The 144,179-nt window shown below is 47.5% G+C and overlaps 3 protein-coding genes across 4 annotated transcripts in view; 2 read left to right on the top strand and 1 right to left on the bottom strand.

Annotated features, from left to right (window-relative positions):
* Positions 1 to 19,075: 19,075 nt before the first annotated feature.
* Positions 19,076 to 85,127, bottom strand: LRRIQ3 (leucine rich repeats and IQ motif containing 3). Its single transcript, XM_083157758.1, has 10 exons — positions 85,011 to 85,127; positions 78,270 to 78,427; positions 77,025 to 77,303; positions 72,096 to 72,419; positions 67,359 to 67,492; positions 63,216 to 63,348; positions 27,929 to 28,018; positions 25,196 to 25,334; positions 23,869 to 24,577; positions 19,076 to 20,603 (listed from the first exon to the last, which is right to left on the bottom strand). The coding sequence occupies exons 3-10, from the start codon at positions 77,277 to 77,279 to the stop codon at positions 20,399 to 20,401; spliced, it is 1,989 nt and encodes a 662-aa protein (XP_083013884.1). The 5' UTR covers positions 77,280 to 77,303; positions 78,270 to 78,427; positions 85,011 to 85,127; the 3' UTR covers positions 19,076 to 20,398.
* Positions 85,128 to 85,268: 141 nt separating this feature from the next.
* Positions 85,269 to 97,639, top strand: FPGT (fucose-1-phosphate guanylyltransferase). 2 transcript variants are annotated; one of them, XM_083157761.1, is made up of 4 exons: positions 85,269 to 85,408; positions 90,661 to 90,828; positions 91,884 to 91,976; positions 94,934 to 97,639. In XM_083157761.1, exons 1-4 carry the CDS (start codon positions 85,333 to 85,335, stop codon positions 96,355 to 96,357), a joined length of 1,761 nt encoding a protein of 586 aa, XP_083013887.1. In that variant the 5' UTR covers positions 85,269 to 85,332; the 3' UTR covers positions 96,358 to 97,639. The 2 variants fall into 2 exon arrangements, with proteins under 2 accessions (XP_083013887.1, XP_083013886.1); XM_083157760.1 differs by having other exon boundaries at positions 85,318 to 85,468.
* Positions 97,640 to 113,827: 16,188 nt separating this feature from the next.
* TNNI3K (TNNI3 interacting kinase) overlaps positions 113,828 to 144,179 on the top strand; it is a 178,083-nt gene continuing 147,731 nt past the window's right edge. The window contains exons 1-5 of the mRNA XM_083158252.1: positions 113,828 to 113,886; positions 114,118 to 114,336; positions 129,612 to 129,697; positions 133,251 to 133,348; positions 138,874 to 138,984. Of these exons, the coding sequence (XP_083014378.1) occupies positions 113,828 to 113,886; positions 114,118 to 114,336; positions 129,612 to 129,697; positions 133,251 to 133,348; positions 138,874 to 138,984 (573 nt within the window). The remainder of the gene's footprint in view (positions 113,887 to 114,117; positions 114,337 to 129,611; positions 129,698 to 133,250; positions 133,349 to 138,873; positions 138,985 to 144,179) is intronic.

Consider the following 144,179-nt stretch of genomic DNA (forward strand, 5'->3'; position numbering starts at 1 on the left):
TACGGTGATACAGATGGGGGGTGTAATACGGTGATACAGATGGGGGGGTGTAACACGGTGATACAGATGGGGGATGTAACACGGTGATACAGATGGGGGGTGTAACACAGTGATACAGATGGGGGGTGTAATACGGTGATACAGATGGGGGGGTGTAATACGGTGATACAGATGGGGGGTGTAATACGGTGATACAGATGGGGGGTGTAACACGGTGATACAGATGGGGGAGTGTAACACGGTGATACAGATGGGGGGTGTAACACGGTGATACAGATGGGGGGTGTAACACGGTGATACAGATGGGGGAGTGTAAAACGGTGATAATGGGGGAGTGTAATACGGTGATACAGATGGGGGGTGTAATACAGTAATACAGATGGGGGGTGTAATACAGTTATACAGATGGGGAGTGTAATACAGTGATACAGATTGGGGGGGAAATACAGTGATTACAGATGGGGGTGTAATACAGTGATACAGATGGGGGTGTAATACGGTGATACAGATGGGGGAGTGTAATACGGTGATACAGATGGGGGGTGTAATACAGTGATACAGATGGGGGAGTGTAATACGGTGATACAGATGGGGGGGTGTAATACGGTGATACAGATGGGGGGTGTAATACGGTGATACAGATGGGGAGTGTAACACGATGATACAGATGGGGGTGTAATACAGTGATACAGATGGGGGAGTTAATACGGTGATACAGATGGGGGGTGTAATACGGTGATACAGATGGGGGTGTAATGCAGTGATACAGATGGGGGAGTGTAATACGTTGATACAGATGGGGGTGTAATACGGTGATACAGATGGGGGTGTAATACGGTGATACAGATGGGGGTGTAATACGGTGATACAGATGGGGGTGTAATACGTTGATACAGATTGGGGGTGTAATACGGTGATACAGATGGTGGTGTAATACGTTGATACAGATGGGGGTGTAATACGGTGATAAAGATGGTGGGTGTAAAACGGTGATACAGATGGTGGTGTAATAAAGTGATACAGATGGGGTGTGTAATACGGTGATACAGATGGGGGGTGTAACAGAGTGATACAGATGGGGGAGTGTAACACAGTGATACAGATGGGGGGTGTAACACGGTGATACAGATGGGGGGTGTAACACGGTGATACAGATGGGGTTGTGTAACACGGTGATAATGGGGGAGTGTAATACGGTGATACAGATGGGGGGTGTAATACAGTGATACAGATGGGGGGTGTAATACAGTTATACAGATGGGGAGTGTAATACAGTGATACAGATGGGGGTGTAATACAGTGATACAGATGGGGGTGTAATACGGTGACACAGATGAGGGAGTGTAATATGGTGATACAGATGGGGAGTGTAATACAGTGATACAGATGGGGGGTGTAATACAGTGATACAGATGGGGGTGTAATACGGTGATACAGATGGGGGGTGTAATACGGTGATACAGATGGTGGTGTAATACAGTGATACAGATGGGGGTGTAATACGGTGATACAGATGGGGGGTGTAATACGGTGATACAGATGGGGAGTGTAATACGGTGATATGAGATGGGGGTGTAATACGGTGATACAGATGGGGGGTGTAATACGGTGATACAGATGGTGGTGTAATAAGGTGATACAGATGGGGGTGTAACACAGTGATACAGATGGGGAGTGTAATACAGTGATACAGATGGGGGTGTAATACGGTGATACAGATGGGGGAGTGTAATACAGTGATACAGATGGGGGGGTGTAACACAGTGATACAGATGGGGGAGTGTAATACAGTGATACAGATGGGGGGTGTAATACGGTGATACAGATGGGGGTGTAATACGGTAATTCAGATGGTGGTGTAATACAGTGATACAGATGGGGGAGTGTAATACAGTGATACAGATGGGGGTGTAACACAGTGATACAGATGGGGGAGTGTAATACAGTGATACAGATGAGGGAGTGTAATACAGTGATACAGATGGGGGGTGTAATACGGTGATACAGATGGGGGGTGTAATACGGTGATACAGATGGTGGTGTAATAAAGTGATACAGATGGGGGTGTAATACAGTGATACAGATGGGGGTGTGTAATACAGTGATACAGATGGAGGAGTAATACGGTAATACACCAATACATGTTGCAATTATCGCATGCAGTTCTAATCGCACCGTGTTTATGTTGTGCCTGCGACGCAATACAATATTGTATAGTACAAAGAGTATGTGCAGCAAGTACTTTTTGTACTAGATCGCATCGCATCACTTTTGTAGTACTTTGCGATCGGATACGATATACCTAAAACTTTAGGTGACTATTTACTATTAACAAAAGTTAAAATCGCATCACATCGCACAGTACAAATTACACATCGCATCGCATCACATGCAAGTGGCAAAATCGCACAGCATCATTGCAAAGTACAAAACGCATCACACACACTACTATCGTAACGTGTATGGGCACCTTAACTCAGCGGCCCCAATAGAATCAGGCAGATTGGGGCGGAGCTGACATCACATGACTTCCCCTCATACACCTGGCCACGCCTGCGTATTCCCTGACACTCCCAGATAACAGCCGCTCACCATGTAATGATTCCCCAGTGTGTGCAGTGTGTGCGTAGCCCAGGACTTACTCAGCGGCTGCGATAGAATCAGGCTGATCGGGGGCGGAGCTGACATCACATGACTTCCCCTCATACACCTGGCCACGCCTGCGTATTCCCTGACACTCCCAGATAACAGCTGCTCACCATGTAATGATTCCCCAGTGTGTGCAGTGTGTGCATAGCCCAGGACTTACTCAGCGGCTGCGATAGAATCAGGCTGATCGGGGGCGGAGCTGATGTCACATGACTTCCCCTCACACACCTGGCCATGCCTGCGTATTACCTGACACTCCCAGATAACAGCCGCTCACCATGTAATGATTCCCCAGTGTGTGCAGTGTGTGCGTAGCCCAGGACTTACTCAGCGGCTGCGATAGAATCAGGCTGATCGGGGGCGGAGCTGACATCACATGACTTCCCCTCATACACCTGGCCACGCCTGCGTATTCCCTGACACTCCCAGATAACAGCCGCTCACCATGTAATGATTCCCCAGTGTGTGTGTAGCCCAGGACTTACTCAGCAGCTGTGATAGAATCAGGCTGATTGGGGGCGGAGCTGACGTCACATGACTTCCCCTCACACACCTGGCCACACCTGCGTATTACCTGACACTCCCAGATAACAGCCGCTCACCATGTAATGATTCCCCAGTGTGTGCAGTCTGTGTGTAGTCCAGGACTAACTCAGCCGCTGCGATAGAAACAGGCTGATCGGGGGCGGAGCTGATGTCACATGACTTCCCCTCATACACCTGGCCACATCTGCGTATTACCTGACACTCCCAGATAACAGCCGCTCACCATGTAATGATTCCCCAGTGTGTGCAGTGTGTGTGTAGCCCAGGACTTACTCAGCGGCTGCGATAGAATCAGGCTGATCGGGGGCGGAGCTGATGTCACATGACTTCCCCTCCAGTGCCTGACCACGCCTGAATGGCAGTACATTGCTCTGTAAATGGAATATGAGTTATACATGGGATCAGATCCTCTGAGCAACCCCCAGGTAAGTGATAACCTCCCGCCGGTGTAATGCTTCTGATGAACAAAGAAGGCTGTCATAAGCAGGAATCTGTCCCCTGCACAGGTTATGTGTCCTAGGGAATAGGACTCCCAACAGCGCCCGTCCCATCCCACTCATGATTAGTTACGCTCCAAAATGAGCTAATTTACTATTGCTGTGCTTCTATATATCTATATATATATCTATATATCTATATATAAATATATATATATATGTATATGCCCTACCAAGGGAATAGAGACTGACACAGAGGACGGCTTCCAAGGACAGGAAAGGATAACGAGATCCGTCTGCTGTCCTGTCCCAAACTCTCCTCCCTGCGTTCTGCATTATAACGTGATTGTTGGTTCTCCAGGTTCTGCTCCGTAGTGAGACTGTGGGAAGGAGTTTTTGTATTTACATCTTAACGAAAATCATATAACATCGTTTTATAGCGAATAAATATCCAGGCTTCATTCTACCACCATTGCTTACCAGGGTCATTTGGCTTAACGACTGTTTGCTTGGTTACTTCTGTTTTTGTATAACGTTCCCCGTTCTTATAGTCTTTATTAAGGATCCCCAGATGTTTTGGGGGGGGGGAGTTCAAGGTATATCCGGACATGGAACTTAGGTCCGCCCCCTGACCACATTAAAACCTCTGCCTCCAGGTTCTGATTGGCCCACGGACCAGTCAGTCACAGAACAGGGATGACCATCAGTTGGAGGAAAGATCAATGGCCATACACTGCATAGTTGGCAACCACCGATGGCCACTTGCCATTTGGGAAAGATCCTTTGAAAGATGGTCATCATATGATAAATAAATAAACATTACTGTATACAAAATTAGCGAGGGACTGATTCAGGGCAGTATGTTAACCCGATGGTTAACGCACATCTCCGATGGTGGGAGGTAAATGAAATGTGTATGAGGAGTTAAACTGAATCATATTGGCAGACCTGGGGTGGGTGCAAAATTGCATCGCGAATGAAAATATTAATTTGCTCAGAGCCGAATCTTATCAAGAAAATAAATACACAGAAGAGTACTGAGATAGAAAGGTATAAAGCAATCTTACGTAGCCTCCAGGGGAGAGACACAAACATAACACAATTACAGTCCATTTTCTGTTACGCCGATTGTGAATGGAACTATTTATTCTGCTTACGAAAAGTCCAGCGGGAACATTAAGGATACAAAGTAAGGGGCCTGATTCTACTAATCTGCCCGTCTATGCTGATTAACCGCCATCTTAACCCTAACAATTTACACGCACCGCAGGCTGGTTGCAAAAGGTGCGCCATTTCTGCGCAGATTTCTATAGATTCGTCTTGTTTCAAGTCCACTCCACCATCTTATAAGAAACATCTCCCAGACTGTGGGCCTGATTCATGGGCCCATGGCGTATGCAATCAGCCGATTTCTGCAGGCCTTGAGTTTTCTGTCAGCGGATGCAGTGCAAATTTATAGGGTGGGAGCCAATGTCATTGCTGGGCACTCCTGGGCGGGAACAGGACCGTGACTACTCAGACCCACCAGCGACTGTACTTGAGGACGCAGTTGCCGTGACACCGGCGGCCATTTTCTAATAGACATTCTCTAGGGCTGCTCAGTAGCTCAATGACTTAAGTGCAATCGATGGTGCAGATGTTGCGACTGTTTGCGCATAAAGGCGAATTAAAGGTGAAGCTGGTGGGCGTCTCTGTATGAATCAGGCCCATTCTCACCCTGGAACTAAAATCCCTGACAGAACTGCACTTCATGAAATTGCAGAGAAAGGTAAATTAAATGTAATTAAGGACAGAGACAGGCCATATACAGAGTGTATATAACGGCGAGATTTAGGATGACAGGAAAACAGGCATTACTGAGAGCGAAGAGGATGTAAATTTAATTAGCGACCCAGATGATTAGTTTATAATTGCTATATAAATTATTTTTGCAGTTTCTCAGATTCTCATTAAAATACCCATTAAAACCTCTTAACATCATATTTAAAGATATATCTTCATTTACACCACTGTCTGTTTCCCTGTGTTACATTCGTGGCTCATTTATAATTACAATGAAATACAGTTTCTGAAAAAGGAAAACAAAAACAAAAAACAAATGCATTAACCTGATGTAAAATATAACCCGATGGCGCGAGTTTCTTCATCATTTCATTAATTATAGAGATCAGTCATAAATTGTACATTACAAGCGTTAGGACACGTTTAGGGTAACACAACCTAAAATGTCTTTCACTCATCGTACACCATCGGCCAGATTCTGACGGCAAGTGGTTACACCAAAAAAAACAGATCGCTAGAAAAATGGCGCTTCTGCAATGTCAATGCGACACATGTGCCTGTAAGAGGGGGGTGGAAGGGGGGTGTCTTCTCTGGAACTGCCCCTGCTGTCGGACGACTTTTGCTGAGGGCTGCAATGTTGTCCACACCAACGCCCTGATTCCGAGCTGCATGAAATCATCGATGTTCACGTACAGGGGGGATTATTTGAACCTCTAATGCATGAAATTGTCCTGGTGGGCGCGCCCATGGAAACGCTGGGCGTAACCCAGCAAAAGCAGGTGTGCCCCCGTCTGCTTGTGAACACAGGGAAAATCATTCAACGTGAGCGACCACCACATGATTTCTTCTCTGTGTGGGCGCATGCGAGCAGATGTGTAAGTGTAGCGAGGGAATCTGGCTGGTGGCGGGCAGTGGCGTAACTATGGAGGGTGCAGGGGATGCAGCTGCTATGAGGCCTGGGCCCTAGGGGGGGGGGCCATAGCTCAGCAGGCAATCCAGTGAACCCTTTTTCTTTAACTCTTCATGTGAGCGGCGCCGTCACATGCCCCCTCCCCCACCAGCGGCAATGCTTTACATAACGGTGTGGGGAAGGTGAATGATTGTTCCAGCCTCCCGGCTCCCCTCTATGATGCTGCCGGGTCTTGACCTCACTATCTAGTGACCAGCCCTGGCGCGAAACATGCAGCACTGGCGATGTGGGGAAGAGGTGTGGGAGACCCAGGCAAGAGCTGCATGTAGAGGAGGATCTCCATCCCACGAGCGGTGGACACCCGGAGCTGTCGGTGCCTCCCCCAGTGCACATGTACACAGCATCAATCATACTTAGTGGTGAGCGGTGGACAGGACAGCCTGGACGGGGGTCAGTGGGGAGTTGAAAATACTTGATTAGGAGGTAAGAACTGATACAGGTCCCACCTCCTCTCTCTTCGTTTTCTTGTCTTTGCTCTCTTCCTCCACCTCCTCTCTTTTTCTACCTCCCCTCCATGTCTCTCCTCTCTCTTTCTCTTTTCCCCCTTCCCCTGTATCTAATCTCTCTCCCCCTACCTATCACCACATTCTCTCTGTCTATCATCTCACCTCTCTCCTCCTTTCTTTCTTTGTGTCCTGCTCTCTCCACCCACCTCCCTCATCTAACCTCTCTCCTCTTTCAGTCTCTCTTTCTCATGCTCCCACCCACTCCCCCCCCCCCCCTTTCTCTCATTTTCTCCTATCCATCTGTCTACATGACCTTCTCACTCTCTTTTGCTCTCCTCTTTTTCCCTCCATCTATCCCTGACCACACCTCTCTATTTTCCCGACACCCTCTTTGTCTCTCATATCCTTCACTCTCTCTTCTGCCACCCTGAGGGGTATTGTAGTAACAATTGGAGGGGGGGGGGCCTTTCCAGGTTTTGCTATGGGGCCCAGAAGGTGCTACTTATGCCTCTGGTGGGGGTGTGTGCATTTAGTGAGGTGACAGTGCTGTGTCCGGTTGCAGTTGAGATGACAGTGCTGTGCCTGACTGCTGTGCTGCAGGTGAGGTGACAGTGCTGTGTCCGGCTGCAGGTGAGGTGACAATTTATTTTGTTATTTTTTATATTATGCAGGATATTTGGAACATTTGGTTTTCCAAAATATACTATGAGCCAAATGTAATATTGTGTGAGAATTAGAAAATGAGATATTTTGGGAAGAGTTTCCCATGTTTGCAATGGCAGCTCGGATGGGACCTGGGGACAGTTATTGATATGTGATTGAGGTTCTGCCCTATATTGAGCCAATTAGAATGAAGGTTTCCCCCCTGTGTAGCTGAGATGTACAGGATGCAACCTAATAACCACCTGCAATGAGATCCATCAGCTCAGATCAGGTGCAAATATCATCTCCATCCACGGCCATACACACTTCCACACTGCAAAATATGCCCCAGAAATATCAGGACTGTCCCTCGTCCCAACCCGGGGCCGGCAGTGTCCTGGCTGTTAGGAGTCCCCCTCTCGGCATGGACCAGCATCTATTCCAGAGACAGAGCGGCTGGGGGCCCTGGAGAGAGATAAGTAGTAATATTTTGTAGTAATGGTCCCATTACCACAAAATATTTGGGAATTACTGCAGTAACGCGCCTGCCAATTAAGGATGAGCAAAGGGCCCTCAAAGGTTTGTACATACAACACCCCTCTCCTTCCCTGCGAGAGCAATGGAAGCTTCTGCTTCTCCACAAACACCGCTCTACTCCATAAAGTCTCTGATTTTACTAACACTCCCTTCCCTCTCTCTGATCTCAATCTCATTACCCTCTCACTCTCCTCCATTACCCCAAGCTCACTGACACAGAAATAATGCAAGCCTACTCTAACCCGCAGAAATACTAATGCTATTAATTTTCCACAACTTTCCACCTCCCTCCAACAACAGCTCTCACTAACTCCTACACTTACCTCTCATGACTCTGCTGTTTCGAACCTCTACCAGACTCTTGAAACAGCCCTTGATGACATGGCTCCAGCAACCCATTACACCTCAGATAGGCTTAGATGTCAACCGTGGCACTCCAAAACAACAAGACAATTACAAAATCAGTCACATAAAGTAGAACGCCAATGGCGTAAATCTCGTAGTATGACTGATTTCCTCACATATAAGACTAGCTACCACTGCCAAACAAATATACTACAAATCTTTCATCTCTTCTCATGCCACCAACCCTAAGCGACTTTTTAACACATTTAATTATCTTCTGTACCCTCCCCCTCCTCCCCCACCGGCTACCATCAGTGCACAAGAACTTGCCTCCTACTTTAAGGACAAGATTGATAACATCCGAGATGAAATGGTATGCTCTTCCACAACCTCTAACCCTCTTTCTTTCCCACCTGAACTCTCTGGCACATTCTCTTCATTTGAGCCCACAAATGAAAAGGAAGCATCCTCACTCTTCTTATCCTCCTACTCTACTACCTCTCCTCTTGATCCAATACCTGCACAAGTCATTAAAAATCTATCTCCTGTGCTTATTCCAACCTTAACTAAAATCTGCAATCTCTCTCTTGCTACTGGTACTTTTCCTTCTTTGCTCAAACATCCAGTGATTACTCCCATTCTGAAAAAACACAATTCTGACCCTAACGCTTTCACTAACTATCGTCCTCGTCTTGTTTGTGAGGCGAGACTTGTCTACTCTCGCCTCACAAACTTTCTTAACTCTCACACCCTATTAGACCCACTTCAGTCAGGCTTCCGCTCTCAACACTCCACTGAGACAGCACTGACTAAAGTAGTGAATGATCTGGTAACTGCTAAGTCTAAAGGCCATTACTCACTCCTATTTCTTCTAGATCTTTCTGCTGCATTTGACACTGTGGATCACACTCTTCTCTTACAGAAGTCTTAGGTCCTCTGCTTTTCTCAATGTATACTAATCAGCTTTTTCGGATTTCAGTATCACTTATATGCGGATGATACTCAAATCTATCTATCAACCCCAGAGTTGTCACCAGTGGTTTTGGGCCGAGTCTCTGAATGTCTCTCTGCCAGCTCATCTTGGATGTCTTCTCGCCACTTCAAACTCAATATTTCCAAAACGGAATTACTTATATTCCCACCAACTAAGAACAGTTATCATCCTGATATCTCCATCGCTGTTGACAACTCGATAATCTACCCTACCCCACAAGCTTGTTGCTTAGGGGTCATCCTCGACTCTGACCTGTCCTTTCTTCCCCACATTCAATCTGTCTCCAAATCATGTTACATGCATCTAAAAAACATATCCAAGATACGACCGTATCTCACACAAGACACTACTAAATCTCTTATCCATGCACTCATTATATCACGCATTGACTATTGCAATAGTCTCCTAACTGGTCTTCCCAAGAACAGACTCCCACCACTCAGGGCCGGATTTGTGCCTAGGCCCGTGAGGCACCGGCCTCAGGGCGGCACCAATTAAGGGCGGCAGGCAGGCAGGCTAACATTCTGTTAAATAGGAGCATGGCAGAGCGGGTGGGCAGCCGCGAGTGACGAGTGCTGCAGACATGAATTATCATATGTCGGCAGCAGCGCCGCTCGTGACCCGCCGCTGCCCACCCACTCTGCCATGCACATTACATCACCACTTAGTGGCTGGGTCCGACGGTCCCCCTCCGCGTCCAGAAATGGCTCAGGCTCACTGCTGCCGACTCCCGCCCATTGGCTACTCTACACACACACAGTCTATTGGCTGCTGTGTATCCAGCAGCTGAGCTGAGCGGCGCACAGATCCTCCCTGCGCTCAGTCAGTCACAGTGTGTGAGCCGGAGAGAGACTGATGGAGACACTGTGCTAATCACTGTACTAATAAGTGCCTCCCTCCCTCCGGGTCCTCCGTACAGTGAGCAGTCCACAGTGCTTAAAAAAATATTAAGGTGGGCTACAGTTACATTTTTATGAAATATATAAATAACAATGTATCTCCTATATATTTGGCTACATCTGTCACTCAAAGTGGGTGTCTGTGTCTATAACGCTCTGTTCCTGGACTTTCCTCTTAATGTGTGATTGCCTTCATCTGTGCTGAACACCTTTCTGAGAAATTAACCTGTTTAAAACAGGTGATGGCAATCATGCATTAAGGGGAAGTCTAGAAACAGAGCATTGTGTCCCTCCTGGAGAGGGTCATGTTGGGAGGTATGTGACAGAGAACCAGCCCAGTGAGCCCACAGACAGTGCCAGACACCCACTGCCTTCCCATGTTGCCCAGCACTGCTACTCCACAGCCACCAGGTGAGCGTCCCCCTCCCACGATTTGCGGCAAAACCTCCCCCCCCCCGCGCGCCCCCCCCCTCCCGCGATTCGCGGCAAAAACACCCGCTCCCCCGCGACCCCCCCCTACCGCGATTCGCAGCAAAAACACCCCCGCGACCCCCCCTCCCGCGATTCGCTGCAAAAAGAACCCCCCAACGACCCCTCCCGCAATTCGCGGCATAACCACCACCCCGCGACCCCCCCCTCCCGCGAATCGCGGCAAACCCTCCCCCGTGACACCCCCCCCCGATTCGCAGAAAAAAACACCCCCCCGCGACCTCCCTCCCGCGATTCGCGGCAAAAAGAACCCCCCCGCAACCCCCCCTTGCACAATTGGCGGCACCCCCCCTGCGACCCCCCTCCCGCGATTCGCGGCACCCCCCCCCCGCAATTCGCAGCAGCCCCAGGATTAAATGGCACACGCAAAACACTGACATGGCTATGGTCGACAATGAAAAAGGTTGACATGAGTTTTTGAAGATTTATTTTTAATTTTTTTAATTTTTTCATTTTCATTGTCATGTGTCGACATGGACACCAATGAAGTGGCACACTTATGTCAACATTTACATGTGTTGACCTTTCTGTGTTGATTTTTTCTTGTGGCGATTCGCGTCACACCCCCCCCGCAACCCCCCCTCCCGCGATTCGCGGCACCCCCCGTGACCCCCCACCTCCCGCAATTCGCGGCAACCCCCCACCGGAACCCCTGTGAACCCCGCCCTCCCGCGATTCGCGGCACCCACCCCCGCGACCCCCCCTCCCGCAATTCGCGGCAGCTCCAGAATTAAATTGCACATGGAAAACACTGACATGGCTATGGTCGACAATGAAAAAGGTTGACATGAGTTTTTGAAGTTTTTTTGTCATTTTTTGAATATTTTCATATTCATTCTCATGTGTCGACATGGACACCAATGAAGTGCCACACTTATGTCAACATTTACATGTGTTGACCTTTCTGTGTTGATTTTTTTCTTGTGGCGATTCGCGTCACACCCCCCGCAACCCCCTCTCCGGCGATTCGCGGCACTCCCCCGCGACCCCCCCCCCCCCCGCAATTCGCGGCAACCCCCCACCGGAACCCCCATCCCGCTCTCCCGCGATTCGCGGCACCCACCCCCCGCAACCCCCCCTCCCGCAAATCGCGGCACCCCCCGCGATTCGCGGCAGCCCCAGGATTAAATGGCACATGCAAAACACTGGCACGGCTATGGTCGACAATGAAAAAGGTTGACATGAGTTTTTGAAGATTTAGTTCATTTTTTGAATGTTTTCATATTCATTGTCATGTGTCAACATGGACACCAATGAAGTGGCACACTTCTGTCAACATTTACATGTGTTGACCTTTCTGTGTTGATTTTTTCTTGTGGCGATTCGCGTCACACCCCCCCGCAATTCGCGGCACCCCCCGTGACCCCCCACCTCCCGCAATTCGCGGCAACCCCCCACCGGAACCCCTGTGAACCCCGCCCTCCCGCGATTCGCGGCACCCAACCCCGCGACCCCCCCCCTCCCGCAATTCGCGGCACCCCCCGTGATTCGCGGCAGCTCCAGAATTAAATTGCACATGGAAAACACTGACATGGCTATGGTCGACAATGAAAAAGGTTGACATGAGTTTTTTTTTTCATTTTTTGAATATTTTCATATTCATTCTCATGTGTCGACATGGACACCAATGAAGTGCCACACTTATGTCAACATTTACATGTGTTGACCTTTCTGTGTTGATTTTTTCTTGTGGCGATTCGCGTCACACCCCCCCCACCCCCCCCGCAACCCCCATTCCCGCGATTCACGGCACACACACACCCCCCCCCGCGATTCTCGGCACCCCACCCCGTGACCCCCCCTCCCGTGATTCATGGCACACCCCCCGCGACCCCCCCTACCATGATTCGCCGCAACCCCCGCCCCCGTAACCCCCCTCCTGCGATTTGCGGCAACCCACCCCGCGACCCCCCTCCCGCGATTCTCTGCAATCCCTCCCCTCCCGCGATTCGCAGCATCCACCCCCCCACAACCCCCCCTCCTGCAATTCGCGGCACCCCCCGCGACCCCCCCTCCTGCAATTCGCGGCACCCTCCGCGACCCCCCCTCCCGCGATTCGCGGACACCTAAGTTGCAATACAGGGCATCTTTCATACAATTCTAACCATATTTCTCATATACAAACGTTCACAAATTAAGGGGGCGCAGCCCCTTACGACGGTGTGAAGAGCGCCCGTAGGGCGCGATGAATCACCTAGTATACATATATGATTACATTAAAATAGGGGGGGGGGCACAAAAATGTTGTGCCTAGGGGCGGCCTGACCCCTAAATTCGCCCATGCCACCACTGCAATCCATTTTAAATGCTGCTGCTAGGCTGATCTTCCTTGCAAGATGCTCATCGCCTGCTGATCCGCTCTGCCAGTCCCTTCATTGGTTGCCTGTATCTTACCTTATTCAATATAAAACACTTCTACTCGCATATAAAGCTATTAACCATACTGCACCAGCATATATCTCTGCTTATCACAGAATATCTCCCATCTCGAACACTCCGCTCTGCACAAGATCTGCGTCTCTCATCTGCACGGATCACTAGCTCCCATTTACTATTACAGGACTTTTATCGGGCTGCTCCCATCCTATGGAATGCCCTTCCACGCACAATAAGACTCTCCACTAGCCTCCAAACTTTCAAGCATTCCCTGAAAACTCACCTCTACAGGCAAGCCTATCATATTTATCCACCGCACGCATAACCCTCTGAGGCACTTATAAGACACTGTAATGGAATCTGCTGCGCTATATAAGACACGGTAAAGGAATCTGCTGCGCTATATAAGACACTGTAACGGAATCTGCTGCGCTATATAAGACACGGTAAAGGAATCTGCTGCACTATATAAGACACTGTAACGGAATCTGCTGCGCTATATAAGACTCTGTAACGGAATCTGCTGCGCTATATAAGACACTGTAACGGAATCTGCTGCGCTATATAAGACACTGTAACGGAATCTGCTGTGCTATATAAGACGCTGTAACGGAATCTGCTGCTGCGCTATATAAGACACTGTAACGGAATCTGCTGCGCTATATAAGACACTGTAACGGAATCTGCTGCGCTATATAAGACACTGTAACGGAAACTGCTGCGCTATATAAGACACTGTAACGGAATCTGCTGCGCTATATAAGACACTGTAATGGAATCTGCTGCGCTATATAAGACACTGTAACAGTATCTGCTGCACTATATAAGACGCTGTAACGGAATCTGCTGCGCTATATAAGACACTGTAAATAATAAATAAACTTATACTGAGGAATAATACTATTTAGCGTATTGAGGCCTTTGTGCTGCTCCGCAAATATTTTATTTTTTTTATACAAAAATTTTGTCTGTTTTTGTTAAATAAAAAAAAAGAAACCAATGAATTGTGCGATTTCCTCCACTTTGTCATATGATTTATCACCATCGTTCCGGCATAGTTGTAAATGTGACATTGTGAGCTATGTATCCTGCATAAAGTGAGAGGTATTCTGCAGCGCATCGTAACCAGCGCACAACGAATCTCTGCCGCTTCAATAAAAATGGGATTATCTTCACTTCAAATCACTTATTTCCAAATGAACTCAATTAATATTCAAATAAAACAGCCTGATGATTAAAGGGGGAGATTGGTCAAAGCATGGAGAGAGAGAGAGAAAAGACTGGAGAGAGATAAAATATTAGCCAATCAGCTCCTAACTGCCATGTTACAGGTTATGTTTGACCTGTGAGAGGAGCTAGGGGAGGCCAGGGTTGCCTTCTCTGTCGGCAGCACTTTGGGGGTGGAGCCTGATGTGGATGTCATCAAGCCCCTCCCCCCAAGTACTGCAAATCTGGCAATTTGCGGATCTTCGAGGCGGGGGCTGGGCTAAATGACGCGATTTGCATCTTTACCAAACCAATGCGGGAGGTTTAAAAAAGAAAAGGAAAATCTGTGCGCAGACTTTAATAAATATTTCATGTTCATTTAATTTTACACTGTGAAACACAAGTTATTATTTAGTCACAAAGCATTTCCAGTTTACAGGAGTAGTTAATTAAACATCCTAATAATACATATATTATTTAAGGCACAGCATAAATAAGCAGCTGGAACAATAATGACCATTTGCAGGCGTAAAAATAACTACAAATATATTATGTAGGAATCAATTATATTGTCAGGAAGTCACAGCGGGAGGATAAAAAATCCCGAAACTTCAAATTGTTTGTTTGAAATAATTTCATTGAGTTTTCTATCTGTCTACGGCGCCCGCGTTCACCGCGGGTTCAGCGGCAGAAAGTGTGTAAAAATACGATTTATAATAAGAAATTAAACTAAAATCTAAATAGTGCACGTCAGCATCACCCGCCAACAGACGTACCCATCTCCTGTCTCCTTCTGTAACAAATCCTTCATTGTGAATACAAATATATGTATAATATAAACATATAGATTTCATGTTTCCTTACGATGTTACATAATAAACCCAGCGTTCAGCAGCTGTGTCTCATATGTGCAATGTGTATTCAGAAAAATCATTTCCAGGGTACGTTTCACCGGATGCCCGAATATACGTTTAATGCAGAGTATAAAACATGGGATCCGGCTGATAGGACTACAATGTTCCGGTGTCAATAGGGCATACCTCCCAACTTCTGAAGTGCGCGATGGGGGACACTGCTGCCGCGCGCCAGGGGCGTGGCCTAATTTCGGGGCATGGCCTATACTCGCGGTTCTCCCGCGAGGCCACGCCCCCATTTTGCCGCTATGGGGGCATGACCCAGAGGCTCTGTGAGCCTCTAGCCATGCCCCCAGCCCCCTGGCTGCGGGAATAGACACTGTGCGCATGCGGACAGCGTTTATTCCCCGCTGTTTAGCAGCCGACAGGGGGGACTCCCAACAGCCCCACCACACCGCGGGACACTGCCTCCCGCGGGTGGGACAGCGGGACAGGCCCTGATAATCGGGACTGTCCCGCTGAAATCGGGACTGTTGGGAGGTATGATAGGGTGACAGCAAAAATATTACATTGACAAAAAGGTCAGCGTGCACTACAAAATGACGACATTGCACTACAGAATGACGACATTGCGCTACAGAATGATGACATTGCACTACAGAATGACGACATTGACAAAAGATCAGCATTCCCTCGGTCAATACTGATAAAATGTCAACGCAAGCCAAGGGTCGAAAAACATGCCAATGGTCGATACGTAAAAATGGCGACATGGGTATTTCACACTTTTTTCCCATTATTGCTACGTTATTATTCTTTTAGATCCACACGGACTCTGATTTCAGACACAGCGACAGCGGAGGGCGGCACTTGGCCCAAAGATTGACGTATTATGCTCAGGTGTCGGCGTTGACAAAAAAAACCTATGTGTTGACCTTTTGCGTGTTTTTACTTTTTTTTTTGCTTGTTTCGACGTTTTGTCAGTGACGACCTTTCTGGTGATGATCTTTTGACTGTCAACCTAGACTCTGATCCATTCCCGGCAATTACAGAGGGGCCAATGCACCTGAGGGTAATGCGGGCCATGCGGTACTGGTGGCTTGTTTGACAGTAGGTCGACGCCATATGGTAGACATGGATAAAGTCATGCAAAGGGTTAACATGGAAAATGTCGACATGAGTCTACGTTGACCTTGATACAGTTCCAACCCATTTAGACGATATTATATTAATATATGATATTAACTCAATGTAATTATTATATACTAGTTAACATCCTGTCAAAATGACGGCTTCTGCAATGTACTTTCACTTTGAGCTGTGACCGTTTTTACTTTCACTTTGAGCTGTGACAGTTTTCACTTTCGCTTTGAGCGGTGACAGTTTTTAGCCCACAAACTCTCCACCCCGCCCCCGGTCCCTATCTGCTCCTACCTCCAATCTATGGCCCTTATTCTGGTTGGTGCGGCCAGAGCCGCACACGGGGCTCCGGCCGCACAAACCAATCCCCGCCCACCCTACGGATCGCCACGGCCGTCCGTACACGGACGGCTGGCGATCCGCATAAAAATGGTGGAGGCGTACGCCTCCACCATGGTGGGAGCTGCCCCCTGCATTCGATGGTCGTCGACCATCGAAGGCAGGTCCGCACGCCCCGGCAGCTCCCGCAAGCTGAGACCACACGGACAATCGTCCGTGTGGTAGCTTGTATGGGGGCTGAAAGCTGACATCCGGCGACGTCAGCTTTCCGCCCCCATGAGTTGCGTCATGCCCTCATTACCATGCGTACGCCCCGCGTTTGCATGGGAACGCCCATGAAACGCGGGGCGTATACATAGGGAAATGAGGGCATGAAGCCCCTCACTCCCCTATACGCCCCCTTTGCGGCGTAGTAACGGTATGTGCGGCGAATTCGCCTGCACATGCGCAGATTGACCTCTGCGCATGTGCAGACGGAAAACATCGGCGGTACGGCCGCACGCGGGCCGTACCGCTCGAAACAGAATAAGGGCCTCTGTCTTCACAGCTCCCTCTCTCCATATCCAGCAAGTTTGAAACAGATCAGTGTCCCTGCAAAAATCGCTTTCACTTTCTGTTATGACACCTTTTAGCACACAAAGGAGTAATTTGGTCTGTCAAGTGGCATCTGGTGGTCAGTGGCGGTACTTCACCTCATAGAGGTGAGGAGCAGTTAGCCTTTTATATCGATGTATTGGGTGTGTTGGGGGAATTCGTCCATTCACCCAATGATAGATCTGATTATATGAGGATGTGAAGCAGAAAGAAACGTTTTCCACAGAACAGATCTCTTCGGGGTGTCTGTATTTCCTATCTGACCCTGCCACTGCCGGCCAGTATTGTTTGGACGACGACGTCAGCTTGCGGTCACCACATGTTACATGAATTCACCTATATCCCTTAGATATTGATTTGCTGCCTAATCCCCACTTGCTCACATGCCGCAAGCACTTATAGAATATTTCCAGATCATTCCTTCATCCATTAACATGAAGCAATAAATTGCATTGGTTTCCTGGCTGCTCCCCGGTCACTGTCTCATCTATTGATCCCATCAGTTCAATGCGGTTCAAGTTTTCTGATCAATTAAAAGCAATTTGCTGTTCTGCTCTGGGTTTGTGCTCCCACTACAGGCCCAGGATCGCCCATTCGCTGCCGCGACATAACCCCAGCCACCTGTCAGCCGCAAATGGCAGGAGACCCAGGACTGACAAAATAGGCACCCCCCCCCTCCCCTCCAAAGACACACACATCTGCCTGCACCACCCCTTCGCAGTGCCAACCTCTCCATCCGCCCTGCCCCCCCTCCATCCGCACTGCAGCCCCCACAGCTATCCATTAGGAAGGCATCGAGCCAGCAGAGCTAATTGGCAGCTCCTGATTGGTTGTTGGTCCACGAGCTCTCATTGGTTCATGCAGTCACTAAATGTAATTTACCACAACGGTTCTTTCTTTCCATGGCTGTGGGTCAGTGTGTAGCTGGCTCAGCACCGCCACCAACCCACACAGTAGCCAGCCAGGCCCCCTCTCCAGAAGGGGCCCAGGACCAGTTGCGACTGTCTCCCCCCTTCCCTGACAGCAACCCTACCCTCAGGCACCCTGGCCAGCATCACCAGTCACAAGCCCCTAGTTACAGCCCTGTAAAACTGGTGCATTGGCCCTTATTCAGATCTGAACAAATGTGTTCTCAAAATGGGCATAACCATGTGCACTGCAGGTGGGGCAGATGTAACAGGTGCAGAGAGAGTTCATTTTGGGTGGGGTGTGTTGAGACTGAAATCTAAATTGCAGTGTAAAAAGGAAGCAGCCAGTATTTACCCTGCACAGAAACAAAATAACTCACCCAAATCTCTCTCTGCACCTGTTACATCTGCAGTGCAGCATGGCTTTGCGCATTTTGAGAACAAATTTGTACTGCGATCAGATCTGAATAAGGGCCATAGTGTATGAAAGGGACTTAGTGAACACTAGAACCGGACCAGACCCGGAATACCGGACTGGACTATCAAACTCTGTATTATGGAGCTTGTAATGTCTGGTCCAGGGGAAATACCAATGAGCTGATGTAGTTGGTAGGTTGGCAGTACCTGGTTTCTGGATATATGCCAGGATGCCAAGTCTGTAATGGCAAACACCAGACTAGAAACATTCTTCTTTGTCCCCCAAAAAATAAAATAAAAAAATCATAAAAACGTCTGACTTTCCTGTTTCATCTACAGCACGATGGCCCTTATTCTGGTTCACTCTCAAAAGGCAAATTCCTTCTCAAATGAACAAAACCATGCTGCACTGCAGGTGAGGCAGATTTAACACATGCAGAAAAAGTTAGATTTGGGTGAGTTATTTTGTTTATGTGCAGGCTAAATACTGGCTGCATTATTTTGACACTGCAATTTAGATTTCAGTTTCAACACACCCCACCCAAATTTAACTCTCTCTGCACATGTTACATCTGCCCCCCTGCAGTGCAGCATGGTTTTGCCCATTTTGAGAACATATTTGTTATTTTGTTTCTGTGCAGGATAAATACTGGCTGCTTTATTTTTACACTGCAATATAGATCTCAATTTGAAGTTAAACCCCACCCAAATCTAATGCTCACTGCACAAATTACATCTGCCCCACCTGCAGTGCACATAGTTCTGTCCATTTGAGAATGAATTTGCCTCTGCAAGTGAACCAAAATTAGGGCCTTATGATAGTATACACTGTAACCACGGTTAAGTCTCTTATACCACTTTTACACCAGAATACCGGATAGGACCCGGGAAATCGAACACGGGATATTGCCAGGGCATGCCCTGCCTCAGACCCCATTTACACTGCACTTCAATCCGGGTTATTCCCGGGTAAGGCCCTTTCACACTGAAAACGGATCAGCCCTGTCTTTCCTTGCTGGGGTCATTAAAAATGGACCTTTGGGCTGTTTGAGATGAGGTCACAAGAAAGGGAAAAGGGAGGGGGTGGGTTCTGCTCCCAGCATTGCAGCAAAAATGGCAGACGGAGTAGCTTGGATGTATTGGGCATGGACATGATGGCTCAGATCAGGTTTGGGGTCAGCCAAAGTGGAAAACACTGCACAGGCAGTGTGTGCTGCAGCAGATGAGACTGTGGAGTGTGCTTGTAGCGTGGTAGCACGGTAATGCTGCTGCTGCGCTGCTGCTGCGCTGCTACATGCGCCCTGTGCGGGTCTCCAGCTGATGACATCATCTGCCAGAGCCGCAGAAGCTCCAATCAGCTCTTTGCGCCCCTCTACCCACCAAATAACCCGGATAATGGCCGTTTACACTGCCCTGAGCCCCGGATAAGCCCCGTGTCCGACCCTGAACATTTGCCGGGTCAGATTCCCGGGGAACAGTACCCGTGTTATTTTTTTTAAGCCCATTTACACCATGCCCTGCCCCGGACTGGAGCGGCAATATCCCGGGTCCAAACTCTGGTGTAAAAGGGGTATTATAAAGACATTATTGTTTGCTATACAAAAAAAAAAAAAAGTATCATTGTAAGGGCTTCATAATCAAAATGAAACTTTCACTGTACAAAAGAGGAGTAAATAGGCGCAGAACGCAGCAGCCAGATAACGCTCCGTAATAACTTTATTTTATCTGCGCAGTCATTAACGTGAAATAATTCCTCCAATTGCAAAAAAAAATACCCAAACCCTCTTTATTGTGGAGTTGTATCGCTGGATGGCTGCCTGCAATTATTTTAAGTGCATCCCTGTTTTAGCTGTGTCTCCTTGGCAACAGGCTGCTTGACGGGAACTTTACACATAGGCTGTGCTGTGACGCGGTGACCCCTCAGCGCCGCGACATGTGTCTGGGCTTTATGTAACCTGTCATTAGCGCTCTGAAGAACAAGAGAATCCAGCGTAACCTTTTCGGAAGCGTTCTCAATCTGGAGCACCAGCTGCCTGTTAATAAAGGAAAATCCAGAGATTTAATTATTTTAATTGCTGTTACATTTTTGTATCTGCGCGCTGCAAGCTGTGCAAAAGTGCTGTACGGGGCCTGCATGACATGGAGTTATAGAATATATGTATAAACTCCATGTTGACCATTTCCTTGTGTCAACCATTCTCTTGCGTCAACCTTTTGACCTCGACCATGTCAACCTTTTATTGCCTGTCCAAAGAACATCTGCGTCCTTCTCTGAATCAACCCAAAAGTATATAAACGAAATAAAGTGACGTTTAAATGCTTCATGGAAAACATTTCCTCCTGCGTTCAATTTGTGAAACCTAAAACGATAAGCAACATTCCCCGCCTGCGAGGTACGGCTAATTAACCCTTTGAGCGCCAACGTTGCTGTGAGTGATAACATTGCACCCACCAAAAGAACAGTCGCTGGCATTTTTAGCGTATATTTTGAGGATCTGTCACAGCAATATTGGCGCTCAAAGGGTTCGATTCTATGAGCTCTGAAGGGGGCGAGGTGCCATTTCAACACGATTAACCCGATCTTGCACCCTTCGCTGGGCCAAATTCATGGATTCCGGGATTGAAAAATGCTCAATCACGGGATTCTCGGGATCCCGGGATTGGCATCTCTAAAAGAAAAACACATCCTGTCCACCCCTACATGGGCGGGCGGGTGCATGGCAGCCGGGAGCGGGGCAGAGCAGCGCTGAACCCAGAAGACGCTGCTTGATTAACTTATTGTATAGGAATTCAATTTGGTAAAATCCCTGCTTAGTGGGTGACTGCAAATAACTCTCACAGTTTCCAGACCCCCCAGCAGGTCACATGATCCAGGTCACTCAGCAGGTGCACAGGCAGAGTTCAGTAACTGTCACATATGCCAGAGCACAATGGTGATGCATTGTAAATGGCAGGTAGACAACAAAACCCTCCAAATATGTCACTCAGAAAAATCGTCCTTCTGCTCCTGATATATAGATTACCGTTTTAACAGATAAAATTAATTTGACGTCAACAGGCTTTTTGAAAGAGCTCAAGTCAGTGACAATGGCATTATGTACAGTATTGTTATTATAGAAAGTCAATGTCAGCTGCTCTGTCTCCACTTTCTGCGCCTTTGTGCTTTGTTGTCGTCAAGGACGCTTTCTGCAAACACAGTCTGTGATCATTTCTGAATGCAGCTTTTACTTGAAAAAGCTAAATTTTCATTGCTTTTAACTAGGGTGGCCAATCCCGGGATCGGGATTGGCGGGATTCCGTGATTTGGCCCCAAAATGTCCGGGATTTCAATCCTGGGATTGGATTATCCAATCCCGGGATTAGACTGTGCATGCGCAGTCTAATGCCGGGCAGCCTCTGAGCACCCTCTCAGACGCTGCCCGGCTGTTCCCGACCCCTGCGTGCGGCCTGCGCAGCGTGACCTCTGACCGTCACACTGCGCAGGCCGCAGCGTCCTGCTACAGATGACCGCTCCCGGCCACATTGGACTCCTAGCCTCCCCTCCTGCCCAGCTGATGTCGCCGCTACCTGCCCGGAGGCACCAGCAAGCACCACGGCAGCGCTGCTCTCTGCCCCGCTCCCGCCCGCCTATGTAAGTAAAGCATAAGCACATAAGTATGGGTCGCAATATACATGCGTGTGACCATCCGGCGATGAAAGCCTGATCTCTGGCCGTGCGAAAGGTGATTGATAGGAAGTAGTTATCTGGGGGTGGAAACCGGACGTTTAGTGGGGGTGCTCGGAAAATCGCCTTGTGTGCTGGAGAGAAATGCTGGGAGTGTCTGGGGAAATGCTAGGCGTGCCTGAGCGTTTTAGTGGAGGGTGTGTGTGACGTCAGCTCCGGGTCAGGAATTACTCTTTCAATCGCACCACAGAGTAAGTCCAAGGCTATGTGGTGCCTGCGATGACGTGTCAAGTTTACTCATTCGATGGCGAGCCTGTGACAATGGGCGATATTCAATGTGAATACCGGCGACGTGCAGCGAATCCTGTTTAGGATTTGCTGCCCATTCGCCACTGCTCGCTGCGTTCCAGAGCCTCGCCGGCTCCGGTATTCAACGAGTCAGGGGCTCGCTGCCCCTGACCGGCGAATTGGAGCTCCTGCGGCGAACGCCGCAGGGAGCCTGAGGACGGTGGCAGGCAGGGAGATGGAAGTCTCCCTGCCTGCCCCAGAACGTTTGTGGGGGGGAGGTGGGCTCCCCGGGTGCCAGGCAGCACAGGCTGCCCCCCGGGGGTGCCAGCAGGGGACCGCGTATATTCACTACACCCGATCATGAATATGTAATGATCGGGTGAAGTGAATATATGAATATCTAATGAGCGGCTCGGCTCCGGCCCCCTGCTGGCTGGTCTGAGTAAAAAAAAAAAAAATAGCATGCCCCTCCTCAGAATAAAATTCCTGATTTTTTTACACCAAATGTAAAGAAAAAAACACTTTATTTTAAAAGATCACATTCCACTTCACCATAAAAACATAGCGATTGCTACTCGGTGAATCATGGCGAAAAAAACCTTGAAATTTATTCGCCATCTGGTCATTGAATAGGGTGAATAGGGTGAATAGGGTGATTCACCGTTTTAGTCAAAAATTTGCCTAACAGCACAAATTCGCCATAAAAACCTGGCGAATCAGCCTCATTGAATACCGCCCATTGAATTTGGACATATTTGCATGGCTGCGGATGGACGTGTGACCATACACATCTATTCGCCCAGTAAACACATACAGCGGGGCGACGGATTAGCTGAATGCTGGTCTGCGAATTTTCGGCCGTGCAATCTGGTCTGAATGACACAGAACATTTTTCGTACAATCCCAAAACTATGCTACAGTATATACGGAGGTGTTCCAAAAGGTTTCGGAGAAACGACTGGACCCTGGTGCTATGTACGTGCTAAGCAATTATTGGGCCAACAACCCCAATATCTGCCATGTCAGCCCCCAAAATTGTAATTGGATAGTGAGTAAAGCAACCATGTGTTGTCAAAGAAATATCCTCCAGTGCGTCTACTCTTAATTCATTGTATGTGTATTGTTATGCTGTGGATATATGAGATCATGGGTCTAATTCAGCATAGATCGCAAATTGGAGGATTTGCAAATTGTATGGATCTGCGAGAGGATTGTGCTAGTGATCCATTCACAATACCATTGCAAATTTGCAGGGGCCGTTTCTTTATCTGTGCGGCTATCCGCTCGTAGAAAACTACAACTTCTCAGATTAGCGATCCGTGCTGAATTAATCACAACGTCAGTACCTGTGTTTTTGGAGGCAGTTGGTGAATTCCTTCTGCTTTTCCTGGTTTTCTCTCACACTCTGCAGCGCTGCGGCCTTTCCTTGCACCTCTTCCTGGCGTCGGACGATACGGTCATGTCTCAGCAGGGTCTTTGTCACAGATGCGTGTTGGGTGTTAAAGTCTCTGGCAAATGAATTGTCAGACCTTTTTGCCTCCTTTTGCCGGTGAAACTGTTCATGCCGATGCTTGACTTTGTCAATAAAGTTGGATTTCTCCTCCAGACTGGACTGCGAATGTTGCAGCCGATCCTGTGCGTCCTTTTCACTTTGCTCCAAAGCGTATTTCCTCCGTCCCTCTAGAAACTCTTCGATGTGATACCGTGCTTGCTTCCTCTCGGCCTGTACCTGCAGCGCCAAATTCCTTTTTTTTACTTGTCTGTCATAGCGCTCCCGATTTTCGTAAGCGCGGTCTACAGCGCACAAGGGTAAGAGATTCATTAAATGTCTGCCTTCTCCAGACCTTCTCTTCTCTACCTGATCTTTTACCACAGGCCCAAGTTCCTGTTGGGCTTCAATATTTGAATGGATTTGCTGGATCGAACAGCGGATATCCTTTGCGGACTTTGCATTGGACACCAGAAGGTCTTTTGAAGGGTTTGATTTGTAGACTGCAGCTTTGCTTCCAAAAAGATGAAATTCGGTCTCGCTTTGTTGGCCTGGATCTGTTTTATCTTAGTAACACAAAAAGATAATCTCATGAATTGTATGCAAATTAGTTGTGCAAAATATTATGTAACAATACAAGTACGTTTGGCAGTGAGAGCTCTGGAGCAAGGAGGGAGGGATGAAGAGGGAGAGATAGGGGGAGAACGGGGGTGGTCCTTGCGGTCCCATGATGTCGGTCGTCCGACCGGTCTTCGACCCAGGCGCCAGCAAATAAAATCAGTTCAAAATTTCTTTTATTTGCAAAGGCGGGAAAAAACAATTGCCGGTCAGCGGACATTGAATGATTTCACCTGCAGCGGCGGCATGCGAGGGGATGTGTCTCTTGGTTACACATCCCCTTGCATAGTTGCAGGGGGGCAGATTTTCAGTGGGGAGGGCTCTCTGGCACTCGGTAAGCTGCGACCTTTGCAGCTTACCGAGTCAACCAGAATCAGGGCCCTAGGCGGTAATGTGGGTAGTGCGGCTTAGTGCAGGGACTCTAGTGAACGAGGGGGTTCCACCTAATGGCTGCATGAGGTATTGCAGCAGGACTGTATTCCAAACCTCCAACCAGTATTTTTTGTTTTCACTCTCAAACCATTTTAGCACCACGTCCACTAAAGCCGACTGCGCACATCACTGACCTTGATCTTGCGGCCCAGATACTGTCACTTTGTTGTCCTTTGCTCTCTTGTCCTCATGTACACGGTCTGTGACGCGGGCAGGTGCCATCAGCTGAACTTGGTCTCTCAGATCATAAACAGTTTCTGCTTCTGGCAAAACCTACTTACAGAAACCACAGTGAGGGGTGAATTTATGAAGCTTGGAGAAGTGTTATCTATCCCCATAAAGAACGTTATGAGCAAGGTGATAATGGTTCAGCCAATCAGCTCTTACCTGTCAATTTACATATTGTAGCTGATTGGCTGAACCATTATCACCTTGCTCATAACGTTCTTTATGGGGATAGATAACACTTCTCCAAGCTTCATAAATTCACCCCTCATCCTTAGACCCAACGCTTGGTAATCTCACGCCGCAGCGATGGACGCCCGACTGCGCCTGAGTCATCTGGCTTACTTACAAGCCCTCTCCCCCTTCCTATCCCTCCTCTGTTCAGGAAGCTCCGGTCTATTCCGCTTGCATTCTGGCTGCCAAATTCTGCTGCTGCACAAGAGGGAGAGCCAGGGGATGTCAGTGTGCTCTGGCCAGGGGAACCCGTAACAGAGGGAGGTTCAGGGTACAGTGTCTCCTGCGACCCCTCCCCCCACCCCCCTTAATCTGTTTCTGCATGTTGGAACCATAGAAATATTGAGGGCCAGATGTATCAAGCTTTTAACAGTGATAAAGTGGAGAGTGGAAAAAAAATCAGCCAATCAGCTTCTACCTGTCATTTTTCAAACCCAGCATGTAACATGGCAGGTAGGAGCTGATTGGCTGGCTGTTTATCACTCCCAATTCTATCACTTTTTGACGCTCCCAATGAGTTATTCTATATGCACATTCATATTATTAATAATAATATTACTACTACTACTGCCATTATATGTGGGGTATTAGTACTTTATAGTTTGTGCATTTGAGGCTGATTCAGGCCTGCTCGCTCAGCTGCAAGTGCTCGGTGCCCAGCGAGCAGGGAAACTCCACCCCTGCCAAATGCACAACCCCCGCCCCTTTGCACAACTGTGAATGTGTACGCAGTCATGCACACATGGGCAAAATCGTTCACCATCAAATGTTTTTTACCCTAGACATACAGCGAAGGCCGTTGGGAGGAGGAGGCCCCAGATGATGTCAGTGGCCCTCCCTCCCAGAGTGCACATGCGTGGTCCATTTGATAATCGCTCGGGCTATGAATTCGCAGCCCTGCAAGCGTGTCTGAATTGGGCCCTTGCAGAGGAAAACCTAAGGAAGCGCAAAACATTAGACGCGTGCGTTACACCTAAAACACGTTTCTCGTTTCTCTCTATGCTGAGGCCCAGAGGAACGACGTGAAAAGACCTCGCATTGCCATCGAACGAAGCCATCGTTTTGCAGAGCGCACTATACCATACAATACTAACTCTATATACATTAAATAAACATAACCGTACATGCATAATGGCATCGTTTTGCCATTGTGTCCATCAGCGATTGTCATGTACTGGATCCATTTACAAGATTGTGTCTGTATTTTATTGCCAGATACTGATTCACTACTAATATATTTGCAGGAGTTTTTTATGCTTGCAGCACTAGGCAATTTATATGGCAGTGAATGGCTTAAAAGCATACAGCATTCATTCTAAGAAAGCTATTTAAGCTTCTTGGATTTATCAGCTTAAGTTTAAATACGCCTTCTGCTCGCTGGAGCGGAACCTGGTTTCAATCTATAAACAATAAAATTATGATGAGAGTAAGAATCATAAATTCTGCATTGTACAGTAAAAACAAGGAATTAATGTGTTCTGCATATCTGTAAATGATCTCCCGGAACCGCTCCCCCCCTCCCCTTTCCCTGGTAGAACGCCATGGATCTAGGTATTGACATGGAAATATACAGGATGTGAGTTCTGTACATTTGGTTAATTTGTCTATAAAGTGGATGGAAACTGGGCTAGGAAATCGAATGATATTTCATCATAACCATCGATATTGCGGTTCCGATGTTTTTGCCACTTATGATACGGTTCCAATGGTTTCTCACCACCAGAGATGGCTCCCTTGTGTGCTTTCCCAAATCACAACTCTATTACTGTGTGTTTTAAACTGCAACTACGTGTGTACAATTTGTGTAACACATACACTGTAGGAGTTTACCCAAAATCAACTCTGTGACAATAACGCCCATTGTCTCTGCAGACCAGACCTCCAATGTGCCAAAGTGATGCCTACGATCTGCCTGGGCATGCCTCAGTCAGACATAGCACAGCCCAGGAGGAGTTGTTAGGCTCCACCCCTTTGAACCATGAAACCTGATAGAGCTGGTGGGTATGTGTTGTCCTTCCCCTCCCCTCTCCTAATCCGCCCTCCCCACTGCACATGCTCACAAGTGCAATGATCGCCTGACTTTTATTTTTCCACTTCTGCAGCCTCTAGTGAATCAGGCCCAATATATACGCAAATGATCTACAGTAGACTTCCCTTAATCTATTGCAGATGCTCCTAACTCCAGTTCTCAATTACCACCAACTGGCCATGTTTTCTGGATGAAATCCTGAACACACTGCTGGAAATACTTGAGGGTTGATGTTGAAAACTTCTGCTCTATTGCATCAATTCATTTATGTACAGCAACACTAATTATCTAAAAAACTTAAATGACGGCATTTTAAAGGTCCTTTAAAATATTAATGTACAATATAAACCCCCATTTGTAGCTCAGTGATACATCTCACCTGCAGCGCGTCCTGTTGCAGCGTCCTCAGATCCACTGTGATTCGCCTTACTGGCTGCGCGTCCAATGTCCTATTTACTCCGCTCACGGGCTGTTAAGTGTTTATGATACAAAAGGGCCTCATGAAACAGCGTCCTTACACCCAGCAATGTCAGCGAGCGCATTGTGCTCGCCAACGGAGCAGAACACAGTCTGCAACATTCTACGAGATATCTAAACAAACACAGTATATGAACAATCAGCGTCACAATGTACAGTGTGTTTCCGATCATTCACCAACAGGATGTTTTTTGTTTGTTTGTTTGTTTGTTTGCGTTACGGAACTCATTTTTGTGTTTTATTGTTGAGATGTATTTATTAGGAATCTGCAACAATAAAACTGATTCTAAAGGTGCCCATACACTGCCTGCGATGTCTCGCAGCAGCGTACGGACACCCGACAGCCTGCGATCCGTTGGATGGATCACATGCATCCCTGCTCCCCGCCCGCCTCCAGGAGGAATGGGTGGTCGGATGGCCTGTCGGTCCGACCACCTGGTCTGGTCCGATGAGCACGGGACCGCGCATCGGACCCGACGGCATGTCAGGGAGGGACTATTTGGTCCGATTTAACGTACCGATTGGTCGCTATCGGCCAAAATCGGACCAAATTGCCTCGGTGTATAAGTAAAATCTAAATGTCAAACAATATTTTCAGGGCTTCTTTGACTTAAGGGGCATACAGACGTGGCGAACCGTGCTCCGTGCTGAGCGATGGGCTCAAGTGCCATCGATCAGCACACATCGCAGTACACCCGCAATGCACCCAGCGATGCCTTGTGCTGAGCGATCATGCTGAGCAGGGCTTTGCCGATTTTTTTATAGGCAATTTATAGGCAATGCCCCATGATCTAGGAAAAGTCCATGCAAGCACTGGTTTTCCCTGCAGGCGATAGTGATGCGCGGGACCGCGCATCGCCATCGCTGCAGGGCATACACACGGAGCGATCAGTGCTCCATTTCTAAGCGATCAGATTAACTCGCCCCGTTTGTATGGCCCTTTAGCTCCAGGGCATCCATATTTTCCAGATTGTTACATAATGCAACATCTGAAGTTTATTGATACTTTTCTTATTGTTTGCTCATTTTTTTCTGCCCCAAAATTTTTGTGCCAATCCTGAACATAGTATGTATTCAATGCCGCGGCGAGCGGCCAGCGAGTGGGTTAAACAGCGAGGATTGCAGAAAACCAGCAATCCTCGCTGTTTAACCCCCGCGCCGGCCGCTCGCTCTATTCAATGCTATGGGGAAATTCTCGCTGTCACAGGACGGCGAGAATTCCCCAAAACAGCTAGGCCCGCGGCTAATGCTGGAAACTCGCTGTATTTAGCCGCGATTCTCGCTGGTTCAGGAGCCAGTACGGATGGTGTAATGGTTATAGCATTACTGCCTCACAGCACTGAGGTCATGGGTTCTATCCCCACCATGTGTTACATACGGAGCAGTACGGACGGTGTAATGGTTAGCATTACTGCCTCACAGCGCTGAGGTCATGGGTTCTATCCCCACCATGTGTTATATATACGGGCAGTACGGATGGTGTAATGGTTACATTACTGCCTCACAGCACTGAGGTCATGGGTTCTATCCCACCATGTGTTATATATACGGGGCAGTACGGATGGTGTAATGGTTATAGCATTACTGCCTCACAGCACTGAGGTCATGGGTTCTATCCCCACCATGTGTTACATACGGAGCAGTACGGACGGTGTAATGGTTAGCATTACTGCCTCACAGCGCTGAGGTCATGGGTTCTATTCCCACCATGTGTTATATATACGGGCAGTATGGATGGTGTAATGGTTACATTACTGCCTCACAGCACTGAGGTCATGGGTTCTATCCCACCATGTGTTATATATACAGGACAGTACGGATGGTGTAATGGTTAGCATTACTGCCTCACAGCGCTGAGGTCATGGGTTCTATTCCCACCATGTGTTATATATACGGGCAGTACGGATGGTGTAATGGTTAGCATTACTGCCTCACAGCACTGAGGTCATGGGTTCTATCCCCACCATGTGTTATATATACGGGGCAGTACGGATGGTTAGCATTACTGCCTCACAGCACTGAAGTCATGGGTTCTATCCCCACCATGTGTTATATATACGGGGCAGTACGGATGGTGTAATGGTTAGCATTACTGCCTCACAGCACTGAGGTCATGGGTTCTATCCCCACCATGTGTTATATATACAGGGCAGTACCGATGGTGTAATGGTTACATTACTGCCTCACAGCGCTGAGGTCATGGGTTCTATCCCCACCATGTGTTATATATACGGGGCAGTACGGATGGTGTAATGGTTACATTACTGCCTCACAGCACTGAGGTCATGGGTTCTATCCCCACCATGTGTTATATATACAGGGCAGTACCGATGGTGTAATGGTTACATTACTGCCTCACAGCGCTGAGGTCATGGGTACTATTACCACCATGTTTTATAAATACGGGGCAGTATGGATGGTGTAATGGTTACATTACTGCCTCACAGCACTGAGGTCATGGGTTCTATCCCCACCATGTGTTATATATACAGGGCGGGTTGGGATCATTTGGTCTATTGCATTATGGTAGAAAGTCATTAGGTCGAATCCATTAGGTCGACATGCTAAAAAGTCGACATGATTCTAGGTCGACATGGGAAAAGGTCGACATGATTCTAGGTCGAAAGGTCATTAGTTCGACAGGTCATTAGTTCGACAAGGTCATTAGTTCGACATTGTCTATGTCGACATTCACAAGGTCGACATGGGGTTTTTCACTGTTTTTTTACCTGAATGTCAACACAGTCGACATGGACACAGTTTAAAGTGCACTGCATCCCCTCGCATCGCTCGCTGCGCTCGCTATGCGTCGGGCACGGTGCCTCGCTACGCTCGGCACACTATTTTATTCTCCCACCACGCCCTAGTGGATGGTAGGGCATGAAATACCGCCTGTCGGCACATGTTGGCTCAAAAAACAGTGAAAAACTCCATGTCGACCTTGTGAATGTCGACATAGACAATGTCGAACTAATGACCTTGTCGAACTAATGACCTGTCGAACTAATGACCTTTCGAACTAGAATCATGTCGACCTTTTCCCATGTCGACCTAGAGTCATGTCGACCTTTTAGCATGTCGACCTAATGGATTCGACCTAATGACTTTCTACCATAATGCAGTAGACCAAATGACCGCATCCCCTATCCCCACCATGTGTTATATATATACGGGCAGTACGGACGGTGTAATGGTTATAGCATTACTGCCTCACAGCGCTGAGGTCATGGGTTCTATCCCCACCATGTTTTATATATACGGGGCAGTATGGATGGTGTAATGGTTACATAACTGCCTCACAGCACTGAGGTCATGGGTTCTATCCCCACCATGTGTTATATATACAGGGCAGTACCGATGGTGTAATGGTTACATTACTGCCTCACAGCGCTGAGGTCATGGGTTCTATCCCCACCATGTGTTATATATACGGGGCAGTACGGATGGTGTAATGGTTATAGTATTACTGCCTCACAGTACTGAGGTCATGGGTTCTATCCCCACCATGTGTTATATATACGGGGCAGTACGGACGGTGTAATGGTTATAGCATTACTGCCTCACAGCGCTGAGGTCATGGGTTCTATCCCCACCATGTGTTATATATACGGGGCAGTATGGATGGTGTAATGGTTACATAACTGCCTCACAGCACTGAGGTCATGGGTTCTATCCCCACCATGTGTTATATATACAGGGCAGTACCGATGGTGTAATGGTTACATTACTGCCTCACAGCGCTGAGGTCATGGGTTCTATCCCCACCATGTGTTATATATACGGGGCAGTACGGATGGTGTAATGGTTATAGTATTACTGCCTCACAGTACTGAGGTCATGGGTTCTATCCCCACCATGTGTTATATATACGGGGCAGTACGGACGGTGTAATGGTTATAGCATTACTGCCTCACAGCGCTGAGGTCATGGGTTCTATCCCCACCATGTGTTATATATACGGGGCAGTATGGATGGTGTAATGGTTACATTACTGCCTCACAGAACTGAGGTCATGGGTTCTATCCCCACCATGTGTTATATATACAGGGCAGTACCGATGGTGTAATGGTTACATTACTGCCTCACAGCGCTGAGGTCATGGGTACTATTACCACCATGTGTTATATATACGGGGCAGTATGGATGGTGTAATGGTAACATTACTGCCTCACAGCACTGAGGTCATGGGTTCTATCCCCACCATGTGTTATATATACAGGGCAGTACCGATGGTGTAATGGTTACATTACTGCCTCACAGCGCTGAGGTCATGGGTTCTATCCCCACCATGTGTTATATATACGGGGCAGTACGGATGGTGTGATGGTTATAGTATTACTGCCTCACAGTACTGAGGTCATGGGTTCTATCCCCACCATGTGTTATATATACGGGGCAGTACGGACGGTGTAATGGTTATAGCATTACTGCCTCACAGCGCTGAGGTCATGGGTTCTATCCCCACCATGTGTTATATATACGGGGCAGTATGGATGGTGTAATGGTTACATTACTGCCTCACAGAACTGAGGTCATGGGTTCTATCCCCACCATGTGTTATATATACAGGGCAGTACCGATGGTGTAATGGTTACATTACTGCCTCACAGCGCTGAGGTCATGGGTACTATTACCACCATGTGTTATATATACGGGGCAGTATGGATGGTGTAATGGTAACATTACTGCCTCACAGCACTGAGGTCATGGGTTCTATCCCCACCATGTGTTATATATACAGGGCAGTACCGATGGTGTAATGGTTACATTACTGCCTCACAGCGCTGAGGTCATGGGTTCTATCCCCACCATGTGTTATATATACGGGGCAGTACGGATGGTGTGATGGTTATAGTATTACTGCCTCACAGTACTGAGGTCATGGGTTCTATCCCCACCATGTGTTATATATATATATATATATATGGGCAGTACGGACGGTGTAATGGTTAGCATTACTGCCTCACAGCGCTGAGGTCATGGGTTCTATCCCCACCATGTGTTATATATACAGGGCAGTACCGATGGTGTAATGGTTACATTACTGCCTCACAGCGCTGAGGTCATGGGTTCTATTCCCACCATGTGTTATATATACAGGGCAGTACGGACGGTGTAATGGTTACATTACTGCCTCACAGGGCTGAGGTCATGGGTTCTATTCCCACCATGTGTTATATTTACAGGGGAGTACGGACGGTGTAATGGTTAGTATTACTGCCTCACAGCACTGAGGTCATGGGTTCTATTCCCACCATGTGTTATATATACGGGGCAGTACGGACGGTGTAATGGTTATAGCATTACTGCCTCACAGCGCTGAGGTCATGGGTTCTATCCCCACCATGTGTTATATATACGGGGCAGTACGGATGGTGTAATGGTTACATTACTGCCTCACAGTGCTGAGGTCATGGGTTCTATCCCCACCATGTGTTATATATACGGGGCAGTACGGATGGTGTAATGGTTACATTACTGCCTCACAGCGCTGAGGTCATGGGTTCTATCCCAGCGCTGAGGTCATGGGTTCTATCCCCACCATGTGTTATATATACGGGGCAGTACGGACGGTGTAATGGTTAGCATTACTGCCTCACAGCGCTGAGGCCATGGGTTCTATCCCCACCATGTGTTATATATACGGGGCAGTACGGATGGTGTAATGGTTAGCATTACTGCCTCACAGCGCTGAGGCCATGGGTTCTATCCCCACCATGTGTTATATATACGGGGCAGTACGGATGGTGTAATGGTTAGCATTACTGCTTCACAGAACTGAGGTCATGGGTTCCATCCCCACCATGTGTTATATATACGGGGCAGCACGGACGGTGTAATGGTTCTATTCTCACCATGTGTTATATATACAGGGCAGTACGGATGGTGTAATGGTCAGCACTACTGCGTCACAGAACTGAGGTCATGGATTCTATTCCCACCATGTGTTATATATACGTGGCAGTACGGATGGTGTAATGGTTATATTACTGCCTTACAGCACGGAGGTCATGGGTACTATCCCCACCATGTGTTATATATACGGGGCAGTACGGATGGTGTAATGGTTACATTACTGCCTCACAGTGCTGAGGTCATGGGTTCTATCCCCACCATGTGTTATATATACGGGGCAGTAAGGACGGTGTAATGGTTATATTACTGCCTCACAGCACTGAGGTCATGGGTTCTATCCCCACCATGTGTTATATATACGGGGCAGTACGGATGGTGTAATGGTTAGCATTATTGCCTCACAGTACTGAGGTCATGGGTTCTATTCCCACCATGTGTTATATATACGGGGCAGTACGGATGGTGTAATGGTTAGCATTACTGCCTCACAGCACTGAGGTCATGGGTTCTATCCCCACCATGTGTTATATATACGGGGCAGTACGGATGGTGTAATGGTTACATTACTGCCTCACAGCACTGAGGTCATGGGTTCTATTCCCACCATGTGTTTTATATATACGGGGCAGTACGGATGATGTAATGGTTAACACTACTGCGTCACAGCGCTGAGGTCATGGGTTCCATTCCCACCATGTGTTATCTATACAGGGCAGTACGGACGGTGTAATGGTTAGCACTACTGCGTCACAGCACTGAGGTCATGGGTTCTATCCCCACCATGTGTTATATATACGGGGCAGTACGGATGGTGTAATGGTTATATTACTGCCTTACAGCACGGAGGTCATGGGTACTATCCCCACCATGTGTTATATATACGGGGCAGTACGGATGGTGTAATGGTTAGGATTACTGCCTCACAGCACTGAGGTCATGGGTTCTATCCCCACCATGTGTTATATATACGGGGCAGTACGGACGGTGTAATGGTTAGTATTACTGTCTCACAGCGCTGAGGTCATGGGTTTTATCCCCACCATGTGTTATATATACGGGGCAGTACGGATGGTGTAATGGTTATAGCATTACTGCCTCACAGCACCGAGGCCATAGGTTCTATCCTCACCATGTGTTATATATACGGGGCAGTACGGACGGTGTAATGGTTAGCATTACTGCCTCACAGCGGTGAGGTCATGGATTCTATCCCCACCATGTGTTATATATAGGGGGCAGTACGGATGGTGTAATGGTTAGCACTACTGCGTCACAGCACTGAGGTCATGGGTTCTATTCCCACCATGTGTTATATATATGGGGCAGTAAAGATGGTGTAATGGTTATAGCATTACTGCCTCACGGCACTGAGGTCATGGGTTCTATCCCCACCATGTGTTATATATATACAGGGCAGTACGGATGGTGTAATGGTTAGCACTACTGCGTCACAGCACTGAGGTCATGGGTTCTATTCCCACCATGTGTTATATATACAGTACAGTACAAACGGTGTAATGGTTAGCATTACTGTCTCACAGCACTGAGGTTATGGGTTCTATCCCCACCATGTGTTATATATACGGGGCAGTACGGACGGTGTAATGGTTACATTACTGCCTCACAGCACTGAGGTCATGGGTTCTATTCCCACCATGTGTTATATATATACGGGGCAGTACGGACGGTGTAATGGTTATACAGTAGTACAATTTAAACATGCTTGGGATAAGCATATTGATATCCTTACAAAAAAATAAGGATCAAATATGGTTTGAGGTAACGTTTAAAAAAAGGGGCAGACTAGATGGGCCAAGTGGTTCTTATCTGCCGTCAAATTCTATGTTTCTATGTTACATTACTGCCTCACAGCGCTGAGGTCATTGGTTCTATCCCCACCATGTGTTATATATATACGGGGCAGTACGGATGGTGTAATGGTTACATTACTACCTCACAGCGCTGAGGTCATGGGTTCTATCCTCACCATGTGTTATATATATATACGGGGCAGTACGGATGGTGTAATGGTTAGCATTACTGCCTCACAGCGCTGAGGTCATGGGTTCTATTCCCACCATGTGTTATATATATACGGGGCAGTACGGACGGTGTAATGGTTACATTACTGCCTCATAGCGCTGAGGTCATGGGTTCTATCCCCACCATGTGTTATATATACGGGGCAGTACGGATGGTGTAATGGTTAGCATTACTGCCTCACAGCACTGAGGTCATGGGTTCTATTCCCACCATGTGTTATATATACGGGGCAGTACGGATGGTGTAATGGTTACATTACTGCCTCACAGCGCTGAGGTCATGGGTTCTATCCCCACCATGTGTTATATATACGGGGCAGTACGGACGGTGTAATGGTTACATTACTGCCTCACAGCGCTGAGGTCATGGGTTCTATCCCCACCATGTGTTATATATACGGGGCAGTACGGATGGTGTAATGGTTACATTACTGCCTCACAGTGCTGAGGTCATGGGTTCTATTCCCACCACGTGTTATATATACGGTGCAGTACGGACGGTGTAATGGTTACATTACTGCCTCACAGCGCTGAGGTCATGGGTTCTATCCCCACCATGTGTTATATATACGGGGCAGCACGGACGGTGTAATGGTTCTATTCTCACCATGTGTTATATATACAGGGCAGTACGGATGGTGTAATGGTCAGCACTACTGCGTCACAGAACTGAGGTCATGGGTTCTATTCCCACCATGTGTTATATATACGGGGCAGTACGGATGGTGTAATGGTTATATTACTGCCTTACAGCACGGAGGTCATGGGTACTATCTCCACCATGTGTTATATATACGGGGCAGTACGGATGGTGTAATGGTTACATTACTGCCTCACAGTGCTGAGGTCATGGGTTCTATCCCCACCATGTGTTATATATACGGGGCAGTAAGGACGGTGTAATGGTTATATTACTGCCTCACAGCACTGAGGTCATGGGTTCTATCCCCACCATGTGTTATATATACGGGGCAGTACGGATGGTGTAATGGTTAGCATTACTGCCTCACAGTACTGAGGTCATGGGTTCTATTCCCACCATGTGTTATATATACGGGGCAGTACGGATGGTGTAATGGTTAGCATTACTGCCTCACAGCACTGAGGTCATGGGTTCTATCCCCACCATGTGTTATATATACGGGGCAGTACGGATGGTGTAATGGTTACATTACTGCCTCACAGCACTGAGGTCATGGGTTCTATTCCCACCATGTGTTATATATACGGGGCAGTACGGATGGTGTAATGGTTAGCACTACTGCGTCACAGCGCTGAGGTCATGGGTTCCATTCCCACCATGTGTTATCTATACAGGGCAGTACGGACGGTGTAATGGTTAGCACTACTGCGTCACAGCACTGAGGTCATGGGTTCTATCCCCACCATGTGTTATATATACGGGGCAGTACGGATGGTGTAATGGTTACATTACTGCCTCACAGCACTGAGGTCATGGGTTCTATTCCCACCATGTGTTATATATACGGGGCAGTACGGATGGTGTAATGGTTAGCACTACTGCGTCACAGCACTGAGGTCATGGGTTCTATTCCCACCATGTGTAATATATACGGGGCAGTACGGATGGTGTAATGGTTATATTAGTGCCTTACAGCACGGAGGTCATGGGTACTATCCCCACCATGTGTTATATATACGGGGCAGTACGGATGGTGTAATGGTTAGCATTACTGCCTCACAGCACTGAGGTCATGGGTTCTATTCCCACCATGTGTTATATATACGGGGCAGTACGGACGGTGTAATGGTTAGTATTACTGTCTCACAGCGCTGAGGTCATGGGTTCTATCCCCACCATGTGTTATATATACGGGGCAGTACGGATGGTGTAATGGTTATAGCATTACTGCCTCACAGCACCGAGGCCATAGGTTCTATCCTCACCATGTGTTATATATACGGGGCAGTACGGACGGTGTAATGGTTAGCATTACTGCCTCACAGCGGTGAGGTCATGGATTCTATCCCCACCATGTGTTATATATATGGGGCAGTAAAGATGGTGTAATGGTTATAGCATTACTGCCTCACGGCACTGAGGTCATGGGTTCTATCCCCACCATGTGTTATATATATACAGGGCAGTACGGATGGTGTAATGGTTAGCACTACTGCGTCACAGCACTGAGGTCATGGGTTCTATTCCCACCATGTGTTATATATACAGTACAGTACAAACGGTGTAATGGTTAGCATTACTGTCTCACAGCACTGAGGTTATGGGTTCTATCCCCACCATGTGTTATATATACGGGGCAGTACGGACGGTGTAATGGTTACATTACTGCCTCACAGCACTGAGGTCATGGGTTCTATTCCCACCATGTGTTATATATATATACGGGGCAGTACAGACGGTGTAATGGTTATACAGTAGTACAATTTAAACATGCTTGGGATAAGCATATTGATATCCTTACAAAAAAATAAGGATCAAATATGGTTTGAGGTAACATTTAAAAAAAGGGGCAGACTAGATGGGCCAAGTGGTTCTTATCTGCCATCAAATTCTATGTTTCTATGTTACATTACTGCCTCACAGCGCTGAGGTCATTGGTTCTATCCCCACCATGTGTTATATATATACGGGGCAGTACGGATGGTGTAATGATTACATTACTGCCATACAGCACTGAGGTCATGGGTTCTATCCCAGCGCTGAGGTCATGGGTTCTATCCCCACCATGTGTTATATATACGGGGCAGTACGGACGGTGTAATGGTTAGCATTACTGCCTCACAGCGCTGAGGCCATGGGTTCTATCCCCACCATGTGTTATATATACGGGGCAGTACGGATGGTGTAATGGTTAGCATTACTGCCTCACAGCGCTGAGGCCATGGGTTCTATCCCCACCATGTGTTATATATACGGGGCAGTACGGATGGTGTAATGGTTACATTACTGCCTCACAGTGCTGAGGTCATGGGTTCTATCCCCACCATGTGTTATATATACGGGCAGTACAGACGGTGTAATGGTTAGCATTACTGCCTCACATCGCTGAGGTCATGGGATCTATCCACACCATGTGTTATATATACGGGGCAGTACGGACGGTGTAATGGTTACATTACTGCCTCACAGCGCTGAGGTCATGGGTTCTATTCCCACCATGTGTTATATATATACGGGGCAGTACGGACGGTGTAATGGTTACATTACTGCCTCACAGGGCTGAGGTCATGGGTTCTATTCCCACCATGTGTTATATATACGGGCAGTACAGACGGTGTAATGGTTAGCATTACTGCCTCACATCGCTGAGGTCATGGGATCTATCCACACCATGTGTTATATATACGGGGCAGTACGGACGGTGTAATGGTTACATTACTGCCTCACAGCGCTGAGGTCATGGGTTCTATTCCCACCATGTGTTATATATATACGGGGCAGTACGGACGGTGTAATGGTTACATTACTGCCTCACAGCGCTGAGGTCATGGGTTCTATCCCCACCATGTGTTATATATACGGGGCAGTACGGATGGTGTAATGGTTAGTATTACTGCCTCACAGCACTGAGGTCATGGGTTCTATTCCCACCACGTGTTATATATACGGTGCAGTACGGATGGTGTAATGGTTACATTACTGCCTCACAGCGCTGAGGTCATGGGTTCTATCCCCACCATGTGTTATATATACGGTGCAGTACGGATGGTGTAATGGTTACATTACTGCCTCACAGCACTGAGGTCATGGGTTCTATCCCCACCATGTGTTATATATACGGGGCAGTACGGATGGTGTAATGGTTAGTATTACTGCCTCACAGCACTGAGGTCATGGGTTCTATTCCCACCACGTGTTATATATACGGTGCAGTACGGATGGTGTAATGTTTACATTACTGCCTCACAGCACTGAGGTCATGGGTTCTATCCCCACCATGTGTTATATATACGGGGCAGTACGGATGGTGTAATGGTTAGTATTACTGCCTCACAGCGCTGAGGTCATGGGTTCTATTCCCACCACGTGTTATATATACGGTGCAGTACGGATGGTGTAATGGTTAGCATTACTGCCTCACAGCGCTGACGTCATGGGTTCTATTCCCACCACGTGTTATATATACGGTGCAGTACGGATGGTGTAATGGTTACATTACTGCCTCACAGCGCTGAGGTCATGGGTTCTATCCCCACCATGTGTTATATATACGGTGCAGTACGGATGGTGTAATGGTTACATTACTGCCTCACAACACTGAGGTCATGGGTTCTATCCCCACCATGTGTTATATATACGGGGCAGTATGGATGGTGTAATGGTTAGTATTACTGCCTCACAGCACTGAGGTCATGGGTTCTATTCCCACCACGTGTTATATATACGGTGCAGTACGGATGGTGTAATGGTTACATTACTGCCTCACAGCACTGAGGTCATGGGTTCTATCCCCACCATGTGTTATATATACGGGGCAGTACGGATGGTGTAATGGTTAGTATTACTGCCACACAGCTCTGAGGTGATCTGCAAGGAGGGTGTGTGTTGCAGGTGCTCCAGAGAAGGTAGAGACTCAGACTTTTGCAGTAGCTCCTCCTCTGGGAATCCCCAAGCCAGGGGACCCTGGTGGGGGAAGCTTGCAGGCAAGGGCCTGCTGTACCTTTCTATGGTACGTGGAGGAGGCCGTGCAGTTGAGAGCCGGTCCAAGAGGAAGAACATCCCTGCTGTTGCAACACCTGCAGCAGGAGCCTCAGACAAAGATACAGTGAGTACAATGGAAAATGTCCCCCCGGATGAATCCGGAGGTACCCCTGTGGCAAGCCAGCCACGGGGGGAAATGATGGAAGAACCCGGCGGGGATGCAAACGCCGGTGGTGACATAGCAGTCGCTGCGGGGGGACCTGGTGAAATGGTGTCAGAAGAGTCTGAGGAAGAAATGCAGTCTGAGGATGAAGACTTAAGTGCAGAAGAAGATAATGCTTTTGAGAAAATGGGTCTGGAGGAATTAAATAAAGAGGCGAAAAAAGTTTACCAAAGAGTCTATAAAGCAAAGAAAAAGAGAAATTCTTGCCTTTCATGGGAGCGCCATGTATGGAGAGATAAGATTGTTACAAATTCAAAAATCTTGTCAAAATTAAAGACTCATATTGCAAAAAAAATGAAAGGTGAAAGAAAAAGCAAAGATTTACCTCAGGCGGAGAAAGGGTTAATTGCAAGCCAGGAGCTTCAGGATTCCCTTGCTCCAGCTGATGCAGATGAGTTAATGGAGAGCAGCTGCAAAGGAGGCGGCCTATTCCCTGCAAGTCCAGATCAGCTGATGGAAAAAACCAGGAGCATGGAGATGCAGCTGCAGATTGAGAAGCCCATGCAAATGAACTCAGAGGAAAAGAGAGTGCAGCTAACAGCTGAGGTGGAAGGCACTGAAAAGATGAAGCAGGTCCCCCGGGACACAGTAAGTATGAAAGTTGCAAATGTTGTGTCCCGGGGAGACTCTGGTGCAAAGTCTGAAACCAATGAAAAAAACTGTATGATACGGGACAGTGCTCTAACTCCGGCTGTGGGTGCAGGTAAAGGGGAAAGTTTTGTCTACATTGCAGACAGTACTCCCAACCTTGCAGGGACAGCTGGGGGAGGGGGAAATATGGACAGTGAAAAAATGGATACAAATTGTGCGATGGAGGATGATGGGCAGATGCCCGGACCGAGCAATATCACTGCTAATGCCCAAAAATGTTTTAAAGGTGTTAAAGAAACGGCTGAGAGTAATGATAATGTTTCTAACAGAAATGTAAAATTGTGTGAAGCTGAAAAGTTGGCACAGGGCCAAAAATGTTTAAATAAGGCAAATTTAAAGGCTGATGAGGCACAAATAATGCAAACTGTATATGGGGATGTACTAGTACCTGAAAGAGCTGGGGCTGCTTTCAAGTTGATTGCAGAAAACATCCGTACAAAGAAAGTGCAGGTAAAAGCCGGTGATGGTACTGGAGTTTCTGAGCTTGGAACTCCAGACCCAATTCAAATGCCAGCACCTATATCTTATGCCAATATGATAAAACAAACAAATAAAAGAAATGAAGACAGACAAAGTCAGGTCATGAGCCAGAGTGTAATTCAGAGAAGGAGAAATGTGATACAGTTTAAGTGGGTTCAGTCAGATCCGGTCCCCACAAAAGAAAAATTTCTTAATTTAATCTTTACTCTGGATTGCAGTGCTCATGACCTAACTGCATGTATTCATCCAGAAAGGTCTCAAATTTTTGATCTCAGTTTTGTTTTTATGAGGAAAATGAATGAGGTTGTAGACCAATGGCAAGTAAGAAAATTTGAAGAAGCTTATAAGGGCTATGAAATTGTATCAGTGTCAAAACCAGAGAATGTCAGAGCAAGGATATTGGTGAGGGATGAAACTATCCCAGCTGACGACATAAAGTACTGGTTGAGTAGACAATGCATCTGGATAGGGGACATGGTTAAGGTTGGACACACCTTAGGAGTCTGGGGAGGTGCATGGTCTGTGCAGATAAGATTACACCAAGTTGAAGGAAGGACAAAACATCTCCCTTCGGCTGCTTATATCGGGAGAGACCGTATACAGGTGTTCTATCCAGGCCAGCCAAGGACCTGCTTTCGTTGTGGCGAAGAGGGGCATATGAGCAGTGAATGTGGAAACGTAAAATGCTCCCTCTGCAACGAGGCAGGTCACCCCTCGAGGTCGTGTAACATAGTAAAATGTAACTTGTGCGGCCTTGAGGGGCATCCCTACAGTAGATGCCCAGAATCTATGCGCCATATGGATAGAACACCTGGAGCGGGAACAAAGGGGAAATTCAAAAAGGCTACAGTAGAAGAGGAGACTCTGGTAGTTTGGGAAAGAGACAAAGAATCAGAAAGGGAGGAACAGTTTCAGGAAGTGAGGAAGAGGAAAAGTGCCACAAAAAGGAAAGGGGATGAAGAGATAGTGAGCATATCCAACAGGTTTCTAGTTTTTTCCGAAGAAGATGAGGATAGTGAGGAGGAGGAGGAGGAGGAAGTCTATAAGGAAGGGGAGACTTTAGCTCTTAGGAAAGTTGAGAAAGAAGTAGGGAAGAGAAAGAAGAAAAAAGCAAATAAGAAAGGGAAAACGCAAGGGAAGAAAAGTAAGAAGGAGGAAGGAAAGGGGGAGAAAATAGAAAAAGTAGCCTTGGAGACAGGGAAAGTGGTAAAATTAATTAGTTCAAAAGAGAAAAAGGGAGAAGGGGAGCATGAAACAATACACAGAGAGGTGGTGACAAGGGATGAAGGAGAGCAAGGTGACCCGGAAAGAAACAGAGTCAACTTGCTAAATGTCTCAGACAGGCCTCCTGATCCTGTAAAAAGGAATGATGGTTTGTCTGAGGGTATGGCTGAGGATATGGATGTGTTGGGTGGTGGTGAATGTAAGGATGGTGGTGGGTCTGGTGTAAATAAGTAAAGGATTTGGTATTGCCCTACACTATGGTTTTTTGCATGGATCCTCACCCCATAAGATGTGCCACAATTAATGTGGCTTCTATACATTCTGAGCGAGCTCGGTTCATGGCTTTTGATTTTTTTAGAACAGCAGAGGTAGACATCTTTTTCCTCCAGGAGACCAGACTGAGGACCCTAGAAGCCTTGCATAAGGCTAAAAGGGAATGGAGTAGGGGGCCCTCATTCTGGTCTCTTGCGGCCGAGCCGTATACTGGGGTGGCGGTACTTTTTTCCGACATGGTAACCGTGCACAGAATCATAGAAATTGAAGTAGGAAGATGTATGGTTTTGGATGTCACCTTTAGAGGACATGACCTAAGGCTGATCAATATCTATGGTCCCCAAAAAGCTTGGGATAGGAAATGTCTTTTTGAGGTGATAAAACCATTCTTATTCACAGCCCAACAGGTCGTTTTTGGTGGTGATTATAACACTGTTGTAAGAACCAAAGACAGAGGAGGTACCAGAAGCAGTAGGACCTTGGGCTATGATGCAAATTATTTAGTTAGAATGGTTAGAGAGGCTGGTCTGGTGGATGTCCATATTAGGCATACTCCGGACCTCACTGGGTACACTTTTTATAGCGGTCAGAATAAAAGTAGAATAGATAGATTTTTTGTCAAAACAAATTCGAAAACTCTGCCTTCCAAGGTGGAGCCAGTAGAATTTTCAGATCACTGCTTTCTTAGTTTTTCATTGAATGCTTCACAGTCCATCCAGAAAGGGAGGGGTCTGTGGAGGCTGAACTCAGAGCTCCTAAAGGAAGAGAGTGTGAAGCAGTCTCTCAGAGGTCTCTTTGAGGATCATGAATCACTGTTGGAGGCAGGATGGAGTAAATCAGAGTGGTGGGAGGAAATGAAAAAGAAGGTCCAAGGTTTTTTCAAAAGACTGATTAAAAACAGAGGATTGAAAAAAAAGAGTGCCTACTATGTTCTTAAAAGGAAATTGGATTTCTTGATCTCTGAGGGTGGAGATGGTGGGGAAATCTCCCAGGTGAAGGCTCAGATGAAGGAATTTCAGTATAACCGATTGGCATCTTTGATTCTGGAGAGGGATTATGGTACATACCACTCACCGGATCCCTACCAGAATTGTAGAAAAGCCGTCGAGGCAAGAGAAGTCAGTGGCCTATATGATGGAAGGGGTGTGCTTCAGGAGAGGAGGGAAGGCATCCTGGAAGTCATTAGAGCCTATTATTCTGATCTCTTGTCTGAGCAAGCACCTATCAGAGAGAAGATGGAGACTTTTCTGAGGGAGACACCAGGTCTGATGGAGCCAGATGGCTCTCTTGAGTGTTTGGACAATAAGATTGGAGTAGAGGAAGTTAGGGAAGCAATTGATGGTTTGACATCAAAAAAGTCACCTGGACCGGATGGTCTAACATCGGAGTTCTATAAGGAATTCTCTGATGTATTAGCTCCCCGTCTCACGGATGTGTTCAATGCAAGTTTGGAGGAAGGAAATCTGCCTCCTTCCATGAGACGGTCGGCTCTAATCTTATTGTCCAAAGGAAAAGACCCAGCCCGTATTGAGAATTGGCGCCCCATCGCTCTTCTTAATACGGACAGGAAGATTTTGGCAAAAGTTTTCTTTAACAGAATAATGGAGTTTTCTGAGAGGCTTCTCTCCCCCTCCCAGCACTGTACAGTGAAGGGGCGTAGCACTTTTAGTGCGGTCCTTGGTGTCCGGGAAGCCGTGGAGCGGTGCAGGGCTGGGGGGGAAGGAAAATTCCTGCTGGCCTTGGATCAATCTAAAGCTTTTGACCGTGTCAATCATGAGTATCTTTGGAAATTACTTGAAAGGTATGGCTTTCCGTCAAAAATGGTCAATTGGTTAAAGGCTCTTTATAAAGAGGCCGAGAGCTTCCCGCTTGTGAATGGTTGGGTAGGGCCCAAATTTGGGGTAAGCTCGGGTGTGCGTCAGGGTTGCCCCCTGAGCCCTCTTTTATACGTGTTTGCAATTGATCCTTTCGTGAGGAGGATTGAGAGCAGCAGGTTGGAAGGGGTGCAGCTGTCACCGGAGTGTACTCTAAAGGTGGTAGCCTATGCAGATGATGTTACGGTGGTCTTGTCAGCGGAGGAGGAGGCAAGTGACATCAACCAACTAGTGACTGATTTTTCTGAGGCGTCTGGTTCGAAGATAAATCAGGACAAGTGTGAAGTTTTCTGGATGGGGGAGGGAGGGAAAGAATTTTCTCTCCCGGACACCCTCCCCAGGCCTAAAGATAGTATCAAAATATTAGGCATCCAATTTGATCACGGAGATTATTCCTTGCTAAATTGGGGAAGAAAGCTAGATGATGTCACCAAGAAGGTCAATTTCTGGAAAGGGTGCAAGTTCTCCCTGAGAGAAAGGGTTGACATTTGCAAAACTTATTTGATACCAATGTTCCTTTACATCAGCTATGTCTGTTTTTTGCCTCAGTCTTTGTGGTCTAGATTATGTTCCGTGTTTTTTCAGATGTTCTGGGGAAACAAGATGAACATAGTCAAGAGAGGAATCACGTACAGATCGAGGGCAGAAGGGGGCCAGGAAATGGTCAATCCTGTAGTCCTTTTTGTAACAACTTTTTTGAAATTGAATGTGGGAGGTCTATTTTTAGACAACCCCCCTCGATGGGTACATGGTTTCATGGAATGGATGTCTCCTTATTCTAGAACATGGATAGATGGTGGTCGGATGGGAAGACCTTGGACCAGGCGAGGTTACCTTCCGATTTACGTGATTCAATCCATAAAGATGATTACCAAGTGGAGTTTGAAGGTGGGTGATGTGAGAGATCTCTCGAGAAAGGAGATGGGGAAGAGGATCTTGCAGACCTACTTTTATGCTCCACTGGCTTTGAGAGATTGCCCAGGGGATGTCTGTTCAGCTGGGTTGAAACTGCTTAATGAGCAGAGGATCCCACTGAAGTTTAGAGACATTGCCTGGCTTTCTTTCCAAGGGAGACTTTACGTTAAAGGGAATATTAAGTTTAGAGGTGCCAATACCCGTGATTGTCCACGTGAGGAATGTCCTGGGGAGGAGGAGACAATGGACCATTTCTTTCTTAAATGTCCCTTCAATGTAAACATTTATCAAGATGTCTCAGTTGCTCTAGGGATCCCTTGTCTTTCGGGGCTAAGTTACCCGGAGTGGGTCTATGGGGCATTCAAAGGTTATGGGAATTTTGATTTATGCACAATTTATATGATTAGTTTAGCAGTGAGGTATCACACGTGGAATGCACGGTGTCATGTTATATTGAGACAAAAGATCCTCCCTGTTAGGACGGTGGTGGGTCTTATTCTACATGAGGTGAAGGTAATGATGGAAATGGAAAAGGAGAAGCTGGATGCCATCAGCTGGTCTCGCTTGTGGGGCCGGTTGAAACCTCCTTAGTAGGTGGCAAATAGTAGAACCTGGAACATACTGGGACTCTGTTCTTTTTATTTTCACACAAAATAGGGGGAATATGGAATATGAAATAAAAGAATGTTTTACATACATGTTTTGCTAGTACCAGATCCTTCACTTAAAAAATAAATGTAGGTGGAGAAAATGGTTGGGGGGAGTAAATGAAGAGATGAAAGGCGTCTTGTGGGTAAGGGTAATGAATGTGTTCTGTATTAAAGGTGATGGGTATAGTGGTGAAGGTGGAGGAGAGGTATGATAGGAATGAATGTAGTGAGAATGAATGAAGATGGAAGGACGGGAGGATAAGGTAAAAATGATGGTAAGTTTAAAAGTGGAGTGGAAGGAGAGAAGTATGGGGAGGTATGAGTATGAGAGGGTATGAGTCAGGGTGGATGTTTTGGAGAAGGAGAAATGGTGGAGCTCAGGATCAGGAGAAAGTACAGAATAGGAAAGTTTATTTTGTATAAGATTGTTAGGTGGTGAAGGTGGAAAAAAAAAAAAAAAAAAAAAAAAAAAAAAGGGGTGGGGGGGATGGTGGGAAGGTATGGGGATATGGATCAAATTGATGTTTGTAAATTTATGTGAAATTATATTTTATACTGTATATGAAATGGTATATATTTTTGTACAAAAGGTTGCAATCTTCAATAAAGAAGCATTGTCATGGGTTCTATCCCCACCATGTGTTATATATACGGGGCAGTACGGATGGTGTAATGGTTATAGTATTACTGCCTCACAGTACTGAGGTCATGGGTTCTATCCCCACCATGTGTTATATATACGGGGCAGTACGGACGGTGTAATGGTTATAGCATTACTGCCTCACAGCGCTGAGGTCATGGGTTCTATCCCCACCATGTGTTATATATACGGGGCAGTATGGATGGTGTAATGGTTACATAACTGCCTCACAGCACTGAGGTCATGGGTTCTATCCCCACCATGTGTTATATATACAGGGCAGTACCGATGGTGTAATGGTTACATTACTGCCTCACAGCGCTGAGGTCATGGGTTCTATCCCCACCATGTGTTATATATACGGGGCAGTACGGACGGTGTAATGGTTATAGCATTACTGCCTCACAGCGCTGAGGTCATGGGTTCTATCCCCACCATGTGTTATATATACGGGGCAGTATGGATGGTGTAATGGTTACATTACTGCCTCACAGAACTGAGGTCATGGGTTCTATCCCCACCATGTGTTATATATACAGGGCAGTACCGATGGTGTAATGGTTACATTACTGCCTCACAGCGCTGAGGTCATGGGTACTATTACCACCATGTGTTATATATACGGGGCAGTATGGATGGTGTAATGGTAACATTACTGCCTCACAGCACTGAGGTCATGGGTTCTATCCCCACCATGTGTTATATATACAGGGCAGTACCGATGGTGTAATGGTTACATTACTGCCTCACAGCGCTGAGGTCATGGGTTCTATCCCCACCATGTGTTATATATACGGGGCAGTACGGATGGTGTGATGGTTATAGTATTACTGCCTCACAGTACTGAGGTCATGGGTTCTATCCCCACCATGTGTTATATATATATATATATATATATATGGGCAGTACGGACGGTGTAATGGTTAGCATTACTGCCTCACAGCGCTGAGGTCATGGGTTCTATCCCCACCATGTGTTATATATACAGGGCAGTACCGATGGTGTAATGGTTACATTACTGCCTCACAGCGCTGAGGTCATGGGTTCTATTCCCACCATGTGTTATATATACAGGGCAGTACGGACGGTGTAATGGTTACATTACTGCCTCACAGGGCTGAGGTCATGGGTTCTATTCCCACCATGTGTTATATTTACAGGGGAGTACGGACGGTGTAATGGTTAGTATTACTGCCTCACAGCACTGAGGTCATGGGTTCTATTCCCACCATGTGTTATATATACGGGGCAGTACGGACGGTGTAATGGTTATAGCATTACTGCCTCACAGCGCTGAGGTCATGGGTTCTATCCCCACCATGTGTTATATATACGGGCAGTACGGATGGTGTAATGGTTACATTACTGCCTCACAGTGCTGAGGTCATGGGTTCTATCCCCACCATGTGTTATATATACGGGGCAGTACGGATGGTGTAATGGTTACATTACTGCCTCACAGCGCTGAGGTCATGGGTTCTATCCCAGCGCTGAGGTCATGGGTTCTATCCCCACCATGTGTTATATATACGGGGCAGTACGGACGGTGTAATGGTTAGCATTACTGCCTCACAGCGCTGAGGCCATGGGTTCTATCCCCACCATGTGTTATATATACGGGGCAGTACGGATGGTGTAATGGTTAGCATTACTGCCTCACAGCGCTGAGGCCATGGGTTCTATCCCCACCATGTGTTATATATACGGGGCAGTACGGATGGTGTAATGGTTAGCATTACTGCTTCACAGAACTGAGGTCATGGGTTCCATCCCCACCATGTGTTATATATACGGGGCAGCACGGACGGTGTAATGGTTCTATTCTCACCATGTGTTATATATACAGGGCAGTACGGATGGTGTAATGGTCAGCACTACTGCGTCACAGAACTGAGGTCATGGATTCTATTCCCACCATGTGTTATATATACGTGGCAGTACGGATGGTGTAATGGTTATATTACTGCCTTACAGCACGGAGGTCATGGGTACTATCCCCACCATGTGTTATATATACGGGGCAGTACGGATGGTGTAATGGTTACATTACTGCCTCACAGTGCTGAGGTCATGGGTTCTATCCCCACCATGTGTTATATATACGGGGCAGTAAGGACGGTGTAATGGTTATATTACTGCCTCACAGCACTGAGGTCATGGGTTCTATCCCCACCATGTGTTATATATACGGGGCAGTACGGATGGTGTAATGGTTAGCATTACTGCCTCACAGTACTGAGGTCATGGGTTCTATTCCCACCATGTGTTATATATACGGGGCAGTACGGATGGTGTAATGGTTAGCATTACTGCCTCACAGCACTGAGGTCATGGGTTCTATCCCCACCATGTGTTATATATACGGGGCAGTACGGATGGTGTAATGGTTACATTACTGCCTCACAGCACTGAGGTCATGGGTTCTATTCCCACCATGTGTTTTATATATACGGGGCAGTACGGATGATGTAATGGTTAACACTACTGCGTCACAGCGCTGAGGTCATGGGTTCCATTCCCACCATGTGTTATCTATACAGGGCAGTACGGACGGTGTAATGGTTAGCACTACTGCGTCACAGCACTGAGGTCATGGGTTCTATCCCCACCATGTGTTATATATACGGGGCAGTACGGATGGTGTAATGGTTATATTACTGCCTTACAGCACGGAGGTCATGGGTACTATCCCCACCATGTGTTATATATACGGGGCAGTACGGATGGTGTAATGGTTAGGATTACTGCCTCACAGCACTGAGGTCATGGGTTCTATCCCCACCATGTGTTATATATACGGGGCAGTACGGACGGTGTAATGGTTAGTATTACTGTCTCACAGCGCTGAGGTCATGGGTTTTATCCCCACCATGTGTTATATATACGGGGCAGTACGGATGGTGTAATGGTTATAGCATTACTGCCTCACAGCACCGAGGCCATAGGTTCTATCCTCACCATGTGTTATATATACGGGGCAGTACGGACGGTGTAATGGTTAGCATTACTGCCTCACAGCGGTGAGGTCATGGATTCTATCCCCACCATGTGTTATATATAGGGGGCAGTACGGATGGTGTAATGGTTAGCACTACTGCGTCACAGCACTGAGGTCATGGGTTCTATTCCCACCATGTGTTATATATATGGGGCAGTAAAGATGGTGTAATGGTTATAGCATTACTGCCTCACGGCACTGAGGTCATGGGTTCTATCCCCACCATGTGTTATATATATACAGGGCAGTACGGATGGTGTAATGGTTAGCACTACTGCGTCACAGCACTGAGGTCATGGGTTCTATTCCCACCATGTGTTATATATACAGTACAGTACAAACGGTGTAATGGTTAGCATTACTGTCTCACAGCACTGAGGTTATGGGTTCTATCCCCACCATGTGTTATATATACGGGGCAGTACGGACGGTGTAATGGTTACATTACTGCCTCACAGCACTGAGGTCATGGGTTCTATTCCCACCATGTGTTATATATATACGGGGCAGTACGGACGGTGTAATGGTTATACAGTAGTACAATTTAAACATGCTTGGGATAAGCATATTGATATCCTTACAAAAAAATAAGGATCAAATATGGTTTGAGGTAACGTTTAAAAAAAGGGGCAGACTAGATGGGCCAAGTGGTTCTTATCTGCCGTCAAATTCTATGTTTCTATGTTACATTACTGCCTCACAGCGCTGAGGTCATTGGTTCTATCCCCACCATGTGTTATATATATACGGGGCAGTACGGATGGTGTAATGGTTACATTACTACCTCACAGCGCTGAGGTCATGGGTTCTATCCTCACCATGTGTTATATATATACGGGGCAGTACGGATGGTGTAATGGTTAGCATTACTGCCTCACAGCGCTGAGGTCATGGGTTCTATTCCCACCATGTGTTATATATATACGGGGCAGTACGGACGGTGTAATGGTTACATTACTGCCTCATAGCGCTGAGGTCATGGGTTCTATCCCCACCATGTGTTATATATACGGGGCAGTACGGATGGTGTAATGGTTAGCATTACTGCCTCACAGCACTGAGGTCATGGGTTCTATTCCCACCATGTGTTATATATACGGGGCAGTACGGATGGTGTAATGGTTACATTACTGCCTCACAGCGCTGAGGTCATGGGTTCTATCCCCACCATGTGTTATATATACGGGGCAGTACGGACGGTGTAATGGTTACATTACTGCCTCACAGCGCTGAGGTCATGGGTTCTATCCCCACCATGTGTTATATATACGGGGCAGTACGGATGGTGTAATGGTTACATTACTGCCTCACAGTGCTGAGGTCATGGGTTCTATTCCCACCACGTGTTATATATACGGTGCAGTACGGACGGTGTAATGGTTACATTACTGCCTCACAGCGCTGAGGTCATGGGTTCTATCCCCACCATGTGTTATATATACGGGGCAGTACGGATGTTGTAATGGTTACATTACTGCCTCACAGCACTGAGGTCATGGGTTCCATCCCCACCATGTGTTATATATACGGGGCAGCACGGACGGTGTAATGGTTCTATTCTCACCATGTGTTATATATACAGGGCAGTACGGATGGTGTAATGGTCAGCACTACTGCGTCACAGAACTGAGGTCATGGGTTCTATTCCCACCATGTGTTATATATACGGGGCAGTACGGATGGTGTAATGGTTATATTACTGCATTACAGCACGGAGGTCATGGGTACTATCTCCACCATGTGTTATATATACGGGGCAGTACGGATGGTGTAATGGTTACATTACTGCCTCACAGTGCTGAGGTCATGGGTTCTATCCCCACCATGTGTTATATATACGGGGCAGTAAGGACGGTGTAATGGTTATATTACTGCCTCACAGCACTGAGGTCATGGGTTCTATCCCCACCATGTGTTATATATACGGGGCAGTACGGATGGTGTAATGGTTAGCATTACTGCCTCACAGTACTGAGGTCATGGGTTCTATTCCCACCATGTGTTATATATACGGGGCAGTACGGATGGTGTAATGGTTAGCATTACTGCCTCACAGCACTGAGGTCATGGGTTCTATCCCCACCATGTGTTATATATACGGGGCAGTACGGATGGTGTAATGGTTACATTACTGCCTCACAGCACTGAGGTCATGGGTTCTATTCCCACCATGTGTTATATATACGGGGCAGTACGGATGGTGTAATGGTTAGCACTACTGCGTCACAGCGCTGAGGTCATGGGTTCCATTCCCACCATGTGTTATCTATACAGGGCAGTACGGACGGTGTAATGGTTAGCACTACTGCGTCACAGCACTGAGGTCATGGGTTCTATCCCCACCATGTGTTATATATACGGGGCAGTACGGATGGTGTAATGGTTACATTACTGCCTCACAGCACTGAGGTCATGGGTTCTATTCCCACCATGTGTTATATATACGGGGCAGTACGGATGGTGTAATGGTTAGCACTACTGCGTCACAGCACTGAGGTCATGGGTTCTATTCCCACCATGTGTAATATATACGGGGCAGTACGGATGGTGTAATGGTTATATTAGTGCCTTACAGCACGGAGGTCATGGGTACTATCCCCACCATGTGTTATATATACGGGGCAGTACGGATGGTGTAATGGTTAGCATTACTGCCTCACAGCACTGAGGTCATGGGTTCTATTCCCACCATGTGTTATATATACGGGGCAGTACGGACGGTGTAATGGTTAGTATTACTGTCTCACAGCGCTGAGGTCATGGGTTCTATCCCCACCATGTGTTATATATACGGGGCAGTACGGATGGTGTAATGGTTATAGCATTACTGCCTCACAGCACCGAGGCCATAGGTTCTATCCTCACCATGTGTTATATATACGGGGCAGTACGGACGGTGTAATGGTTAGCATTACTGCCTCACAGCGGTGAGGTCATGGATTCTATCCCCACCATGTGTTATATATATGGGGCAGTAAAGATGGTGTAATGGTTATAGCATTACTGCCTCACGGCACTGAGGTCATGGGTTCTATCCCCACCATGTGTTATATATATACAGGGCAGTACGGATGGTGTAATGGTTAGCACTACTGCGTCACAGCACTGAGGTCATGGGTTCTATTCCCACCATGTGTTATATATACAGTACAGTACAAACGGTGTAATGGTTAGCATTACTGTCTCACAGCACTGAGGTTATGGGTTCTATCCCCACCATGTGTTATATATACGGGGCAGTACGGACGGTGTAATGGTTACATTACTGCCTCACAGCACTGAGGTCATGGGTTCTATTCCCACCATGTGTTATATATATATACGGGGCAGTACGGACGGTGTAATGGTTATACAGTAGTACAATTTAAACATGCTTGGGATAAGCATATTGATATCCTTACAAAAAAATAAGGATCAAATATGGTTTGAGGTAACATTTAAAAAAAGGGGCAGACTAGATGGGCCAAGTGGTTCTTATCTGCCATCAAATTCTATGTTTCTATGTTACATTACTGCCTCACAGCGCTGAGGTCATTGGTTCTATCCCCACCATGTGTTATATATATACGGGGCAGTACGGATGGTGTAATGATTACATTACTGCCATACAGCACTGAGGTCATGGGTTCTATCCCAGCGCTGAGGTCATGGGTTCTATCCCCACCATGTGTTATATAAACGGGGCAGTACGGACGGTGTAATGGTTAGCATTACTGCCTCACAGCGCTGAGGCCATGGGTTCTATCCCCACCATGTGTTATATATACGGGGCAGTACGGATGGTGTAATGGTTAGCATTACTGCCTCACAGCGCTGAGGCCATGGGTTCTATCCCCACCATGTGTTATATATACGGGGCAGTACGGATGGTGTAATGGTTACATTACTGCCTCACAGTGCTGAGGTCATGGGTTCTATCCCCACCATGTGTTATATATACGGGCAGTACAGACGGTGTAATGGTTAGCATTACTGCCTCACATCGCTGAGGTCATGGGATCTATCCACACCATGTGTTATATATACGGGGCAGTACGGACGGTGTAATGGTTACATTACTGCCTCACAGCGCTGAGGTCATGGGTTCTATTCCCACCATGTGTTATATATATACGGGGCAGTACGGACGGTGTAATGGTTACATTACTGCCTCACAGGGCTGAGGTCATGGGTTCTATTCCCACCATGTGTTATATATACGGGCAGTACAGACGGTGTAATGGTTAGCATTACTGCCTCACATCGCTGAGGTCATGGGATCTATCCACACCATGTGTTATATATACGGGGCAGTACGGACGGTGTAATGGTTACATTACTGCCTCACAGCGCTGAGGTCATGGGTTCTATTCCCACCATGTGTTATATATATACGGGGCAGTACGGACGGTGTAATGGTTACATTACTGCCTCACAGCGCTGAGGTCATGGGTTCTATCCCCACCATGTGTTATATATACGGGGCAGTACGGATGGTGTAATGGTTAGTATTACTGCCTCACAGCACTGAGGTCATGGGTTCTATTCCCACCACGTGTTATATATACGGTGCAGTACGGATGGTGTAATGGTTACATTACTGCCTCACAGCGCTGAGGTCATGGGTTCTAACCCCACCATGTGTTATATATACGGTGCAGTACGGATGGTGTAATGGTTACATTACTGCCTCACAGCACTGAGGTCATGGGTTCTATCCCCACCATGTGTTATATATACGGGGCAGTACGGATGGTGTAATGGTTAGTATTACTGCCTCACAGCACTGAGGTCATGGGTTCTATTCCCACCACGTGTTATATATACGGTGCAGTACGGATGGTGTAATGTTTACATTACTGCCTCACAGCACTGAGGTCATGGGTTCTATCCCCACCATGTGTTATATATACGGGGCAGTACGGATGGTGTAATGGTTAGTATTACTGCCTCACAGCGCTGAGGTCATGGGTTCTATTCCCACCACGTGTTATATATACGGTGCAGTACGGATGGTGTAATGGTTAGCATTACTGCCTCACAGCGCTGACGTCATGGGTTCTATGCCCACCACGTGTTATATATACGGTGCAGTACGGATGGTGTAATGGTTACATTACTGCCTCACAGCGCTGAGGTCATGGGTTCTATCCCCACCATGTGTTATATATACGGTGCAGTACGGATGGTGTAATGGTTACATTACTGCCTCACAGCACTGAGGTCATGGGTTCTATCCCCACCATGTGTTATACATACGGGGCAGTACGGATGGTGTAATGGTTAGTATTACTGCCTCACAGCACTGAGGTCATGGGTTCTATTCCCACCACGTGTTATATATACGGTGCAGTACGGATGGTGTAATGGTTACATTACTGCCTCACAGCACTGAGGTCATGGGTTCTATCCCCACCATGTGTTATATATACGGGGCAGTACGGATGGTGTAATGGTTAGTATTACTGCCTCACAGCGCTGAGGTCATGGGTTCTATTCCCACCACGTGTTATATATACGGTGCAGTACGGATGGTGTAATGGTTAGCATTACTGCCTCACAGCGCTGACGTCATGGGTTCCATTCCCACCATGGCTCTAACTGTGTAGAGTTTGTATATTCTCCCCATGCTTGCATGGGTTTCCTCTGGGCATAGGCACCGATTCTGTGGGTGCTCAAGGGCTTGAAGTTTAATGTACAGACATAGTTGCACAAATCATAGCTGTCATCTTGTGCAACTATGTCTGTACATTAAACTTCTTCTTGCTTCAACTACTATCCGTGTGCCGGTCCCTATCCTTCTCCAGCAAGAGGGGGGTAAGTGCTATATATGTGTATTACATCCAACGGACGGGCACCGCCATGGGCTCCAACCTGGCACCTGCATATGCCAACATTTATATGGGTCAATACGAGAGCACTATTCTATTACCACGCTTTGGCTCTAAAATAAGGTTCTATAAACGTTTTATAGACGATGTGTTTTTATTGTGGGATGGCACCAAGGCAGAATTTTGTGAGATGGTACAGTCTCTTAACCAGCTAGACAATCCGATAAAGTTCACTTACAACATCGACAGTGAAAAAATGAACTTCCTTGATGTCACCGTGTACAAGGATGGCCACACACTCAGTTCCACCCTCTTTCGGAAAGAGACTGACCGAAATACGGTTCTCTATGCCACGAGTCATCACCCCCCCTCCCTCAAGGAGAGCCTTCCGATCTCTCAGTTTCTCAGGGTTATGAGAAATAATAGCTCTGATATTCTAGCGGAAGAACAGCTGACTGAGATGGGACACCGTTTTCTTGAGAGAGGGTACTCACCCCATACTATCCAGCGTTGTCTTACTAAAGCAAGAGCAAGGTTCAATGCCACGGATACAAAGCGTGCGTTTGACCAGGATCGTATGATCTACACATCCACCTTTAACACCGACTCCCACCATCTTGAAAAAGTGGTCAGAAAACATTGGCCTGTGATTACGTCCGACGCCAAGTTTCGGAACATCAGCAAGAAGCCGCCTATGCTGTCATATCGCAGGGGTCCTAACCTTAAACAACTCCTTATGAGACCAACCCTACAACCGGAAAAAGGGGCATCTACCTGGCTCACCTCTGGCCGTAAGGGCTGCTTCCGGTGTGCCGACTGCACTACTTGCAGGTCAATGTCCTCTGGTGCGACATTTGCCCACCCTCATAGTGGCAAGTCAATACAGATACGTCACAGACTGACCTGTACATCTAATCATGTGATCTACACATTAACGTGCCCGTGCGGCCAGATGTACGTCGGCATGACGACACGTAGTTTTAGAGAGCGCATGGCGAACCATCGCCACTCAATTCGACAGGCGCTCGATACAAACAAAAGTGACAAGCCAGTGGCATTACATTTTCTCCGTATGGGACATTCTATTTCGAGTCTTAAATGTATGGTCATTGACCATATACCCCCACTCCCGAGAGGAGGCGATCGGGAACGAAAATTAAAGCAACGAGAGGCAAAAGTGATTGCCACATTGGGGACGGTTACCCCGAAGGGATTGAACGAATATAACTCTTTGAATGTGTTTTTGTGAACTTTGGCTGGTTTTGGTAGAGTCAGATAGGATACTAATGAGGCATCCTATGATACATTTTACCCACTTCTTCTGAGTGGAGGGCTATGGTCGACACTGTCGACATTTGCCTTTTTTTATATTTGTGTTATTTGTGTGTTTTGTCCATTTTTGTATAAATTGTGTTTTTGTGCATATTATGAGATTTTGTCTGACCACCAGTTAGAGCAGTATTTAGCCTGTCCAACATATATTTTTATTGGCTGATTTGGGTAGCATGGCAGCGTTTGTTAGTCAAAGGTTACAATATTAGCTGCATATAGATTCATTTTATACTGTTTTTCAGTGATTTCCTCATTAAGCTACATGCCCATTATGTAAATGTGTGCCCAGCGCTTCAGTGCGCTATTTCTCTATTTCCCCCTTAGTCTTGTCCGGTGACCAGGGTAGCGCTGACAGCGCTATCGTCACTTCCTGGTTTTTGGCATGCGTTCCAACAGCGTGGAACGCATGCCACTTCCTGAATATACGAGGCAGTGTACAAGTTACTGCTTGTTTCTCGTTTTTCAACGCTTGGTTATGTGTTATTTCAATAGCGCCTGAGGTAAGACGCTATACACATTATTTAGGTTGGCTGGTGACTATGGAGCCTTTGTTTAAAACTGCACTTTAGTGTGTACGGGCATTTCCGGGATCGAATGTGCACTCTAAAAACATGGTGCACATACTACTTCCGGTCATTACGATATGAATGTGTTTTCCTCTATTTACATCATTCTGTTTCTTTTTTCAGCTAAGAGTACCTTGATTAACATAACGCTTTGCCCATGTGCCATAACACTTATGTAGATAATATACAGTTGTGCTAGAATATGAGTTTATTACCAGGATATGTTGATTGGCTGTTCTTTATACCATGTGATGTGTAACAGGTATATATACTGCTATGGTGGCCAGTATGCATTGGGTGTTCATGGTGGAAGGACCTGCTCTCTGTATTGCTTGGCTTTGACAAAGGTCTGTACAAGACCGAAACGTTAGCCCTGTCATGTAAGCATAAATAAATTTTTCTCCTCAAAACTACTTTCTACAATTGGTGAGTGCCCTCTTCTTTTTGCTCTTTATTGTCTGGATTTTTATCCTTGGAGTGAGCACCGCCTTGGTGACTCGTTTTTGTGATAGGTGCGGAACTGCCTGGAATTTACATACGGGACTGTGATATTGTTTTACGACATTGTGTGAGCCCCTTGTTCCAGCACTATACTTCTATAAATACACTTGTTGGTTGGACGACTACCTATATCTTACAGGAAACCATACACACCAGGACACTTTTTGTTCTAGAAATCTCTCAGAAAAAACTTTTTGAGTTGTTTTTTTGGATTGTTTTTAATTGTTTCTTTACCTGACTCTACCAATTTTTTTCAAAGGATCACTGTTTGGAAGTTCCATCTGTCTCTGTACGCCTCTGCCTTGGTGTTTATCTGTACCTTTTGTTTTTTTGTTCTATCTATTGAGTAGGCTATGTCTCAGGAGAGTCAATTCCTTGATGTACTCACATTGAATCGTGCACAGGAGAATCTGGTGTCTCTCACTGACGACGACGCCGATAAAGTGTTGTTTGACCTGACTGAATTCGGTCGACTGCCAGCTGATACCCCTATTGATTTATATCACAAAATTCTTAAATTAAAACGCAGGGAAGTTGACCTAACGTTACACGGGCAATTTTTGTCCGAGTACTATAGAAATAAAAAAATCCCTAGGGGTTTTAGAGTGTCGAACATACCCACTCTGGGTAGGAACAATTTGGCATTCTGCACCCGTTGGTGTGGTGTGCTGAATAAGTGTTCCCTAGATTTGGTTTTACTAGTTATTGAAGAGGTCGGTACTGAATTGGCTAAGGTTCGACTTGAGATCACTGAATTTAATACAGTACACCTGACCAGACTCAAAACTGAAAAATCTGAGGACTGGTTACTTAAACTTGGGGAACAAGTCAGCAAGTATCAGGCCGACTTGGTCACATTTAAGAGAAAAAAGCTAAGTACTGTAAACGCTGACTACGCTAATCACCAAGTCTATCGGTGGCTAAAAGGAGACACAAGACCCTCTTATCCCCGACGTACTGCAGCTTTCCATAGATATAGATCCAACAAGGATTCTGAAAGCAACTATTCCAACTCTGACAGTGACTCTATCTCTACCAGGCCACCCAGGGTTCCTTTTTTAGGCCGGGGTACTCAGAAGTCATCAGGCCACCCACAGCCCGGGCCAGGAAATACCCAACAAGACGCGGTGGTAGGGGGTGGAAAAAGAACAAGAGACAGGAAAGCAGCGAAGTGATCTTCAACCTCTCGAGTACTCCCCTTACTCCGGTCCAGTGTGAGGTTTTGGCTCTGGGCTTTTCTTTTGTTCCGACAGTGAGGCCGGATCAATTTGACCTCACCGTCGATAACTATAAATTTGGGCGCAAATTGCGTCTGCGTGAATTTTTCAGTGAGAAAATGGATGAAACAGTCACACTCTCTGATCTCCATAGACCGAGTAGGTTTGATCCGCAATCCTACAACCCAAGCATTAGAAATTTTCTACACTTGGTTGAACATGATATGAGTAAGAAACCCCCTACAAAAACCTTTGACAATTTGACACCTGGTCAGAGGGATGCACTATCAGGGTTGATGAAAAACGACAAGATCGTTTTTAGACAGGCTGACAAGGGTGGGGCCATAGTCGTTCAAGACTGGTCCCAGTACGACTGTGAGATCCGAAGGCAATTGAACGACCAGGGCACGTATGAACTGGTGTCCCCTAACCCGATGCCTATGATCAAAAAAGAGGTTGATAAACTTGTTGATGAGGCGGTGACACATCGGTGGATAGATGAAAAAATCGCTCTCTATCTTAAAGTGGATAACCCCATCTGCCCGATCATATATACGCTCCCAAAGGTGCACAAATCGCTAGAGGCACCCCCCGGTAGGCCCATTATATCGGCCATGGGTTCGATACTACAGCCTCTAGCGGTTTTTGTTGATACCTTCCTTCAGCCTCTGGTATGTCAACTTCCAAGCTTTATTAAAGATACATCTGACTTTTTATCTAAAATCAAGGACTTGGGGCCTGTCCCTGAGGGTGTGTGGTTGGCATCAATGGATGTCAACTCTCTGTATACCGTAATTCCACATCGGGGAGGTGTTGAGGCCTTACGCATGGCACTCCAGGTTGGTGCTCATGGTGGTCCCCCGTCCGAATTTTTGTTGGCACTGGCATCAGTGATACTGAGCAAAAATCATTTCTGTTACGGTAAGGATTATTACATCCAACGGACGGGCACCGCCATGGGCTCCAACCTGGCACCTGCATATGCCAACATTTATATGGGTCAATACGAGAGCACTATTCTATTACCACGCTTTGGCTCTAAAATAAGGTTCTATAAACGTTTTATAGACGATGTGTTTTTATTGTGGGATGGCACCAAGGCAGAATTTTGTGAGATGGTACAGTCTCTTAACCAGCTAGACAATCCGATAAAGTTCACTTACAACATCGACAGTGAAAAAATGAACTTCCTTGATGTCACCGTGTACAAGGATGGCCACACACTCAGTTCCACCCTCTTTCGGAAAGAGACTGACCGAAATACGGTTCTCTATGCCACGAGTCATCACCCCCCCTCCCTCAAGGAGAGCCTTCCGATCTCTCAGTTTCTCAGGGTTATGAGAAATAATAGCTCTGATATTCTAGCGGAAGAACAGCTGACTGAGATGGGACACCGTTTTCTTGAGAGAGGGTACTCACCCCATACTATCCAGCGTTGTCTTACTAAAGCAAGAGCAAGGTTCAATGCCACGGATACAAAGCGTGCGTTTGACCAGGATCGTATGATCTACACATCCACCTTTAACACCGACTCCCACCATCTTGAAAAAGTGGTCAGAAAACATTGGCCTGTGATTACGTCCGACGCCAAGTTTCGGAACATCAGCAAGAAGCCGCCTATGCTGTCATATCGCAGGGGTCCTAACCTTAAACAACTCCTTATGAGACCAACCCTACAACCGGAAAAAGGGGCATCTACCTGGCTCACCTCTGGCCGTAAGGGCTGCTTCCGGTGTGCCGACTGCACTACTTGCAGGTCAATGTCCTCTGGTGCGACATTTGCCCACCCTCACAGACTGACCTGTACATCTAATCATGTGATCTACACATTAACGTGCCCGTGCGGCCAGATGTACGTCGGCATGACGACACGTAGTTTTAGAGAGCGCATGGCGAACCATCGCCACTCAATTCGACAGGCGCTCGATACAAACAAAAGTGACAAGCCAGTGACATTACATTTTCTCCGTATGGGACATTCTATTTCGAGTCTTAAATGTATGGTCATTGACCATATACCCCCACTCCCGAGAGGAGGCGATCGGGAACGAAAATTAAAGCAACGAGAGGCAAAATGGATTGCCACATTGGGGACGGTTACCCCGAAGGGATTGAACGAATATAACTCTTTGAATGTGTTTTTGTGAACTTTGGCTGGTTTTGGTAGAGTCAGATAGGATACTAATGAGGCATCCTATGATACATTTTACCCACTTCTTCTGAGTGGAGGGCTATGGTCGACACTGTCGACATTTGCCTTTTTTATATTTGTGTTATTTGTGTGTTTTGTCCATTTTTGTATAAATTGTGTTTTGTGCATATTATGAGATTTTGTCTGACCACCAGTTAGAGCAGTATTTAGCCTGTCCAACATATATTTTTATTGGCTGATTTGGGTAGCATGGCAGCGTTTGTTAGTCAAAGGTTACAATATTAGCTGCATATAGATTCATTTTATACTGTTTTTCAGTGATTTCCTCATTAAGCTACATGCCCATTATGTAAATGTGTGCCCAGCGCTTCAGTGCGCTATTTCTCTATTTCCCCCTTAGTCTTGTCCGGTGACCAGGGTAGCGCTGACAGCGCTATCGTCACTTCCTGGTTTTTGGCATGCGTTCCAACAGCGTGGAACGCATGCCACTTCCTGAATATACGAGGCAGTGTACAAGTTACTGCTTGTTTCTCGTTTTTCAACGCTTGGTTATGTGTTATTTCAATAGCGCCTGAGGTAAGACGCTATACACATTATTTAGGTTGGCTGGTGACTATGGAGCCTTTGTTTAAAACTGCACTTTAGTGTGTACGGGCATTTCCGGGATCGAATGTGCACTCTAAAAACATGGTGCACATACTACTTCCGGTCATTACGATATGAATGTGTTTTCCTCTATTTACATCATTCTGTTTCTTTTTTCAGCTAAGAGTACCTTGATTAACATAACGCTTTGCCCATGTGCCATAACACTTATGTAGATAATATACAGTTGTGCTAGAATATGAGTTTATTACCAGGATATGTTGATTGGCTGTTCTTTATACCATGTGATGTGTAACAGGTATATATACTGCTATGGTGGCCAGTATGCATTGGGTGTTCATGGTGGAAGGACCTGCTCTCTGTATTGCTTGGCTTTGACAAAGGTCTGTACAAGACCGAAACGTTAGCCCTGTCATGTAAGCATAAATAAATTTTTCTCCTCAAAACTACTTTCTACAATTGGTGAGTGCCCTCTTCTTTTTGCTCTATATATATATATATATATATATACACTGTGCAGCCAGAGATGAATCAGTGTGACAGTGGGTCAGTTACCTGTGTCATCGCAGGGAGTGTCCTGTTGGTGGTGGGCGGGGCCATGTAGCTATAATGTATCATTATGTTCCTCCTCTCCTCCCCCACATTTCCTCTATGCTGATACTGGGATTTCTTCCTCGGGATCTCCAGGCTACAAATATACACACAACACATTATTTTTATTACTGTGCAAATATCCGAACCCCGTAGTAATATATGAAGGATGAAGCATCACATTGGCCCTTATTCTGGTTGGTGCGGAAATTCCCGCTTGCGTACGGGCCGCCGATGTTTATCTTCTGCGCATGTGCAGAGGTCACTCTGCGCATGTGCAGGCGATTTCGCCGCAAGGATTCTCTATACGCCGCACAGGGGGCGTAGAGGGGCGTGAGGGGCTACTTATCCTCATTACCCTATGCATACGCCCAGCGTTTCATGGGCGTTTCCATGCAAACGCGGGGCGTATGCATGGTAATGAGGCCGTGACGCGTTGGTACGGGCGGGCATCTGACATCGCCGGATGTCAGCTGCCCGCCCCCATACAAGATTTCACACGGACAAGTGTCCGTGTGGTCTTGTGTTGCGGGACCTGGTGGAGCGTGCGGCCCTGCATTCGATGTTCGGCGACCATCGAATGCAGGGGCTGCTCCCACCATGGAGGAGGCGTATCCCCGTCCAATTTCATGAGGATCGCCACATATCCGCGTACGGACGGAGGTGGCGATCCGTATGGAAGGCGGGGATTCGCCTGGTGCGTTGGAGCCGCATATGCGGCTCCGGCCGCACCAACCAGAATAAGGGCCATTGTGACCTGTGCACCAGGAATGGAGGTGCTTATTGCAGCCATACTGAAGATTGGATTTTCTGCATCTTATTTTATTTGGAGACTTTATTTTTCTCTTTTATGTCCCCATCAGTTCTCTCTAAGTCCCAGCGCTCTATTTACCTCTCAGCTATGTCTCAGCCAACTCCTGTGTCCGAGCTTTCCTTCAGCTCCTAACTCTTCCCTGAGACAGGCGTCTCTCGCAGGAACAGACAGAGGTATTACCCAGATCACAGGCACTGAGGTGCCACTGCATCATGGTAGGCTGGGCTGTCACAGAACACTGCAGTGCCACAGAAAAACTGCTGCTGCTGCTGTGCTCACTGGTACTGCTGCTGTGCTCTCTGCTGCTGCGCACTATGCTGCTGCTGTGCTCTCTGCTACTGCTGCTGTGCTCTATGCTGCTGCTGTGCCCTCTGCTGCTGTTGCTGCTGCTGTGCTCTCTGCAGCTACTGTGATTTACTGCTGCTGTGCCCTCTGCTTCTGCACACTATGCTGCTGCTGTGCTCTACTGCTGCTGCGCTCTTTGCTGCTGCTGTGCACTCTGCTGCTGCTGTGCACTCTGCTGCTGCTGCTGCGCTTTATTGCTGCTGTGCCCTCTGCTTCTGCGCACTATGCTGCTGCTGCTGTGCTCTACTGCTGTTGTGCCCTCTGCTGCTGTGCCCTCTGCTTCTGCACACTATGCTGCTTCTGTGCTCTCTACTGCTGCTGTGCCCTCTGCTGCTATGCTCTTTGCTGCTGCTGTGCACTCTGCTGCTGCTGCTGTGCACTCTGCTGCTGCGCTTTATTGCTGCTGTGCCCTCTGCTTCTGCGCACTATGCTGCTGCTGTGCTCTACTGCTGTTGCGCCCTCTGCTGCTGCTGTTGCACCCTCTGCTGCTGCTGTCCCTCTGCTACTGCTGTGCCCTCTGCTGCTGCACATTTTTACTGCTGCTATGCTCTCTGCTGCTGCGCACTCGGCTGCTGCACTCTCTGCTGCTGCTGATGTGCCCTCTGCTGCTGCAATCTCTGCTGCTGCTGCAATCTCTGCTGCTGCTACTGCTGATGTGCCCTCTGCTGCTGCTGCAATCTCTGCTGCTGCTGATGATGATGATGTGCCCTCTGCTGCTGCTGATGTGCCCTCTGCTGCTGCTGCAATCTCTGCTGCTGCTGATGTGCCCTCTGCTGCTTCTGCAATCTCTGCTGCTACTGCTGATGTGCCCTCTGCTGCTGCTGCAATCTCTGCTGCTGCTGATGTGCCCTCTGCTGCTGCTGCAATCTCTGCTGCTGCTGATGTGCCCTCTGCTGCTGCTGCAATCTCTGCTGCTGCTGCTGCTGCTGCTGCTGATGTGCCATCTGCTGCTGCTGCAATCTCTGCTGCTGCTGATGTGCCCTTTGCTGCTGCTGAGCTCATTGGTGATGCTGCTGCTGTGCTCTCTGCTGCTGCACTCTTTGCTGCTGCTGTGCTCATTGGTGCTACTGCTGCTGTGCTCTCTGCTGCTGCTGTGCTCTCTGCTGCTGCTGCGCTCTTTGCATGTAAATGAGGAGTCAGCTCAATTTAAAAAAGAAGCCAAAGAAAATGAAGATTATCCTTTATTTCCATGTAATTATTTATTTAATTATTCATCATAAAATGAACAAGTTCTGCCCCTCATTAACCACTTGGTGTCCACACCCCGTATCACAGATCATTCTCTGAAGTCCTATTTTTCAGGAATATCCCCTTTATGGGAGTAGAAGTTACCCATGGGGACCAAGCTTGGAAGAATCAGCATTTCAGCAGCCCCCCCCCCCCCCCCCCCCCATAGAAAGTAGGGGCTGCTTTTGGGATCGAAAGAAGGGAATCAAACAGTAGGGGTAATTCAGACCTGCTCGCTAGGCTAAGTATCTTCACTGTCGATAAATTGATGTCATGTTTCAGTAATAGGGATTTTGTGGTTCCATTTTCTTTGTGCAGTACTACAAGTCTCAGCAGGGTAGCACCCCAACATTTTTTAAAATGTCAACCTCATAAGTGTCAACATAGTATAGCAGACATTATGAATGTCAATACTGTGTCGTCGACATGCTGACTATCCTTGACAGAATGCCTTGCGCATAAAACAGATGCCTAAAAAAAAAATACGTGGAGCATACAATTGCCCGCAATATTTTTGCAACAAAAACGCACCTGTAGCGCCCAATTTCCGAGTAAAAGTATTTTCAAGCAAATAAATTCTCTGCTTATTTTTGGCGTGCATAAAAAGGTTAGCCTTGTATATTCTTTTTTTCAATTAAATAAATTAAACAAAAAAAAAATATTTGTCAGTACAGGGGCTCTCATCTCTAACCCTCAAAAATGACCCACATTTTTTTTTTTGTTCAATTTCTTTAAAATATTATTATTATGATTATTATTACAGGTTGAGTATTCCGTATCCAAAATGCTCGGGACCAGGAAAATTTTGGATAACGGATTATTCCGTATTTCGGAATATTTTAATATTTCAATTATGTATTTTGAAGTATCTTGCATTTATGCTGTATAAACACATAAAAAATACACACAAATATATTTTATTACCACATAAAATACACACAAATATATTTTATTTGTTCAAAAAACAAGGTTTCAAAACATGAAACAAAATTTGTGTACTATCTCAGATATTGAATTTGAATGCCAAGCAATCATTGTCTTGCACATATATAGTGCCAGTTACATATCATGTCACCAGTAGTGCTGTTACAAATGTCCCCAGTGAGTTTTTAGCAAAAAAAAAAATTTTTTCACTTTCTGGAATGTATGGTTTTCGGAATAATTCGGATAACGGATACTCGGATACGGGATACTCAACCTGTATTATATCAGTAATTATCCCACCTGCTTCCATAGACCCACAAAACACAACCTTTTAGTGGTACTGAGGATTGTGGCTGAGAATCTCGGTATTACAGGCAGGGGGCAGTCACAGTAATGTATGTGTATCTGCAGAGAACGGGAGCGCTCGGGTAAATGTTGCACCTCGCACTATAGGTGACCCCGGGAACCTGTATTCATAGCTTGTAAGAGTCTGGTGAAATCAGCATTTTCCGCTCTTCCAGCCCGTTACAGCCCACGAAGCATATTTCCAGAGCACTCATGCCCTCCAGACTTTGTTACTTAAGACTTTATGTCACCCAAAAGAGCGGGGCTAAGGGAACTTCGGGCCCTTTATAGAAGGCTATTACTGTTATACAGCGCTATGTTCATGAGACGCTGGGGCCCGAATGCTTTATAGGGGCATAAACCACTTTCTGAAATGTGTTTTTTTGGGGAGATATTGTTGTTGCTGCCTCACTCAAAACAAACATAAAATGATGTGAAATTGTTCCACGTACCCCATTCTCCTACGCACTAAATATCCTCGGGTCCATTTCTGGACAATTAGCACAGGGGAACACCGTGCCAGAACGCAATTGATTTTTCTAATTATTTCGTTCACGATTTTCATGTCATTCTCTAAGCAGAATTCCTGCAACAAAACAAAGGAACAATCAATGCAACGCGCGACGCCCCGTAGGTGAGACACTGCGCCGGGGGTTGGTTCAGGCTCAGCGGTGAAATATTGGAAGCGCGACACAGACAGCTTTCGGTTTCGATGGCTTTTAAGTTCATAATAAAGTATTGTCCAATTAATGTGCTGCTACGCCTGGAGCCTACAGGCTGCTATACACAAAGGCGAGGAAGGATTATTGAAAGGCAAACCAATTTACTGGTAAGGGGATTTATTAACCTTTACACCCATACATACAGTAACCCTAGTACTAATGTTTCACTTTACAACATCTCATTCCCATAACAAGGTGACTGGATGAGTCGGACGGTGCAAGATATTATTTTTATTTTTATTTTTAAGTGTGATGTTTTTTATCTATCAATGAGCCTGGTGGATTCTGCAAATAAAAGCCGCCTTGTCTTGATAATCGAATGTGTCTGCTATGATACGGATGGTCATAGATAACTTTGATGTTTCAAGATAAATGACAATCAGATCCATTTTCGATTACGGACCATCAGATTCGATTACAATTTTTTTTTAAACTGAAAATGGGCCAAGAACGATTTTAATCACTTCCCACGCTTTAATATTCTTGTGCCCCTTACAGACCACACTTTTTACCCGTTATTTTGCCGTTTTATTACAGTTTTAAACCGGTAATTTGTGCAGTCTGAAAGGTGCAGAGTGAATTTACCCGTTCTATAGAACTGATATTTCTAAACGGTAATAAAGCAGGGTCCTACCCGTTTCAAACCCGTTTTTTTTTCATCCACTGTTTTCTATGAGTTAAAACGGGTTCAGTGTTGTGAAAGAACAAAAACTGCATTGAAATACCGTTTAAAGACATGCAGTGTGGAAGGGGTTTTAGCCGGCAGACCCGTTTTTAGAAACGTTTTAAACTACCTGGTCAAAGCCAGTTTTGCGGTCTGAAAGCAGCATTATCTGTTCGCCGAGATCAGATTTGCACCATTCCCAATCATGTCGTCCATACATACATGTTTCAATTTTCTTACATTTTGTTAACAAATGAAAAGCAGATTATAACATGCATAGACGGCTTTCTTACTCAGGATAGATCACACATTAACTATTAATATTCTATGACTGGAACTAGAGGATCCCGTAAATACAAATAAATATGTTTTCATATAGAGTAAAAAAAAAAAAAAAGCTCAAGGGAGTGGGATGATTCACAACTAGGCTCCTCTGTTCATTGCTGGGCTCTTCTGTCCATTACCAGGCTCCTCTCTTCATTGCCGGGCTCCTCTGTTCTTTGCTGGGCTCTTCTGTCCATTACTTGGCTCCTCTGTTCATTGCTGGGCTCCTCTGTCCATTGCTGGGCTCCTCTGTCCATTGCTGGGTTCATCTGTACATTGCTGGGCTCCTCTGTCCATTACTGGGCTACTCTGTCCATAGCTAGGCTCCACTGTCTATTACTGGGCTCCTCTGTCCATTGCTGGGCTCCACTGTACATTGCTGGGCTTCTCTGTCCATAGCTAGGCTTCTCTGTCCATTACTGGGCTATTCTGTCCATAGCTAGGCTCCACAGTCCATTACTGGGCTCCTCTGTCCATTGCTGGGCTCCTCTGTCTATTGCTGGGCTCCTCTGTCTATTGCTGGGCTCCTCTGTCTATTGCTGGGCTCCTATGTCCATTGCTGGGCACCACGGTCCATTGCTGAGCTCCTCTGCCAATTTCTGGGCTCCTCTGCCCATTGCTGGGCTCATCTGCCCATTGCAGAGCTCCTCTGTGTAGTGCTGTGCTACTCTGTTCATTGCTGTGTTACTAAGTCCATAGTGGGCTCCTCTATCCATCAGTGGGCTCCTCTATCCATCAGTGGGCTTCTCTGTCCATGACTGTGTTCCTATGTCCATTTCTGGACTCCTATGTCCATTGCTGTGTTCCTCTGTTCATGGTGGGCTCCTCTGTCCATCGCTAGGCTCCTCTATTCATGACTGTGTTCCTATGTCCATGACTGGGCTCCTCTGTCCATTGCTGGGCTCCTCTGTCCATAGTGGGCTCCTCTGTCCATAGTGGGCTCCTCTGTACATCAGTGGACTTCTCTGTCCATTGCTGTGTTCCTATGTCCATGGCTGTGTTCCTAGGTCCTTTGCTGTGTTTTTCTGTTCATGGTTGGCTCCTCTGTCCATCGCTGGGCTCCTCTGTCCATTGCTGGGCTCCATTGGTGGGAATCCTCTTCTTAATTCAGTACGGAATTTCTTTTCCTCAGGACATGCCCCCATGTACTAAGTATAGGCCTGTTATACTCCTTTCACACTTACAGAGCCGGGTCATACCCGGGAATGTGTTCCCGGACGCTTCCCGGGAATGTACCCTTTCACACTGCACTCAGACCTGGGATCGACCTGGGACAGCCCCATTCACACTGATCCCGGGAAATCACTGCAAATACATATGCATGTAATTAGAAATGGACTCCACTGACATCAGCATTTGTGAGCCCAAGAAAGCTTCAATCAGCAGCTTTTTTAAAGTCCCGTGTACCCAATCCCGGGTACAGGACCACTCACACTGACTGCATTCCGGGTCGACTCTGGAATCTACCCAGGTCAGGACCTGGGTAGAAATCCTGGGATGCTCATCCCGGGATATTCTCTCAAGACCCTTTCACACTGAGCTAAATCCCGGGTTGATGCGCGTTCATGTGCAAAAACCCGGGATATTGATGCAAGTGTGAAAGGGATATTAGTGACCAATCATCTCCCAGTTCCATATGATTCCCAATCCTGTATCAGAACATACTAATCACATCACCTCTCAACCTCCGTTTCTCCAGTGAAAACATATTCAGCCTGGTTAACCTATCTTTGTATTCTAGTGATTTGAGACCCTTTACTAGCTTAGTCGCCCTTCTCTGTAGCTGTTCCAATTCATTCATGTCCATTTTAAGGTGCGATGCCCAGAACTGAACACAGTATTCCAAGTATGGTCTCACCAATGCCTTGTAAGGAGGCACTATCACGTTGGCATCCCTTGAATCCATGCCCCGTTTAATGCATGCCAGTGTCCGGTTTGCTTTTGCTGCTGCACTTGAGAAGGGTGCACTATTACCCAATGTATCATCTATGATGACCCCCAAGTCCTTCTCTACAGCAGATGTCCCTATAATAACTCCATTTAGCCGATAAGTAGCTTGTTCATTTTTGTTCCCATAGTGAATTACTATACAGTTTTCAATGTTAATCTGCATTTTCCACCTCTCCAGTTTATTTAAGTCACTTTGTAGTGTTTCCCCATCCTCTCCTGAGTTAATTTCCTTACTCAATTTCATGTCATCCGCAAATATTGCAATTTTACTCTCTATGTCACTTCCAATATCATTAATGAATATATTAAACAATATGTCCATGGTGGGCTTCTCTGTCCATGGCTGTGTTCCTCTGTCCATTGCTGTGTTCCTATGTCCATGGCTGTGTTCCTATGTCCACTGTTGTGTTCCTATGTCCATGGGGGGCTTCTCTGTCCATTGGTGGGCTCCTCTGTCCATGGCTGTGTTCTTATGTCCACTGCTGGGCTCCTCTCTCCATTGGTAGGACCCTCTGTACATTGCTGGGCTTCTCTGTCCCTGGCTGTGTTCCTCTGTCCATTGGTGAGCACCTCTGTCCTTTGCTGGGCTCCTCTGTCCAGTGTTGTGCTTCTCTGTTCATTACTGGGCTTCTCTTTCCATTGCTGGATTCCTCTATCCAACACTGAGCTCCTCAGTCAATCATTGGATTCCTCTATCCACCCCTATGTCCACAATCCATTGTTGGGTCCCTCTATAAATAACTAGGTTCCACTGTCCATTCATGGATTGCTCCATCCAATACTGAGCTCTTCTGTCCATTGCTGGGCTCCTCTATCAATTGCTGGATTCCTCAGTCCATTCTTAGGCTCCTGTGTCCATCTCTGTTCTCTTCGGTCCATCGCTGTGCTCCTCGGTCCATCACTGGGTTACTCCTTCCCAGGCTACTCTGTCCACCACTGTGTTCCTTTGTCCATCTCTTGCCTCTTCTGTCCATCATTGGGCTCCTCTGTCTATCACTGGATTCCTCTGTCCTTTACTGGGTTTTCTGGCAATTGCTGGGTTCCTATCTCTATCCCTGGGCTCCTCTGTCCATCCCTGAACTCCAATGTCCATCCCTGGACTTATTTATCCATTCCTTGGTCCCTCTGTCCATCAATGTATTCCCCTGCCAAAGCATGACTTCATAATGATGTACTGCTTTTCTGACATCATAGACAATTGACTCCCACCATCTAAGAACCTGATATTATATTATCTTGAATTGACCCCAAGGTTTGCTAGAAGCAAAGCACATCGTATACATGTAAGATGTTGTTTACATAATTACGCTGATGATTTTGCAATTGAGTAATTATCGTTAGACTGTGCATAAGCTGAGATCGCATTCATTTTCATTCCTGGGGGGGCAGCGACTTACTAACATTAGCAGATCCGCCGTCTAGAAATCTCAATTGCAACTGCATCAGCGTAAAACTATGAATTAGGCCCTAAGGCAAAAATGACGCTGTTTTTGCATATTCCAAGGTTAACTTTACAAATCTTACAGTACCTTGCTGGGCGCAGGTAACAGGTCGATGTGTAAATCGGGACACAGAGCCTTAAATCTGCCATAGAGTGTCCAGGCTTCAATAATCTCCTCATCGGAAATGACAAAGTTATCGAAGGCTTTTAATGACCAAATGCTGTTCACCACGATGTGGCGGTAACCCTTTTGCAGGCTCAGCGGAGTGTCGTACAGTGTAAGCCCGGCCAACGCAGGACAGTACGACAGCCATTCAACATTACTCAGATCGCTCATCTGATTGTTGTGTAAATAAAGCAGCTTCAGGTTCTTTAACGTCTTCCAAAATTCCTTCCCTGGAAGATTCTGTATCTGAAACAGACAAATATCATGAATTGTAGCCCCCAGTTATTTCCACATTGCACCTCAAGGAGAATAGGGTCAAATTCACACCTGTTGGATGCAATCTTTGCAGATGGACAAAACCATGCTGGGCTGCAGGTGGGGCAGATGTAACATGCACAATTTGAGTGGGGTGTGTTCAAACTGAAATCTAAATCGCAGTATAAGAATAAAGCAGCCAGTATTTACCGTGCACAGAAACAAAATAATTTCCCAAAACCTAACTCTCTCTCTGCACATGTTACATCTGCCCCACCTGCAGCGGAGCATGGTTTTGTCCATCTGTAAAAAATCAAAGTCTGAATCAGGCCCATAGACTGTTGGTTTTGTAAATAAGTAACATCGCACTGGATCTTTAAATTGTTGGAAATATGTTTGTGTGGGGTGAGGGTGTAGCAGAGTTACTGTACGCACCATCGGATGCCTTACAACTACAAACAGCCCAGTTACATTACTTAATCAGTGTAGTGATTCTATTGAAGATAAAGCAGGTAATGATGTACTCACTGTTGTATACACTAGAGAATGCAGTGGAGCATAAGTGGATTGTGATGCCATACATCGCACCAGATGGGGAGTGTATGTAGGTATTGGGTAGCGGTGCAGGATGCTGAAATAACATCTGTTTTGGAGATTGCAGATAATCTCGCTGGAGTCTACAGTCTTCCACAGTGACTCCGGCCCCTTTTACTAGAAGATGAGACATTATCAGACATTGTACCCAACCAACCTAAACTGGTATATAGAAAGGATCCAGACATCAGACAGAAACTTGTCACCAACCACATCCCACCCGAACAACAGATCAAGTCTTTGATAGGCACTAACAAACCAACTAAAGGCTTTCTCCATTGCGGGACATGTATAGGCTGCACAAACCAACAGGCAAAATCAACCAAACCAGTCACCAGTTTCAAATCATCAATAACAAAAGAAACGTATGAAATTAAAAACAGGATCACATGTAATAGCAAAGGTGAATGTGGGTGCCACAAACAATACGTAGGAAGAACAATAAGACCATTGAAAACCAGGATTAGTGAACATATACGCAACATAAAGAAAAAACATGAGGAACATAATTTATCGAAACATTTCAGTGACTATCACAACGGGGACCCCAGCTCATTAAGATATAGGCATCCAAGAAGTCAAGCAAAATTGGAGAGGGGCGACTTTACACTAATGATCAATAGATTAGAATTACAATGGATGTATGAGCTTAAAACTCTAAAACCAAGAGGTTCAAATCCAGCCAACGAGGGGAGGCGCTGTGTAAGTGCGGGCGCCGGGGGGCTGCGGGGCTATTGTAATGCCCCCCATCCCCCGCAGCTACTATACCTGTATTCGCTGCGGTGGTCCCGGCTCCCCTCCTGGATTCATTCTGATGCTATGGAGGCGGACTATCATAAAATGTCCGCCCCCATTTAGCAGACAGTTCTCTGAAACTGTCCGCTGTATGGGGGCGGACATTTTGTGATGGTCCATTTTTCATAGCAGAATGAAGCCAGGAGGGGAGCCGTGACCACTGCAGCGAATACAGGTAAATCTGGGGGGGAGGGGGGGGGGGGGGGGGGGCGCTGCTTTAGGATCAGCAGGGGGGGGGGGGGGAGAGCTGAAATTATAGTTTACATTTAGTTCCACAGTGACACTTTAAAAAATTGCCAAGATGGCTCCGCACATGCTCTGTTATAACCTCAGTGGCCATCTTGGTACAGGGAATGAAGCTTTCCTGGAGGAGTAGCAACATAGAGTCTGTTCAGTAGTGCACTCCACTTTCAAAACAAAAAAGGAGCTGTACAAGAAACAAAATGCAGAAGAGTTTGATAAATGTTCCATGTATCTTGCCTATTGCCCTCATGCTAATGGGATGGAGAGAATTGTAAATGGACATTGTGGTGAAAGTCCATAGTTTTGGCTTCTAGTCAAGTAAAATAAAAATGAATGATGAGCGAACAAATAGAGGAGGCCTAGGACCTTGGACACGTAAAACCAACATTTATTATTTGTTAGAGGCTTAATAATCAGAGTGCATAGTTCTAATTACCTGGGGTTCTCTGCAATCTGGTGGGCCATCCCAAGTACTAAGGGGCACATGTATTAAGCCTGGTGAAGAGATAAAGTGGAAGGAGATAATGTCCAAGCAGTCATTTTTCAAACACAGCTGATTGGCTGGTGCATTATCTCCTTGCACTTTATCTCGTCACCAGGTTTAATACATCTGCCCCTAGTGATTCCCTCCCCTGGACAGTAATGGTGCCCACCATGCTCCTCATTGATATCCCGAGGGATGAACATAAAATAGTCCCTCGATAAGAGTGGAGAACAGCACTGGCCTGTCGGACACGACGTACAGTAATGCTATGAATTCTGGCATTGCTCATTGCAACTCCTGTCACAGCTTTAAGTTTATGGTGGACGTCAGTGGCATTACTTGTTGTCTCAACCTCAATTAACATGGAACCTTACATGGACTCATAAGTATGAGGGTTGCAGCTTAAACCCCTTGAGAGCGTCCAGTTCATTGCCTGGTGGCGAGTGTCAGGGCCAGGGGTGGATTGGCAATAGAAAGAGCAGGGGAAGATAGCTCCAACAGGCCCTGGTCAGGGACAACTTATACTGACCTATAGAAATCTAAAGGCCCCAAAACACTGGGCCGATTTGTCCTAAGAGCAAGTCAGACCAGTTTGCCCTTGAGAGGATCACATGTGATTTGACATTTGATGCCATTTTTACATGTAATAAAACGCATGTGGTGGGGGCGGGCAGCAGGGTCAGGACAGCTGGTGGTGGGCGGCGGAGTGGGATGCGGCTGCTGAATATTTTTAAATGACTGGCTGGGCACTGATTGGCTTAGAGAATTTTCACAGCCAATCAGCTAAAAAGCACCTGCGATCTGATGTCCCGTTGGTGCGACCACAGGGTCCGGGTCCGATGCGCGGTCCCGTGCATGTCACATGTCAGTCGAAATTGCACCAAATCAGCTTAGTGTATGGGGGCCTTAAGGGGCATCGGCTGCTGTCAGAAAAGAGGGTACCACAGGAGATATATTGGAGATACCCACTCTGGTCCTTCCTTTATATATTATGATGACACTAATTATTTATAGGTATCGCCGAACTGAAATTGGGGGAAAACGCTGCAAATATTGAATGATAAATAGGCCCCTACATCTTTTACGCCGGGGGTAGCGGACGACTTCCAGCTCAAGTGGAACTACACAACCCAGCATACACTAATAGTAAAATGGTGGCAGGGCATGCTGGGATGTATAGTTCAACAACATCCTAAGGACTGCATGTTGAATATCTGGAAAGCAATGATTCGGATTACATACTGCCTGGTCCATGGTTAAGAGAAGGAAACGTTTTAGATAAATTTTCTTTTTCAATTTTTTTTAATGAAACCAAATGTACAGTAAAAGGTTAATTATATTTTCATTTTGCTCAACATATGAGAAAAATTTATTTGGAGAATTAATCCTCTTTAAGCCGAAAGATTTTCCCGGTTCTCTAAAGAAAATTTATATTTCAATTACTTTATTTTTCACATTTTTCATTCATGCAACAATGGGCAATGCGGTCACCTAATCAAACGTATGGACGTGATTAAAAGTGCTGTCAGCTGGGAGAAACCGGAGAAGAAATACATTATGCTGTTGCAATTATATCGCTTACATTGTACTTACGGAGGAACTTTCCCCAGTTAGTTTGCTAACAAAAAAAAGACAGAGTGATCTCTTCCCGGCTTTACAGAACGAATTCAGCTGGTGTTCAGGAATCAGTGTGCATGACCGGTGGACGAGATGCCGGCAGAGCCCTCCCTAACCAATTTGATGCCCATTTGATGACCGAGTACCCCTCTCCCAACACTCATCACCCAGCAGCACAGATCACAGCAGCCAGCAACCCCCATCACCCCTCACACATAGCGTCCCAACTTCCCATATCTATAACAGGGGCAATGCCACACAGATAGGGCGTGCCCTTGCTGGGTAGGGGCATAGCCGCACAATAGTATCCATAATTCAAATGACATCACCCATAGTGCAACATTATTCAAATTGTATTGCTCCTTACTCACACCACACCATATTGCTCCTCTTTCATATTACACCATTCAATAGAGCCCTTTATACATTTTACGCCACACTGTAGTGCATCTTATACACAATGCCACACAATAACAGCAACCCTTATACACATAATGCCACAGAGTATTGCCCCTTACACAATATGTCACACATTAGTAAAACATAGAACACAGCAGAGAGCTTCAGTGCTGCAACCAATGGAGGGGGGGTTCAGAGACTGGAGTGCAGATGCAGAGTGTTGCTTTCACTTTCTACTACCGCTGATAGAAGGCAACAGAGGGGCTTGTTTCTGGCAGCTGTGCCACAGCCTGCTGAGCTGGCCCTGGGCTTGTAATGCATGCCCCTAGGAATTTGCCTATTTTGTATGTCTAGGGCCGGGTCTGGATGCCGCCGTATGATCCCCTCATTAACACGCGAGGGGATGTGTACGTCCCAGTTTAAAGGCGTAGTACGGTAACCCTAATTTCATACCAGTGAAGTACCTGATTTCCATGTAAATCCAGCTTGACGAGCTGCACACATTCGCTCATAGCTGCGATGTCTGTAATGAAGTTATTAGCCAGTATGCAGGAGCGCAGAGCCGCACAGTACTGAATGAGCCCCACTTCCTTCACCAGCGACTTGCTCAAGTATAAAATGACAAGTTCATCGAGTGTCTTAGCCCTGCAATTACTCAGGGCAAATCCGTGATCCAGCAGAAGGCGCTCAGAGGCCGATACCAGATAACTCTCCTCCATCGTGTCCTGTCACTGGCCAGCGTCCTAAAAAACAATATTCACCATGTAAATGACGTCATATTGGCTGTGCATAGAAAGATGGCAATTATTGTACAATCATGCAAGATAATGAAAGTACTGATTGCAGCGTTTTGTTCCCTGAAATGGCCATAAATTATAATATAAAAAAATTGGACCAATATGCATTTCACTTCCCAGATTTGTTAGGATGAGGGGTTTTATACTTGGTTTTTAATATATTTAGCGTTTTTTTTAAATGCTAGTTATTAGAATACCTTCCACAGCATATACAAATATTACACACTAGTAAGCCCAAGTTACATCTGCCCCACCTGCAGTGCACATGGTTTTGTCCATTTGAAAAGGAATTTGCATTTGCGAGTGAACCAGAATAAGGGCCCATATGCTTACACCTGTATAATAACTAGGCACTTGCATTTAGGGAGGCGGTAATAGTGGTAAATGACAGGTGGATGGGATGTACAGTAGGCGTCACTACAATATTTCCCCCAATTATTTAAATGTAATAAACAATATATTGTATTATGTCAGTGGTTCCCAACCCTGGTCCTCAAGTACCCCCAACAACGCATGTTTTCCAGGTCTCCACACAGAATCGCAAGTGCTATAATTAGCTCCACCTGTGATCTTTTCAAATGTGCCTGAATAATGAGTGCACCTGCCGGGTGACCTGGAAAACGTGCACTGTTGGGGGTACTTGAGGACCAGGGTTGGGAACCACTGTATTATGTGTATAATCATTGATGAGACGTAATAGTTGATTGAATAACATAAAACAGAGAGGGGGGGGAGCGCTGCACAGCCCCCTGTCCCCAATCTGTGCTCTGTAACAGAATGATATCACTATAGTTACACTCAGGAGCAGGGTCAGAGAGATTGGTGCACCCCCATGCCGTGGGTCCCCATTACAGAGGCCATTGGTGGATACCTTGGAGCGAGTGATTCCCAGGTGTGTGCTGGATACAGTACCTGTGCCTCTGAGCTCCTGTGCGGCTGCTTCTGCCTCACTGGGGACGGCTCTTCTGTGTTACTCTCTGCTCCTATGGAAACCACAGGCCTTAAAGTGACAGGACGCACAACCCTCACTGCTGCCAGCACGCCGGGGGTTACTGGTAACATTCTGGTGGCTGAGGAGAAGGATATGAAACTGTAAAACTTTGTTACATTGTACTGAGTAGGAATGATGCCTGATACACCGGAAAGGGAAACGGTCATCTGTCAGACCAGACTTAGGTCGACAGTCATTAGGTCGACCCGGAAGGTCGACTGTCCCCAAGGTCGACAGGGTTAAAGGTTGACATGACTTAAGGTCGACATGGGCCAAGGTCGACATGGGCCAAGGTTGACATGGTTTTAGGTCGACAGTCATTAGGTCGACATGAGTTTTTCACTGTTTTTTGAGCCGACATGTGCCGACAGGCGGTATTTCATGCCCTACCATCCACTAGGGCGTGGTGGGAGAACAAAAGCGCAGCGAGGCACCGCGCCTGAAGCATTGCGAGCGAAGCGAGCGATGCGAGGGGCTGCAGTTCAACTCCAACTGTGTCCATGTTGACTGTGTCGACATTCGGGTAAAAAAACTGTGAAAAACTCATGTCGACCTAATGACTGTTGACCTAAAACCATGTCGACATTGGCCCATGTCGACCTTAAGTCATGTCGACCTTGAGCCATGTCGACCTTTAACCTTGTCGACCTTGGGGACAGTCGACCTTCCGGGGTCGACCTAATGACTGTAGACCTAAGTCTGTTCTGACAGATGTACCGCTTCCACAGGAAAGTAGCTGTATAAGCAGATTATACTGTGCTTTATACATTCCTGCATTAATATTAGAGATGTCCGGCGGCCACTTTTTCGGGTTTTGGTTTTTGGATCTGGATCTCCCTTCGTGTTTTGGATCTGGATTGGTTTTGGCAAAACCACCCTTGTGGGTTTTGGTTTTGGATCTGGATTTTTATGAAAAAAATGCTAAAAATGGCTAAAATAACAGAATTTGGGCCTGTTTTTGCCCCTAAAGTATTATTAACCTCAATAACATTAGTTTCCACTCATTTCTAGTCAATTTTGATCACTTCACAGCTTACAAAATTGTTTTCATTTACTGTAGTTGGGCCAAAAGGGTATACCGAGGTAGCTGGATGACTAATACCCCTTTTACACCAGAGTTTGGACCCGGGATATTGCCGCTCCAGTCCGGGGCAGGGCATGGTGTAAATGGGCTTAAAAAAAAATAACACGGGTACTGTTCCCCGGGAATCTGACCCGGCAAATGTTCAGGGTCGGACACGGGGCTTATCCGGGGCTCAGGGTAGTGTAAATGGCCATTATCCGGGTTATTTGGTGGGTAGAGGGGCGCAAAGAGCTGATTGGTGCTTCTGCAGCTCTGGCAGATGATGTCATCTGCTGGAGACCCGCACAGGGCGCATGTAGCAGCGCAGCAGCAGCGTTACCACGCTCTGTGCTGCAAGCACACTCCACACTGTGTTTACAGCCTCATCTGCTGCAGCACACACTGGCTGTCACGCAGTGTGTTCCACTTTGGCTGACCCCAAACCTGATCTGCACCATCATGTCTGCAACTGCAACACAGCTACTCCGTCTGCCATTTTTGCTGCAATGCTGGGAGCAGAACCCACCCCCTCCCTTTTCCCTTTCTTGTGACCTCATCTCAAACAGCCCAAAGGTCCATTTTTAATGACACCTGCAAGGAAAGACAGGGCTGATCCATTTTCAGTGTGAAAGGGCCTTACCCGGGAATAACCCGGATTGAAGTGCAGTGTAAATGGGGTCTGAGGCAGGGCATGCCCTGGCAATTTCCTGTGTTCGATTTCCCGGGTCCTATACGGTATTCTGGTGTAAAAGTGGTATTAGCTAAGCGACAGCAGTGGGCATCACATACATGTGGACCTTACACTTCCAACCTGGCAGAGCGGCACTGCAGGGGCAGACAGGGTGGCAGTTTAATAAACTATCCCAACAAAAAGAGAAATGCTCCAAAGAGCAAAAAATACAAAGAGGTATCGGCCTTGTCATGACTGGTGGTAGCGGTTTCAGCACTCCCACTATTTCCTTCTCCATCATCCTCCAAAAATGTGTTTTTATTTTATTTATTACTTTTATTTATTTTTCTTACTTTACACTGGACACAGCCTGTCACACTGGACACAGCCCCTTGGACACTGGATACTGCCCCTGGACACTGCCCTTGGACACTGGACACAGCCCGTCACCCTGGACACAGCCCCTGGACAATGGACACAGCCTCTGGACACAGCTCCTGTACACTGGACACAGCCGTCACACTGGACACAGCCCCTGGACAATGGACACAGCCTCTGGACACAGCTCCTGTACACTGGACACAGCCATCACACTGGACACAGCCTCTGGACACTGCCCCTGGACACAGCCCCTGGACACTGGACACAGCTCCTGTACACTGGACACAGCTCCTGTACACTGGACACAACTCCTGTACACAGCCCCTGTACACTGGACACAGCCCCTGTACACTGGACACAACCCCTGTACACAGCCCCTGTACACTGGACACAGCCCCTGTCACACTGGACACAGGCCCTGTACACAGCCCCTGTACACTGGACACTGCCCCTCAGGGGCTGGCTGGCAACTTTTAGCCTAGGGGGCAAGTCCAGAGCACTGGCCCATAGCCCCCCCCCCCCCCCCCAACTTTCTGGATGACGGAACGCTTGCGTGCGCCGGAGGCGCGCTGAAAAATTAGACTTGTGGCCTAACATAAGGGGGCGTGGCCTATTCCATGATTGTATTGTGTACCTGCAGATTGCACATTGTGATGCTAATTACACATTATGCCGCACACCTTAATGCCCATTACACTCTATAATGTAATGGCAATTACCCAATGATCCCCACACTGTAATGCCCATTACGCCCCATAACATGATGCCCATTGTACTGCACAATGTGATGTCCACAGTGCCAGATTTGCCCCTACAGTGCCAGATATTCCGCCACAGTGACAAATACACATATGCCCCCACAGTGCCAGAGACACATATGCCCCCACAGTGCCATATATGCCCCCACAGTGCCAGAGACACATATGCCCCCACAGTGGCAGAGACACATATGCCCCCACAGTGCCAGAGACACATATGCCCCCACAGTGCCAGATATTCCCCCACAGTGCCAGAGACACATATGCCCCCACAGTACCAGATATGCCCCAACAGTGCCAGAGACACATATGCCCCCACAGTGCCAGAGACACATATGCCCCCACAGTGCCAGATATGCCCCCACAGTGACAGATATTCTCCCACAGTGCCAGAGACACATATGCCCCCACAGTGCCATATATGCCCCCACAGTGCCAGATACACATATGCCCCCACAATGCTAGATATTCCCCCACAGTGCCAAATATACACATGCCCCCACAGTGCCAGATATTCCGCCACAGTGCCAAATACACATATGCCCCCACAGTGCCAGAGACACATATGCCCCCAAAGTACCAGATATGCCCCACAGTGCCAGAGACACATATGCCCCCACAGTGCCAGAGACACATATGCTCCCACAGTGCCAGATATGCCCCCACAGTGCCAGATATGCCCCCACAGTGCCAGATATTCTCCCACAGTGCCAGAGACACATATGCCCCCACAGTGCCATATATGCCCCCACAGTGCCAGATACACATATGCCCCCACAATGCCAGATATTCCCCCACAGTGCCAAATATACACATGCCCCCACAGTGCCAGAAACACATACCCCAGTGCCAGAATTTGCAACTCACCATTGTTGCTGTTTCAACTATATCTGCTGCTGCTGGGGGAGGGGGGGCGGGGGAGAGCGCAGTTCATGCCCCTCCTGCCCACACCCTGCAGCCCCAGTCCGGTGCAGGCCGCGCACCTCCTCCAGCTCTCCTGAGCTGGCCGCTTCTTCCAGAATCCAGAACACGGCCGCGGCTACAGGAAAATGCATACCCTCCAACAGTACCGATTTAGCCGGTACAGTACCGATTTTTTATGGTCTGTACCGGCTAAATCCAATTGTACCGATTGTACCGCTTTTTAGGGGCTCTGGGAATTGTAGTTTTCCGGGTGGTCTTTGGGCAGCGTTAGTGGCCTGCCAGAACTACATTTCCCTAGGTGCCCTGCAGGGGGACTCAGCAAGCGAGCCATCCTCCCCAAAACCCTTACACCTTGTCTCCGTTCCGGGGAAGAGCTCTGTCCTGACAACTTTCTGTTTGATAACGGAGCCCTGCCGACACTGTCGCCCTCCTCCTGCCCTGTACTCGACCTGTGAGCACCAGTGGGGTAGTGCTGGGGAGGTGCTCTCTGCCCTGCTGCAGCACCATGGACACCTCTCTGTACTCCCTGGAGCTTCCTGCAAGCCGGGACCATTGGCGAGAGGTGAGTTAACCCCCTCCCGCTCCCTAGGTGACTCCTTCTGCCCGCAACTAGCATGTAGACTGCACTCATATATATATATATATAATATATATATATATATATTTTTTTTTTTTAAATGGCCAGTATACATTCAGAAAGGAGGCGTGGTCACATGGGTTCCCATGGCCACACCCCTTTACATATTGACCACGCCCCTTTATGAATGTGTGTACCGATTTCTTCCCTTCATATGTTGGAGGGTATGAAAATGGCCGCCGGCCTCCTGCACTAAGGATATGTCCTCAGTGCAGGGGGCCGGCGGCCATTTTCATGTGGCCGCGGCCGTGTTCTGGAAGACGCGGCCAGCGCAGGAGAGCTGGAGGAAGTGCGCCGCGCGGCCCGCAGCAGGTGGCTGGGTAAGCGGCCCGGGGGGGCACATGGCACCCTGCCCCCCGGCCCAGCCCGCCCCTGCTGCCCCTGGACACAGGCCCTGTCACACTGGGCACAGGCCCTGTACACAGCCCCTGTACACTGGACACTGCCACTGGACACAGCTCCTGTACACTGGACACAACCCCTGTACACTGGACACAGCCCCTGTACACTGGACACAGTCCCTGTACACTGGACACAGCCCTCGTAAACTGGACAAAACCCCTGTACACTGGACACAAACCCTGTACACTGGACACAGACCCTGTCACACTGTACACAGGCCCTGTCACACTGGACACAAGCCCTGTCACACTGGACACAAACCCTGTACACTGGACACAAGCCCTGTCACACTGAACACAGCCCCTGTACAGCCCCTTGTACACTGGCTACTGCAGCCCCTGTACACTGCACTTGTGTACAGCAGCCCCTGCAGACCCTAATCGAGTGAGCAGCAGCAAAATAATATATTATTATTATAGCACAGCACAGAGCACAACCACCATCTTCCCTCTCCTATGCTGGAGTAAAGATGGCGGGGCGTGCGTGCGTCTTATATAGAATCCAGGGGAACTCCCGAGCCGGCTCGGATCCAGACTCGGATCTGATAGATCCTGGAGATCCGGACCCGCTCATTATTACTATTATCAGTAGGGTACACGGTCAGTTTTTACAGGTTTTTTTTTTTTCGAGCTTGAATCCTTGGCATTTGGACCCCCGGATAGATGGGCAACCCTCCTGGATATCCGCGGCACCCCCCCCCCCCCCCCCCCCACATACACACATGTCCCTAGCTGCAGCGGTAAATTACCGCGATTCGTGGCTTTTCGGGGGTGGGGGTAAAGATGCAAATTGCCTGATTTAGCCCCACCCCCTCCTTAAAGACCCTTGATGACGTCTACATCAGGCATATGTCTGCATGCCACAAACCAACAGGAGAATCAGCCTAAATGCCCACAAACCCACCATGAAATGGATCTGTTCCATGTGATCACACGGTCGCCGCCCAGTTACACCCCGGAAAGAGTGATCTGCTAGTTGTCAGGTGGAACCGTCCATCCGGGCAGGGGTACATTTATTAAAGCGTAAACTGGGTACACACCTAAAGATTTATCTGTCCAATCTGTCTGGTGGGAACAAAAACCTGCAAAAATTTGATCCACAGACACATGTTCGATTTTACCCGATCCCCGTCAGGTCCAGTACACGGTCCCATACCTTCCAACTTTAAGAATGCATGTGCGCGGGCGACATTTGGGATGTGGCCTGTCGGCAAGGGGCGTGGCCTACAAATCGCATCACTCCCGTGAGGACACACACCCGTGTTGTCGCTGTTGGGGCATGGCCAGCGGCTCTGTGAGCCGCTGGCCATGCCCCCAGCCCCTCTGGCATGTGCACAGTGTCTATTCACAGGTGACGGGAAGGGACTCCCAACTGCCCCCCACCCACCACGGGACACTGTCGGCCCCGTATGGGACACAGGAACTTCCCAAAAAAATGGTCTGTTCCCGCTTAAATCGGGACAGTTGGGAGGTATGCCGTCCTGTGCTCATTGGACGAGAGCCAGAGGTTGGACCTGATGCCTGTCTGCCTCCAACTCGGCCCCCACCTTGAGGAATAGGATCGCATCTGATACATCGCATATGAAAGTACGGTGTATGGCATGCGCTCCTGCCGCCCAGGGGGGGTCAGGTGGCCCATACACTGTTGTGATACATCGCAAGTATGGGAACCTTTTGAAAAATAAAAAAGAGCCGATGTACCCCATAAACACCAGTCAGATTCTGCTGATCATTTTCTAGGATGCAATAGTAATGAATAGATAAAATCTGATTGGTTGCTTGGGGCAACATCGCCTATATTGAGTTTTAGAAGGTTTAGTACATTTACCCAGTAATCTCTGAGTCTGCGGTTGTATGATGCAGATTACACTGTATACAGCACAAGCAGTCAGTGCTCTATGAATGGGGCACAGGCCCTCCTCCCTGCCTCTCCCTAATCTCACAGTCACTGCTACATGTATCACACAGAGGCCACGCCCCCTACCGGGCGCGTCATCCACACTGAACTCATCCACTGCAGCTGCTGCTGCGGGCATTGCCCATAGCCAATATGGCCGCTGCAAGGATAGAGGCGGGACTGTGACAGCAGCAGGGTCAGAGGTTACTACACAGCCTGAGACAGTGTCAGGACTCAGGAAGAAGAAGTCAGGATGTGTGATCCGGGAGCTGCTGCCAGGCTGCAGAGAGAAACCCACCGCAGGCTGGCACAGTACAGCTCCCTCAGAGGTACACACTTACAGCACAGCTCCCACAGAGGAACATACCTACAGTACAACTCCCTCAGAGGTACACACTTACAGTACAGCTCCCTCAGAGGTACACACTTACAGTACAGCTCCCACAGGGGAACACACCTGCAGTACAGCTCCCACACCTGTGCACACACCTACAGTACAGCTCCCACAGGGGAACATACCTACAGTACAACTCCCTCAGCGGTACACACCTACATCACAGCTCCCTCAGAGGTACACACTTACAGTACAGCTCCCACAGAGGAACATACCTGTGCACACACCTAAAGTACAGCTCCCTCAGAGGTACACACCTGTGAACACACCTACCTACAGTACTGCTCCCATAGTGATACATACCTGTGTACACACAGTACAGCTCCCTCAGAGGTACACACACCTACCTACAGTACAGCTCCTACAGAGGTCCATACCTGTGCACACACCTACAGTACCGCTCCTACAGAGGAACACACTTACAGTACAGCTCCCGCAGAGGAACATAACTACAGCACAGCTCCCGCAGAGGTACACACCTACATCACAGCTCCCTCAGAGGTACACACCTACATCACAGCTCCCTCAGAGGTACACACCTACAGCACAGCTCCCTCAGAGGTACACCCCTACAGTACAGCTCCCTCAGAGGTACACCCCTACAGTACAGCTCCCTCAGAGGTACACACCTACAGTACAGCTCCCTCAGAGGTACACACCTACATCACAGCTCCCTCAGAGGTACACACCTACATCACAGCTCCCTCAGAGGTACACACCTACAGCACAGCTCCCTCAGAGGTACACCCCTACAGTACAGCTCCCTCAGAGGTACACACCTACAGTACAGCTCCCACAGAGGAAAACACCGACAGCACAGCTCCCACAGAGGAACATACCTACAGCACAGCTCCCACAGAGGTACACACCTACAGCACAGCTCCCACAGATGTACACACCTACAGCACAGCTCCCACAGAGGAAAACACCGACAGCACAGCTCCCACAGAGGTACACACCTACAGCACAGCTCCCACAGAGGAACACACCTACTGCACAGCTCCCACAGAGGAAAACACCGACGGCACAGCTCCCACAGAGGAACATACCTACAGCACAGCTCCCACAGAGGTACACGCCTAAGCACAGCTCCCTCAGAGGTGCACACCTACAGTACAGCTCCCACACCTGTGCACACACCTACAGTACAGCTCCCTCAGAGGTGCACACCTACAGTACAACTCCCGCAGAGGTACACACCTACAGTACAGCTCCCTCAGAGGTACACACCTACAGCACAGCTCCAGCAGAGGTACACACCTACAGTACAGCTCCCGCAGAGGAACAAACCTACAGCACAGCTCCCTCAGAGGTACACACCTACAGCACAGCTCCCTCAGAGGTACACACCTACAGTACAGCTCCCTCAGAGGTACACACCTACAGCACAGCTCCTGCAGAGGTACACGCCTACAGCACAGCTCCCTCAGAGGTACACACCTACAGCACAGCTCCCTCAGAGGTACACACCTACAGCACAGCTCCTGCAGAGGTACACACCTACAGCACAGCTCCCTCAGAGGTACACACCTACAGTACAGCTCCCTCAGAGGTACACACCTACAGCACAGCTCCTGCAGAGGTACACACCTACAGCACAGCTCCCTCAGAGGTACACACCTACAGTACAGCTCCCTCAGAGGTACACACCTACAGCACAGCTCCCTCAGAGGTACACACCTACAGTACAGCTCCCTCAGAGGTACACACCTACAGCACAGCTCCTGCAGAGGTACACACCTACAGCACAGCTCCCTCAGAGGTACACACCTACAGTACAGCTCCCTCAGAGGTTCACACCAAACGATATGCGCCATTATGATATTGTTAACAATATTATTGTGCCTATCGTTCAGTGTGTGCGGGGTATGTGGCTAATGATGTGGCTCCCGCGGGTCCGAGGCACCGGCGATATAACAGTGGTGCTGCATATCGTATAGTGTGTACTCAGCCTTACATTGCAATATACGTCTGGATCTGCACATCATCCCTCTTCCAAATCCCTCTGCACGTTACCCCCACCCCCATTTACACGATGGTGTTAGACAGGTGTTTGCTTCCTTTCTTGTTCTCCTCACATCTGAGAGACAGGTTTTACAGGTAGAAGTAAAAGCAGTGACATCACGGGTTCCAGGTACGGGAGACTCCACCTGTATTTCCTGTTCTCACAATGACGAGAGGGAGGTTCGGTATAAACAGCCACATTTAGCTACAAACTACAGTATGTGATCTGCCCAGTGCCAACCTATCGCCCCCTCCACCAGGATTGCGGTTCTACTGTAGTCATTTCCCCAATTCTACTGACTTTACAAGGAAGTCTGCAGAATGCGGGGGAATACAGTTGATCGGTCGACATTGTCTAGATCGCACGGCATTAGGGGGACACATAGGGCATAGAGTTACTATATATAGTGTTCATTCTAGCACCCACCATATTTAAAAACCCATGCAGTTCCTCTTCCCTGCCTGGGGTGTCGCTGTCTGCTATGGTGTTTCTAGCACAGGTCTGGTTTGCATTTCAGTGCTGATATACAGACCACACTGTGCTAGAAGCACTACAGCAGACAGCGACACCCCAGGCAGGGAAGAGGGACTGCATTTGTATTCAAATATGGCGGGTGCTAGAATGAATACTAATATTAGTGTGCCGAGGGCAGCATGGTGAGCACAGCAGTACACTAAAACGGTGTCATGTCAACATAGACATCAAACACAAACAACCATGGGCGCTGGTTTTGCAGTGTAAATGATTGCCCCTTTAAAAAAACCTGGAGATTTCTTCCCAAATCTCTCACTTTCTGAATCTCTCATCCTATTAAATCGACTCACAAACATAAAACTGATAAAAATATATTGAAATTGCGTATAAGGTTCTGATGTGATACCTAAAGGACCCATGTACTCTAAATACTGCAGAACTTTGCTGTATCAAACTATTATCTTCAAATGTCTTCATAGAAAAGTAACAAAATAAACCACAGACTGTTTTCCATAATGTCAGCTGCAATTTCTCCCAACCCATCAGTATCTGTTATAGGTCAAAAAGCTGAAACTACAGTCAGGGGAGTCACTGGCACATCACTGGTCCCACCCCTTTGCATGAAAAGTTTGCCAAGCTGTCAGCCAATCAGTGCTGTTTCAGATTGTAGCAATACATTTAATATACAATAAAATAATTATTAAAAAATACTTTTACCATTTAAAAAAAAAAAACATTTATGTTTTTTTTACCGGCCGGTTTATAAGTATATTGTAATATCTGTTTTAGTGTATATTACATTTATTGCTACAATCTCAAATATTGCAGTATTTATATTATTTTGTTCCTTGTGTTTGATATTTAACTGCTGAGTATCCTTATAAAACCACAGCAGATTGAGTTTGCAAACAGACGTACTCTCAGTATTTCTTTCTATTTTCCTGTTTTGTCAGCTAATCAGTGTCTGCTTAGAGAACAGAGCTCCTCCCCCTTAGTGAGGCAGCAGCTGCAAAGGAGTGAAAGTTGGATGTTAAGTCTGGATGGATGTTAAATTGTGTTTTTAAAGTTGTCGTGGCAGTGAAGGGGTTAAGGCCGGATCCCAGCTGTCACAGCGCAGTTGGGTAACAGCGTTGTGATCTGCGTTACAGCCTAGTAGCTGTCATCCTGATATCCCAGCAATTACGTCCACCTATATACAGCACCACAGAAGGAGCAGTGTGAGAATAGGTCATAATTAAGTTTCATTTGAATGCATTTAAATATTCAGTGACTACGACTTCAGTCAATTAAAAGTCGAGATGTAGACTCAGCGCTCGGAGTGTGAGGACGGCATGACAGACTCGGACACTGCAGTAGATGTAGGATCTGCCAATTCCCAAATTTTAATTAATCTGTATCTCCGCTTTCTCTTACGCGCCACGTGGTGCGCCAGGTCTCCTGGGAGATGTGTTACTTTGTCAGAATTAATTCTCCCGGCAAACTGTGTTGCTGCATGTAAATGGGAACTGAGCCGGCTCCTTGTACAGAGATCAAATGATAGTGAACCGGTTGGATTTCCTCGCTGCGTTCTCGTGTTGCTGAAGATTCCTTTATAATATCGGCATCTTATTATATGCGATTAGAACATTTATAATGTGTTCTCATAAATAGGTATTTATTCCTCCTACTTCATGGCAGCCGCTTTCACAATGGGTTAAGGCCCTTTCTCCTTGCGTAGACAGGCGATTTCTCTTAGGATCCACCCTCCTCTAGTATATCGGTCAGCTCCACCCCACTTTAGTAGTAGCAGGCTACAGTATGGTGTTCATTCTAGCACCCGCCATCTTTGAAAACCCATGCAGTTCCTCTTCCCTGCCTGGGGTGTCGCTGTCTGCTGTAGTGCTTCTAGCACAGTGTGGTCTGTATATCAGCACTGATATGCAAACCAGACCTGTGCTAGAACCACCACAGCAGACAGTGACACCCCAGGCAGGGAACAGCAACTGCATGGGTTTTCAAGGATAGCGGGTGCTAGAATGAACACTACAGTAGGTAGAGATTTTTTGCTTTACCTGACAGTAGGCCGGTTGTGCTGCTGTCCCTGGGAGGAGACGGCGGTGCCATACCTCATTTTTGTCCTATGCCGGCGGCTGGACAACTGCCTCTGTTACCATCCTCAATTTGCTGGTGAGGCTGTCTTAGAGATCACACAGGATAGCATGATTTTATGCCTTATTCTCCATGGCACCGGGTGGGCGCACCAGCCTGGGTGTGTATGTTGGTAGCGATGCAGAATGCTGGAATAGCGGTTATATCGTAAGTAATCACAGTTCTTGCTTGGCGCTAAGTAGAAGTGGTGGCCATCTTAGAACAGGGGATGAAGCTTCCTTGGAGGAGGAGTCTGCACTGTACCAAAGCACTTTCCACACCCATGTTTATAAACTGTCAACCTAATGAACCAAACCCGATAACAGCAAGTTCCTGTAGTAGACACACATGCACCAGGGGTGGAGATGTATCAAAGCTGAGAGGGATAAAGTACCAAGCAGTCCGCTTCTAACTGTCACTTTACAGGATGTGTTTGTAAAATGGCAGCAGCTGATTGGTCAGTACTTTATCTCTCTCCCAGGTTTGATACATTTCCACCCTGGTTTTACATTCCAGCCAATCAGTGTCTGCCTGTGTGTGGCGTATTGATCCCACATGCCTCTGGCTTTTTCTATACCCAGGTAAAGAAGTGCGTCCTGCGGAGTTCTGGGATGTGGTCGTCATTACAGCGGCTGACAAGCGACAAGAGCTGGCCTATCAGCAGCAGATAACGGACAAGCTCGGGCGGCAGGAGCTTCCTCTCGGAGTCCGTTATCACGTTTTCTCTGATCCGCCGGGACCAAAAATAGGTGAGCCCTTCAGCCAGGGTTATAATGGGTAGTCTCAGGCCTGGAGCAGAGATTGCATCTGTGACTGTGGGCCTTATTCTAGTTCACTCTTTCTGACAAAATCCTTCTTAGATGGACAAAACCGTGTGCACTGCAGGGGGGCAGATGTAACATGTGCAGAGAGAATTAGATTTGGGTGAGTTATTTTGTTTCTGTGCAGGGGAAAATACTGGCTGCTTTATTTTTACACTGCAATATAGATCTCACTTTGAAGTAAAACCCCACCCAAATCTAATTCTCTCTGCACAAGTTACATCTGCCCCACCTGCGCACTGCATGTTTTTTTCCATCTAAAAAGGATTTTGTAAGAAAGATTGAACTAGAATAAGGCCCTGTGTGCCTGCTTCTGTGCACAATGCTCCCCAATTAGAGAGTGATCCCAGCCTATACATAGCTGCAAATCTTTGCTTTACTGTGCAATAACTTTCTATTAAACAGGTGGATGTGACACCGTCAGGTGATATTAATCCATTGTGACACTTCCCAACCATACCGATGCAGTCAGGACAGCCCCAGTCTGAGGGCTGTGTTCCACAGTGGTGCAATGGACTGCATTGTCCCAATCAGCACAGGCAGATGGAGAGGTTTCTCCCATAGGAACAGATGTACTAAGCTTGAAAAGTGATAACTTGGAGAGTGATAAACCACCAACCAATCAGCTCCTACCTATTCTTTTTCAAATGCAGCCTGTGACATGGCAGGTAGGAGCTGATTGGCTGGCTGTTTATCACCAATTTTTCACTTTTCAAGCTTAGTACATCTGGCCCAGATTGAGCTGAACAGGTGCCGTACACACCTGTGGCAGTTGAAAGGGTAACAGGAGGTGGATAAAGGACAGATTAGCGCTGTGGCATGTTGGCCACGCTCCCCCTGTCCGGATTGGCTAATGCCCAATAGTGGCAGGTTTTGCGATTGGTTCATAAATCCTATGTTACAAATTGTATCGTTTAGATCAGTGCACGTGTACACACGGATTCATCTATGTAGAGTTGTTAAATGGATATTTTTCTTTCTAGGAAATGGGGGCTCGACCTTGTACTCCCTGCACTGTTTGCAGCAGCTGTATCCCAATGACTTGGATTCCTTTACCGTAATGATGATCCACGCCGGTATGTCTGTGCATTTCCTTATCTGCGTGTTGCTGTGATAATTTCCTCGTTACACGGGATATAATTAGCCAGCACAGGATCCTCATTTTTTTTAAAGTCAAAAACACCAGATCACTGGAGATTATGTCATTTAACTAATTAAACGTAATCAATACGCTTAAATTGATTAGGTCCTGCAGTGATTTTCAATTATCCCAGTATCCACCGCTGGTCTGAGTCCACTTTATGCGCTGGATACACATTAGACTATGTTTGTACCCAGTAAGATCGTCAGTGTCTGGAAGAATGCGACTGCAGTCTTGAGTGATGATGGGGGCAGTGATGGTGCATTGTTTTCGGAGCGGTTTGCAGCTGCTGCGATACTGAAAATGGCGGCCCTGCGTCTGCTTTTGCAGCCAGGCTGTGCAGGCAGGGGGCTACTATAGAAATACGGTCGGATCGCATTTCTGTGATGCATTTACAATTGCCCTTTGCTGGGCAGCCCCCAGCGTGCTGGAGAAAGCAGACTGCAACTGAACCTGAATCAGGCCCCTATCATAAGCTTCATTTGATTCTCGCCCTGGAATCCACGTTGTTCCTCTCGGTAAGTAGTGGAATGAGGACCGCCTGGTTCCGCCGCAGCAGCATGATTCACGCGATCATATAATTTCATAAAACTGAAGCTACTGCTTTTTAAATGGGTACAAAAAACATAAGTATTTTATTTACTTAGAGATGAGCGCAGCAAATCTGAAGCATAGGAATTTATTACAATAATAAAACAACATTTTAGCTGATATGAAGCAAAATAAACTACACAATCCCAATTTTATTATAATGGGATTAATGTACATTTTGCTGTCATATATTAGGGTATGTAATAAAGATGTTCAAAGCTTCCTTTAACAGATGAGACTAATATATTTATTAACGCCTGTAAATAATTTTCATATAAATGTTGAATTCTGATGTCATCGCTTCAGTATTTATTAGGAAAATGGATATTTCAAAGGGAGTAATGCAAACTCTAATGTATAATGTGTTTATTAGAGCCATTTTGTCCCATGTGCCACTGCAAAGGGCACAAGTCCGCTCTCCAAGTAGTGTCCTATGTGGCCACAAAACTCCAAAGTGAGTAAAGACCTTTTTTTATTTCGGGTTATATAAAGTGACATCACTTCCATCCAGTTATGAGTGATGACATCATTACTCCCCAAATGCAAGAATATACAAGTAGCGGATAACAAAGGGAAACACCAAGAATGGTGAAATCAGATGCGACTCTCCCTAATTTCCTAATATAAAATAAAGAAGGCTCCATTGACTTAGGAAGAGGAGTTGTGATGGCCGTGCATTCGTTTGGAGTTAAGATATAAATTAGTTGATTGACTGCAGTTCCGGTGACAGCACATTTAAACATGTGGTCATCATTAATTATACAGAGAGCACTCCGAATGGATATTGGTAGTCACTTTGCAGAACATTACCGGCTGAGAAGCCAGGTAATAGTCTACCGAGCAGTGGAGGAAGGTGATAAGGTTGAGTGAATCATCTTCTCCATGTCCTGACAAACCAGTAAGTGCGCATGTGTTGTCAGCCTAAAGATCTCCACAGCTCTCTGAGCTTGTTACTAGTAGTGATGGATTCTGTAGCCTCTTATAGGTTAACTTTCTTTTTTTGGGATGCAGTCGTCATCTCCTTCAAAGACTAGGTCAAGGCTAAGTACGCCGAATGACCACTTCCATGCCACGTTTCAGCATTTCTCTCTTGATGGTAAGAGCATCTTCCAGGATGACCATGTTCCCATCCATCGACCATTGTGGTCATCCAGTAGTTTGATGAGCAGAACGCAAATGTTATCTGTATGTGTGATTTTCTCAGTGGCCAACCCAACTGAGCATTTAGGAAAATACTAGATCCTGCGCCTTCAGTGACTTTCTCATGGTAGAAAGGACCAGTATCCCCCCTTCCAGAGTACCCCAGCTTTTACCAGCCGTACTGCCTGAAAATGGTGGCCCATTATTCACTTAACGGGCTTTGGTTTGATGTTTCCATTTCATGCTGAATTAAATTTATGGCTCTTGTGTATTAGTTTGCTCTCTTAATAAGCTTCTGAAGACCGAGCTGCAGGGCATGATCATCTACGGCAGTTGTTCCCAACCCTGGTCCTCAAGTACCGCCAACAGCGCACGTTTTCCAGGTCACCCGGCAGGTGCACTCATTATTCAGGCACATTTGAAAAGATTCTCAGGTGGAGCTAATTATGTGACTTGTGATTCTGTGTGGAGACCTGCAAAACGTGCACTGTTGGGGGTACTTGAGGACCAGGGTTGGGAACCACTGATCTATGGTCACATTGTGTCAGATTGCCCAATTGTGGTTAGATGCCTGTGGTGCAAGAAGCTGGAGGGGTGGCAACCCTTGCATTGTATAGCATAAGTCAGGGGTGGCTAAACCGGTCCTCGAGATCTACCGACCGTTAATGGTTTCTAGGCCACTTGGGGATCTGTCCAATGTGTCAGTAAGGAATGAATGCAGCACAGTTTTGAAAAAGTGACAGTTAGTAATGATTACACCTGTGCACCAGGTAGGTGGTCTGGAAACCATCACCGTAATGACTACACCAGTGCATCTGTGGTCTAAAAAATGTGAACTATGGGTAGATCTGAAGGACCGGTTTGGCCAGCGCTGGCATAAGCCCTTTCGTGTACCTCCTGGGGCTGTTTAATCCTGTGCGACCTAAGCATGGCAGTACTGTAGGATAAATCAATTTAATACCCGCACAGATCTTGGCATTGGCAACAGCTTGGCTAAACGGGGCAGAAGCTCATTTCTAAGCGCACAAGACCCAAATCCTGATATTCATATCCACCACAAGCAAGGCTAAACCTTTCAATATTCAATCTGGAAGATGGGCCGAATATTGTATATTTCCCGTTCTGTATTAATATATCTTTAATATATTTTTTTCTTTGCAGGTGGCTACAGTCAGCGATTGCCAAACGCAAGTGCCTTAGGAAAGATTTTCACAGCTTTACCATTCGGAGACCCCATTTATCAAATGCTGGACCTTAAATTGGCTATTTATATAGACTTCCCCGCCAACATGAACCCCGGCGTACTGGTGACTTGCGCCGATGACATTGAACTGTACTGCTGCAGCGATTTGCCGGTGAAGTTCGACAGACCAGGAATTATCGCCTTAGCGCATCCATCGACGATTGAAATAGGCACCACACACGGGGTGTTTGTGTTGGAGAAATGCATCTCTGAATATAGCGAACTGCAATATAGGTCATGCAAATCTTACCTCCATAAACCCACTCCTGAGAAAATGCGTCAAACGGGGGCGGTGACAAAAGACCTCAAGAACTCTAGTATCCCTGGAGACCTCCCGAATTCTGAAGTAGTCTATACAGACAGTTTATTTTACATGGCGCACAGTACGGCGAAAGTATTGCTGGGATTTTACCAAGAATTAGGGGATATTAAATGTGAAATAGACGCGTACGGGGACTTTTTGCAAGCTCTGGGTCCCGATGCGACTCCAGACTACACAGAGAACACAGCCAACGTTACTAAAATAGAATCACAGCTCAGCGAAGTCAGGAAAGACATCTACTTTCTCCTCCGAGGAACAGATTTCACTGTAATAGTTTTAAATAACTCAAAATTCTATCACATCGGAACCTTGCAGGAATACTTATATCATTTTACGTCTGATATTCACCTGCGGGCAGAACTCGGATTACAGTCTGAAGTTTTCAGCATCGTTCCAGATCAAGGCGAAAATCTTAATAAAAACACATGTGTCATTCAAAGCGTATTAGATGCAAAATGCAAAATTTCACCTCACACCGTGATTGAATATTCCAAAGTGGGCCCCGATGTATCTGTGGGGGAATACTGTGTTATCAGCGGCTCATGCATAAGTATCAGATCAGTCATACCAGACAAATCTTTTGTGAGTTCATTAAGTCTGATGATTGATGGGTGCGTAATGTATGCAACAATCCTGTTTGGAATCGAGGACGACTTAAAAAGGAATGTGGGCTCCTTGTCGGAGCTGAACTCTCTTCAGATATTTGGCAGAAGCTTTCTTCAGTGTTTGGATCGCTGGGGAATTAAAGTTTCCGAAGATCTTTTCTCCGGCAACCAGAAGTCTCTGAGTCTGTGGAGCGCACGCATTTTTCCAGGTTGCGCCACTTTGCAAGAGTCTGTTGTGACATCCGTGGGGATGCTAAATGCCGTGCGCGGGCAGTCGGCCGTGGAACTCGGAGGTGCCAAGATGCTCTCGATCGAAGAGATGCTGACGCACAAAAATGTGGAAGAAATGTTGAATTTCCGGAATCTCCTTTATAAAGAAATCCTGACTCTGAGACAGATTGAATCATCCTCTTAATAATTAAGGACAGACCTACAGTATATATAATATATATTATTTTTAGAATGTAACCTTCTGGCATTGGTGGTCCTAGTGAACCGTAGAACCAGATCCGGGAGCCTCACAATACTGTAAGCGCTTGTAAGTTTGTCATTCAGAACTTGAGCACAGCAAGTTCCAGGTAAAGGATTTAATGATAATCCTCATTCATTAGTATTATGGAACAGGAAATCTAGAAGGGCATTTCCTACTGTGATAATGAATCAGATTATTTTATAATATGATTGTGGTGCTAATTAAAACCACTGCTTGCTCTAAATGTTTAATCCATAATATGGAAAACAAAAGGTATGTTAATAATAGTATTTAACTTCCAGAATATTTTGTGCTTGTGATTTGCGTCGGATCAGGGATTGGAGTCTGGTTTAGTGTATTGTACTCGGGTGGATTGGCAATAGGGCATACAGGGAAATTCCCAATGGGCTGAGAAGCATTTGGGGGTGCCTGGGAGAGGGTAGCGGGTGACAGATTGGAGCCGTGGGGGTGTTAGGGGTAGAAGGTGGCAGGCTGGCAATGTGTGTGGGTGTAAGAGGGCCACTTTTTGGAAATTTGACTAGGACCTCTTTCAATTCCCAATCCACCTATAACACCAGGGAAGGGCACTGTAGTGGAATTAGCATAAAGTCAAAGACACAACTTCAGTTAAAGAAACAATGATTGCTTTGGACACAAGGACTGTGTCCAACTTAAATTCAGGCTCTATGAGGAGGGATCCCGCCCTTTCAATAGACCCCACCCCTCGACAGACCCCCTCCTACATGAGGGCTGCTTCCAGAATTTCCCAGGGTTGGTTTTCCCATCTCAATCCGCCCCTGATTGAACTTAGAAGTGTCAGCTTTTGGACAAAGAGTGATTTCAGTTGAGTAATCCATTGAGAAATTAGCATTTTAAAAAAAATAGAAAAAATATTTGCACAAACTGGAACAATATGCACTTGGTTGTAAGTTAAGGCAAAATAATTTTTGGATATTTAAACTCCTCTACGTTTAAGGTTTCGGGCGTGGTTTTGCCTTGTCGGTGATTGCCACTTCAAAAAATAAGTCAGAAATCATCCAGGAACCCTCAATATTTGGCTGTCTTGGACCCTATTCCATATTCTCCTGTAGGACACTAAGGGCCTTATTCTAGTTCACTCTTTCTGACAAAATCCTTTTTAGATGGACAAAACCATGTGCACTGCAGGTTGGTCAGATGTAACATGTGCAGAGAGAATTAGATTGTCAGAGAGGGGGGGAGGAGACAGCATCAGAGCGGGGGGGGGGGGGGGGGGGCAGCCTTAGAAAAAGGGAGGGGGGGGAGTTAGCTTCGGAAAGAGTGGGGGTTAGCATACCTCATTACAGCAGTCTCAGTGGGAGCACAGCCAGGGGCCTCTTTTGGGGCGAGCACTACACTTCATTAGGCCACGCCCCCTAAATGTGCACAAATCACGGGACTGCTGGAAGCCAGCCAGGTCGGTTGAGGGAGCACCGTGGATGCACTGCAGCTTGCCGGAGGGGGGCTGGGCCAAGGTGAGGGGGCTGTAGCAAGGGGGAGCAGGGAGCGCTGAATTCCGCTGATCTTTGGTGCAGTCAGGACTGGGTGCGGGCCCTAGAAACAGCTCGGGCCCTATAGCAGGTGCATCCACGGTAGTTACACCACTGTATAAATGTATGTCTGGGTAATATTCTGTGAACGAGCAGAGATCTGAAGAACGTGACAGATCTAAATAAAAGGACTCTAGCCTCTCAGGCCGCTGTGCCGGGATGAACTGAGGTCTGTAATGGATTTTGTGGGGTGAAGAGAAATAAATAAAGATCTAATCGTGTGGAATTGTCTGCGCTGTCATGTCGCTTTAATATCGGGTGATGGATTACCAGGGGAATGGCACTGCGGCTTTTTTTAGAAAGGTGTTTGTGCAGATTACTGGTCTGGGGAAGTAGAGCACTGATACTGTAATTCTAATAGCCAGCGGCAGGTCATTCATTTTTTTATTTAATCAAATTAATGGCAGGCGTGTAAGAAATGAGGCAGCTTGTTACAGTCCTTCACATCTCTGCGGCCGCCACAAAGGAGCGTTCGTTAGCACAGACTTCATCTCTCATCGCACGCCACAAATTACCGCAGTTCAGATTATTTCTCTGACATATAGATGGGGGGGGGGGGGGGAACGACTGATCAGTAACAAAGGATTGACCATCCAGACGCTGCACCAGGTTATACGGGTTTTCTTGGAAAATTAATATATGATGCACTGGTGGGGAGGCCATTACACTATTGGACTGTAATACCATTGTATACATATACCATAATATGGAGCTGGTCCCCCTTTTGCTGCTATAACTGCGACCTCTCTTCTTGGAAGCTTCCACAGGACGTTGGAGTGTTTCTGTGGGACTACGGTAGAGTACTATAGGTGTTATGTCCGGCGCTGATGGTGGACAGGAAGGTCTGGGGCTCGCAGTCTCCATTCCAGGCCATCCCAAAGCTGCTCGATGTGGTTGAGGTCAGGGTTCTGTTCGGGTCATGTTCTTCCACACCAAACCCCTCACACCATGTCTTTATAGTCCTTGCTGTGTGCATTGGGCAGAGACCTGTTGGGATAGTAAAGAGCCTTCCTAAATTGTGGCCACAAAGTTGGAAACAAAGCATTGTCCGACATGTCATGGTATGCTAAAGGGTTAATATTTCCCATCACTGGAGGTAAGGCGCCTAGCACAAACCCTGACACAGAGCCCCTACCATTATCCCTCCACCAGCCCCCGTACCATTATCCCTCCACCAGCCCCCGTACCATTATCCCTCTTCCGCCAGCCCCTGTACCATTATCCTTCTTCCACCAGCCCCCGTACCATTATCCCTCCTCCACCAGGCCCGTACCATTATCCCTCTTCCACCAGCCCCCGTACCATTATCCCTCCTCCACCAGCCCCCCGTACGTTTATCCTTCCTCCGCCAGGCACTTACTATTATCCCTCCTCCACCAGGCCCGTACCATTATCCCTCCTCCCAGGCCCTTACCATTATCCCTCCTCCACCAGGCCCGTACCATTATCCCTCTTCCACCAGCCCCCGTACCATTATCCCTCTTCCGCCAGCCCCTGTACCATTATCCTTCTTCCACCAGCCCCCGTACCATTATCCTTCTTCCACCAGCCCCCGTACCATTATCCCTCCTCCACCAGGCCCGTACCATTATCCCTCCTCCACCAGCCCCCCGTACGTTTATCCTTCCTCCGCCAGGCACTTACTATTATCCCTCCTCCACCAGCCCCCGTACCATTATCCCTCCTCCACCAGCCCCCGTACCTTTATCCTTCCTCCGCCAGGCACTTACTATTATCCCTCCTCCTCCAGGCCCGTACCATTATCCCTCTTCCACCAGCCCCCGTACCATTATCCCTCTTCCGCCAGCCCCTATACCATTATCCTTCTTCCACCAGCCCCCGTACCATTATCCCTCCTCCACCAGGCCCGTACCATTATCCCTCTTCCACCAGCCCCCGTACCATTATCCCTCCTCCACCAGCCCCCCGTACGTTTATCCTTCCTCCGCCAGGCACTTACTATTATCCCTCCTCCACCAGGCCCGTACCATTATCCCTCTTCCACCAGCCCCCGTACCATTATCCCTCTTCCGCCAGCCCCTGTACCATTATCCTTCTTCCACCAGCCCCTGTACCATTATCCTTCTTCCACCAGCCCCCGTACCATTATCCCTCCTCCACCAGGCCCGTACCATTATCCCTCCTCCACCAGCCCCCCGTACGTTTATCCTTCCTCCGCCAGGCACTTACTATTATCCCTCCTCCACCAGCCCCCGTACCATTATCCCTCCTCCACCAGCCCCCGTACCTTTATCCTTCCTCCGCCAGGCACTTACTATTATCCCTCCTCCTCCAGGCCCGTACCATTATCCCTCTTCCACCAGCCCCCGTACCATTATCCCTCTTCCGCCAGCCCCTGTACCATTATCCTTCTTCCACCAGCCCCCGTACCATTATCCCTCCTCCACCAGGCCCGTACCATTATCCCTCTTCCACCAGCCCCCGTACCATTATCCCTCCTCCACCAGCCCCCCGTACGTTTATCCTTCCTCCGCCAGGCACTTACTATTATCCCTCCTCCACCAGGCCCGTACCATTATCCCTCCTCCCAGGCCCTTACCATTATCCCTCCTCCACCAGGCCCGTACCATTATCCCTCTTCCACCAGCCCCCGTACCATTATCCCTCTTCCGCCAGCCCCTGTACCATTATCCTTCTTCAACCAGCCCCCGTACCATTATCCCTCCTCCACCAGGCCCGTACCATTATCCCTCTTCCACCAGCCCCCGTACCATTATCCCTCCTCCACCAGCCCCCCGTACGTTTATCCTTCCTCCGCCAGGCACTTACTATTATCCCTCCTCCACCAGGCCCGTACCATTATCCCTCCTCCACCAGCCCCCGTACCTTTATCCTTCCTCCGCCAGGCACTTACTATTATCCCTCCTCCACCAGGCCCGTACCATTATCCCTCTTCCACCAGCCCCCGTACCATTATCCCTCCTCCACCAGCCCCCGTACCTTTATCCTTCCTCCGCCAGGCACTTACTATTATCCCTCCTCCTCCAGGCCCGTACCATTATCCCTCTTCCACCAGCCCCCATACCATTATTTCTCTTCCACCAGCCCCCATACCATTATCCCTCCTCCACCAGCCCCCTTACCATTATCCCTCCTTCACTAGCCCCGTACCATTATCCCTCCTTCACTAGCCCCGTACCATTATCCCTCCTCCACCACCCCCCATACCCTTATTCCTCCTCCACCACCCCCCCATTCCAATATCCCTCCTCCATCAACCCTGTACCATTATCCCTCCTCCACCAGGCCCGTACCATTATCCCTCTTCCACCAGCCCCCGTACCATTATCCCTCTTCCGCCAGCCCCTGTACCATTATCCTTCTTCCACCAGCCCCCGTACCATTATCCCTCCTCCACCAGGCCCGTACCATTATCCCTCTTCCACCAGCCCCCGTACCATTATCCCTCCTCCACCAGCCCCCCGTACGTTTATCCTTCCTCCGCCAGGCACTTACTATTATCCCTCCTCCACCAGGCCCGTACCATTATCCCTCCTCCACCAGCCCCCGTACCTTTATCCTTCCTCCGCCAGGCACTTACTATTATCCCTCCTCCTCCAGGCCCGTACCATTATCCCTCTTCCACCAGCCCCCATACCATTATTTCTCTTCCACCAGCCCCCATACCATTATCCCTCCTCCACCAGCCCCCGGACCTTTATCCTTCCTCCGCCAGGCACTTACTATTATCCCTCCTCCTCCAGGCCCGTACCATTATCCCTCTTCCACCAGCCCCCATACCATTATTTCTCTTCCACCAGCCCCCATACCATTATCCCTCCTCCACCAGCCCCCTTACCATTATCCCTCCTTCACTAGCCCCGTACCATTATCCCTCCTCCACCACCCCCCATACCCTTATTCCTCCTCCACCACCCCCCCATTCCAATATCCCTCCTCCATCAACCCTGTACCATTATCCCTCCTCCCAGGCCCTTACCATTATCCCTCCTCCACCAGGCCCGTACCATTATCCCTCTTCCACCAGCCCCCGTACCATTATCCCTCTTCCGCCAGCCCCTGTACCATTATCCTTCTTCCACCAGCCCCCGTACCATTATCCCTCCTCCACCAGGCCCGTACCATTATCCCTCTTCCACCAGCCCCCGTACCATTATCCCTCCTCCACCAGCCCCCCGTACGTTTATCCTTCCTCCGCCAGGCACTTACTATTATCCCTCCTCCACCAGGCCCGTACCATTATCCCTCCTCCACCAGCCCCCGTACCTTTATCCTTCCTCCGCCAGGCACTTACTATTATCCCTCCTCCTCCAGGCCCGTACCATTATCCCTCTTCCACCAGCCCCCATACCATTATTTCTCTTCCACCAGCCCCCATACCATTATCCCTCCTCCACCAGCCCCCTTACCATTATCCCTCCTTCACTAGCCCCGTACCATTATCCCTCCTCCACCACCCCCCATACCCTTATTCCTCCTCCACCACCCCCCCATTCCAATATCCCTCCTCCATCAACCCTGTACCATTATCCCTCCTCCCAGGCCCTTACCATTATCCCTCCTCCACCAGGCCCGTACCATTATCCCTCTTCCACCAGCCCCCGTACCATTATCCCTCTTCCGCCAGCCCCTGTACCATTATCCTTCTTCCACCAGCCCCCGTACCATTATCCCTCCTCCACCAGGCCCGTACCATTATCCCTCTTCCACCAGCCCCCGTACCATTATCCCTCCTCCACCAGCCCCCCGTACGTTTATCCTTCCTCCGCCAGGCACTTACTATTATCCCTCCTCCACCAGGCCCGTACCATTATCCCTCCTCCACCAGCCCCCGTACCTTTATCCTTCCTCCGCCAGGCACTTACTATTATCCCTCCTCCTCCAGGCCCGTACCATTATCCCTCTTCCACCAGCCCCCATACCATTATCTCTCTTCCACCAGCCCCCATACCATTATCCCTCCTCCACCAGCCCCCTTACCATTATCCCTCCTTCACTAGCCCCGTACCATTATCCCTCCTCCACCACCCCCCATACCATTATTCCTCCTCCACCACCCCCCCATACCAATATCCCTCCTCCAGCAACCCTGTACCATTATCCCTCCTCCCAGGCCCTTACCATTATCCCTCCTCCACCAGGCCCGTACCATTATCCCTCTTCCACCAGCCCCCGTACCATTATCCCTCCTCCACCAGCCCCCCGTACGTTTATCCTTCCTCCGCCAGGCACTTACTATTATCCCTCCTCCACCAGGCCCGTACCATTATCCCTCCTCCACCAGCCCCCGTACCTTTATCCTTCCTCCGCCAGGCACTTACTATTATCCCTCCTCCTCCAGGCCCGTACCATTATCCCTCTTCCACCAGCCCCCATACCATTATTTCTCTTCCACCAGCCCCCATACCATTATCCCTCCTCCACCAGCCCCCTTACCTTTATCCCTCCTTCACTAGCCCCGTACCATTATCCCTCCTCCACCACCCCCCATACCCTTATTCCTCCTCCACCACCCCCCCATTCCAATATCCCTCCTCCATCAACCCTGTACCATTATCCCTCCTCCCAGGCCCTTACCATTATCCCTCCTCCACCAGGCCCGTACCATTATCCCTCTTCCACCAGCCCCCGTACCATTATCCCTCCTCCACCAGCCCCCCGTACGTTTATCCTTCCTCCGCCAGGCACTTACTATTATCCCTCCTCCACCAGGCCCGTACCATTATCCCTCCTCCACCAGCCCCCGTACCTTTATCCTTCCTCCGCCAGGCACTTACTATTATCCCTCCTCCTCCAGGCCCGTACCATTATCCCTCTTCCACCAGCCCCCATACCATTATCTCTCTTCCACCAGCCCCCATACCATTATCCCTCCTCCACCAGCCCCCTTACCATTATCCCTCCTTCACTAGCCCCGTACCATTATCCCTCCTCCACCACCCCCCATACCATTATTTCTCCTCCACCACCCCCCCCCCCCATACCAATATCCCTCCTCCAGCAACCCTGTACCATTATCCCTCCTCCCAGGCCCTTACCATTATCCTTCTTCCACCAGCCTCCGTACCATTATCCCTCCACCACCCCCCGTACCAATATCCCTCCTCCACCAGCCCCCGTACGTTTATCCTTCCTCCGCCAGGCACTTACTATTATCCCTCCTCCACCAGGCCCGTACCATTATCCCTCCTCCACTAGCCCCCGTACCTTTATCCTTCCTCCGCCAGGCACTTACTATTATCCCTCCTCCACCAGGCCCGTACCATTATCCCTCTTCCACCAGCCCCCATACCATTATCTCTCTTCCACCAGCCCCCATACCATTATCCCTCCTCCACCAGCCCCCTTACCATTATCCCTCCTTCACTAGCCCCGTACCATTATCCCTCCTCCACCACCCCCCATACCATTATTTCTCCTCCACCACCCCCCCCCCCCCCATACCAATATCCCTCCTCCAGCAACCCTGTACCATTATCCCTCCTCCCAGGCCCTTACCATTATCCTTCTTCCACCAGCCTCCGTACCATTATCCCTCCACCACCAGCCCCCGTACCATTATCCCTCCTCCACCAAACCCCGTACCATTATCCCTCCACCAAACCCCGTACCATTATCCCTTCTCCACCAAACCCCGTACCATTATCCCTCCTCCACCAGCCCCCGTACCAATATCCCTCCTCCACCAGCCCCCGTACCATTATCCCTCTTCCACCAGCCCCCGTACCATTATCCCTCCTCCACCAGCCCCCGTACCATTATTCCTCCTCCACCAGCCCCCGTACCATTATCCCTCCTCCACCAGCCCCCGTACCATTATTCCTCCTCCACCAGCCCCCGTACCATTATTCCTCCTCCACCAGCCCCCGTACCATTATTCCTCCTCCACCAGCCCCCGTACCATTATTCCTCCTCCACCAAACCCCGTACCATTATCCCTCCTCCACCAGCCCCCGTACCAATATCCCTCCTCCACCAGCCCCCGTACCATTATCCCTCCTCCACCAGCCCCCGTACCATTATCCCTCCTCCACCAGCCCCCGTACCATTATCCCTCTTCCACCACCCCCCCGTACCAATATCCCTCCTCCACCAACCCCCGTACCATTATCCCTCCTCCACCAGCCCCCGTACCATTATCCCTCCTCCACCAGCCCCCGTACCATTATCCCTCCTCCACCAGCCCCCGTACCATTATTCCTCCTCCACCAGCCCCCGTACCATTATTCCTCCTCCACCAGCCCCCGTACCATTATTCCTCCTCCACCAGCCCCCGTACCATTATTCCTCCTCCACCAAACCCCGTACCATTATCCCTCCTCCACCAGCCCCCGTACCATTATCCCTCCTCCACCAGCCCCCGTACCATTATCCCTCCTCCACCAGCCCCCGTACCATTATCCCTCTTCCACCACCCCCCCGTACCAATATCCCTCCTCCACCAACCCCCGTACCATTATCCCTCCTCCACCAGCCCCCGTACCATTATCCCTCCTCCAGCAGCCCCCGTACCATTATCCCTCTTCCACCACCCCCCCGTACCAATATCCCTCCTCCACCAACCCCCGTACCATTATCCCTCCTCCACCAGCCCCCGTACCATTATCCCTCCTCCACCAGCCCCCGTACCATTATCCCTCCTCCACCAACCCCCGTACCATTATCCCTCCTCCACCAGCCCCCGTACCTTTATCCTTCCTCCACCAACCCCCGTCTCGCAGAGGTGGCCTCCTATCACAGTACCACACACAGGTGGCATCCTATCACAGTACCACACACAGGTGGCATCCTATCACAGTACCACACACAGGTGGCATCCTATCACAGTACCACACACAGGTGGCATCCTTTCACAGTACCACACACAGGTGGCATCCTATCACAGTACCACACACAGGTGGCATCCTATCACAGTACCACACACACAGGTGGCATCCTATCACAGTACCACACACAGGTGGCATCCTATCACAGTACCACACACAGGTGGCATCCTATCACAGTACCACACACAGGTGGCATCCTATCACAGTACCACACACACAGGTGGCATCCTATCACAGTACCACACACAGGTGGCATCCTATCACAGTACCACACACAGGTGGCATCCTATCACAGTACCACACACAGGTGGCATCCTATCACAGTACCACCCTTGTAGTCACTGAGCTCTTCAGAACGTCCCATGTATCACGAATGTTTGCACATAGAGACAGCATGGCTGGTGCTTGGTGTTAAACACCTGAATTCAATCAGTATCAATTAATAGTGTGTGTTGCACTTGGTAGCGTGGGTTACTTACACACCGATGAGGCAGCTGAACCAATGCTCCGGGGATGCAGCTTGTCAGTCCTCAGGGACACAATTATAATCATGTTACACTTGTGTATGAGAGTTACAGAGGAATCAGGAGGGTGATTCGAGCCGTATATTAGAAAGACTAGAGGTCCTTTATTACAGCAAGGTACAGATATTGTGCTGTGATCTGGCACCATGGAACACCCCCCCCCCCCCCGCACACACACACACCCCACATGTCAGCTGCATATGGATAGTGATACGATCCAGCCCATTATAGGACTCATTCTGAGTTGGGAACAAAGCAGCACCTGGACAATGTCATACAAGGCGGGAAAATACATTTATTGTTTACATGCCCTAAATATTGTAGCAGGAGTACAAGGCATGTATGTAGGGGCAGAGGTGCAGATACACCTCTTCAGAGAAGTATCTACCCCAGCCGCGTCCTCCCACGGTACAATACACTTAGGGGGATATTCAATCTCACGCCGCTATTCCCGACATAGCAGGGAAGGCTTAAGTCACAGTGCCAACTTTTGGGCGAGGTGCCCTGCTCCAGTATTGCTGCGCCAGCACAGGTTACTATCCCCAGCCATACTCCATTTGGATGGTAAATGTCATGTCCATTGTCATGCCGACCTAAAGCATGGTCTACCTTTTACGCATTGAAATTTTGACCCTATCGACCTTTTGGGGTGGCCCTATTGACTGGCCATCTTTTAATGTAGATCTTTCGACCCTCCTCCCCTGCCCACTCCTGACTCCATTCCTCCCCGTCTGCTGTCACTTGTTGTACTCTCTACGTCTCTGCTCCCCTTTTATAGATTGCCAGTCTCTCGGGGCAGATTTATCAAGCTTGGTGAAGTGATAAAGTGGCGGATACTATATCACTAGCCAAACCGCTCCTAACTGGGATTCTTTGATAATTGTGACACTTGCTATCCTGGGACTCGTCAACAAGTAGCAGCAGTACCCAGAAACCACCAGACGGTCCCACAGTACTCAGGGGTAGATTTATTAATCTCAGTGAAGTGATAAAGTGTTTGGTTTTTATCACCGGCCAATCAGCTCCTATCTGTCATTTTACAAACCAAGCCTGTAACTTCACAGTTAGGAGCTTATTGGCTGGTGATAAAAACCAGGCACTTTATCACTTCACCGAGCTTAATAAATCTACCACTCAGAGCGGAGGCACCGGAGCTCACGTGTGGTCAGAGCCCCGACTTCGGTAGCAAAGGTTCCAGCTTCTGTAGAGTAGAGGACCTACCCCCTTGATCCGGGCATGGTGTCCGCCATTTTACCTAGTACTTAATACTGTATTTATCGATGTTTACACCCTGGCTGCAGGCAGGCATGTGCGTGAGCATTATCCTATCACACACCATGGTTCTCCGCTGTACAGAACCCAGATCTCTTGTGTGGGTAATCGCTAGTGAAATAAACTCTAATCGGTTGCAGAGTGCACTTTACCGAGCTTGTTTCTCTAATTTATTTCCCAAATTAGTGCAACGCTGAAAGAACAAACATGCTAAATGAAATCACAATTCCTCATTATTTAATTGGAAATATAAATTGGTCACCCCTGACTGCTGCCAGGCTGCTTCTGAAGTTCTGTCATGTTTGCAGAGGATGACAACTAACAAAAAACCTAATAGCAGCGCTAACAATGATGATAAACGACCGGATCGCCTTTACACTTTATATGTTATCTATAAATGTAATAATTGAACAATATAATCACAACACATTGAACCATTGGAATACGATTATTAAAAAAAATTGTCATGTAGCTTGAATGCAGTCCAATCCACACCGCTGCAGCTCCTGGGCAATCCTTCCGCAGATGTTCCCAAGCATTCCCTGCCTCCACAACAGTCCCGGTGCTTAGAAGCAGTGGTGTAGCTAGGTTCCATGGTTCCCGGAGCAAGGGCATGTTTCGCACCCCCTCCCCCGATTTGTAGTAGGTGGGACACTTGTGCTGCGAAAGGGGGGCGTGGCCTAACATTATACCACACACCGTAATCCCCATTGCACATTTTAGCGAACTTTGTAATACCTATTACACATGAAGCCACATACTATATAACAAACCGTAATGCCCATTACACATTTGACACATAAATACCACTTGCCTACATGCTCATTGCTAGGAACTTCATGCTCTATGCCAGGGGCTTCATGCTCGTTGCCAAGGGGGACTGACCTTGCTCGTTGCCCAGCCCACCCAGCTCTTAAGTCTCCCGCTGGACCGCTAACGAATAGGCACTCGCAGTCCAGCAGCCAATGCTGCTTCTGATTGGCTGCTGGACCACAAGCGCCTATTGGCGAGCAGTCCGGCGAGTAACATTAATTGAAAATAGCGTCGGACAGTGGACTCTGATCAGTGTTGCAAGTAGGAAAAATTTCTTAGTGGTACTGTGCCGTCTGTGAAAAAAATGGACATGGTCATGTAGCCGCTCCCACTAGTGTCATATGGCCAATATGACACTAGTGGGAGCGGCTACATGACAAAGGGTCAGGCTGCTCCCCCTGTATAATAACAGGACCCCACAGGCTGCTCCCCCTGTATAATAAAAGGACAACACAGGCTTCTCCCCCTGTATAATAATAATAGTACCCCACAGGCTGCTTCCCCCTGTATAATCACAACATGACCCCACAGGCTGCTCCCCCTGTATAATAATAATAACAGGACCCCACAGGCTGCTCCCCCTGTATAATAAAAGGACACCACAGGCTTCTCCCCCTGTATAATAATAACAGTACCCCACAGGCTGCTCCCCCTGTATAAACACAACTTGACCCCACAGGCTGCTCCTCCTGTATAATAAAAGGACACCACAGGCTGCTCCCCCTGTATAATAAAAGGATACCACAGATTGCTCCCCCTGTAGAATAATAATAACAGGGCCCCACAGTCTGATCCCCTGTACAACAATAATAACAACAACAGGACCCCACAGGCTGCTCCCCCTCTATAATAAAAGGACACCACAGGCTGCTCCCCCTGTATAATAATAATAATAGGACCCCACAGCCGGCTGCTGCAATAGTGAGCTGGGAGCAAAGGAAGAAGCCCCAGCCCACTATCCTACCCTCCACACGCTGTCCAGTCGCTCACCCCTTGATGCATGGCTAGGGACTCCGGTGCCAGAGATGCGGCACCATGACGTTGTGACATCATGGCGCCGCATCCCTGCCTCCGGCATCCCAAACCAGCGCATGCGCAGTGAGAGCGCTCACCGGCTTTTTACTTCCCCCACTTTTACTTTCCCCACTGACTGATGCCGGGCATAGCGGGGAGCGGGCGGGGAGGTCGGTACAGCGCATGCGCAGTACCGACCTCAGTACTGCACATGCTCTGGCCCCTACCTACTATGGGCTGCTTTGGCGACAGCCCAGAGAAGGGAAATCACTGTCCTAGCGCCTGTACAATACAGATAACAGGCATCGGGACCAGCGCATGCCCAGACACCGGATTTCACGGGCTCCCGCTCAGCAGCCCATGGGAACACCTCCCAATGGTACTGCCTTGGTGACTGGCAGGTTGGACTTCCAATAGGAAGTCACTGCTGGTCATAGTGAAGCTGGTGTCTCACAGACTGCATCTAAAGTGGTGGATTTTACCTGTGGGGGGGGGGGGCTGCAGCCCATAGGTAACAACTGTCAGTGATGTCGATTATGTCGTCACTCGGGACAAAATAAGTGAAATATTCATGTTGACTGTTGACCTAGCCATTATCGACCCAATGCTTGTGTCGCCCTTCCAACTCTGTTAGCCATAGCCACCTATATTCTGTGGTTGACACAATGCATGTCGACATAATACCCATATTACCCATACCCAACTCACAAACCAGTCCCAGGCATTGCTGTGGTATGCGGCGGTGACAGGTTAAGGATGATTGGCGGACAATACATAAGTGACAGGTTAAGGATGATTGGCGGACAATACATAAACTCTTATACGTGAGTCCGCTAAAAGTCGTACAGGGGCCTATTTATCACATCCTGTATATGTAATGCGGATGAGATGCAGAAATATCACCACAATCACAGTGCGCTCATGTAAACACCGGCCTTCAGCTATCACCCTACGGGCGCTGGGACAGTAGGACCAAAGGGTTACAGTAAACTAATTACCAGCCAATCAAAATGATGGAACAGTATGACCGTAATGGCGGCTCCGGCTGATGTGCATGTAGAAACGAAGCAACACTTGAATTATTCCATCGGCCACGGCATGAAAAACACTTGAATTCCCTCCATGGAGGTGAGGAGCAGCATTAGCATTTTGTTATATAGGATAGGCCGCGCAGTATAACAGGAGACTTGCACAGCAACCTGACTATAACTGCATGACGTTCTGTATTGGTTGTGAAGATGAGATGATTTTTATGCCCAAATAATGTAATAAAAAAGTTCCTTTTAAAAGGTTCCCAAACAGTAGCATTACGGCTGATCCTAGAACGCAGATATTTCCTATTTACCACCCTGATGTGTTATTGGGAGCTTCCATTGGTATGGTTAGCTTAGAAAACCGATCTTTCCAGATAGATGGGGAATGATGAGATTCTGAAACACAGTAAATGTAAATATCCTCCAATGGATGGAAGGCGCCATTCCCGTCGCAGAAACAAAGCGTTTGTTGTACCTCAATACATATTATTAATATCCTAATGATCCCATAACGGGGTTCCAGCTGTGTGATTTATTGTACGTTGCGATGTACGCCGCCAGTTCTCCCGATTGCGGTGCAGAAGCCCCTCTCTGCGACATCCATCACTTCTCCGCGTCATTAAATGACTGGTCAGTTATTAGGATGAACGATACCGAGATTAATTGCTGACACGGATTAAAAGGCATCTCCGGTGACGCTCGCCTGATATTTATGACCCCAAATAATAATTGTGTCGACAATTCTGTAGGAATACGAATCATTCTCTCTTCTTGATTCTCTTCCCTTTGGTTAGAAGCAAACAGGCGGCAATGGAATCAGTTTGAAGTTGCGCGTCGTTCTAGATTTAAATAGACTGATGAGTTATCGTCCTTGTTCCTGGGCACTTGTTCTGCCATTGTTGTGTGACATTCCATTGACTGAGCGGGTTATTTATAGCTAAGGGGCCATCAAAGAGTGCGTTAGCTGCCGGGACATTGTTCTCTCGGCTCGGATCGTGTTGCAGGGGAGATCTTGGTGGAGAGGAGGAAGAACAATGGGGAATTATAAATCTAGGCCTAGTCAGACTTGCACGGGTAACGTATGTGTGCTTCTGTGTCAGCGGTGTTGTCATTTGGAGGGGAGCTGCAGATTTAATGTGAGTCTGGGCATGGGCCATGGTGATGTTATAGTCTATCTCTCTAAGTCTAAAGCCCCAGCCCGTACCCACGGGACGACTGGTGCAGAGAGCTGAGCAATGTACTTAGCACGGAACACTCAGCACACATCGCTGCACTCCACGATGCACCTGCAATGTGTGCTGAGCGATCCTGGTAGGCCAGTATTCACTGGCGATCAATATATTTTGACTGCATGCAGTCAAGATCTAGTCAGGCGATACGGGTGCGCGGTCCGTTGCTGGGCTGTATACACGATGTGAGCTTAACTTCTAAGAAATCGTTCCGTGTGTATGGGCCTTAATTCAGACCTGATCACAGGGATTTGATCTCAAAATGGGCAAAACCATGCTGCACAGCAGGGGGGCAGATGTAACATGTGCAGAGAAAGTTAGATTTGGTTGGGTTACTTTGTTTCTGTGCAGGGTAAATACTGGCTGCTTTATTGTTACACTGAAATTTAGATATTTAAGTTTCAACACACCTCAACCAAATGTAACTCTTTCTGCACATGTTACATCTGCCCCACCTGCAGTGCACATGGCTTTGCCCATTTGGAGATAATAGATTGTTGCCCATAGTAGACATTGGGGGGTGGCTGTGTGCAAGCTCCGTTTGAGCACCTCACGTGGGCCACAGCACAGACTCATAACAGGTGTCAACAGATATATTATAACCAAGCGCAGGGCACTGAGTTATAGCCCTAGCTGCCGTTTAAAAGGGATACTCAGCCCTCAAAATGAACCAAAAACAAGGCAAAAATTGTAAACGGCGATTAAAGACTATAACACAAGTATTCACTTCAAAAATGTAACAAATTTATTGACACAATAATGTATTCACATGTTATAGTCTTTAAGCGCCGTTTACAATTTTTGTCATAACAGGTGTATCACGTGGAAAATATGCACTTGTGATGGTGACAGTGGGCAGCCACTTCTGATTGGCTGAGTGCTCTTTGGTCCCTCCCACTGATAATATTACTGGTATTGTTGTGGCTGCTGGGATGGATTCCGATTGGTTAGCTGGTAACTGCAATAGCTCAGCGGAACAGGAGGAGATACCCGTGAGACGTTTCTTAGAGGGGAAGACGATGGTTGTTTGCAGGGCCGGATTATAATGGAGGCACAAGGGGTCAGTGCCCCTGGGCCCCCCACTAGCTAGGGGCCCCCTGTGGTTGGCATGTATTTTTTTAAAAAATTATTATTTTTTTTTTTTTTTAGCTAAAGGTTTTGTGCATGGGAGTGGGGTAGTGCTGCAGCTTCACCTATCTACCAATGTGACAATGATTAATGGTGCTGAGCATCGGGAGCCAAGGCACACTGATTGCACAAGTGTGCAGTGCATTACTGGGAGTTGACTAAGTCCCATGACACTTTAAACCAGAGGGCAGAGGCTGAGAGGTTTGTGCTGAGCTGTAATTGGTGGAGCTCATTACATGCCCATGGAGAACAACAGCAGCAGCTTAGTCATGGGAGGGTTTTTAATCAAAGGCAGCACTAGGACTGTGAGGTCTCCTACAGGTGCAGAGGGACAAACACAGGCTTTTCATATGGCATGTATTTATGTGTATGTGTGTATATACTGTATATATATATATATATATATATATATATATATATATATATATGCAGTTACCCATTGACCAAGTTTATTCTGCCTTTACTCTGTGTTTTGACAGTGTAATATTCTCCCATGAAGTGTGTGTCCAGTAATGACAAGTGCAAGGGGGCCCCCCTGGCTAAAGTACCCCGGGCCCCCCCGAAGGCTTAATCTGGCACTGGTTATTTGGTAATTGATTAAAATGAATAAAGTTTGTGTTTTGTATTTATTTCTTTATTCAATTGTCCTATACATGGAAAACGCAACTTATTAGCATAATAAGTTAGCATGCTCCTCCGACCAGCGACTTCCCGTGCCTCTTCTCCCAGCAGTATGACATTTTCATCTGCGACCATCTCTGGTCACAGATGAAAACGGGACACTGAGCAATATGATTGCTGAGCAATATATTGCTAGCAATATATTGCCAGCGATCATATTGCCTCGTGTGTACGCACCTTTACTCTCTCTGCACCTGTTACATCTGCCCCACCTGCAGTGCAGCAAGGTTTTTCCCATTTGCGTGCCTTTTTACTTTGCTAACAAAGCTGAATCAGGATCTTTGTACGCTAGCTTTATTTTGCAGTCCTTAATCCAATTCTCTCAGGACCCTGTGGAATCCCATGCAGCTATCTCAGGCATCAGATGTGCCAGAGTCTTCATCCAACTCAAATATCTCTTGGTGTGATTCAAGGCCAAACTAATCAATCAAGCTTCCAGGCCTTAAATACCCCCTGGGAGAGGGCCCAATCCTTTGCACGATCGCCACCCCCCAGCGTTCTTCATCCAGTCTGTTCAATATAGCAAATAAATAGCTATTTAGTTGTGAATTACGATGTGCAGAAAGATGTCGCGTTTCAGCGTGTACCCTGCAGAGGTTGCGCTAATTGGAGAGGTTCAGTGAAACATGCAGTTTGACCCGGGGTGCCAAAACTTTTGCGTGCGGCTGTAAGCCGGAGCGGCCGAAAGTTATTACCGCTATCATTTTCTGTTATCACGTCATTAATCCGTGTTTTATTACAGATGAGTGGAAGAAGAAAGTAAGCGAGTCGTATGCCGTTATTGTGGAGAGGTTGGAGGATGACCTTCAGATTAAAGAGGTGGAACAAGCAAACCTCCGATTGGTTTTCAGGTACAACCAGCGCCGAACATCCCCTCCACCCTGTGTGTTTATTTTAGAATGTTTATTTCTGTTTGAACCAAATCCCATTGTTTTAGTCGCCGAACCTCTTGTTTCAGCTGTATCCGCTCACAGATGAGGCGCAGTATCCTGTAGGGATAGGTGCATATAAATTTTAATGTTGTGCAGTATATCAGAGGCACGCAGGAGCAGATTAATTGGCTAGGGAACGTACAAGGCAATTCCTCTTCTTATCTCAAGGCTATTGAATAACAGAGAGGTTAATGCGCAGTCTACATACAGACCTTGACACGCCGCGTTCCGGAGGCGCGGAGGAATGGAGCAGATTCTGCAGCATATGTGAAGTTGTACAGGATATAATTCCTCTTTATTCCGCCATAAATGTTTAGGAACACATATTGGCTTAAGCGATTCTGAGAGCGAAACATCATTTATCTGCATTTGTCCAGAGGGATGAAAAACTTGATTTAACATCAATATACGATTCTATACATTTGCAAAACCCCTTTATGCTTTACAATGGATTTCAGTTCCCGGCGAATTTTATAGCAAATTAAATTTAAACTGTTATTATTTTTTATTGATTAATTCTTTTAGCGGTCATTAGGGTAAGCGCAAACAGAGGCAGTGGCGCAGTGGCACCGATAGCACTGACAGAATGCCACACTGTTACTTATTCAGTATTACTAAGGGGGAGATTTATCAATAATTGGAGAGAGTTAAAGTGAAGATACAGTACCAGCCAGCTTCTAACAGACATATTACAGGCTGTGGTTGAAAAATCACAGAAACTGATTAGTTGGTAATGTTTTTTGTGATCCTGAGATAAAGTAAACATGGGGCTTACTGTGATCAGCTGTATGTGTGTCTGATGGACCCGGCCAGTGTGATCAGCTGTGTGTCTGATGGACCCGGCCAGTGTGATCAGCTGTGTGTGTCTGATGGACCCGGCCAGTGTGATCAGCTGTGTGTGTGTCTGATGGACCCAGCCAGTGTGATCAGCTGTGTGTGTGTCTGATGGACCCGGCCAGTGTGATCAGCTGTGTGTGTCCGATGGACCCGGCCAGTGTGATCAGCTGTGTGTGTCTGATGGACCCAACCAGTGTGATCAGCTGTGTGTGTGTCTGATGGACCCGGCCAGTGTGATCAGCTGTGTGTGTCCGATGTATCCGGCCAGTGTGATCAGCTATGTGTGTCTGATGGACCTGGCCAGTGTGATTAGCTGTGTGTCTGATGGACCCGGCCAGTGTGATCAGCTGTGTGTGTCCGATGGACCCGGCCAGTGTGATCAGCTGTGTGTGTCTGATGGACCTGGCCGGTGTGATCAGCTGTGTGTGTCTGATGGACCCGGCCGGTGTGATCAGCTGTGTGTGTCTGATGGACCTGGCCGGTGTGATCAGCTGTGTATGTCTGATGGACCCGGCCAGTGTGATCAGCTGTGTGTGTCTGATGGACCTGGCCGGTGTGATCAGCTGTGTATGTCTGATGGACCTGGCCGGTGTGATCAGCTGTGTGTGTCTGATGGACCTGGCCGGTGTGATCAGCTGTGTGTGTCTGATGGACCTGGCCGGTGTGATCAGCTGCGTGTGTCTGATGGACCCGGCCACTGTGATCAGCTGTGTGTGTGTGTCTGATGGACCCGGTCAGTGTGATCAGCTGTGTGTGTGTCTGATGGACCCGGCCAGTGGGATTAGCTGTGTGTATCTGATGGACCCGGCCAGTGAAATCAGCTGTGTGTGTCTGATGGACCCGGCCAGTGTGATCAGCTGTGTGTGTCTGATGGACCCGGCCGGTGTGATCAGCTGCGTGTGTCTGATGGACCTGGCCAGTGTGATCAGCTGTGTGTGTGTCTGATGGACCCGGCCAGTGTGATCAGCTGTGTGTGTCTGATGGACCCGGTCAGTGTGATCAGCTGTGTGTGTCTGATGGTCCCAGCCAGTGTGATCAGCTGTGTGTTTCTGATGGACCCGGCCGGTGTGATCAGCTGTGTGTGTCCTATGGACCCGACCAGTGTGATCATCTGTGTGTGTCCTATGGACCCGACCAGTGTGATCAGCTGTGTGTGTCTGATGGACCCGGCCAGTGTGACCAGCTGTGTGTGTGTCTGATGGACCTGGCCGGTGTGATCAGCTGTGTGTGTCTGATAAACCCGGCCGGTGTGATCAGCTGCGTGTGTCTGATGGACCTGGCCAGTGTGATCAGCTGTGTGTGTGTCTGATGGACCCGGCCAGTGTGATCAGCTGTGTGTGTGTGTGATGGACCCGGCCGGTGTGATCAGCTGTGTGTGTATGATGGACCCGGCCAGTGGGATCAGCTGTGTGTGTCTGATGGACCCGGCCAGTGTGATCAGCTGTGTGTGTCTGATGGACCCGGCCAGTGTGATCAGCTGTGTGTGTTTGATGGATCAGCTGTGTGTGTATGATGGACCCGGCCGGTGTGTTCAGCTGTGTGTGTGTCCTATGGACCCAGCCAGTGTGATCAGCTGTGTGTGTCCTATGGACCCAGCCAGTGTGATCAGCTGTGTGCGCGATGGACCCGAACCAGTGTGATCAGCTGTGTGTGTCTGATGGACCCGGCCAGTGTGATCAGCTGTGTGTATCCTATGTATCCGGTCAGTGGGATCAGCTGTGAGTGTCTGATGGACCTGGCCAGTGTGATCAGCTGTGTGTGCCTGATGGACCCAACCAGTGTGATCAGCTGTGTGTGTCTGATGGACCCGGCCAGTGTGATCAGCTGTGTGTGTCCGATGGATCCGGCAAGTGTGATCAGCTGTGTGAGTCCGATGGACCCCACCAGTGTGATCAGCTGTGTGTGTCTGATGGACCTGGCCAGTGTGTTCAGCTGTGTGTGTCTGATGGACCCGGCCGGTGTGATCAGCTGTGCGTGTCTGATGGACCCAGCCAGTGTGATCAGCTGTGTGTGTATGACGGACCCGGCCGGTGTGTTCAGCTGTGTGTTTGTGTGTCCTATGGACCCAGCCAGTGTGATCAGCTGTGTGTCTGATGGACCCGGCCAGTGTGATCAGCTGTGTGTGTCTGATGGACCCAGCCAGTGTGATCAGCTGTGTGTGTCTGATGGACCCGGCCAGTGTGATCAGCTGTGTGTGTGTCTGATGGACCCAGCCAGTGTGATCAGCTGTGTGTGTGTCTGATGGACCCGGCCAGTGTGATCAGCTGTGTGTGTCCGATGGACCCGGCCAGTGTGATCAGCTGTGTGTGTCTGATGGACCCAACCAGTGTGATCAGCTGTGTGTGTCTGATGGACCCGGCCAGTGTGATCAGCTGTGTGTGTCCGATGTATCCGGCCAGTGTGATCAGCTATGTGTGTCTGATGGACCTGGCCAGTGTGATTAGCTGTGTGTCTGATGGACCCGGCCAGTGTGATCAGCTGTGTGTGTCCGATGGACCCGGCCAGTGTGATCAGCTGTGTGTGTCCGATGGACCCGGCCAGTGTGATCAGCTGTGTGTGTCCGATGGACCCGGCCAGTGTGATCAGCTGTGTGTGTCCGATGGACCCGGCCAGTGTGATCAGCTGTGTGTGTCTGATGGACCCGGCCAGTGTGATCAGCTGTGTGTGTGTCTGATGGACCCGGCCAGTGTGATCAGCTGTGTGTGTCTGATGGACCCGGCCAGTGTGATCAGCTGTGTGTGTCTGATGCACCCGGCCAGTGTGATCAGCTGTGTGTGTCTGATGCACCCGGCCAGTGTGATCATCTGTGTGTGTCTGATGGACCCGGCCAGTGTGATCAGCTGTGTGTGTCTGATGGACCCGGCCAGTGTGATCAGCTGTGTGTGTCTGATGGATCCGGCCAGTGTGATCAGCTGTGTGTGTGTGTGATGGACCCGGCCAGTGTGATCAGCTGTGTGTGTCTGATGGACCCGGCCAGTGTGATCAGCTGTGTGTGTCCGATGGACCCGGCCAGTGTGATCAGCTGTGTGTGTGTCTGATGGACCCGGCCAGTGTGATCAGCTGTGTGTGTCTGATGGACCCGGCCAGTGTGATCAGCTGTGTGTGTCTGATGGACCCGGCCAGTGTGATCAGCTGTGTGTGTGTCTGATGGACCCGGCCAGTGTGATCAGCTGTGTGTGTCTGATGGACCCGGCCAGTGTGATCAGCTGTGTGAGTCTGATGGACCCGGCCAGTGTGATCAGCTGTATGTGTCTGATGGACCCGGCCAGTGTGATCAGCTGTGTGTGTCTGATGGACCCGGCCAGTGTGATCAGCTGTATGTGTCTGATGGACCCGGCCAGTGTGATCAGCTGTGTGTGTCTGATGGACCCGGCCAGTGTGATCAGCTGTGTGTGTGTCTGATGGACCCAGCCAGTGTGATCAGCTGTGTGTATCCGATGGACCCGGCCAGTGTGATCAGCTGTGTGTGTGTGATGAACCCGGCCAGTGTGACCAGCTGTGCGTGTCTGATGGACCCGGCCAGTGTGACCAGCTGTGTGTGTCTGATGGACCCGGCCAGTGTGACCAGCTGTGTGTGTCTGATGGACCCGGCCAGTGTGACCAGCTGTGTGTGTCTGATGGACCCGGCCAGTGTGACCAGCTGTGTGTGTCCGATGGACAAACAATCTTATCATTATGGAAAAAAAACTAGAAAAATAACTAATACTCCCCTACAGCCAGGGACTGGTGATCGGTGCCCTGCTGAGGGCTACTGGTCATCACGTCCTCCTACGCTGATGTGTGACCTCCGGTGCAGTAAAGTGATGCTGCAATACAGCAGTTCACTTTACAGCACCGGAAGTCACGCAGCAGGCAGATGTCCTGATGCTAAGCAGTGCCCTGATCACCAGTCCCTAAGTCTGGTTATTATAATCAACGAAAGTCTATGTCAGGCTACCCGCGGCTGAGAATCTAATTAGGGCCGGGGGTCATGCACCATGCAACGTAAAAAAATCTGGGTGTATGAGGACACATCTGTATGCTAAATTGTGGCTTCTTCTGAAAACACGGCTACAATGAACTTAGCCTGCCAACTGGACTTGTGCTGGAACCAAGCGAAACTGTTGGAAGGAGATCCAAGAGCAGTTAACAGTCGGGAGATGTCTGATATAATAAGTGTTTCTTTCATTGACGTGTTTGTAATAATTGAATTGAATGTTCTCTTATCATTAATGAACGCTGACATCTTGCTTGCTTGGCGGAGAATCAGCGTCCGTTCTGTGTCCTGTAGCCAACGTGTCATGTTCTGTAACACCTCGACTTTATTTTATTTGTAGGTTCCAAAACAGAACATTTACAATGAGCAATATCTCCAGTACCCAAATTATACAAATGTTTTTTTGTTGTTAATGTAACAAACGAAAATAAGACTTTAATGTTAGAAAACTGATTATTTATGACTCGTATTTCTGTTCTCTGCACAAAATTTACAAGAACGGGGCAATATGCAGAGAGGATTTGTGGAATGTCACGGTTAATTAGATTGTAATTATGTCAGTGAGATATTATTTCCATTAGTGCTGATGCAGATTGTGGCTTAACATTATCTAAACAATTCTCCTTGGCAGGCAAATAAATATTGCGCGGAATTTATTGCAGATTCAGTATGAATTTGCTTCATATCTGGCATCTTGTTTTACAGCGGAAAAAAATATAAATTGTTTTTAATCCACTTATGAGCGAGACTTCAAACTTCGGGTTGCAGTAAGATTGGAATGTTAAGCGGGTACACAGTAGACAATATTTAGAACGATTTTGCCAATTCCGACAGGTTAGAACAACAAAATGTTCATATCGCTCCTGTATATAACACATGTAACTGTGACAGGGAAGGTGGCCCCTCTCAGCTCTGGGCCCCATAGCAGCAGTACTCCCTGCACCTATGGTAGCTACACCCTGTATATAACACATGTAACTGTGACAGGGAAGGTGGCCCCTCTCAGCTCTGGGCCCATAGCAGCTGCACTCCCTGCACCTATGGTAGCTACACCCCTGTATATAACACATGTACCTGTGACAGGGAAGGTGGCCCCTCTCAGCTCTGGGCCCCATAGCAGCTGCACTCCCTGCACCTATGGTAGCTACACCCCTGTATATAGCACATGTACCTGTGACAGGGAAGGTGGCCCCTCTCAGCTCTGGTCCCCATAGCAGCAGTACTCCCTGCACCTATGGTAGCTACACCCCTGTATATAGCACATGTACCTGTGACAGGGAAGGTGGCCCCTCTCAGCTCTGGTCCCCATAGCAGCTACACCCCCTGCACCTATGGTAGCTACACCCCTGTATATAACACATGTAACTGTGACAGGGAAGGTGGCCCCTCTCAGCTCAGGGCCCCATAGCAGCTGCACTCCCTGCACCTATGGTAGCTACACCCTGTATATAACACATGTAACTGTGACAGGGAAGGTGGCCCCTCTCAGCTCTGGGCCCCATAGCAGCTGCACTTCCTGCACCTATGGTAGCTACACACCTGTATATAACACATGTAACTGTGACAGGGAAGGTGGCCCCTCTCTGCTCTGGGCCCCATAGCAGCTGCACTTACTGCGCCTATGGTAGCTACACCCCTGTATATAACACATGTAACTGTGACAGGGAAGGTGGCTCCTCTCTGGTCTGGGCCCCATAGCAGCTGCACCCCCTGCACCTATGGTAGTTACACCTCTGTATATAACACATGTAACTGTGACAGGGAAGGTGGCCCCTCTCAGCTCTGGGCCCATAGCAGCTGCACTTCCTGCACCTATGGTAGCTACACCCCTGTATATAACACATGTATCTGTTACAGGGAAGGTGGCCCCTCAGCTCTGGCCCCATAGCAGCTGCACTCCCTGCACCTATGGTAGCTACACCCCTGTATATAACACATGTACCTGTGACAGAGAAGGTGGCCCCTCTCAGCTCTTGGCCCCATAGCAGCTGCACCCCTTGCACCTATGGTAGCTACACCCCTGTATATAACACGTGTAACTGTGACAGGGAAGGTGGCCCCTCTCAGCTCTGGGCCCCATAGCAGCAGTACTTAGGGTTACCACCTAGTCCCTTTAATTCCGGACACATGTTAATTACACAGGTTCTGTGGCAGTTTAAAATCAGGTGAAGTGGAGTCTTGAAGTCAGCCAGCCACAGAACCTGTGTAATTAATATGTGTCCGGAATTAAAGGGACTAGGTGGTAACCCTAGCAGTACTCCCTGCACCTATGGTAGCTACACACCTGTATATAACACATGTAACTGTGACAGGGAAGGTGGCCCCTCTCTGGTCTGGGCCCCATAGCAGCTGCACCCCCTGCAACTATGGTAGCTACACACCTGTATATAACACATGTAACTGTGACAGGGAAGGTGGCCCCTCTCAGCTCTGGGCCCCATAGCAGCAGTACTCCCTGCATATATGGTAGTTACACCCCTGTATATAACACATGTAACTGTGACAGGGAAGGTGGCCCCTCTCAGCTCTGGGCTCTGCACACCTGTAATCCAGACAGGCTTGTGGGTGGAGTCTCAGCAGTCTGTGCTGAGTCAGCTGTGAGTAAGGTGTTTGGTGAGCTCCAGCAGCTGCATCCAGTGTTTGCAGGGGGATTCCCTGCGATTTTCCCCCAGGGGGATGGATCCTCCTGGGGGACATGTCTCCCGGAAGTCCTCACGTGGTTGTGGTACTACAGAATCCAAAGTGAAAATTCCTGGTGCCCAGACAACTAGTGCGGTTGGCCAGTCTGGTGCATCAGGTAGCAACATGAGCAGCTCGAGAGGCAATGACGGCAGTTCCCTCAGCATGGCTTCGGTACAGGTAGAGCCGCAGCAAGCCCTCCCTATGCCACAGGGTGCTCTCCTGTGTGATGGAACACAGGATGGAGCAGAAATGGAAGTGACCTGCTCTGTGGGCAAGGCTCCAGTGGGTCAACTGGAGCCTCAGTCGGATAACCCCAAACTCTCCCTGGATGCTCCCCTGCATGAAGTAATGCAGGGTCGAGTAGTAGCAGCCATTGCTTGTCCAGGGGGAAGTGAAGCGGGGGGGGAGGTGAAGCCTCTAGATGCATTGGAAAATGTACCTACATCCCCAGGTAATACAGAGGATGAAGAAGAGTGTGGTGAGGAGGAGGAAGATTCCTTTAACAATTTCTCTATAGAGGACCTGCAAAAAGAAGCCAAGCGCATACAGTCCAGAATTGCAGATAAAAAGGAAAAAAGAAGTACCTGCCGCAAGTGGGAAAGGTCTGTACTGAAAGAGTCAATTGAATCCCTTTCTACCACCCTGGAAAGGGTTAAAGCCAAATTACAGGAGAAGCGACTGGAGAAGCAGGCAGCAGTGAAGGGGTTACCTGATTGTGATGGAGCTCAGCTGTTAACGAGGCCTGTGGAAATGGCAGAAGCTGCAGGTAGCACACCTGTGTCCCTTTCTGCTGAACTCGAAAGTAAAGCATCAACTGAGAGTGTGTCAGTCCTGGCAGCAGCAGAGGATGCCAGAAAGGTAACATTGTCTAGTATGGATCAGGGTGTCTCTGCTAATAATGATATTCCTACAGCAGCTGGTAATGTGGGCTCTGCAGCAGCTCAGCATGGTAGTGACTTTTGTACATTATCTGTATGGGATGGGTTAACAGACAAGGCTGTTTCTAACATTGTACAGACTTCTGCTTCTCACAGTGACTTAGTGCAGCCTTGTAACACTGCACAAGGGATGCCTATCTTGGACAGAAACATTTTATCTGAGGGGGGTAGGGAAGTGATTCAGGCTGTGTATGGCCAGTTGGATGCTCCAGCCAGGTTAAAAGCTGGAGCTGAATTAATCAGCAGTGAGAAAAAGAGACTTGAAGCCAGAAATGTAGTAAATGTGTCTAATGCTGCAAATAATAAGACTGATGAAGTAAATAAGAAAATTGTCCCAGGCACAAGGTCTTATGCTAGTTTGGTAAATATGAATGTACCCCCAACAGCAGTTACTGCTGGCCAAATGACTAAGAGGAGAAATCTTTTGCAATTTAAATGGGCAGGGACAGGTGAAGTCCCAAATAAAGAAGTCTTTTTAGAGATGATTTTCAGCCTGGGCTTCCATGCTTCAGATCTGTATGCCTGTATCCATCCAGTCAAAACACCTGACTTTGATGTAAGTTTCGTTTCCTTTCCTATCAGGGCTTACAGGCTTTTTGGACAAAGTGGCAGGCATGCAGATCCCAGGCACCATATAGTAACTATAGAACTAATTTGGTTACAAAGCAGGATAAGGTTAAAATAACAATATTAGTCAGAAATGAGTCCATTCCTGCCCAGGATATTTTGTTTTGGTTGTCCAGATTCTGCACAGTGCAATCTAATTTAATAAAGGTTGGTTTCACAATGGGAGTCTGGGGAGGTGCGTGGTCGGCTATGGTTCAGTTAAAAAGTACGGATAAAGGTTTCTTGCATATACCATCTGCGGCCTATATTGGCAGAGACCGCGTCCAGTGCTTTTATGCTGGGCAGCCACGCACCTGCTTTAGATGTGGAGACTTCCGCCACTTGAGTAGTGATTGTAATGTCACCAAATGCACACTTTGTGGGAAAATTGGGCACATCTCAAGAGACTGTAATGATGTTAAATGTAACCTTTGTGGGGAGGATGGCCACCCTTACAGTCGATGTCCATGGGCAAGCCATAATATGGAGAGTGAGCGAGAACAGAGGGAGGAAGCTGTCAGGAAAGAGAAGGAGGGTCTAGTCAAAGAAATTGTCTTTGTAGGTGTGAAAACCAGGGCGGCTAATGTTGGGGAAAAGAAAGAAAAAATTTAAAAAGAAAATAAAGGGAAGAGGAAAAAGGATGACAGTGAAAAATTAGTCCTCTCTAATAGATTTGATGTCTTTTCTACTGATGAAGAACAGGAGGGGGAGGTTCTAAAAAAAGGTAAAGAGTTATTTTTTGTCCCCAAGGTTAGTAAGAAGAAAGCAAAGCAGGGTAAGAGAAGGAAACAAGTGGAGAATGAGGAGAGTAGTGGAAAAGAGGGATTAGAGTGGGATCCGGTAGGCACAGAATTAGGGGCTGAGGAGGTAGCTGGAGATTCTGAGATAGATGGTACAGGCTGCCCTACTCAAGAGATGGTAATCGAGGAGACACAACAGGTAGAGGAAGATGAGGAAAAAATTGAAATGGATTCGTCAAATTCAGTAATTGCACCGAGTGGGGTAGCTGCAAAAGACCTATTGAGAGTTCCAGGTTTACCTCCTAGGTCAGAGAGTAAACCACCAGATCCTGGACCCTCACAAAGTAAGGGTGGTCTGACCCAGAAGTCAGGCAGTGATGGCATGCTGGGTGCCATTGGGGAGGGGGAAACCTCTCTCAAAGGGAAATGTTCTAGAAGATCTAGGTCTTCAAATAGGGTGTCTGGGAAGAATGTAAATGAAAAGTGAGCAAGGTCCTGCTTTTATAACCCAAAGAAACATGGATCCCCAACCCATACGATGTGCCACCATTAATGTGGCTTCCGTAGTCTCTGAACGTGCTCGTTTTATGGCCTTTGATTTTTTCAATACGGTTGAGATTGATTTTTTTGTTTTTGCAAGAGACCAGAATTAGTAAGTTGAACATCCTCCACAAGGCAAAGAGGGAGTGGAAGCGCGGGCCTTCTTACTGGTCTCTTGCGGCCGAGCCGTACAGTGGGGTGGCAGTGCTTTTTACTGGTATGGTAACCGTGCACAGGGTTATAGAATTACAGGCAGGTAGGTGTATGATTTTAGATGTCAATCTGAGGGGACATGACCTGAGGCTCATTAATATCTATGGACCACAGTCAAAATGGGACAGGAAATGTCTCTTCAGTGAGATAAAACCGTTCCTTTTTACGGCTCAGCAGATTGTCTTTGGTGGTGATTTCAACACCGTTATTAGGCCAAAAGACAGGGGAGGTTCAAAGACAGCCCTGGGCTATGATTCTAATTTTTTAGTTAGCATGGTTAGACAGGCAGGTCTGGTAGATGTGCACGTTCGCCATTCTCCAGACCTCACGGGTTACACTTTCTTTAGTGGTAGTCGTAGGTCTAGAATAGATAGGTTTTTTGTTAAGGAGACTTCGAAAACTTTGCCTCCAGAGGTAAAGCCAGTAGAGTTCTCTGATCACGTTTTTCTCTGTCATTTTGAATGCTTCAGAAGCTACTCAAAAGGGGCGGGGCCTATGGCGATTGAATTCTGAGCTCCTAAAAGAGGAAAAGGTTAGACAATCCCTTAGAGACTTCTTTCAATCTCAGGAAACACTTTTGGAGGCTGGATGGAGTAGATCTGAGTGGTGGGAAGAGATTAAAAAGAGAATTCGGAGATTCTTCAAGAGGTTGGTAGCTAAAAAGAACTTGATAAAGAGAAATATCTACCAGAGTTTGAGAAGGAAATTAGATTTCTTGATTTCTGAGGATGGAGATAGTGGGGAAATCTCCCGAGTGAAGGCTCAGATGAGGGAATATCAGTATAACCATCTGGATTCTTTGATTTTGGAAAGGGATTTTGGCAAATACCACTCGCCTGATCCTTACCAGAATTGCGGAAGATCAGTCAATATGAAGGAGGTGAGGGGTCTTTTTGACAAACAGGGTGTTCTTCGTGAGGATAAGGAAGGCATCTTGGGAGTCATCCGATCTTTTGTCTGAGCAGCCACTTATCAGAGAGAGGATGGAAACATTTCTGAGGGAGACACCTGGACTTTGTAATCCAGATGCCTCGATTGAAACCTTGGGTAGGAGTGTGACAGCAGAGGAAGTTAAGATGGCGATTGATAAGTTGAGTTGTAAGAAATCCCCAGGCCCAGATGGTTTAACATCTGAGTTTTATAAAGTATTTGCTGACCTCTTGATTCCTCGCCTTGTAGAAGTATATAATGAGTGCCTGGGTGGGGGAATCCTCCCTCCTTCTATGAGGATATCTGCCCTCATATTACTGTCCAAGAGGAAGGACCCATCTCGTATTGAGAACTGGCGCCCCATCGCACTTCTCAATACAGATAGAAAGATTTTGGCAAAAGTACTTTTCAACAGGTTGTCAGAATTTTCAGAACACCTGCTTTCACCATCCCAGCACTGTACTGTGAAGGGTCGAAGCACATTTAGTGCTGTCCTTGGTGTCCGGGAGGCCATAGAACGGTGCCGTGCTGAGAAATGGGGAAAATACTTGCTGGCGTTGGATCAGTCTAAGGCTTTTGACCGAGTAAATCATGAGTACCTATGGGCCCTACTTGAAAGGTATGGTTTTCCAGTCAGGGTGGTCTATTGGCTCAGAACATTATACAGTCAGGCCGAGAGCTTCCCACTTGTACCTATGGGCCCTACTTGAAAGGTATGGTTTTCCAGTCAGGGTGGTCTATTGGCTCAGAACATTATACAGTCAGGCCGAGAGCTTCCCACTTGTAAACGGTTGGGTGGGCCCTGCTTTTGAGGTGAGCTCTGGAGTTCGTCAGGGATGTCCCCTGAGCCCTCTCCTGTATGTATTCGCGATTGACCCCTTCATACGAAGGGTAGAAAACGGTACGTGGGAGGGGTGCAGCTGGGCCCAGAGTTCCCTTTTAAAGTGGTGGCTTACGCAGATGATGTCACAGTGGTTCTGTCATCAGTGGCAGAGGCACGTGATATGGAAGAGCTCATCTGTGAATACTCTATAGCCTCGTGCTCTACTCTATAGCCTCGTGCTCTAGGGTAAACCAAGAGAAGTGTGAAGCTTTCTGGATGGGGGAGGAAGGTGAAGAATTTTCCCTTCCGGACAGCCTCCCCCGGCCCAGTCCTCAGATAAAGATTCTAGGTATTTGTTTTGACCATGGTGATTATGCCACTCTAAATTGGGTGAAGTGTCTGGAGAATGCTGCCAAGAAAGTGGAGTGCTGGAAGAGGTGTAAATTCTCTTTCAGGGAAAGGGTGGACTTGTGCAAAACTTACCTGATCCCGTTATTTCTATATGTCAGCTATGTGTGTTTTTTGCCTCAATCTTTATGGGCCAGGTTGAACTCCTTGTTTTTCCTTTTATTTTGGGGAAACAGGATGAACCTAATCAAGAGAGGTATTACTTACAAGTCGAGGAAAGAAGGAGGGGCTGGCATGATCAACCCTGTCGTCTTTTTTGTTACAACCTTTTTAAAACTTAATCTTGGGAGTTTATTGTTAGAAACTCCTCCTCGATGGATAAGTGGATTTGAAGTCTGGGTGTCCCCCTTCCTCAAACTTTGGTTAGGTGGTGGCCAAGTGAAGAATCTTCAAATTCGGAAAGGGTATCTTCCGATCTACGTTATCCAGAGCTTGAAGGTGACAAAGCGTTGGGGTCTGGAAGTGGGGGAAGTACAAAACCTTTCCAGGAAGGAGTTGGGGGACAGGATTTTGCGAACCCACTTTCATGTTCCGTTGTCACTAAGGGATTGCCCGAGTGATGTCGCTTTGGCTGGATTGGCTCTCATAAATTCAGAGAGAATACCGCCGAAGTTTAGAGACATTGCTTGGCTTTCTTTCCATGGGAAGCTTTACGTGAAGGGGAACATGATGTGGAGAAATGCCAATGATTGTGGTTGTCCACGGGAGGAGTGTCTAGGGGAGGTGGAGACGATGGACCATTTCTTGATCAAGTGCCCCTTTAATGTAAATGTTTACAAGAGAGTTTCAGGAGCTTTGGGTATCCCGTGCCTTTCGGGGCTTAGTTACCCAGAGTGGGCTTATGGAGCATTCAGAAGATATGGTGTATTTAATTTGACCACAATTTATTTAGTCAGTTTAGTAGTTAGATACCACACATGGATGGCACGGTGTCAGGTTTCCCTAAAAGATAAAATCCTTCCTTGTGAAGTGGTGGTGGATTTGATTCTGCACGAGGTGGAGAGGATGATGGATCTAGACCGGAAAAGGGTGGATGCTGTCAGGTGGTCCAATTGGTGGGGCCGCCTGAAACCCCCTTAAGTGGGTGGCAGATATCCTTTTCCAGGTTTAGCTGGAACTTTCTATCTTTTCACATCCTGTAGATTTTGGTAATAAGGGTTTTTTAATGGAACAGGTTTTGCATAGATCTAAAAAGCCTTGCTCAGTTTTCCTTTGCAATATTGGGATGAAGTAGTTATAAAGTTAATATTCATGTGTATATATTTCTCTATTGATATTTTGCTTATTAGGCAGATGTATCCTTTGATATTGCGGTTTGCATTCATTTATGTTATGTATTAAGATTTCATTTGTAAAATACTATTTATTTATTTATTTATTGTGATATATTGTAAATATTGTAAAATTTGTTGCAAGTTTTAATAAATGGGAGAATTCCTTCTCAGCTCTGGGCCCCATAGCAGCAGTACTCCCTGCACCTATGGTAGTTACACCTCTGTATATAGCACATGTAACTGTGACAGGGAAGGTGGCCCCTCTCACCTCTGGGCCCCATAGCAGCAGTACTCCCTGCACCTATGGTAGCTACACCCCTATATATAACACATGTAACTGTGACAGGGAAGGTGGCCCCTCTCAGCTCTAGGCCCCATAGCAGCTGCACTCCCTGCACCTAAGGTAGCTACACCCCTGTATATAACACATGTAACTGTGACAGGGAAGGTGGCCCCTCTCAGCTCTGGGCCCCATAGCAGCAGTACTCCCTGCACCTATGGTAGCTACACACCTGTATATAACATATGTAACTGTGACAGGGAAGGTGGCCCCTCTCAGCTCTGGGCCCCATAGCAGCTGCACTCCCTGCACCTATGGTAGCTACACCCTGTATATAACAACTGTAACTGTGACAGGGAAGGTGGCCCCTCTCAGCTCTTGGCCCCATAGCAGCTGCACCCCCTGCACCTATGGTAGTTACACCCCTGTATATAACACATGTAACTGTGACAGGGAAGGTGGCCCCTCTCACCTCTGGGCCACATAGCAGCTGCACCCCCTGCACCTATGGTAGTTACACCCTGTATATAACACATGTAACTGTGACAGGGAATGTGGCCCCTCTCTGGTCTGGGCCCCATAGAAGCTGCACCTACGGTATCTACACCCCTGTATATAACAAACCCCCGCTGCCACCACAAATGCCCATGTTATACCAATCAGACACAATTGAGTCTGTAGAATGTACATAAGGTGTTATCGGAACGTCTATATATTACTACCGTATACACTAGATGCTTTATGCATGGAGTATTAAAATAAGCATTTTCCTTTTCTGAATGTAATCCCACTTCAGTGTTATGCTGCCAGCCATTGTAACTCTGTTTAAACCCATCAATGATTTCATTTTTTTCTTATTTCATATGTGTCTGATTAAAATTCACATAACTAAATAAAGCCCCCGTCCGATGGTGCCGGTGTGATCAGCTGTAAAATCTATTTTGCAGCTCAGACGAAGCCTTCAGCAAAGTCAATTTAAACTATCGGACAGAGAATGGCCTATCTCTCCTGCACTTGTGCTGTATCTGTGGTGGTAAGTATGTGACGATGGGATACAAAATACTACTTTTATTTAAGGAATGAATATAAAAATAAACACATTTAATGGTAGAATAAGCAGAGCAATCTTTTTATTCAAATGAGCGCCGAGAAGCAAATTGTAATTCAAACTTTTCCAACATAAACAGGGTTTTATCTGAAAACTTGGTGTCTGACCGGGTGGGGGAGTATATCAAGCCTTGGGGGGTCTTTGTAGTAAGCCTATAACATGAGAGAAAGGAGCGGATTGGCTGGGACGTTATCTCCATCTACTTTATCTTTCTCGGCGTACATAGAGCCATTGTAGAGAGAGAAAGTGGAGAGAGGTAAAGTACCAATCCTCTTTTCTCTGCCATTTTACAGACTGTGGGCCAGATGCACTAAGCTTCAAAAGTGTTAAAATGGAGAGTGATAAACAGCCAGCTAATCAGCTCCTACCTGACATGTCACAGGCTGTGTTTGAAAAATGTCAGGCAGGAGCTGATTGGTTGGTTGCTAATCACTCTCCATTTTATCACTTTTGAAGCCTATTGCAGCTGGCCCACAAAAATGACAGGAGGTGATTGAATGGAACTCTGGGGCCGGTTCAGTTCCAATCATAACGGGCCGAATTCCCATCCTTGATGTTCGGGGTTTGTGAATGCGCGAATTTGCACAAATCCCGTCGCCAGAATCCCGGCACTTTGTCCCTCTGTTGTGGGCAGAGCGTAGCGAGCCCGCAAGGGGGGGGCGATCCACGTCCCCCCCCCCCCTTGTCGGGATTTCAACGGTCGGGATTCCGACGTTGGGATTCTGACCGCTGGGATTCCATACCAATTCCGAGCAAACCTCCGGAGGGAACGCCTTTGGCGAGTTTCATACCCGCTGAGGTATTCGCTCCATAGGGGGCAGGCAGGGGGATGGAGGAGGGGGAATGGCCAGCATTTGATGACATAGGTCGGCATGGACACCGTATAAGTATACCGTGACCTCTGGCATGGCTCGCTGCGCTTTTGCTCGGCACACTATTATAATCTAACTCTATGCCCACATGGATGGTAAAAGATGAACAAGTCGTTTTTTTTTTTTACAAAAAAATCATTGAAAACTCATTTCTATCTTAAAAACTCATGTCGACCTTTTGACTATTTGACATTTGAATGTCGACCTTTTGACTGTCGACTTTTAGTCCAGTTACACGAGAGAGAATATCACCCAATATGTCCGGCAATATACACAAAACAAGCATCCAGGCATAATGGAGGACATTTACTAAGATGGTAGTTCTGTATCACATGGGATGTTGCCATGGGCAACCAATCAGATTCTATCTATTATATTCTAGAGGTGCTAAATAAAATAACAGAAGAATCTGATTGGTTGCCCATAGCAACATCCCATGTGATACAGAACTACCATCTTAGTAAATGTCCCCAATTGACTCTCTCCACCTTAGACCATCGCTGTGTCTGCCTGTGGAATTGTATCGGTATTCTGCTGCGTAGCTACAGATTATGGTGAAACGCATGGCCAGAGGCTCTCTCCGCCTTAGTACATCGCTGTGACTGTACAGGAGATGATGGCTGTAGAATTGTATCAGTATTCTGCTGCGTAGCTACAGATTATGGTGAAAACGCATGGCCAGAGGCTCTCTCCGCCTTAGTACATCACTGTGACTGTAGAGGAGATGATGCCTGTAGAATTGTATCGGTATTCTGCTGCGTAGCTACAGATTATGGTGAAACGCATGGCCAGAGGCTCTTTCCGCATTAGTACATCGCTATGTCTGTAGAGGAGATGATGCCTGTAGAATTGTATCGGTATTCTGCTGCGTAGCTACAGATTATGGTGAAACGCATGGCCAGAGGCTCTCTCCGCCTTAGTACATCACTGTGACTGTAGAGGAGATGATGCCTGTAGAATTGTATCTGTATTCTGCTGCGTAGCTACATATTATGGTGAAACGCGTGGCCAGAGGCTCTTTCCGCATTAGTACATCGCTATGTCTGTAGAGGAGATGATGTCTGTAGAATTGTATCGGTATTCTGCTGCGTAGCTACAGATTATGGTGAAACGCATGGCCAGAGGCTCTCTCCGCCTTAGTACATCACTGTGACTGTAGAGGAGATGATGCCTGTAGAATTGTAGCAGTATTATGGTGAAACGCATGGCCAGAGGCTCTCTCCACCTTAGTACATCGCTATGTCTGTAGAGGAGATGATGTCTGTAGAATTGTAGCGGTATTCTGCTGCATAGCTACAGATTATGGTGAAACGTGTGGCCAGAGGCTCTCTCTGCCTTAGTACATCGCTGTGACTGTAGAGGAGATGATGGCTGTAGAATTGTATCGGCATTCTGCTGCGTAGCTACAGATTATGGTGAAACGCGTGGCCAGAGGCTCTCTCCACCTTAGTACATCGCTGTGACTGTAGAGGAGATGATAGCTGTAGAACTGTAGCAGTATTATGGTGAAACGCATGGCCAGAGGCTCTCTCCACCTTAGTACATCGCTATGTCTGTAGAGGAGATGATGTCTGTAGAATTGTAGCAGCATTCTGCTGTGTAGCTACATATTATGGTGAAACGCGTGGCCAGAGGCTCTCTCCACCTTAGTACATCGCTATGTCTGTAGAGGAGATGATGTCTGTAGAATTGTAGCAGCATTCTGCTGTGTAGCTATATATTATGGTGAAACGCGTGGCCAGAGGCTCTCTCCACCTTAGTACATCGCTGTGACTGTAGAGGAGATGATAGCTGTAGAATTGTAGCGGTATTCTGCTGCGTAGCTACATATTATGGTAAAACGCGTGGCCAGAGGCCCTCTCCACCTTAGTACATCGCTATGTCTGTAGAGGAGATGATAGCTGTAGAATTGTAGCGGTATTCTGCTGCGTAGCTACATATTATGGTAAAACGCGTGGCCACAGGCTCTCTCCACCTTAGTACATCGCTATGTCTGTAGAGGAGATGATGGCTGTAGAATTGTAGTGGCATTCTGCTGCGTAGCTACATATTATGGTGAAACGCGTGGCCAGAGGCTCTTTCCGCCTTAGTACATCGCTATGTCTGTAGAGGAGATGATGGCTGTAGAATTATAGCGGCATTCTGCTGCGTAGCTACATATTATGGTGAAACGCGTGGCCAGAGGCTCTCTCCACCTTAGTACATCGCTATGTCTGTAGAGGAGATGATGTCTGTAGAATTGTAGCGGTATTCTGCTGCGTACCTACAGATTATGGTGAAACGCGTGGCCAGAGGCTCTCTCCACCTTAGTACATCGCTGTGACTGTAGAGGAGATGATAGCTGTAAAACTGTAGCAGTATTATGGTGAAACGCGTGGCCAGAGGCTCTCTCCACCTTAGTACATCGCTATGTCTGTAGAGGAGATGATGTCTGTAGAATTGTAGCGGTATTCTGCTGCGTAGCTACAGATTATGGTGAAACGCGTGGCCAGAGGCTCTCTCTGAGATGTCTGTGCAGATAATGTAGGGCTGACTGGTTGGGGGTCTTATCTGCCGTCACATTCTCGTTATCAGTAATTACACGTAGAGCTGTGTTTATTTTGCAGGTGATAAATCACACATTAGATCACTGATGCTAAAAGGCTTGCGGCCATCCAGACTCAGCAAGAACGGCTTCACCGCGCTGCACGTGGCTGCGTACAAGGTAAGTACAGTAGTGTGTGTCTGTGTGTTATGCGTAAATGACAACAAAAATAGTTTGTTGTTTCTAGTCATGGGGTGATTCAATTAGTTTCATGGCGATGATGTGTGTTCAGTAAAGATGCATCGTGGCCAATGACATCACAATTTCTTCCTCACACGCTATAGACTAGCAATGTTCAAGTATGTTAACCATCAGCCAAAGGTGGTCCGTATTTTGACTGCTGGGCTTTTGACTGTAGGTAAATCATACCGAAGCCGTCACCAATGAGACTGGGCCCTTACTTGTCCAATCTGCCCAAACCGCTCCTGATCCAATAAAACCGGGTCCGTCCCAGGGAGGGCTTGTCCCCTGTTTGACTGTCCTGCGGAAATAGAGACTGCTTTCATGTACGCCTGTCACTTACACACAACTCTATGCTACACAGCTGTCCACATGAATACTGTATGTGTGTGAATGTTATATCTATGATACAGATGTATCTGGGATGTCTCAGGTCTGTATCTTGGCGCCTCTCGGATGTGTTCTGCATGTGTGGATGGTTTCCGCTTACATCCACAAGTCTCATCTCCCCGGGGTCCTTCATTGACTCAGGCTCAGAACGCCGTCTACGCATCACTGAGCCTGCAAACCAATTACAGCCCATTCGCTCTTATCGCCATCACATCTGACTGCTGAGCTGCAGGTCTTCTGTGGCGCTTCTCAGTCCGTCTCCCGCACAATTAGGCAGTACAATAGTACGACGGATCTACGCACCAGCAGCCAAATCTGCAGCAAAACCGGATCCTGTTTCTGCAAAATGAAGTTCCGTTCCCTTGTTCTACACTAATCAGAATCCCGTTAAACCTTTGCTCCTTGTTTGCAATTTGCAGCACACACGAGTAATGCAACCAGATAAAACTAAAGGTGCCCATACACGCACCGATTTTGTGTGCTGTGCTTTTTGGACTTCAAGCTGCAATGCGATCTTGGCACTTAAAGGGGATGCGATGCGATGTACTGTACTTTGCGGGTTCGATGCGATGAGATGCGATTTTAGCCACTTTTTTTAAAAAAAATTATAAGTTAATACTAATGGACATCGCATCGCATGTACTCCTGTACTGATGCGATGCGATGCAATGAAGCACAAAAAGTACTGCCTGCAGATACTTTATGTGCTTTACAATATTGTACCTGTGGGGACGTGCATCGCATCGCATCCCCGCGATGTATTTTGTACTTTAAAAGTACAAAACGCATGTGATAATCGCAGCGTGTATGGACACCTTAAGGTTATAGATTTCATATATTTCATTTAAATATAATATAATGCTCACGTACAGAACTAGCGGTTAGCCTTGCTACCGGGTGGTGTATATAATAACAACCACAGGCCCAGATGTACTAAGCTTGAAAAGTGATAAAATTGACAGAGATAAAGTACCAGCCAATCAGCTCTGAAAAATGACTGTTGGGGGTTGATTGGCTGGTAGTTTATCTCTCTCCACATTATCACTTTTTTTTTTTTATATATATATTTTTATTCACAAATTAACATGAAATATACAACAGACATTGTATTGCGTATGATTCATACAATTTCATCGTCACAGGTACATTGTACAGCAGTAAGTCTTAAGTAAGTACAGATATATCATTCCACCAGAGTGCATTTCTTGCTAAAGAGTGCGGATGCATTATAAACATAGCGGTTTTGACAGAGCTCAGAAGGGTGGTTTACCTGTTGCTAAAACAGCCATATTATACCAGGTAGACAAGTGAACAATTTTCCTTATAGTATCCCTTTCGCGTGTCGGCAATATTGCTACATAGGGTAACCATATATCAAAAAATTTCCCCGATCTGGTCTCTACGTCTCCCATGCATTCGACCCAATCCATTTGGAACATATAAATCAGTCTGGGCATGCATAGTGAGAACGATATGTCCTCCGAATGTATCCACCTTGAGAGTATGGTTTTTTTTGCTGCTGTCGCTATTCTAGCTAACAGGAGTCGTGTGCCCTGCGTGAGTTTGGGGTTAAGCGATGGGGGGTAGTAATTCCATAAAGCCCAGGTCATATTAATCATGAACGTGATGTGTAGTGTATCAGTGATGTATGCCTGTACCTGGTCCCAGAAGGTCTGCACTACTTTACAAGACCAGAGACAATGTGTGATCTCTGCGTCCGGTGAAGAACATTTGAAACAGTTTGAATTATCTGCTATTCCAGTTATGTGTCTGAGCTTTGGGGTGAAATAGGCCCTGTGTAAGATTTTGTATTGCATTTCTGCATATGATGCAGAGACCAGCTGTTTGTTGAGTTTGACTGTGAGTCTGATTACATCGAGAGTGCCTAGACCTGGCGATGTGTCCTGCCATTTGGAGAGTCCTGTGGTATTAATGGTGAGATTAATTTTCTTCCTAATAAGGTCATATAATACTGATGTCGAAATTGACCTTCTTCCCTCACTTGTGATTATCAAGTTATTTAAGGTGTTAGTGAATTCAGCCTTCGGTAAAGTGGGTAGTAGTCTGGTGATGTAGCTTCTGACTTGGAAGTATGCGAATATTGGGATGTGGATGTTTGGGAACCTTTCTTTTAGGTTAGATAGTGTGAGCATGGTAGTGTGGTCTGAGTTAAGAAAGTGGTGTATCAGTCGCAGGCCCTGGTTGTGCCATCTCTCATATATCTGATCCGGGCTGCCCTCTTGAAAAGCTCTGTTACCAGTTACGGTTGAGAATAAAGATCGTGTACAGCATAGTTTGGACCACTGTCTCCATGATCGCCAGGCTATATACGGAGTATACAACAAGGGGTTAGTTTTTATGGCCGTTTCCATAGTTCCCATTGGGGAGTGTAGGTGGGCAGCTAATGTGGAGTTAGGAAGAAATGCTTGGTCTATAGCTTGGTCAACATAGTGGTTGGTCCCTTGCACCCAGTCCAGGGCACACCTCATGTTGGATGCTAATGCATATTCCTGAATATTAGGGAGGTTGATACCACCCAGAGACAGGGGTTGCTGTAGCTTGAATAATGCAATTCTCGGACGTTTGCCTACCCATATAAATTTTGTGAGGGCTCTATTGATCAGCATGGCGTCTTGTTTATTTATAAGATATGGCAGCATCTGGACTGGGTACAAAAGGCGAGGAAAGGAGACCATTCTATATAGCTGACACCGTCCCAAGTATGAGAGGGGCAAATATTGCCATTTTGCAAAGTCTGCCTTTAATTGGGAGATGGAGTGTGAATAATTGATAGAGTATATATCAGATGGCACATTATCACTTTTAAATCCTTGGCTGTATCTGACCTTTAATATTTTGTGGGACAATTTATATAAATAATGACAATTAGGGCAGCTGAGCCCCCGGGAACACTGACCGGCGACAGTATCGGTGACCCAGCTGGTCACGGGCCAGATGCGGTGCCTACTGTTCTTGTGTGACCACGTGTTGCTGGCTCATGCACTCCCACTTTTTCATTGGGCGCGCCATTAAAAATAGCCGGGATCCGCCCCCCCCCCACATGCCCACCCCCTGTCAGCTTGCAAACAGAAACATTTGCCAAAGCCATTCACTGCCAGGCATCGCGCATGTGCAATAGCCCAAACATCGGCCAGAGTCTGAATTCAGACCTGGTTGAAAAGGTTTATATTGGACCCTAAGTGCAAGGTTTCCTCGCTGCAGTATGGCGCGCGTAACGGTATCGCATCTCTGTCTTGTGCATTTTTCCACAGTTTAGCTGTCGTCAGTGTGTGGTCCTGAGCATCAGCCAAGGATATGTGATATATATATATATATATATATATATATATATATATATATATATATATATATATATATATATATATATATATATATATATATATATATATATATATATATACAGTTCCACAAGAGAAAAGGCACACGGACACCAGTCATCAGTTTCAAAATGATATATTGGGCATAGCACTATCTAGCGCTTTCGGGGACACCACCCCGTCTTCAGGATAACTGCCCTGCACAAACAAGTGACCAAACCGTGCTCCCCATCCCCCCACACAATAAATAGCAAACATCTGATTACTCTATGTTTGCTATTTATTGTGTGGGGGGATGGGGAGCACGGTTTGGTCACTTGTTTGTGCAGGGCAGTTATCCTGAAGACGGGGTGGTGTCCCCGAAAGCGCTAGATAGTGCTATGCCCAATATATCATTTTGAAACTGATGACTGGTGTCCGTGTGCCTTTTCTCTTGTGGAACTGTATGTATATATATATATATATATATATATATATATATATATATATATATATATATATATATATATATATATATATATATTATGTTCTACAGACAGATGTCCTCATACACGGTGCATCTTTATGCCATATTATTATTTATTTTTTATTATATAGCGCAAACATATTCCACGGTTCTTTACAGAGAATATTCGAACATTCACATCAGTCCCTTCCCCAGCGGAGCTTACAATCTATATTCCCTATCACTTGTACCTGCACACAATGACATTCTAGGGTTAATATTGTTGGGAGCCAATTAACCTACCAGTATATTTTTGGATTGTGGGAGGAAACCTGAGTTCCCAGAGGAAACCCACGCAAGTACGGGGACAATATACAAACGCCGCACAGTTAGGGTCATGATGGGAATAGAACCCATGACCTCGGTGCTGCAAGCAGTAATCCTAACCAGTACTGCCCATATATATATAACACATGGTGGGGAAAGAACCCATGACCTCGGTGCTGTAAGCAGTAATCCTAACCAGTACTGCCCCGTATATATATAACATGGTGGGGATAGAACCCATGACCTCGGTGCTGCAAGCAGTAATCCTAACCAGTACTGCCCGTATATAAGAACACTGGGTCTTTTCTTTAATTGTGGAAAACTGTGAACGCTTTGGGGGTACTGTATATATAAATCCATCCGGCCTCTCTATAAATGACCATTAGCCGATGCCTGGAACGTTAGATAGGTGGGACCTGAGAAACTATCCAATTGTATTTTCTAGAAGCGAATAGAAAGCAATTCTGTGATAGCCGGGACATCTCTATATTGTCCGCCCAAAGGTCGTTTCCTCAATTGTCATCAACAAACATTTACAGGGTGCAAAAAGGGAAACAAGGAAAATTTGTAAAAAAGATTACAGACATTCCGTGTCACCGGGGTGACTTTAGTGCCCACAGAAACAGATATGACATCAATTTGGGGTGTCAGTAAATATATATATTAATGATATAAAACAATAACCTTGTATGCAGAGGAGCATTTGACAGAACAGGATGAGGTGCGGCACATAACAGACTCCGGTGGCTGAAGGCTTCTGATCAAAGACCCCGGTGGGCGAGTAGGAGGTAGGGCAGCACCTGGGCGTCACCCTGATTAGCTAGAGGAAGAAGAAGGCAGCAAGGACGAGAAAGAGAGACTCAAATAATCTGATCATCCGGCCTTGGGGGAGCCCAGAATTTTTTGACATAACACATACACTGTATAAGAGAATCTGTTTACGAAATATGTTTTGTTGTGTTTAGGATAACGCTGAGCTGCTGACGGCGTTACTGCACGGCGGGGCGGATATTCAACAGGTGGGGTATGGAGCTCTCACCGCCCTTCACATTGGCACCATCGCTGGGCATCATGAGGTGAGTGCCATGTTCTGCCGTGAAAGATCATTCTAAAATAAAAATAAATAATATACAACAGACACCCCAGGGCCTGCTCCTGCCGCTCAGCCCAAACATTACATGTACCTACCAAGGGTATGTGTGCCCAGATGGCACCAGTGAGAAGATCAGCGTGGCATTTTTGGCGTAGCTGGCAGGTAACAATGCACAAAGGCAAATACCATGACAGAGCTCTGCTTCTGATTGGCTGTGGGGGAGGAGCCATAAATGAAAACAAACACATATGGCTTCTCCCGTAAGATGGTCCGGGTGTGTGTTTTCTTATTTTAACCCCCGGAACGCCTACTACTGCTCGAAGAGGATACCATCCATTAATGGCCCGCATGCTGGGACTTGTGGTTCTCCAAGTCCCTCCATGCGCATGCAGGCTTGCTGAGACTTGTAGATTGACAACAAGACACAATAGTTTATATTCTATTTGTTTTATACAAATCATCAGCCCTGTGCCCTCTGCCCTGGGGCATCGAGGACAGCCCCAGGCTTCAGCCCGGGCAGGGGTTATCCTCTAAGGGGGTCCCCTTTATTGGGAAGGGGTCCTTCACTCCCCCAGGGTCCCTGCCTGGGCTGACCAGTCAGGGGGATAATGCTTTGGCCGGGGGAACTTGTATACAAATTTTCCCCTGGCTGTGACATTACCCTGCTTGCTGTTTGGGCCCTATGCTGGTTGTCAAAATACGGGGGACCCCTGTTCATTTTGTGCTCTATATTTTGGGAACCAGGACCGGCCCTTGAACTTGGTGCTGGGTTTAGAAATCCTGGGGACCCCCAGCTTCTTTGGCCCCTGAATTTCTAAAACCAGGACCGGTTCTTTGAGCCCGGGGCTGGTTAGAGCTGATTATTAACTCTTATTTTTACTCTGAGAAGCCTGCACGGATCTGGCGTCAGCCACATGCGGGTGGAAAAGATGTTCTGTTTGACATTTGTATTTACTGATGAATTCGTATTCACCGGTAGCAATTATAGTAAATTTGACGATACCATTGAAATGAATGGGGACTTACGGACGTATTCTTTCGATGGTGGATTCATTTGTATTTTTTAGACATTCTAAAAAATACGAACGGGAAAAAATATGAATCGTATACATTTGTTCTTTAGTAAATTATTGGATGTGTGAAAGTTTTCACATCGAATGGCTACAAATACGTACCCATTCGATCTTAGTAAATGGAGAAAGATAAAGTACATGGAGATAGAGTACCAGCTAATCAGCTTTTAACTCATTTTTTAAACAAATTTTCTACGTTCACATTATCTCTCTCCAAAGCTAAGAACATAGACCCGTAATACAAAATGTGAACAGTTATTATATAAACTGCCCTCCCGGAATGGCCGGGAGGCTCCCAAAAATCGGGTAATCTTCCTGTGCCTCTCCCGGAGAGGAGCTAAAAAACAATAAGCAAGTCAGGGTTATTTATTCAAATATAGCAAACAAAATGGTGAACTAAAAAATAGGCAAATATTCAGACATTCAGCTATCAGAAAACAAATAGTGATCATCCATCCACTAAAAGGTAATAAATAAGTGCAAAAAAGAATTTGTGACTGATTTGGCGCTATCTGACCGTGATATCATGCAGATAAATAACACCTTTAGGTGAAAAAAGGCAAAATATACATAACTTAGATGTTACGTGGCATATCCATACATTGGAAAGACAGGAATGGTGTGAAATGACAAAAGATAAGAAGCACCCCTTACTCAATTATCGGTATCACAACAGGGGTGAGACACAAAAAACATCATAGTGTAGTATTTATGGTGAAAGGCAAATTTTAATTTACACATAAAACTCACAATAGATTGACGCTAAAAATCGCATGCATCAAACTCCCACTAGCAATACTGCAAAAGAACAGGCTTTTTCTGGATCCGGGCCTCAATGATGGCATCAGACGGATGAAGGGATTTACAAAACCGGTGTAGGGATCCTCCTCATCGGACACCAGGAAGCTAGAGCAGTTGGCAAGGAAGTCGGTATGGAAGGAAGTCGGTATGGCAAGGAAGCAGGTATGCCTTCAAAGAGGCCTGTATGCCATCAAAGAGGCCCGTCTGTGTGCTGCTGCAGGAGGCCCGCCTCTTCTCGCTCTGCACGCCTGGGTCTCGGGGCTGGATGCCGGGCACTCCTCCCGGTGGCTCCTGCACTGCCGTGTATCAGATCGCGGCTCTAGGTCAGGCTCCGTCTGCCCCCTGTGCTCTGCTCACGTGCCGGGTCCCGACCTCTGCCACACGCTGCCTCTCTTGCCTGCTCGGCCACCTCCCCATACGCGGTGTAGCTTCTCCCTCCGCCTGCGCACAGCAGCACGTCACTCCGCTGTTTGGCCCGTTTGTCACATGGCGGGCACCCTTTCTGTAGGGATGGCCATCGATGCCATTGCCATCAATGGTTGCCATCGATGGCAATTCTGCAACTGGCCATCGATAGTGCTAAACTATTCAGTGGATGACCATCGATATTTTTACATATCGATGGTCATCCATTGTGTTTGATGGATTGGCCTGTGGGCCAATCAAAACACGGGGGCAGGGCTTCGCGGGTGTCGGGGGGCGGAGCTATGCTCAGTGTCCCGGCTTTTTGTAAAAAAAAAAAGAGCGAACCATATCGATGGCAAAAGTATTCGACATCGGCCATGAACCATCGATGATTTCAAATCATCGATGGTTGATGGCCATCTCTACCTTTTCAGCGCTGCCTTCCTCCGCTCACCGGCCTCCTTCTGCATTCCTGGTGAGTCGGTTGCTTGGCAACCTATTTATCACTGTCCCCAGAGTGGGGGTGCCACACACAGGAGATGTATGGCTCTGCGGGAGGGTTTTCCCCCATTTCTGGGGGGCCGGGAGGCTGGACCCAATTTCTGGGCCCTTCCCAGCCATTCTGGGGGGGTCAGCCAACCCTGCATAGTGTTTGTGACAGAACTATATAATAAATAAACATTCATAGTGATCAGTGATTATACATGTCGCCTTTGTAGAATAGTTACATTATAATCCGGCTGACAAGTGACAACTATTATGTTATGCAGTGAATGATATATATATATATATATTTTTATGTTATTTTATTATATATATTTGTCAAAAACACAGTACAGTATGTAATATATGTTTATGCCTTCTGAATAATTAACCCATAGGTGCCTGCTTCTGAAAACTAAAATCAGGGAGATTACCGTAGGATGCACCGCACGCCATCGAATGCAGTTTGACCTTTTGTGAATTCATCCCTAAGCATATGTGTGTTTTCAGTGTATTAAATGTTATGTTATTGTGGACACTGAACTGTTTTCAACTTGTAGGCACAGACTGAGAGTTAAATAGTGGGAGGAGCAGTGTCCCCAGCAGCACAGAGTATATCAGGAGATGAGTGATGTGTCAGCGAGGACAGGGCTGCATGTGACAGGGGCAGTGACATGATGTGAGGAGGGGAATGGAGGCAGCAGGAAGCCACAGACTGAGAGTTATATAGTGGGAGGAGCAGGATCCCCAGCAGCACAGAGTATATCAGGAGATGAGTGATGTGTCAGTGAGGACAGGGCTGCATGTGACAGGGGCAGTGACATGATGTGAGGAGGGGAATGGGGGCAGCAGGAAGCCAGAGACTGAGAGTTATATAGTGGGAGGAGCAGGGTCCCCAGCAGCACAGAGTATATCAGGAGATGAGTGATGTGTCAGCGAGGACAGGGCTGCATGTGACAGGGGCAGTGACATGATGTGAGGAGGGGAATGGAGGCAGCAGGAAGCCACAGCCTGAGAGTTATATAGTGAGAGGTGCAGGGTCCCCAGCAGCACAGAGTATATCAGGAGATGAGTGATGTGTCAGTGAGGACATGGCTGCCTGTGACAGGGGCAGTGACATGATGTGAGGAGGGGAATGGAGGCAGCAGGAAGCCACAGACTGAGAGTTATATAGTGGGAGGAGCAGGATCCCCAGCAGCACAGAGTATATCAGGAGATGAGTGATGTGTCAGTGAGGACAGGGCTGCATGTGACAGGGGCAGTGACATGATGTGAGGAGGGGAATGGAGGCAGCAGGAAGCCACAGACTGAGAGTTATATAGTGGGAGGAGCAGGGTCCCCAGCAGCACAGAGTATATCAGGGGATGAGTGATATGTCAGTGAGGACAGGGCTGTATGTGACGGGGCAGTGACATGATGTGAGGAGGGGAATGGAGTCAGCAGGAAGCCACAGACTGAGAGTTAAATAGTGGGAGGAGCAGGGTCCCCAGCAGCACAGAGTATATCAGGAGAGGAGGCTAAAGCCTACACCTGCCTCGGGTGTGGTATAACACACCGACAGTCGGGATTCCCACAGTCATTACTCAGATGTCGGAATCCCGACTGCACAGTGGGGGGAGCGCAATGAAGCCTCTTGCGGGCTCGCTTCGCTCGCCACGCTGCAGGCACGGTGGCGAGCTGCGATCGCCACCTATTTTATTCTCCATCTATGGGGGTCGTGGACCCCCACGAGGGAGCAGTCGGGATTCCAACGTCGGAGGAATGACTGTCGGAATCCTGACTGTCGGGGAGCCGTCCGGCACCCCCTGCCTCTCCCTACACTGATCCCAGCTGTGGAAGAATAATAATACAGGGGTTGCTTTAAAATTAAACAATAGAGACAGCTTTATTGTGGATAAGCAATTGTTAATGGGGAAAACATTTCCTCTGGCTGCAGGGAGAGATTCACCCCTCCCGTTATATACTGTATATATCCCATTTATATAGTCACTGGATAGCAAATTGAAATAATGTGCTTGGCTACAAGGGCAGTAAAAATATTTTAGTTCCTAATTATAAAACACATGAATAGACTTCAGTCCTGGGTACACAATACACCTTCCACCTGCATTATGTGTCACATACACCTCACAGTAATAAGAGCTAATAAGTGTGTATCCTCACGCCCCATTCTGAGCCTCCGCGGCATTGAAATATGTATGTTTATTCAATCATTAATATATTTTTCACATAATATTTCTAGTTTAATTGCTTCAGTATATGTCACATAACCCGTCTCACTCTCTGTTAATGTGATCTATGTTTGACTACTTCCTGTAAGGTTACATATACGATTTATACAACATATAACAAATGAAACAAACTCATACAAAGTCAAACATAAATAAATATAATATACTGTATAGTGTTTTTCTTC

Source organism: Crinia signifera, chromosome 8 (assembly GCF_055691185.1).
Source record: "Crinia signifera chromosome 8, ASM5569118v1, whole genome shotgun sequence".
NCBI classification, from domain to species: domain Eukaryota; kingdom Metazoa; phylum Chordata; class Amphibia; order Anura; family Myobatrachidae; genus Crinia; species Crinia signifera.

Excerpts from the sequence above, each read along its gene's own strand:
- LRRIQ3 (XM_083157758.1), bottom strand. The coding sequence starts at position 77,279 with ATGGAGGAGAGTTATCTGGTATCGGCCTCTGAGCGCCTTCTGCTGGAT. Across the intron at positions 25,335-27,928 it reads TGCAACAGGACGCGCTGCAG|GTTTTGCCAGAAGCAGAAAC; the intron begins GTGAGATGTATC and ends TTCTGTAAGTAG. Across the intron at positions 20,604-23,868 it reads AACTGCCTCCAAAAACACAG|GCAGCTGGTGCTCCAGATTG; the intron begins GTACTGACGTTG and ends CTTTATTAACAG.
- FPGT (XM_083157760.1), top strand. The coding sequence starts at position 85,333 with ATGTGTGATCCGGGAGCTGCTGCCAGGCTGCAGAGAGAAACCCACCGC. Across the intron at positions 85,469-90,660 it reads ACAGTACAACTCCCTCAGAG|GTAAAGAAGTGCGTCCTGCG; the intron begins GTACACACTTAC and ends TTCTATACCCAG. Across the intron at positions 90,829-91,883 it reads TCCGCCGGGACCAAAAATAG|GAAATGGGGGCTCGACCTTG; the intron begins GTGAGCCCTTCA and ends TTTTCTTTCTAG.